At 44.4% G+C, this 121896-nt stretch overlaps 1 protein-coding gene across 4 annotated transcripts; it reads right to left on the bottom strand.

Moving 5' to 3' along the window:
• Positions 1–1105: 1105 nt before the first annotated feature.
• PPL (periplakin) lies at positions 1106–95775 on the bottom strand. Of its 4 annotated transcripts, none has more exons than XM_029576325.1 (22): positions 95649–95775; positions 34332–34431; positions 32129–32283; positions 28757–28877; positions 27468–27593; positions 24748–24789; positions 22328–22489; positions 21738–21845; positions 20793–20888; positions 19564–19686; positions 18972–19118; positions 17406–17557; positions 15640–15737; positions 13888–14045; positions 12036–12214; positions 11817–11955; positions 11130–11323; positions 10719–10869; positions 8924–9007; positions 7845–7961; positions 6656–6748; positions 1106–4822 (listed from the first exon to the last, which is right to left on the bottom strand). In XM_029576325.1, the coding sequence occupies exons 3-22, from the start codon at positions 32194–32196 to the stop codon at positions 2156–2158; spliced, it is 5025 nt and encodes a 1674-aa protein (XP_029432185.1). In that variant the 5' UTR covers positions 32197–32283; positions 34332–34431; positions 95649–95775; the 3' UTR covers positions 1106–2155. The 4 variants fall into 4 exon arrangements, with proteins under 4 accessions (XP_029432185.1, XP_029432184.1, XP_029432186.1 ...); XM_029576324.1 differs by lacking the exon at positions 95649–95775 and adding an exon at positions 84476–84730; XM_029576326.1 differs by lacking the exon at positions 95649–95775 and adding an exon at positions 51367–51447.
• Positions 95776–121896: the final 26121 nt, after the last annotated feature.

Here is a 121896-nt window from a genome sequence, read left to right as displayed (position 1 = left end):
TGATTTGCTGAGCAGTACTGTGGTCCTCCTTACACACTTTCTCAAAGCATTACCACTTGGATGTTAGGGCTCAGGAGGATGCGGCTTTCGCACATGTGTGTTGACGGGATTGCGGGTAGCCTCCCACTTTTTCAGGAGTAGCTTTGGTATATCAAACTGGTGTGGCTTGGCCTGCCTGAGTGCAGAGGAAGGAGAAATTACTACTTAACTAATAATTTCCTTTCCTGTAAGGAAGGCAGGCCAATCCACAATCTACCCTGGGTTGCCTACTTGCTTTTAGTTCGTCCTTTATATGTGGACGATGAAACGTGTTATTTCTGTTCATTCGTTCGAAGGACTGGTAAGTGACATAACCAACTGCTAAGATTAGTTGATAACTTTTTGGCTGAGCTCAATGTTTCTTAGTTGGTTGGATGCATGAGTGGTTAACTGTTAATAGTAATGTTCAAGTATAATCCGTTTTTCCACATTTTGGCTTTTCTAGAGATACTGGTGAACTGATGGCGGGTCAGGTCTATGGCAGTGACATCAGCAAGTTGGCTTTACTCAGTCTCCATCTGCTGGTAGGAGTGCATAACTCACCGGTGTGGATTGGCCTGCCTTCCTTGGAGGAAAGAAAATTCAGGTATGTAGTCATGTCTCTCTTTTAACCATAGGAATTCTTATGGCATAAATTATATTAAAAAATAATGATAATAATTAAACAAGAAAAAAACCTCAGAAAAATAAGGCATCAGCAGTGACCTAGAAAAACAATTGTTCAGGCATATAAGCCACTGCCACTATCTGTTTGAGGTTTTCCCCTTTTACATTTTTGTTTAATATAATTCATTCCTGAAGGTATATTCCTTTACACTAAACTTGTTTGCCCCTTTTTCATGTTAACATAAATACAGAACCCACCCTTCAGAGGCCAGATTGAAAGATCTGCTTGTGGCCATACCTATTTTAACCTCTTTTTTTTTTATTGCCCTGTAAGTGATTTTTCAACTTGGAGACAAAAAGCAGACACGTCTTGTCTCTCATATTCTGTGTCTGAAATTACTTCTGATAATCTGGGCAGAAACCTTTATTTCTTCTTATAGAAAAAGAACAAGACACCAGGTTAAGAATGCAAGAGCTGCCATAAAACCACCGCACTTTTATTTTTATACTATAAATAAAATGTCCCTTTCCCTTGCATAGGTTAATGAAAAAATACACAAATTCCTTGTAAATTTAGTCGGTAAATACCAGAATGTGAGACATTAGAAAGGTATTAGAAAGAACAAAGTTTACCTCTAAGCAGGAGGTAAGCTAGACTTTTCTTTTAAGGCACGTCTGCAAGAAACTAACATTTACTACTACATCTTTTCTTTTCCTTATACTATTGCGATTGTTTTACATATTTCTTAAAACATAATATGAAAAATAATCTAAATCCAGTGCTTGTTGTATGTCCAGCTGCTCATTTCTTTGGTGTTAAGTTCCCATGGATATAACTAACTTCATTGGTAAAGGAAGGTAGCTCTTTATTACTTGTTTAGGCAAACAGCTTTTGAATCACCTGAAGTGTGTGGCTTGTCTTCCAATGAAGTTTCTAAATTCTGTACAGCTATATGCCAGTCATCTGTTTATTTGGATCTTGACTTCTCTAGTTCTGCAGCATAACATCTAGTTTGCACACCTCTTGGTCCAGAGCTATTATGTCCATGAATGTTATATTGGGTTTCTGATATTTTTGCCATGGCTATAGGCATCTTCTCACTAGAAGAAAGGTTATAGACAATTCAAAAACTGAAGGGAATATGCTGAGATCTGTACATTTCTTTTCCCAGTGTACATCTGACTTGACCTATTCAGATGGACCAGTTTTGCCTGTTTTTAATCTGTTGTATATGAGGAGCCACACTTAGGCACATTTCAGGCAAATGGTTACAAGATTAAGCAAATGGATCTCCTCTTGAGGCTTGGCAGTGCTTTCCATATATTGGATAGAACAGGATGGGTGAAGCACCAAAGCATTAAATGATGCAAAGAACAGAGCTTCAGGCAGATACAAGGAAGACAAAACACTGCAACACTTAGTAATTGTAACAGGTAAGATTGAGTGTTTGTTTTTTATAATGTTCATATAGTCTGCCTAAGTATTTTCAGATGATCATTGGCTTGTTGACTATTTCTTTCCAGATACCAAAACTGCAAATTCCTGGATGGACATTTCCTTATTGAGGTACCGATCATATTGATACTTGGTAATCCTTCCACTCCTCAGAGCATCATCAATGTCGAACTTCTTGCCTGATTTTCTATCAACAATCACAGAGGATTCTCCATTAGGACCTTTTATGGTGGTTTCTTCCCAGTCGCATTCCTGGCTTTGCAGATTAACAAACATCTTCCAGTCAATGAGCCCAAGTTTGTGGGCTGCTTCTGGAGTCATCTCTCTTCCAGTGTCAGGATCAATAACTACAATGGACCGGCGCAAGTGGTTTTCTCTCTGTTCTCTCTTAACTTTAATGGTATTGAGTCGTGTCTGCAGTTCCTCAATCTCAGCATCTTTGTCTCGAGAGATTTTTCTTAGGTCTTCCAGTTCTCTATTAAGGGACTGGAATCTTGAGTCTAGATTAACTCTGTTGTCAATCTGTGTCATATTTCTTAAATCCTCAGCTTCTTTTGCAGTCATTACAATCTCTGATTGCAGCCTTCGAGTTTCCAGCTGAAGACTTTGCTTTTCTGTCTGCAGTTTGTGGACTTCTTCCCTCAAGTACTCTAATTCTTTGTTAGTTTTTGAATTATTGAAATCAATTTCTGACATTCTTGCCTGAAGTCGATCCACTTCAGCATCCAGTTCCCTCTTGCGCTTGCTTTCCTCTTCCAAAGAGCTTTTCAGTTTTTGAATCTCATTCTCTGTCTCAGCATCTCTTTCCACTTCAACCTTTTCTGTAAAAACTACTTTTTCCTTGACCTCCAGCTTCTCCATACTGAGCAGCTTCTTCCGCAGGGCATCAAGTTCAGTTTCCAGCAGTTGTCTATTATGCCTTTCCTCTTCCACTTGAAGTTTGAGAAGGTTGTGATCTTTCTCCTGCTGGGGATCTTGCTGAAGGACTACTTTTTGTTTTACAGTCACTTTTTCCTTCGTCTCCAGATCTCTTTGTTCCAGTTCATTAAGCCTGAGTCTCAGTTTCTGGATCTCCAGTTCAGCCTCTCGGCGAGCCTGCCTCTCCCTCTCCAAGTCCTCCAGTTGACGCTCCAGCTCTGATTTCCGCCATTGAAGTTTGCGCAATTCTTCCTGCAGAGAATCTTTCTGTTTTAGTTCATTTTCAATATTTTTAGAAAAGGAATTGACTTCAGATTTTAGTGCATGATCTTCTTCATACTTCACAACTTCCTGCTGCACCACTCTCTCCTTCACTTGTGCAAGTTCTCTCTCTTTTTGTCTTATTTTTTCTTCATTTGACATCCTCTCTCTCTCCAGGTCCAGTCGTTTCTTTTGTTCTTCAGCCAGTTTTGCTCTCAAGGACTCCACCTCCTCTTTGGTTTTGGGATCTTCACGATACTGCAAAGTCTCTTTCACAACTTCTTTCATTTGAACTTGAGGTTTAGCCTCTTTCCAAGACTGAATCTCTTGCTTCAGTTGAGTCATCTCCAATTCTGATCTTTCAATCACACGTGTTTTGTCCAAAATTTCTTCCCGCAGCCCCTCCATTTCTTTCTGGGTCTCTGGATCTGTCTTGTACTTGATAACTTCTTTGATCACTTCTTTCACCTCCACCTGGGGGCCTCGTGATTTCAGAGTTGTGAGCTCATTCTGGAGCCTCACCACATTTTCTTCAGAGCTCCGGTGATGTCTCTCTTGTTCAATTAGCTCCATGCGAAGGTTAGCTACTTCACTTTCAGCCTTAGGATCAGGGCGAACAATCTCACGCACTTTCTCCTGAATAAGGACCTTGGCGTTTTCCTCTTCCATAATCTGGATCTTATGGATGAGTTCATTTTTCTCCCTGACAGTAGTGCGAACCTTGGCTGTTTCTTCCTCATACTGCCGTCTAAGATCAGCCATCTCCCTCTCAGAAGCCAAGTCTTTCTCCACTTTCAGTACTTCTTTGACTGTGATTTTTCCCTCAGCTAGTGCCCGTTCTTTTTCCAGGCGTTTCAGCTTCTCCTGTAGAAGGTTGAATTCTGCTTCTTGTTGTCGCCTCAGTGTAGTTTCCCTCTCCATATTCTCCTGCAGAAGTCTGTACTCTGTGGTGAGCTGAGGGTCATTCTGTAGCTTGACCACCTCCTTCTCTGTGATCTTTTCCTGCTCTTTGTTCTTCTCATCTGACAGAACATCAATGCGCTTCTTCAGCAGGTTAATTTCATTCTCTCTAGTTCCCTTTTGTCGTTTCAATTCCTCCAACTCTTCTCTCAGCCTCAATACTTGCTCTTGCTGGTCTTTGTCCATCTCAATCCGAAGAACCTCTTTGACTACATACTCCTGCCCACCAACTTTCTGCTCATATTCAAAGGAGCGAATCCTTCCTTTGAGAGATTCTAGTTCATCCTGTAACAATTTGTTCCTTCTCTGTTCCTCTACCACTTTTTCCTGGAGTTTGTAGTGTTCATCATCAAGCTGTGGATCTGGAACTTTTTTAACCAATTCTTTTTTCACCACAGTCTCTTGAGGCTTCTGACCCTGGAGAACAATAATTTCATTCTGGATGGTTTTTATCTCTGTTTCTAGTTGGTGCCTGCGTTGAACCTCATCGTCCAGCATGTTCTGTACTCTCCAGGTTTCTTCTGCTGGTCTCTCTGACCTGCTGGTCTGAACAGACTCTTGCATAATTTCTACTTCTGGTTTCTGTCATTAAATAAACAAAAACAAAACCATGGGTGAGAAGGAAGAATGCACAAAGTCTACTCATTACATTTCCTTTCCAATGCTCTTTTTCCAATGTTTGCAGTTGTTTTAGTAATTGCTTATAACTTGCTGATTAAAGATATAACAGGGTTACACAGTCTTCTCTTGGGTAAAGTTACCAGCTGTCTGTTATGATTTAGTAATTATTGTTCTGTCACTTTAGTACTAAACATAATGGGGAGGATTTTAGGAGCCCTGCTCGCCTAAATCCGCCCAAATCCGGGCGGATTTAGGCGAGCAGGGCCCTGCGCGCGGGTGAGCCTATTTTACATAGGCTCACCAGCGCGCGCAGACCCCAGGACTCGCGTAAGTCCCGGGGTTCTCCGAGGGGGGCATGTCGGGGGCGGGCCCGGTTGTCGCAGCGTTTAGGGGGTGTGTCGGCAGCATTTTGGGGGTGGGTCCGGGGGCGTGGTTACAGCCCGGGGTGGTCCGGGGGTGTGGGGGCGTGGCCGCGCCCTCCGTACCCGCCCCCAGGTCGCGTCCCGGCACGCTAGCGGCCCGCTGGCGCGCAGGGATTTACGTCTCCCTCCGGGAGGCGTAAATCCCCCGACAAAGGTAAGGGGGGGGTTTAGACAGGGCCGGGGGGGTGGGTTAGGTAGAGGAAGGGAGGGGAAGGTGAGGGGAGGGCGTTAGAGGATTCCCTCCGAGGCCGCTCCGATTTCGGAGTGGCCTTGGAGGGAACGGGGGTAGGCTGCGCGGCTCGGCGCGCGCCGGCGATACGTAACTGATAGCCTTGCGCGCGCTGATCCAGGATTTTAGCGGATATGCGCGGCTCCGCGCGTATCTACTAAAATCCCGCGTACTTTTGTTGGCGCCTGGAGCGCCAACAAAAGTACGCCAATGCGCCTTGTTTGAAAATCTACCCCAATGTCTAAAGAATATGGTCAACTGTGTTTTTCTATATTAAGCCTAGAAAATTTTCACAGTAAAAGGAAAAACACCTCACAAAGAATGCCTACATAGGTTGAGTAGCATTTAAATGTGAATTGATTTTTTTTTTTTTCCTAGCCTATTTTAACCTTGTCCTCCATGATGGGGCACGCCTTGCCAATAGTACTGTGCATGAGAGGTACTGATTCAAGGGAGCTGGATGTAGTCCTTTCTATAGTGATAACAGCATAGAGAGACTTGTTTTTACAGTGTCAGAATCTGCAACGACAGGAAACACTATTTCCTTTCCCAACAGGTAACAATAGTCAGTTATTGCTAAGAAGTCAGTCAGCCTTTTCTCTGTTTTGGACTGTAGCTCCAGTGCTTTCCCTATATGTGCCTAATTTTTCTTTAAGCCTTGTAGAGTTTTGTCATTAATCCATCATGGGAACTTAAGGCTTCCAGAAAACTTCCTGGCCAGTTACACTACTTTTTCAACTAATAATCTTTTGGCAGACTAGGCATTGGAAAATGTATTAATTTAAATTCCAAAAGCACCTAGAGGCAGGGCATGAAATATCAGCTATAGTTTTGCAGTTTGCAAGATCTCTATTTAACATGGAAAAAGCTATAGGCCTGAATCCGCTGCAGGCTCCATCTCTAAAGAACAACATTCGCGCCTTTCGGCGAGCATGCAATTATCCACCCACAACTATGGACAAATATTTCTAACTTATAATTTAAGCACAAGAAAGCAGGTGCCATGAGCCCTGGGATCTGTTCTTAGCTAACAGCTGCATGAATGCAACTTTAAATATATTACTATTAAAGAGAGCCGAGAAAGCAAAAAGGAAGCCAGAGCAGTTGTGACATTAGAATAATGTCAGGCCTCTATGTTCCTACCTGTCGCAAAAGATTCTGAGCAAACTCCAGGTTCTGTAGTCTTTGCTTGTTCACTGCATTTACCTCTGTGAATCGTGCTGCCAAGACCGCTTCCTGTAAAACCAGAGCATTTTCAGAAGCGATAAGGCAAAGGAAAAGATGTAGCAAAGGAAACCCTACATTCAGAACTCCAAACTAAAATTCAATCAAGTCTGTTCTCTGGCATCTTCATGAATGCGAGTGTTTGATGCTGCCTAATGACCAGTGCATAGAAAGGCAACAAATGTATTTGGGCAGCTGGCAGGAAAGGGTTTATAATCTTTGGATTTTGTCATTTTTTCTTTTATGCAGTAGGTCAAGTGCTGATTGAAGATTGACATGCAATAAAGTGATTTGACTCTGCTCTGCTGATTTTTTTTGAGGGATGCATCATGAACACGTGTCAGAAGAATCCCAAGATCACAACTGCATAGGAGGATAGGAATGGGTATACAAATTATTCGCAAGTAGAATGTTTTCAGTGAATGCGTTCGTACTTAGTCTACTCGCAAAAGAAGCCAAGCCTGGTGTTTCTCCTCCACCATCCATACCTCTGCTGCAGACTGAATAACTACTCCTACCAGGGGCGGCTCAAGGCAATCTTGCTGCCCGAGGCAAGGAATGAGAAGGCTCCCTTTCTCTGGCACCCACATGCTCTCTCACCCCTTCCCACAGCACCCTCACATATGCTCTCTCTCATCCCCTGCCCAGGCTTGCAATCTCACACACACACACACACACACTCACCAGGGCCTTCATCTTCGCCACGAGCGGGACGTGCTGCTCATGGGGTCTCCTCCATGTTTGCCATTTTCTGCGCATAAAATGGCAAAGATTAAGGAGACCCCCAATTCCGCGGGGGAGGGGAGGGGAATTCTATATGGGTTCTTTGTTGTTTTGGTGGCAGGGTGAGGTAGCCGCTAGGAGTTGGGGGGGGGCGGCAGTTTTTGCTGCTTCCAAAGTTGGCTGCCTCATTAGAGAACCGCCCTTGACTCGTACTTGGATGATCCATCAAAACCATGTCGGAGTAAGATGGCAGCTCGATCCATAGTGCACTATGCTTCTGCACTATTCTGAAAGCAACCCGTTTATCAAATCCAGCGTATCACCTTGCTCATAGAAATAAACCATGTCTTGTGAGAACGTCAGAGAATAACAAGGAGTCCATTACCTCATCTTTTACTTTAGAAGCTGGTGACTGGATTCTTGGTCTCTTGCTAAGATGCCTGGTCTGTCCATTTTCAAGGTCAAGAAAGGACCTCAACTTCTCGGTTTCAAACTCGTAATTCTGAAAGCAATTAATCCATAGGGACTCAAAGTAACAAGAACCAAGCCTGGATTAGTTACTGACAGCAAAATTATCATTCTTCTCACCTTTCCTAGATGTCTGCTACTGAAAGATGAAAAGCTAACTCCTACTCCTAAACTTTCCCAATCCTGCCAGTACTCTTCAGTATTGATTTGCAACACTTACTGCTTCCCAAACTCGCCTGCAGACCCTCAACTAGCCCTGCTTTAAAGGACACCCAAATAAGCAAGTTAACTATTTATTAGACCAAAGGTATACAACATAGCTCATAGAACAAAGTCTATGAAACTCAATTCAATGTATCTCAAAATAATGCATCTACATTGTTCCATATTTAAAAGTAGTATGGAAGTAGAAATAGCTTCTCAGGACAAGGATTCCCTGTATCCCATAGAATGAGACAGCACAGTCCATATTGTCTATGATACTCCAAATGATGATATTCACTCACATGCTGAGCTAATCAGATATAACGTGTAACATGCTTCTAAATGTAGGTCTTCCCATGTTCCCCTGGGAATTACAAGGAAGCAGCTTAAAGAATTTAAAAATAAATTGGAGTATTTTGTAAATTTGAAATGGGGTGAGCATTAAACATGTGCCCATCTTCACCTACAGCACCTAATCTTCAAACCCTTATCCAAAGAGAAATTTACAACCCTATGGAAATAAGGTGATTTTATGATATAGGCAACTCTCCATTACAGCAAAAATCACCAATTTGCTCACATGAGCCAAGTCCAGATTAGAAGTCAATGGACGGGTAGTGACATTCTGTTTTCTTATCGAGCACATTAGTAGTCTTGGAAGCTGTACGTTTTTTTTCTATCTTTCTCCTCTGGCTCATAGTCCAGCATGTGGTCTGTCCCCTGTGGCCTCAGGCTCTCTTGCTGTCTTACAGTCATGCCAGATGTGTTCAGGAACCCAAATCCCCACTATACCTTGACAGCCTGTTGGTACTGCTGGGCATTGTTGGCCACTTCCTGGACATCTTGCTCCCGGCCAGCGATTTCATTCAATAGGAACTGTACAGTTACATAAAGAAATGAAATGAAATCCATAGAAAGCACGAAACCCCTCATTAAAAGCAGAAAATCTGAAAAGGGTTTTGCTTTAGTATATAAGTTTTCTGCCTGCAGGGTCCCAATATGGAAATATTTCCCTTTCCCTCCATCATGCAAGAAGGTTAGACAGTTGGTTTCTCTTAAGAGAATTTCAAGCCCCAACCATAAACCAAGTGGTGCTCTTGATATATATTTTTTTTTTTTTTTTGGCCTCTGACCTTTCTGGGATCAAGCTTTTTTTTTCCCCCTCCTCACTGTCTGACATGCAGGTAGCCTAAATTAAGACACGCTGAGGGAGACACTTTCTGCAAGTTAAAACTCAGGGATGAACACATGGTGACGTGCTACAGCGGGTTTATGTAAGGGTAGGAGGAGGATTCAGGTGCATTTCCTATATAGAAGAAAGAGAGTGGGGGCTGCGACTGGTACAACGAGATAGTCTCCTCCCTTCCCTTAGATGCACCCTAAGCTGGCAGCAGTAGGATGCCATGGCAGAACTGTGAGTGCAACTCACTTGGCGAAAAGCGTTGGTTAAGAGGGTGGGTGGTGATTCCCTACAGGGAACTAAATTCTCTAGCAATGGCACATCCTCACCGTTTTTATGAACTGGGGGAAATAAATACAGACAAGTGCTGGTAATTTTTTTTTTTTTTGTTTTGAATATTTGAATAGACAAAAGAGTCCCACTATTTGTTTTATAAACCTGGGACACTGAGGATGCTGGTCCCATGATACTGCCATCCTGGAGACCCAGTTAGAAGCAGGTCAGGGATATCGGGGAGGACTGTAGAGCAGAGATATTACAAGCAATGGGACTGGGGATCGGATAGAGCCTATAGCTCTAATAGAAGATGGATATTGTAGGCCCAGGAGTTGGCTTCCCTTTCGTGAGTGGGACAGCGTTAAACTGGTACAAGAAGCCTTGAGCAGCAAAGCAAGCCTCTCTCTACCGACTGAACGGAGCTTCTCTGCATCCGTGTGAAATTGTGCAGCAGTGACTCCATGCCAGCATGAGATATGAATCCCAGCCTGGTTCTCGGACTCGCACCTCGACGCAGGCTATGGCTTGTTGTCCTACAGACTGCATTGGGAGGATAGATACAAAGTATCCTCTCTTGATGGCATGGAGTTAAGACTACCAAAATGTCATATTGCAATTATTTTTAATTCTATTCTTTACCTGTGATCAGTTTGTATAAATAAGATTTAACATTTTAATTAAGGTATCACTTTTGTACCAAGATTGGCTTTTTAAATGTGCTTTTACTGAATATGAGCTTTTAACATCGAACACCAAATAAGGAAGATCGGAGTAAGATACATATTTGTTTTAATCTTATATTTTATTTGATCTATTTTACTTTTACTGCTTTTAATAACTAACTTATTTCATACTTTTAACAGAGTTAGTTATCACTATTTTATAAATGTATTGTATTTATTATATGTTTTATTTTTTGTAAACCGTTGTGAAGGTACATCTGATGCGACGGTACAGAAATACAATAAACTAAACTAAACTAAAAGATTGATGCTGTCACAGATACTGGGACAAGCAGTTGACAAGTATCAGGCATGCAATAGGAAATGTGCTTAACAGAATTTTTACTGGTTCTCAGCTTCCGATCCGATTTATGATGCAGAAATGTTGCTTTTAAAAGCTGTACATTACCCTTTGATTCTTCAGTTTTGTATCCACTTGCGTGATGCCGTCCGTTTCCCGTGGCTCATAGTTGGGGAGACTGGAAATCCACTTGTTGACATTGTCACAGCCATTGCGATAGCCAGCATATGTAGATTTGGCTTTTTGTAGGTTCTCAGTCCTGCAGAGTTAAAGTACACCATCATTTCTTGTGCTCACAGCCTAAGCAACCAAATCTTTCCCATCAAAATTTATACGTGAAACAAAATGTCCGATTGCCCTTCGGTCATTGGGTCTCCCACATGGTTCAGACCTCCCCTTCCTGCCCCACCTTCCTTGGCAGCTGCTGCGCCAAGGCCTTTCCCACACCCTGTCCAGTTAAGTGCAAGAACCTCCTTCATGGGTGTAGTGCCGAAGTCTCTGGTGCTTTCTGACACCTGCCTGTTCTGAAGCTGTTGATTGAGGTTGTCATAGCGCTGATTCAGCTTTTTCATCTCTGACTCCTGGCGCTCGATATCTGGGCAGTGTTCTTGGAACTGGCTTGCCAGGGTGCTGCAGCTCTTTTTGCTTCTCTGCAGGTTCTGCTCTGCATCATTGAGGGTGGCTTTCTTGGACTGTAGCTCTGAGCCTAGGGCCTACAAGTCAATGACAGAGTGATTTGCATTGCAATTTCAACTTGTAATAAGCTTGATTATAAATGATCATCTTTAGGAAGGCTTAGGCACAAATAAAGGTTCAATGCAAAGGCACCTGAAGCACTAAATTGTACCAAGAACAGGAGCCCACTTAGGGGCCTGCATCCTAAAGGTTTATGGGGGAAAAATGCTTAGTACCCAGCACATCCTGGGGAAAGGCCCCAACTGCGACTCCCTTGTTCTAAAGTCTATGACCATCAAATCCATGCTCTTGACAAAAATATTCATTTTCATTGTTGGAGGTGTTTAAGTACAAACATTAAAAAATGGGGCACTCCAAATGTTTGGAGAACACCGTTTGACAACTTGATTGCGTTTGGATTTTTTCTGACAGGCTCCAAACTCTAATCTTGAGAAAGGGAAAAGAAATATAGTCTCTTTATACTCTATCACCACTTCATGGTCTAGTAGTTATTACAAAAGGTTTGCTCACAGTCAGCTCTTGCTGCTTCTTATCTAGGGCCTTCAAATCTTCTGGCATTGTTTCGTCCTGGGCAAGTTTGATTTCATATGTGGACAACAGGTCTTTGCCCTTTTGAAGGCTGTTCTCTAGGCGGTTTGCCCCCTCAACCCTGAAAAGATAGAGAAAGTCAGTTATCTGCTTCTGAGCAGGTGAAGGAAACTTGGTTTCCCGCCTGGCTTAGTGACCTACTTTTCCTGAGCGCAGGCGAGCAGCTGGTTCACTCTGTTGGATTTCTGCTTGGTGTCCTCCACCTTGCTCTTTAGTAAGGGGGCACTGCTGCTGTTGGGAACAGCACTCAGAAAAGCTTCACACTCTTGGATCTTCTTGGATTTGTCAGGCTCGATGCGCTGGACATCATTGGTAATATTCTAAAACAGGACAAAAAGCATCGGCATCTTATCTCCCCATTCTTAAATGTTATCATGAAGCATTGCTATTGTGTATACTTGCCAAGGACTACTGGAGCTATACTGAAAATTGGCCAGGAACGGTACTTAGCAATCTGCTGATTTTGCTAGAGACTTAGGTAGATTAACTGGGCTCACAGGTGGGGGAAGTACTGGAGAATACAGAAGACAGTTTGCTAAAAACTTTGTTGCGTATTTGAAAAGTTCATCTAGATGCTGACGGCTATATTAACATTATAGCGGTTCAGGTCAGAAAAAGAGGTATGGCTTTTAAAATGTTTACCTGAGCCTACAAAACAAAGTTAGATGATACCGTTCAGCATTTGTAGGAGATGCAGGGGGTGATGTCACAGCTGCCCTCCTAATTCTGCACGGGAACTGAAGCATGAAGGCCAATGGCCTATGAATAAAAACATGTGGACTTGCCACCATGGGCCCCAGATGCTAGGTGTAGTGTAGAGGTCGCTCTTTGGCATCAAGATGACCTTGCTGGATAGGCTGAGCTGTATCTTCCCCCATGCATTAGTCAAGGCAGGACCATAGGCCAGTTGCATTTTCCAGTACATGGGCGACATGCAGTGAAATATCCAAGAAAACAAGGTAAATGGTGGCTTTAGGACTTCTGCCTCTGATGGATAACTAAACTGGAGGGTATAGAGAAGTAATGCTCACTCTCAGCTTTCATTTTAAGATGTCTTTCTCCCAGCTTCCCCCTGTAATCTCAGCTGCTGCATTCTTGTAGACTCCCTATTCTGGTCACCTCTGGGCCCGGCTTAAACCCTGGGGTACAATGCATAAGCAGCTTGTGCTGCTCAAAGATTTACAGCTATGGGGGAAGGAGGAAGAGAGTTAAAGGGAGATGGACAACAAGGGGAGAGAATACAGAAGAAAAGATGAATCAGAGGAGGAGAGGGAGTGCTTACGAAGCTGAAAGTGTTAGACTTCAGCAACGTGCAAAACTTAGAGAAGCTGTGCTAGAAATAGAGAGGAGTAAAGAGAGCATGAATAAAAGCAATTTAAGAGAACAAACCGGGAAAACGGATGTAGAGAAATGCAAAAAATAATAAGAGAAAAAAGTTGCACGACTAAAGAAGAAATCTGCTCAATACAGGCAAGCGGTTGATTTGTGATTTTATTTTTCAAAGCCAATTAATCAGATTAGAGCTTAGTGTAAAACAAAACCTGCCTGTACTACCCACATGAGAAAATGAATCATGTAATTCAAACAAAGAGGCAGCACTGAATGGTCCGCACACATGGCTTGGAAGAGCTGCATAGGCACGGAATCACGGCACATGCTGGGAAAAAGAACAGTGGCGGGACGCTACCTGGACACAGTGTCAGACTGAGCCAGAATCCTGCGTTAATGATTAAACAGCAATGCACCTTCCTTCTTTCCTGGGACCCATCGCCTATGCACAGAGCCACAGGGAGGCATTTTGCTAACTGGGGCAGGGTTTCAATTTGGCAACCTCCCCTACTGCTGCTCAAACAAGCACAGTTGCCTCCATTTGGCACCCACCTCGGGGGGGGGGGGGGGCATCCAGAACAGGTACCCCCCCTCTTGCCGTGGTTCTAAATGACCTTTTCCTAAGGATATCTCATGTGTGAGCTCTGTGTCGGGTTTCCATTACCTTAAGGTCCCTCACACGCTCCATGCTGTCCTGCACTGCCCGGTTCTGCTCCAGGGGAGGACGCAGGCGGGAGGTGATTGCCTTCTCTTGCTTGTCCAGATCACTGTTCACTTTGTCCAGTCCTGCAAGCATCTGTCGTCCCTGCACATCCTGAGCATCTGGATGAGGAAGAAAGGGATAGTTAGAGCACTGGGCATAAAGGAATTGGGTATCAGAGAGAAAACAAAAGGGTAAGGAACAGAGAGGGATTTTTCTCAGAAAACTCATCAGCAGTACAGCAATAGAGCATATTTTAATCAAGTAGGATGCGGTTCGTTAACAGATGTGCTTGCTGGACAGTAAGAGTTCCTCAGCCCAAAACATGCACAGCAAGATAGTAAAGGGGCAGAGAAAGGAGGTTTGTGAAAAGAAAGAAGGTTCAGGGTGGCCCATGGAAAAGTAGCCTACCTCCAATGCACTGGTAGAAGGAAAAATGCAAAAGGAAAATTGGGGACAGAAGGAAGCAGAGAATTAAAATGGGAAGGCAGAAGTCTTGGAGTCAGTTTGGGCTTCTTGCAGCTTTTCCTGCAGTAGCTGTAGGTGGATGCAGAGAACCGAAATGCATTGCCCCCCTGCACCGGCTCGTGTCTGTGGAAACCCTAATAGAAGCCATTTTCACAAGCATCTTGGGCTGACTCTTCCATAGAATGATGCATAGGGAAATATTCCAGGTGGGCAGAGTGTGAAGGTTTGGGGGACAAGACACACAGGATCCGAAAACAAAAAAAGTTTAAAAGCAGTGTTGGTTGGATGAATAAAATAAAATCTTTAAATAAATAGGTCGCCGTCTCAAGATCAGGTGAAAGTTAGGAAATTTAACAAAAAGACCGAAGGATGGAAGAAAGAAATGAAAAGTCTCTACATAAAACCAAAGAGCTGAATAAATTTAATAAGCTAATCTGTTTGAGCAGGTACTTGAGTTAAATCTATTCTGATCATCAGCTCACAGCTGACAGCTTTACTTTATTTTCCACGTGTCCATATCCCGCAAGGCCTGCTTAGAACTCATGCAGAGCTTATATACGGGCCGATACAGTAAAGTCCGCGGGAGAGCGTGCAAACGCCCGCTCTCCCAGCGTGCGCACAGGCCTCTCTCCTGTGCACGCGATTCTGTATTCAAATTAGGTCCAGCGGTAAAAACAGGAAAAAAGAGGCGCTAGGGACATGTTAGTGTCTTTTTGGACAGGAGTGGCGGCTGTCAGCGGGTTTCACAGCCGACGCTCAATTTTGCCGGCATCGGTTCTCAAACCCGCTGACAGCCACAGGTTCGGAAACCGGACGCCGGCAAAATTGAGCGTCCAGTTTTCAAGCCGCGGGCCGACTTCCAATTTTTTTTTTTTTTAACTTTCGGGACCTCAGACTTAATATCGCCATGATATTAAGTTGGAGGGTGCACAGAAAAGCAAACCAAGGGCTCCAGTTACATTAAATAGCGCTCAGAATCCCTTCCCAGAACTCCTGACGGAAGGAGAATGCAGGGAACAGAAAGGCTTCTTTTAACCTACAGGCTGTATCCTAACTTCACAATTCCATTAAAATAATCCACATGTGCTGCCGCATTGACCTTGCCTAAGTAGCACCCAAACCACAGCTTGGGCTCGTCTCCTGCAAAGCCTTTATCCAGATTTCTTTTTTTTCAGCGGGGAGGAAGGGTAAATGTTACAACTGTGCAGCCCAGTAGCAGCCTGGATAGTCCGGTCTGCCAGTACCTACCTCCGCTGGTATCATTTCTCATATCGTCGTAGCGTCGGGCTAAGGCGTTCCTGCTGCCAGCCATCTTCTGTTTCACACTCCGGTTCTGACTGCCAATGCTGCAAGATGAGAAAAAGGCAAAGTCTTTGAGCGCCATTTCTACTGCGCTGTTGCTGTTGTGACTCCGTCTGTCCCTCTCATGCAAGGAAAGAAAACAGTATTTGGTAGCACACATTCATTTCTCTCAGGGAGGAAGCGTGACTTAGTAGTTACAACAATGTGCTGCAGTGTTTAAATCCTGCTTCTATCACCTACACTCCTTGTGAAGTTTGGCAAAGTCATGTTATGTCCCATTGCCTCGAGGATCTACAGACTGTAAGCTCTTTGGGGAAGGGACTTATCAAACCTGAACACTTATCATCAAAGTACAGTGCTGTGTGTGCCAGGTAGCACTATAGAAATAAATGTTCATACAGTCCAGAAATTCGTGTTTTGCAGCTAGACTGGTGCTATTTTTCATAACTTAGCCACAATATTGTTTGCATGTTTTCATTGTCTTTTCACAATTTCCTGGACTGTGGTGTATCCTTAAATCATTTAAAGATGCATACATCATAGACCAAGAAACCGAGATGGTTAAAAGAACATTTGGTCTTTCCTGAGGTAGCAGACGGGCAAAGCACAATCTGGGTTGGAAGCTGACTGATCCACGTAAGATTTTCTTTTTGAATGTTTTTCTTCTGTTATGTTCTTGCACTTTTAAAAGTCACTTGGGAGATTGAAAGATAAAAAACTAATGCAATATGATTACATCTTGTTTAAAGTTTCATGTCTTTTAAAAAAAATCAATCTAAGCACAAAATGTGAGAGTTTCCAAACTGTATGAACACACCACAAGAGAAATAATATTATGTGGATGCTCTGGAAAAAAAAAAAAGCCATTAATATGCAACTAGCTGGAACTCATTGAAAATTCAATGGAGGATATGTGGCCCTCATCTCCCTAACTAGATGCCAGCACTCTGTCCCACCTCGCTCCTTCCTGCTCTCCTCCCTCTCCAGTTCTGGCTGTCCTCTTTCTTCCTGCCTGCTCCCCTCCAACGCAGAGGCTAATCAACTGCTACATGGCTTTACATTCATTCATTTATATTCTGCTTTTTCAGGCACAATATGTATGTTCTGCTGCAGGAAGTGCTCACAGACAGAGAACCACCAAATAGGATCAAAGCACGTTTTATTATCTATCTATCTATAGACAGATATCTAGCAGTGTTTCCCAACCCTCTCCTGGAGGCACACCTAACTAAGTCAAGTTTGCAGGATATCCATAGTGAATATGCATAAGATAGATCTGCATGCATATTCATTGTGGCAATCCTGAAAACTTATCTGAATAGGTGTGCCTCCAGGAGAGGCTTGGAGAACACCGCTCTAGATAGAAGATGAGAATAGGCTTGTGGGATTTTTATGAATATATTTTAAAAGGTATTTCAGGATACATGTTGATAATGTTTCAACATTCTTGAATTTTCCCCTGAAGCAGGCCCTATGCTGAAACATGGCGATGTTGCAAGCCACTTCACATTTTCATTAGACAGTACGTAATCATAGCTTGTAATCTGTAACATTTTTGGCCTTCTCCCAAGTTGTTGTGTATTAGCACAGGTACCCCACTGAGTTTCCATATTATTAAAGTGGTTTTCCTTCTCCCCACTGGCTTGAGCCCTCCTATTATTTGACCTCTCTTTCAGACACCGCTCCACTCACATCTTCCCATTACAACATACCTGTCTGTCAGAGCAATGGCTTCAGGGTCTGTAGGGGGGATCATGAAGCAAACAGCAGGGGCATTCAACTTCTTCCCAGCACTGTCCGTCACCTCCCACTTCTCGCCCTTGTTTTTGTGCATGGTGTACTGGGAACCACGGGAAATTTTTCCCTAGCAAAAGAAAATGTTTGCAATAAGGGAATGGCATCCAGGGATAAGAGCCAGATCAGGGATCTTCATTTCAGAAATGCAGAGACTGGGGTCAGGCATGGTAACAGTGAATGAGTCTTTAGGAGCAATTTACACAAGGAGCTGATCAGGACAAACGATGAATTCAAGAGAAGCATTTTTATAATCAGGGAGGACAATTTTGCAGTCCCGTGGCTACTACAAGCCCAAAATGCTTTATGGCATTTCCCTCTGAAAATGTGTGCGCAACGTGGGTACATTTGTACTCGTGTACTTTGAATCTTCAAGGAAACAGGTGCAAAGTACATGCATGAAAGCTAAAAATATGCAGGCTTACTTTTGGGGAGGGTAATCATCATGCATTTAGTGGCATAAAAATTGTCACCTTCAAGTCCTCAGAGAGCCTCTATATACTCAACCTCCAGGTCTGTTGCACATCCACCTGCATGCATCCCCCAAACTAGTGAGCATCTATAGGCTCAGCCCCAATACTTCAACATCCCTCCATATACTCACTCCATGCCCACAGTATACACCTGTACAGTCACATCCAACCCCCACAAACAATGTACAGAATGCAGGCATTCAGTCATTGCTGCACCTGAAGCATGCAGCCACTTCCCACAGTGCAGGGCGTAGCTTTGTCCTGGGTTATCCTTCTTTACCATACATATGTGCTTAGACGTGGGGAGGATAATTGTCAGAAGCCATTTACCCAGGGAAAAGGCTGTCTGAGAATTGTCCACCCTTAACCCGGCTAAAAGCACCCGTGAGGGTTCCACACCAGGTGACCTTTTAGCTGGGTTAAGGGGTGGTGCTCCCGGGTTCGTGTGTTAGGCAGGATTATATCAACCCACGTACCTTGTATTTTCAGATGTACACGTGCTATTTCCCGGCCAAATTCAGCCAGCAAGAAAAGGTGCCAAGCGCAAGGGGACGGTTTTACCCGTGCTCAATTTTTAAAGGGAAAATGCCTGTAGATTTTGCAGCTGGGTGGGCTGCTTTAAAAATTGCCCCTCTTAAGGGTTTACACAGTACTATGGATCACAATATCATCAATACAGTGAAACTCCCCAAGAGCTGGACTGTTCTCCATCCAGGAGAATATAAACAGGTCCAGCTTGACTGAGCAATCCTACCTTGGCTGGTCAAGGCTATTTTCTTTCAGCAAGTGTACCCTCTGTTAGAAAGAGCCACAGGTCACTGCTTGACCAAGAGTGATCCATCTAGCGATCTCTCTCTCTCTGTGGTATTCTTTCCAGAGAGCTCTGTTACGTGACCAGCTACACAAAACACATAAGACCCATAAGCCAAATCTGTGACGGGATAGTAAAGGTTATTGTAGCAAGACTACAGAATTCTTGCCATGCCTGCTTCATGGCTCCTGAAGAGTTACCTCCTCGCATTCAAAGTCACAGAGTGCTTCCACAGGGACAGGTTTCAGAGGTGTCTCCCGGCGATATTTGAGGGGAACCACCTGGTGACTGCGCTTCTGTAGTGAGTTCACCACCTCATCGTATTTATCCAAGGCCTTCTCTTGATCCTGGACAGCAAAGCGTAAAGAGCATCCATAAACAAAAAAAGCCAAAAGAGGACAATCCATTGCACTGCAGAGAAGAGAGAGGTTTCTCAACAAAGCTAGAAAAGAGGAGGGCAGGCTACAGGCCCCTCCGTAAACAAAATCAGGGTGAGGACAAAACTGTAAAGGCTGGGAGAAGAGGATGATGCTAAACAAAATAGAGAAAAGTGGACAAAGTCAGAAGAAAAGGCTCTCTGTAAATAAGACAGGCGAGAAGGGTAATCAAAATCTCTCACAAGCAGGACCAAGCATGAACAAATCCAGAGGTAACAAAGCAGAGGTGGATCTGAACAGCCACTGCTGATGGTACGCCACCAAAAGACATGAGAGGCCTTCTGCATGCAGGCCGAAATCTCGGAAAACAAAACCAGAGTTCCGTTAGACACAGGGGCTCTGGGTTCCCACTCACATCCAGGTCGTGTAGAAGAGATTCCAGCTGGTATTTGTCTTTGAAATCAGGGTTGTACTTCTGATCCAAATCTGTATTCACCTTCTTCATCAAGTCTTGGACATCCTTCGCATCCCTATGGAACTGCAACAAAGCATAAGAAAAGTGGCCCTTTAACAAGGATCTCCCCCCACCCAGGCCAAGGCCGGACCTTCACGGGGTGAGCTATCAAGACAGCAAGCAGTGTGTCAGGAAACTATTTGTACAGAAACAGCTGAGCTAAGGAGAATATATAGTCCAAGAAGGCAGTTAGAATCCATTGGTTGCAAATGTCACCAAAGGATTAGGAAATAATTATCTTAAGGGTATTTTTGTAATGACAACAGTGCCAGTTGAAAAAGTTTCCATTTTGTGTTTGCTGTGGCCGCTGTCATTTCTCAAAAAATGGCTCTGACAAGTCTGTGAACACTTTAGGCTGCTCCCTCCCAGGCTGAATTCCAACACAAACTTGTTGTAGCTGGGCTGCTATTCTGCTCGCTTTAGAAAAATCCTTGCACAGGAACCAACCTGCCTCGTTCCTGGCACCATTTATATTTTCAGTGGTAAAATGCTTCAGTGACACAGAACTAATGATCCTCTACTCATGCACCTTGATCCTGACCCTACCCTTCAGCCCTTTCTCACACCAAGGATAGTCAGTTAACCTGCACAGCCTTAGTACAGAAGCTGTGGGGCCCCCCAGCAGAAAACCTGAAAACGTGCCTTCTGTTTCAGTCCCGAGAAATTCCTGCCATGTTCCCCGCTAATCTGTTTGTGAGCCAGAAAGAAACATCACAACAAGAGACACCCAAATGATCAAATGCACAGGAATTTCAGAGATGGCTATAGCCTCCAAGAACAGAGATAGACCAAAAGGCAATAGGGACTGGAAGGTGGTCCCCCTTCTACAGTTTGGGAGTCACCATGCTGATGGAAAGGGACTTTCATAGATTAGTAATCTTACCTGATGGCACTTAGGATCAGACACTACATTATTTTGGTCAACCTTCTCTGCATTACTTCTACTCTGTCTATATCCCTGTTCAGAAGTGACCTCCAGAGTCGAATGCAGCATTCCACATGAAATGGAGGTTTATTGCATCCAGTGGCAAACCGCCCAGAATCTTTTTAGCAAAGTGCTGCATGCACACAGACATTGCGTCTGGCTGCCTGTATATATTCATTCCAGAGAGAGACTGAACCTCTGTTACCTGATGATAATCCTCCATGTATTTCAGGTGACTCTCCTCACAGATCAGCAGGTTCAAGTACTCCTTCCAGTCAGCATGTACGGCCTCCATGTGGGCCTGTAACACAAGAAGATTAGGCTTAACAGCAGGAGGGCGATGAGCAGCAGTCAGAGTCATGACAGGAGAGCGTGGACTCATCCATGGACACCAGCAAAAATATGCGAAATATTTGCACTAGCAGCACTGGGATGACTGGATAGTGGCTCCAACTTCTCCATATAATAATAATCTGCCTTGGGCAGGTGGTGGTGGTGGGGGGGGGGGTGTAGAGGCTAGAGAGCTTACCACAACACCATTTTTCTAAGTATTTTGGAGTTAGATGGAAGAGGAGAGGAGAGTTCTCTTTGGGATGTTCCCGGGTATCTGAGGAATGCAGAGGAAAGGGGGCGTGCAAGACTTACCTCTGTGGGATGTTCATCTCCCTTTATCAAGGAGATCGGAGGGAGTTGGTACAAGACTTACCTCTGTGTTATGTTCATCTCCCTTTATCAAGGAGATCGGGGGGAGTTGGTACAAGACTTACCTCTGTGGGATGTTCATCTCCCTTTATCTAGGAGATCGGGGGGAGTTGGTACAAGACTTACCTCTGTGGGATGTTCATCTCCCTGTATCTGGGAGATCGGGGGGAGTTGGTACAAGACTTACCTCTGTGGGATGTTCATCTCCCTGTATCTGGGAGATCGGGGGGAGTTGGTACAAGACTTACCTCTGTGGGATGTTCATCTCCCTTTATCTAGGAGAGCCGGGGGAGTTGGTACAAGACTTACCTCTGTGGGATGTTCCTGGGTATCTCAGAGATGAGATTACAGGACTTCCCTTTATGGGACATTCTTATCTAGGAGATGTGGAGGGAAAGAGGACATAGGACTTCCCCTGGGTATCTAGGGATGTAGATACAGGACTTACCTCTACAGCATTTTTCCCAGGATGTCCTGCTTGCACCATTGCTTCTCCCTCTGCGTGCAATTTGTTAATTATGTCTTCTTTGGGTTCTAAGTTCCGATTAATGAAATTCTGGAAGCAGAAAGGAGAATGTGCTAGCTTTACGGAAGGCACTTGCAATACTCTAAAATCTCTACTGGGGAGCATACGAGAGGGGCTGCACTAAAACAAGATGAGTTTCCAGAGAATATCTCCTTCCAGGACTCCAACCCGCAGTTGAGAGTCAAGCAGAGTCTCCTCAGAACATCTCACTCTATGTACACAACCTGTACATAGAGTGAGATGTTCTGAGGAGACTCTTGACTAATATTCACTGCTGTAAGAAACTTGTGTGGCCAAGGGTCAAGGCCTGAAAGTCTCCCACTTGGCATAGTTAATTCTGAAACTCACAGGACAGGCGAGGAGACTGGGTACCTCCTACAACCCTAGATGACCAAAGCTATCTGAGTTAATAATGCATTCTGAGTTGACGAGGGAGAGGATGTGCAAAGAGATAGGGCTGTATGTGTGTGCGTAGATGTGCATATGCTATGACAGGATGGAGCGGGCCGTACCTCATACAGTCTCCGGCGACTGGGGTAGTCTAAGTTGTGGTCGCTCCAGTCATATTGCATGCGGTCCTTCTCCTGCTGATCCAGCCAATACAGCTCGTTGGTGCAGCGCTGCATGTAATCTTGCAGAGAGTTCAGATCCTGCTGCCGCTGCTGGGATCCAGACTATGAAAGATGAAAGGACATTCTAAGTGCGTGCATGTTAATCATCTATCTTGATAAAACCAATTCTTTTACAAATGAGGTGCTTAGATTCCACACCTATCAGTCCCCAGGCCAAATATGTTTCATTTTCTAACTAAAATCAACTTTTTACCCCTTTCACAGAGGCACTGGATTGTAAAAGTCAACCATGTGCTCATGGCATCAAAGAGTATTTTCTATTTCTGTTTCTGTTTGCAGGCTGTCCACAGTGGCTTGTGGCAATTTAAATACATTTCATACAATCTGTAACTACAGATCAAAATACAAAAATACCGCTCTTAGAAATTCATAATACAATTATGAATTGAACTCAGGCTTTACTCTAACTAGGGAATGAGCCAGCAGTCAGTAGTAATATATTGAAAAAAAAAAAAAACTGAACTAATTAACACAGCATAAATCTAGAACCTCGCTAAAAAAAAAAAACAAAACAAAAAAAAAAACACCCGGCAGTATAGTGAGTCTATTCTTCATAAGCTAACAGTTAATTACCAGTCCATGGTTACTCACGAGTCTGCAGATTGTGTAGCCTGCTGCTAAATGCTACCACCTCTTACCTCTGAGCCACTCTCCCCTTCCATGGCCTCCATACATCCCCTCCCCTCGGGCCAAAGCACTGTCCTGAGTCCCCCTCCAACCCTTCCCTGATGGATCACAGCCCTGTCTTGTGCTCCCCCTCCCGCCATGCTCTTACCCCCTTTCCCATAGCCTTCTTTGCCTAGCTGAACCGCTCTGCCACCCCTGCCGTGCCAGAGCACCGTCCTGCTCATCACCTTGGCAGCTCTCTACCCTAGTCCCATCCCAGTCCACATTCAATTTCATCTGCTGTTTGGATGCTCAGTCTGCTGTTCTCACAAGGTCCTTCTGCAGTTCCTCATAACCTGCTGCTGTAGTTTTAACAACGTTGAATAATTTTGTCTCATCTGCAAATCTGATCGCCATGTCAGATACTGAAACTGATGGCTCCAGGCGAGGCAATGTAGAACAATCGGAGCTTGGATCTTGTGTCTGGACGCAGCCCAAATGTTCAGTCAAATGGGTTTTGACCATTCTCTGGCCTATTTTCTTCATTTTGGTCTGCTTTTGAACAAGGCACCTTTGGCTTTAATTGCCTCTTTTACCTCACCATTAAACCATTATGTCAATCATTTGATCTTCCTTCGACCTTTTATAATGACTGGAATACATTTTCTCTGGGGTTTTTTTTAACATTTTCATAGATGTGCTGGATTTCCTGCTACCTTTTTGAGTTTGCTTTCAGGAAAACAAATGCCATTGTTACACTACCAATTGCCTGCCCAGCATACCACTCTCCCAGCCATCCCTTGCTCTCCGTTTCTTATATACAGTAGATTTCTTTCAGGGCAAAGATTTTCGTGTTGGATAGGGCAGTTCCTGCTTTCAGTTGGACTCCATGCACTATTCTAGCTCTGGAGCTTTCAACGGGCCTCACTCTTTGCAGCTTTCTCTGTTTTTAACTCACAGTTCTCCCCCCACCCCCTCAAGTATGGTTTGTCAATGCTTCTGGTCTGTCTATTAGATTGTAAGCTTCCTTAAAACATTTCCAGACCCCAAAATGTCAGATCTAATGATATTCTCTTAAAAGTTGACCCTCCTCATTTTAGCCCCACCTATCTTAAATCCTCTCAGTCCTTGGCCTTGTTGTCTTACCCAAGGCATCCTATCTGTTTTTCGCTGTGCATCTATCTTAATTAAATTGTCAGCTCAAAGAAGTAGGGACTGTCCATTTTGTGTCTCTATACAGTGCTGCATACATCTGCTTTGCACAACATAAATGATTAACAACAACTGTGGATAATTAGAAGAAGTGAGACTGTCTTCTATGGAACACACAAAACCTACCTAGAGGTTATGTGCACAAAAACAAGTTTTGAATATTTTTTCCCCACTGAATATTATACATTTTGTGTGCACAAACCTTTATACATGCAAAATTTATCCACACAAAAGACAGGCATCAATGGAGTCATTTTGGGGGCAGAGTAACTTTATCGAGTATATTCAGTGGGAGACTCGTGTGCATAAGTCCCACTGAATATTTGGGACAAGCTACAAGTATAACTTTCCCCAGATAAATTTGCAGATTGCCACATCACTGAATGTTGACTTTATTAAGCCTATGTCTCACGTGCTGCCTTGGCCATGCCAAGGGTTTCTCATTGGAGTAAATGCTCCTGATACTACAAAAATATTCTTACCAGCAGCTTCTGATATTTCACCTGGAGGCCACTGACATACTCCTGAGAATAAAAAAAAAAAGGAGCCAGTTTCAAGACATCACCCAAAGTGTAAAGGTTTACATTTTACTTTATTTTAAATTTCTAAGATGTTATTTTATTAGTTATGCATAAAGTTTAGTTCTTAATTAGAATTTTAATGTGTATTTAGTTTTAAGTTAGATTTAGGATTTTATGATTGTTTTCTGTGTTTTTATTTTATGAATTATTGCATGTTATGTTGAATTTATTGTAAAGAAACATTGTAAACCGGTGTGAAGGTTCATACCAACCTCAGTCTAGAAAAACCAGGAAATAAATAAATAAACAAACAAACAAACAAACAAACAAACAATGTTCCAGTGACAAAGCGCTTGCTCTCAACTGATTGGTTCACCTAGGCTTAGCTAAGAGTACAGCTAAGAAAACAAGTTTGCTTACTGTAAATGATATTTTCCATAGATAGCAGCATAAGTTAGCCAGAACAGGTGTCAAGGCCAGATTCAGAAAGGGAGAGCAGATAATTTAGTAACTTTTGGTTCACATGCAAACGGATCCAAATTGTTTTGTTGATGCTGTATGGAAAATATTTTCCATTTGACACTGCAAGCTTTTCTAGTTGAAGGTTTTCTTGTGGACACTAATATGTCCTCTACTACTTTAGGTAAGGACAAGTCTTATCATCGAGCATTCAACATCCAAGCTGTCAAGTTGAGGGAGGAAAGATTCAGGTGAAATAAGCATCCCCCTTCTTGAGTTAACAAGTATGGATCTGATCCAAGAGATATTAGAAGACAATTGGAAAGCTGTACTAGATAAACGAATCAGACTTGTCTGGGCCATGCTGGAGCTATGAGGATCTCATAGGCCTAGTCCTTCACTACTTTTTGCACTGTTCGGACTATTAGCAGAATCAGTGGAAAAGTATATGTGAGATCTGCATTCCAAACAGAAAAAGCATCCTGAGCAGACCTGAGTTTGCTAGGAAGAATGGAGCAAATTTTTCTAGTTTTCTGTTTTGTTCTGATGCAGATAGGTTGATTGCTGGAAATCCCCAGAGACTGCAAAGTCTGTTAGCTGTGGATTGCTGAAGAGACCATTCATGTGGAGGAAAGATACTGTTGAGGCGATCTGCCAAAGTGTTGGAAATTCTGAGAAGGTAGATGTCTTACAGTACAGCCTGATGCTTGCATGCCCACTGCCATATTTTTCTTGGTGATAAAAGATCTCATGCCTCCTTGTCTGTTCACAGAACATGGCGATTTGATTGCTTAGACAAAAAATTTTTTTCCTTGAAGGAGGCAAGTGAAAGTTGTTAAGAGAACATAAGAATTGCTATACTGGGTCAGACTGAGGGTCCATCAAGGCCAATATCCTCCTTCCAACAGTGGCCAATTCAAGTCACAAGGATCTGGCAAAATCCCAAACAGTAAAGGCTGCTAACATCCAGGGATAAATAGTGGCTTTCCCCAAGTTTATGGACTTCTCCAGGAACTTGTCCAAACCTTTTTTTAAACCCAGCTATGCTAACTGCCTTTACCACATTCTTCCACAATGAATTCTAGAGCTAAATTGTGCCTTGAGTGAACAAGCATCTTCTCTAATGTGTTTTAAATGTGCTCCTTTTCAACTTCATAGAGCACCCCTAGTCTTTGTATCTTTTGAAAAAGTAAATGACCAATTCACATTTACCCATTTCATTCTACTAATGATTTTATAGTCCTCTATCAACCCCCCCGCCCCCCCCAGCCATCTCTTTTCCAAGCTGAACAGCCCTAACTCCTTCAGCCTTTTCTCATAGGGGAGCCATTCCATCCTCTTTATCATTTTGGTCGCCCTCCTCTGTACCTTTTCTAGTGCAACTATATCTTTTTTGAGATTTGGTGACCAGAACTGTACACAGTACTTTAGGTGCTGTCTGACCATGGAGCGATGCAGAGGTATTTCTTTCCTTTCCTAATTCTTCTAATATTCTGTTTGCTTTTTTGACTACCCCTGCACACTGAGCTGACATTTTTAAAGTATTATCCACAATGATGCCCAAATTCTTTTCCTGGGTGGTAGCTCCTAATATGGAACCTAACATCGTGTAACTACAGCAAGGGTTATTTTTCCCTATGTGCAACACCTTGTACTTGTCCACATTAAATTTCATCTGCCATTTTGATGCCCAGTCGCCCAGGCAAGGTCTTCCTGCAATTTCTTACAATCTATTTGTGATTTCACAACTCAGAATAATTTTGTCTCCCCTGTAAATTTGTTCACCTCACTCATCGTTCCCTTTTCCAGATTATTTATAAATATATTAAAAAGCACTGGTCCCAGTACAGATCCCAGAGGCACTCCACTGAGAAAATTTACCATTTAGTTCTATTCTCTGTTAACTATCTTTTAATCAGTTTGCAATCCATATTAGGATATTGCCTCCTATCCCATGACTTTTTAATTTTCTCAGGAGTCTCTCATGGGAATTTTGTCAAACACTTTCTGAAAATTCAAGTGCACCATATCCACAGCTGATAGGCACTGGAAAGGAAAGCGAAAGAGAGAAAGAAAGTGGATCAGAGAATCAGGTCACCATATGCCGAGCATGTGAGAAAAGAGAGAACAACGCCGTCATCATAAAATCTAAGTACCATCTCAAATCCAAGCTCTAGCCGAAAGGTACTAGGAGTGGGCCGGAGGGAGAAAGAGCATCATACCTTGTCTCCGTCCGCATTGATGTGAGGCCCAATGGCTTTCACTTCATTATGGAAAATGTTGTGCTCTTCCACTTGACCTTCGAGGGAGGGCAGATCAGTCGCAAAGCCCCTGCTGTTTAACAATCCCTGAGCAGCCAAGAGAGAGAAATGTCACCGGCAGAGCCTGGAATCTGTATCTCCTGCCTCCTGCGGCAGAATGCATGTGGGTCTGTGTATGTATCATGTATAGAGGGTATGTGAGTCTTTGGTCATTGGTGGGGAGTGGGATGAGAATTGTGTCCGTTTATCCTCAGACAGATGTGCATTTCTATTTGGAAAGTTTCGTGACGGTAATCCTTCACCTTTCCAAATCCAAGCTCAAGGCAAGTTACAATCAGGTACAGTAGATAGATAAGTCCTTTTGGACGGGGAACGCAGGGGATCATTTACTAACCCCCGGAGGGCAAAAATACTACGGGGGCTTCCCAAAGATGTGGCACTGGGTAATGCAACTTTGGAAACCATGCAATATTTTGCCCCGCAGAAAAAATCCGCGAGAAAAAAAAATATGGCAGGGAACTCACTTAAAAATCATACAATGGTGGACCTCTTTACCCAGGCCACCATCTTCTTAAAGGGCCAGAGTGGCCCTAAAGCCACCATGTAAAAGCTCCCCCAGGAGTTGAAGAGACCCCCCCCCCAATACCTCCAGAGGAGGCCCACAAGTGAAAAATGTAGAGAAAACTAAATTTAAAAGGTGCATGGCGAGGTTCTGTCACCCTACCCAAACCCCACCTTTCCAATAAAGGTAACCGCCCCCCCCCAACCAAAATGCACTCCCCTCCCACAATAGCTGTAATTTTCCTACAAGTTATCCACAACTCCTGAGCTGTAGCTAACTTTCAGGATAACAACAAGGTTTTCATTTTTTGAGGCAAGCCATGCTTTATTTTATTTACATAAAATTACCTAATGAGCTGATTTGCATACATCTGCAAAGATTATATATGCATAGCAACTCATTAGCTCATGCTATTTTGGGTAAAACATTGCACGATATTGCTGCAATAGGCATTTTCCGCACGATATGGCTTAGCAAATGCACCCCTAAGCTGGTACCTGAGACAATGGAAAGTGAAGTCACTTGCCAGAGGTCACAAGGGTCATTAGTGGGAGATGCAGGATTTGAACCCAGACTTCCCTGGCTCCCAGTCTGCTGCCCTAACCACTAAGGGTTGGGAGGAAAACCAGTGGTGAGGGGGGAGTGTGTCTGTTTATGTGTGGAGAAAGGAAGGAGATGACCCAAATACCTGCTTCTCTTCAATCATTTTGCTCCAGTTGACATGAGGAGCAACAATTTCAGGACTCATGTTGTAGATCTGAGCATGTTTAATGCGAAGGTTTGCTAGTCGTTCTTTCAGCTGCCGGATGCTGCAAAAAAGACACTCCAGGTTACCCACGTAGGTCTAGAAAAAATAAAAGCATCCTTATCTCTTGCCACCAAGGCAAGCTTTAACCCAAAGTCCCAGCTAATCAGAAGGGGCTAGAGAACAACATTTGTACACCCCTCCTTCTAAGGACAACCTTCACCCCGAGTTCCAGCTCCAGAGGCATCTGGAGCAGATCTGGTTGCTCCCTCCTTTTCATATGAATCCCAGCCCTGCCTCGCCCCACCCCACCCCTCCAGCCCCAACCTCTTCTCACCTAGCCTGGTCACTCTGAAAACCAATCACAGTGCACCCAGTGAGCTGTTCTGGACATACACAAAAAACAGGTCTTTTGAGACCTCCTGAACTTTTCACGGCTCTGCTGCAGTTGGCCTATCTTTACAGGAATCCCCTGGAGCATGGCGGCTCCCCAGGGAGCTCTTCTTTTCCCTGGCATCAGCTGGGTGCCAGATAATATGATCCCCAATAATCCACATAAAAGGGCAAACAGTGGAATGTTATGGGGGGGGGGGGGGGCTGGGGGACTTTTTAAAAACTTTCTCCGATCTTCAAGACAGATTTCAAGTGGAGAATGATGAAGCTTTTCAATTTCTTTAGCTCCAGCATTTCACGTGGCTGGAAAAGGTGGGGGGTGGCTTGTCCTTAGGTAAATCTCAAATTTGAGCACTGGTGTGATCAAGCTGATAGATTGACAGGTGCAATTACTCAGGTTTATGGACTCCTTAATAAAGACCCGGGGGAAACTGACCTGGCTTGGGAATTATCTGAGGCTCTAGTAATTCTTAATAGGAAACGCAGCTCGATCTCAGCCCTTCCGTCAGAAAATAGTCATAGAGACGGCACCTTACACCTGTGCGTTTACATAAAGCCTATCCTGCTAGGGGTGAACTGTGTTGGAAGGGATGCGGGAAGAGAGGTACTTTTTTTTTTCGTTTGCGGCGGGAGGGCTCTGGAGAGATGTTTCCTCACTTATCCACACCCCTGTCCATTTTTTCACCTGAAAACACGTCACTGAATTTACTTTTGGACCTTCCGACAAGAGAGTGGTTATTGACCCAGCAGATTGTATTGGCTGCCGGATGTGTGCTGGCGGCAGGATGGAAGTCGGCTGCCTCACCTTCAATAACACGGGTGACGGCGGTTGGAGAAGATGTGCGGGTTGTGTAAAAATCACAACCTAGCTAGGTTCCCCCTGTGTATGGGACCCGTTCTTATAATGGCAGTCCTCGCAGCAGAGGTTTCTCTCTGAGGGTAGGTAGCAGCCCTGTCTCTAATTTTAATATTTCTTGCTTCCTTAATATCCATAAATGTTTTTGAGTTCCCTGCTATCGGATTATAATGAGAGCTGGTACCTCTTTTCCACGTTGTTTTTTGTCAGGATCAGTTTTTGATTTTTTTTTTCTACTTATTTATCATAATTTTTCAATTTCTCTTATTTGTATTTCTTTATTTGGGTAGGAGGAAGCTCAGGGAATGATTTCTTGCATTGTTTTTTTAATAGGTTTTGTTTTAAGCAGATGTATCACTTTATATTATCTGTTCTATTTATGAATATATATATAACTGGTATTGCAATGGTTTATATTATGTAACCAATTATATTCTTGTCCAGGCTGCTTGAGCACATCTATTGCAATAAAATTACAATTTAAAAAAAAAAAAAAAAGGGCAAATAGTGGGATTTTCAGGAGATTTTTATGTGGGGCGAGGGGTGAAACTAAAATTCCTGGTACTGGCCAAAAATCTACCTGGGCACCTAATGATGAAAAATCACATCAGATTTTACTTCTGGTCCCCCATGACGTTCTGCTCTCTTATGAAAGTATTGCATGTCTGGCATGACATGGGAGTGCTGCCTGTAGGTCTAGTCCTTAGCTAACATTCCCGAGGAGTAGGCCGATGTGCAATTCCAGCGAGCTTCGCAGGCATCCGAGGTGTCACCTCCTATGCACCTGTTGCTCAGCTGGAAATGCATTTAAGAGTGCGTGTAGATAAATCTGTGGGTGGCAGCTAATGAAACATCCTATAAAAATCTTGCTGTCTCCAAAGCATTCTAAGGCCCAGGCTGAAGCTAACTCCCTGGAAGATTCTTCCAATAAAAGGCACAAATTCTGCATGGAGAAACTTCTTAACTCCTGACATGTTCACTCCCAAATGAGAAAGATATAGACCAGAAACATTTTGGTTTTACTTGTACAAGTGCCTGTGCTCCAAACACAGTAGGGTCGTGCCTCAGGATGGTTCAATCTTATAAGCAGTTATGCAGTTCAGCGCATTTACCTTTTCCCAGCAGGAGAAAGAACTCCCTGGGAACAGTGTCAGAGGTGGGTCACACTTGGTACCCTGGGCTAACAATATAATACAGAACACGGATGTCCTCCTCACCCCCTCGACTGCGTGACCTTGAGTCAGTCACTTAACCTCCAACGTAAAAAAAAACAAACAAAAAAACTTCAAGCTGTCTAGGAGAGCAGGGGCAGCAAAACAAGGTGAATTACACTGGGCAACAATGAAAGTGTTACTGACCTAAAAAGGTCCTACTCTGTAGTATCTTGATGTGCTGAACACGAATATGCCCATGAAAAGTTTTTATTGGCTCTCGTTTTGAAGATATTTAATATAGTTCACTTTCTATGTTTAGTCATGTAAATTTATCCAGTAGGACTGTAAATAAGCCTAGAATGATGTAATATTGCATAATACCATCATGCACACATCATCCAGAGTTTATTACATCATTTTCTGATGCAATGCAGTTCTACTGCCATGCTGCTGCTGAGTAAGCTGACGTCAGCAGTGTACTATATGAAGCCCAGTCAGAAAGGGTGAGCATTTGAAATATTCATGCTGGCTGACTACTGCTGGACACTCCGCAGAGATGCTCCTGAACAGGTGTACAAGAGACAAGCAAAGAAATCTAAGACGTAGTCTATGACTTCATTTTTCAAACGGTATTAACCGTAGGTCTCCTACTATTGGCATACAGTTCAAGATGTAATTATATTATTGCATATTACAAAAAAACTAGAGCCAATTTTGCATTTTCACAGTCACATTCGTGTTTAGCACATGGAAATGTATAAGAATTGACTCATTTCATTTCCGTAACATGACTTTTGTGAAAATTTGTTGCCCAGTGTTATCTTGTCGAGCGCTGTGTACACCAGTGATGCTGGGTGTGAATAATACAGATTATCATCACCCCAAAGCAGGAAGCAAGAGCAGCAGACTCACTCTTCAGCAATCATGTCCCCCTGCGGGTGGTTCATGCGACGGGACACCTGCGCATCCGTCTCCAGCATGGTGATCAGCCGCTCCGACTCGGACAGTGCTTTTGATGTGTTCTCTCGATGCTGTATGGCCTGACCATTCTTAATCTTCTCCAGGTCCTGCAGGAGGTAAGACAGGAAGTCAGCGGGTGATAGGTAATGCTGCATCTGCACCTAAGGGCAAGTACCAGCGTACGTATGGCAGACAGACAGCAGGAAGGGCTGAAGTTTGCCAGAGGTAACTCTGTACACACAGACAGGAAAGGGACCGAGATTTAGCAAGAAAGGCTTCAGTGTATGCATATCCAGCATGGCTCTCTGCTTCAACGGCAAGGGAACAAGACTGATACTTCACTTTCAATGCATAGCCAGCATGGCTCTCTGCTTCAACAGGAGGGGGGAATGAAGAAACGTGGATCTATATTCAGGCAACAACCAACAAGGACTGAATTATATAGTCTGGATAAACAGATAAGCATGGGTGTAGCTTGCTTATTGCGGTGGTTAATACCCCTAAACTAATTAAGCTATGTCACTGAGATGCAATTCCAACACTGCTCTCTACATTAATGGCGAGGGTGGAAGGGAAACAGAATAAAAAAGGTTACTAAGAGCCAAGAGTAACAGATAAGTATGAGAGAGAAAAAAAAAAGTGCGAAAGCTTGCTGGACAGACTGGATGGGCAGTTTGGTCTTCTTCTGCCCTCATTTCTATGTTTATGTTAAGGCAGTAGCAGAAGGAACACCTCATCAGACAGATACCCTGAGGCAGAGCTGATGCAAGAATATTGGTGCCCTAGCCAAACCTTCGGTCATGCGTCCCTTTCTTTGGTGGTATTAGCTCTCGCACAGAAACCCTCTGGGTCCTCATGCTGGCAAGATTTTGCTGCTCCCAAAAGTCACAACCGCCTAGTTTTCCTAACGGAGGCCCCGGTCCTGCATTTAGGACTGGACTCAGCTTTATTCCCATAGACAGATCCAGATTCAGGCACAGGAAACACGGGCAATGGCCTAGGGAGATTTTGAAGGCGCCAAATCCCCAGGCCAAAGTCGAGTGCAACTGTGCCAAAGAGGAGCCTGCTCTAGCAATCCAGTACACAAAGGGGGCACTGCTCTGGCGCGCTGGAGGGGAGGGGAGGAGGAGGGGGTTCACCCACTCTCTGATCTCCAAGGTTTCCCAACCCCCGCCCTCCAATCCTGCCTATGAGTGCCCAGATCTTAAATCTGGCCCTGCCTATAGTCACCAAGGGGGGGTAATTTTGCAGTCTGCGTTAGGATGAGGACCGTGTGCACTTTTAACCCCATGGACTCTGCACTCGTTTTCAAAGTGGGAGGGCCATGTGTATTTTCGCTTTGCAACTTGTTACGGGTACTTTACACACATGCCCGCTTTTTTCCGCAGGTAAGAGTTTGGCCAGAAGACACCAGCCCAAGCGAGCCGTTTCTTTTCCCCCAGCTTAATCCACATTTCTGGGAATGCCTTCCTCCTAGCGTGGTTGAAAGCATGCAAGCGTCGGGGACCAATGTGCCGCAGACTTCCCGCCATGTCCGAGGAGGGCAGTTTCCAGAAGGCTGATCTGCCTGGGCGAAACATTATTTACCCATGCAAAATTGCTTTGAAAACGGTCCTCGGAATGGAAGAAGCATCTTCATGAATAAAGCCCTTAATCTGCAACCGAGGGCTGCAACTTCCAGAGGTGCCACTGCAGGCTAGGAATATGCAGCACCGGTTTGTTCATTTCATTTCTAGCGCACACGAGTTTTGAGTTCGGGTGCTCTAAAGTCAATTAGCGGGCACTAAATGTGCACGCTAAAAACAAAATGAACCAAAAAAACAAAAAAGTGGGAAAAAATAAAATGAAAAAAAGAATACAAAATTGTTTTGGCTGCACCCCGCCTACTGCATGTAGGAAGAAGACATGGAGCAAGGTGCAGAAGAATAAGAGGGCAGAGCAAGGTGTGTAGAGAGAGAATGAGGTAGGAGGGTGTGCTGGGAGAGAGTGAAGTGAAGGACTTGAGGAAAGGATGGGGTGAGGTGGAGGACACTGTGGCAGGCTGGTGAAGCCCACTCTTGGCAAGCAGGGTGACGAGGTGGGGCAGTGAGGTGCATGCTGGGGATGGACAGAGGAGGCTGGGAGGCGCCTGCTGGGAACGCTGGGTAATGCATACTTTCTGCAACTTGCTGTCGATATCCACGATGTTCCTCTCCACCTGGTCAGCATTTTTCTGCAGCCGCTCGATGAGATCGGACAGCTCCTTGTTGGTAACCCTGTAGAAAAAGAAAGCCAAGGGTCTTGTCAGAGACGAACAGCATCCTGATGGGGCAGATCCGGTGGGCCTCTCATATTTCAGGGGGCTCCGCCACAGTGCTGGCAAACTCCCAAAGCCCTGTTTTCCTCAACCGCATTCAACTTACTTTCCAGAAACAAATGAAATGTATTAAAAAAACCAATCTGGTAGATATATAATGTATGCATATAAGCTTGCCTGCCAGCCAGCTCCCAGCGCCTCCTTAGCTGATGACTCACTATTGCCTTTTGTGCAACTTTCCAAACTATGCATCTGCTTTGCCAAAGGGAGAGCAATGAGAGGGGGGGAAGATGAGGGGAAGAGAAGGGAACATAGCAGCACTTAAGATCAAGAGGAAAGGAGGGAGGGAAGGTAGCAGCTCGTAGTACTAAAGGAAGAAATGGAAGCAGCGCCCAGAAGCCGGGAGAAGTGGCCTTCTAAGCCTCATCTGAACCTCGATTCTCCTGCCCCTGCCTGTGGGGGAAGTGACTAATGCATTCTCAGTACAGGGGATCAAACCAAGGAGGCAGCGCTCTCTGTGACCACCACACCGGGTGAGGGGCAGTGAAAGGGAGAGGCTCACTGGCAGCACAGAGGCAGCGGGAGAGAAAGCTCTGCACAAGGAAATGGAGGGTATGGGAGGCGAGGGGGACGACGGATCAAGGAGACAGGAGCGCTCTGTACAGGGAGGTGGGGAGGTAAACGCAGCTCTCAGCTCAGAGGGCGGGGAAGAGCAGAGCTCCCCTGAGTTTTAAACTTGTTTACCAGAAGACAGGGTGGGGTCATTCCAGCTACATAATTAGAAATTCCAAATAAATTCTTCAGGGCACAGACTTCAATGCAAACTCTTGAGTTTCCTGATGCTCCTATTAATGTTTTCCCTCCTCACCAGGCCCATTCCCAGTCCATCTCCTTTTCTGGGCCAGAGGCAGTGGAGCACCTTTTCAGTTGGGGAGGTTCAAACAAGCCAACCTCTGCCCCTGTCCCCCTACCCCAGCTCCCTGGTTGCTGATGCCACGAGGGCCAAAAAGTTGGGTTGAGCCAGGCCCCACTGGCCCGCCTCCTTCTGCTGCATGCGTCCGTGACAATGCCATTAATTGCTTTCATGATTTAAAGGGTACCCATGCTAATTCAGCCACACTCCCTGGGTCTTTAGAAAGAGGATAACCTCTTTCGGTCCAAAATATGCTATCTCCTTCTTAAAGCCTACTCTTACTGGCAAAGAACCCCCGTCAATATTTGCAATGGGAACTGGGCTGCTCGGAATACGTCTCTCCATCGGTGTAATTTCTTGCGAGAAGAAGCACTGTCCTTTCATCCGTGTCATATCGGATTCTCCAATATACAGAAAGCGGCTGCCAGGGTCTCTCCCCCATTCCCTGGCCAGAGTGCTCTCAGGGACAGAAGACCCAATCTGCAATTATACAGCACCTTTCTCCTAACAGAGGGCCTAATGCAATAAGGAGGGAGTTAAAACTTACAGCCTAGTGAATGGTGGCATTTGTAGTCCTTGATTCTACCCATTGAAATCAACACTGCAAGGTACCAGGATGCTTCAAGATGGGGTTAGAAATCCAGGACCGGCCTAAATTCTCCCTCCTGGAACTGGATAACTTATCAGCTCTGAATACGTCGGGGTTAGTGCGTGGCACGGAGCACCGAGGACCAGAAGCAAACGATTCGTTTTCAAAGCGGGCAGGGTGCGGAGGGCTGAATTTTCAGCACGATTAATACCCTGCAATTAGAGACTTATCCCGGCCCAAAATTACAGGTTGGTGGCCCACTGTGCCATCATAATGAAACTGTAGCACCAATACAATATGTTCTGCTTGTTTCCTGGCTTAGAGCACAGTTAGCTACATACGCCCACGCTTGGAAAGTGAGTTTGGAAGGTATTGAATTCATAATGAGCATGTTTTTCATTCAATTCCTACAGTAAGGCATTGTGTGCCGCTCATTCTATATTTCAATCATTCTCAATCTGCCCTCCTCCATCACCAGTAACTCTAGCCTCATGTTTTAATTAATCAGAAAGACAGGCTGCTGCTGCTCAGCTCCACCCTTGCCCTGGCTTTCCATTCTCTCCCCTGAAAAGGTGGATTAAGTCCCTGGAAGGCGCACACTGCTGGCGGGCATGCTCTCCCTGTGTAGACTGCTCCAGCAGAGGTGCCGGATGGGAAGATTGTGCTGACACACGGAGCTGGGCTAACTGGTTCACAAGGGGTCTAACCAACAAACTGGCTCCATCCTCCATGCAAAAAAAACGGTAACTGTATCTTTCAATGTAACTCAGGAAAGGAGTCAAGCCAAAATGATTTTAAAAGGGGTCTGCTGTATTATGCAGCCTCTATGCTTTTTTTTTTTCTTTAGAAAGTTTAAGGAGGACCTGCATATTCTTTGGTAAAGCATTAAAGACACATGTTTGCCAGAGAAACTCAATGTGGATCTGCAGCAACCCTTGCTCTTCCAATACTGAGCCTACACACATTTCCAAAAATACACCTCCGTCCTACCTGCAGCACACCTACATTGCTACCAGTGCACCTCAGTTTAGCTCTACGGCACTCCCCTGCTCTTCCAATATGGAGCAATCCCCACAACTCTGCCAGTGCACCTCAGTCCTGATCTTGCGGGACACCACCTACTGCTCCATTGCCAAGACCTAAACAAAACTCTGCCAATGTGCCTCAGCCTTGAGCAGCAGTACTACAAACTCAGGGTTGTACTGGCTAACAACCTAGACTCAAATAAAATAGCCCTACAAGTACCTAGGTCATTTAAAACATAAACGTGCAGTTTGATAAGAGGGGAAACAGTCCACATGGGTGGTTTAGTGGAAGAGCTATGTGTGGGTCTTGGGTTCAGGGGTGCAGCAGATGTGTAGCAAGTTCTCAGGAGAAACGTATGGCTGCATTTCCCAGAGTCAACGCAAACAGAAGGCACTCAAGGATTCAGCCTCGGAAGAGGGCTCCTTTCATCAATGTAGAGCTGCCAACTCGCATCTTTAAAAGGAGACTTGCTTTATTTCGCCAAAAAGGTTACAATTTTTCTACGTTCTCCTTTCTAAGAGCTCTTTTTCCCACAATGCACTTCAGTGAGAGATTAAGGCGCCTCTCTCAGCATATCAGAAAATGTGTGAGATGAGCTAAACGGCTCTGGCGCACCCAGAAGTCGGAATCTGCTGCTGCTGATTATAAGGCTGCTCATGCATTCTATCAAGCTACATTCGATTCCTGTAAGAGGACATTCTATACATCTCATTTGCAGTCCTCACTCAACCACACCTGGGAACGTTTTGCAATAGTAAATAGCCTATCCCTGTCTTCCAGCAGATCCATGGTTAAATCTGGCATAAACAGTGAATCTTTTGCCTGGAAAAAAACCACCTCACTATCACCTGCTGTTTGTACCTCTGTCGCTGTGAGCACATCTTCTGAGTCAGGTACTAAGATCCACTGCTGGACCTACTTTGAGTCTATTAGCTGCACAGAGGCAGAGATGTTCTTAAATCACTACGATCTTCTCATTGTTCACTAGACCACTGTCCCATTGCCAGCTTCCTTAATCTGCAAACAACTTTCTTGAGCTTACTAATATTTTGAATCTCTCTCTTACTCTGGGTGTCGTTCCTGATTATTGCAAACAAGCAGTAATGACTCCAGTTTTAAAGAAGTCTAAACTTGCCCATTAATGGGCCGATACAGTACAGTGTGCTCCGACGGAGCACACTGTTAACCCGCCATTGGACGCGCATTTTCGATGCGCTAGCGTTACCCCTTATTCAGTAAGGGGCCAAAAACGCGCGTCCAACCCCCCAAACCTAATAGCACCCGCAACATGCAAATGTATGTTGATGGCCCTATTAGGCATTCCCACGTGATTCAGAAACAAAATGTGCAGCCAAGCCCCACATTTTGCTTTCACAAATTAGCGCCTACCCAAAGGTAGGCGCTAATTTCTTCGGGCACCGGGAAAGTGCACAGAAAAGCAGTAAAAACTGCTTTTTGTGCACCCTCCGACTTAATATCATGGCGATATTAAGTCGGTGGTCCCGAAAGTTTCCAAAAGTAAAAAAAAAAATAAAAATTTGAAGTCGGCCCGCGGCTGTCGGGTCGAAAACCGGACGCTCAATTTTGCCGGCGTCCGGTTTCCGAGCCCATGGCTGTCAGCGGGCTCGAGAACCGACGCCGGCAAAATTGAGCATCGGCTGTCAAACCCGCTGACAGCCGCCGCTCCGGTCCAAAAGGAGGCGCTAGGGACGCGCTAGTGTCCCTAGCGCCTCCTTTTGCCTGTTTTTACCGCCGGGCCTCATTTGAATAGAGAATTGTGCGCACAGGAGAGTGGCCTGTTCGCCCGCTCTCCCGCGGACTTTACTGTATCGACCCGTAAGTCAGTTAGCAGTTATTAAACCTATCTCCAAACTCCTTACCCTCACCAAACTTCTGGAAAAGTTGGTCTTGATACAATTTACTGAGTTTGAAGAGGACAATCAAACTCTTATATTTATTTCTTTATTTATTTCCTTAATAAATTTATATTCTCAGCAGATTACATCAAAATCAGTATGGCGCTTGTGCTAATCCTAGCACTGAAATGCTGCTGTGGGTCCCCATCAGATTACATCTTGCTGCAGTTCAACCAAGGCAATCCTTTGATATTCTGGTTTCTTTAGACACCTCAGCTGCATTTGATTGCATGGATCATTTCATTCCCCTTGGCCAACTTTGGTCAGTGGGCATCTGAGGTGCCATTTTCTCCTGGTTTCAATCATATCTGTCGAGGCATCGATATAAACAAGGCAGATCATTGAATTTCATTGTGGAAACCCCTTATCAAAGGGGTTCCACAGGGATCCGATTTGTCCTCCATGTTGTTCAACTTGTATTTGATGCCTTTGTGTCACATCATCTCCTCCTTTGTGGAAGAATTTAAAATCTATGCTGATGACATACAAGCTCATTTTTCCAGTCAATGCCCCTACAGCCAAGGTCTGTGAAACTATAACAAATTGCATTCCTGCCATCAAGCAAGATGGCTTAGCACTTATTCTTGCCAAAACCTTTGGCTGAGCAGACAACCACTGCTGTCCAATTTGCCAGTTATGATCGTGGAAGGGATGCCTCTCACGTTTTCCCCTGTCATTCAAGATCTGTTATAATTAGTGAGGTTTGGATGGACCCTTGGACACTGTGGCAGCTGACCACGCCCACTGGGGGAGTCCAGTGAGGGGCCACAGGTCAGGCTCAGCTTAGGACACAAACACAGAGATTGATCTTTTATTAGACAATGTGGTGAAGCCACCAGAGGTGGCAATAGTGAGCAGCAGAAGTAGCCCGGCTGGGCTAGTATCCCTCAGGCACTGGAACAGCGACTCCTCTGGTAGCAGTGCTGTAGTGGAAAGGACTGAGAATAATGAGTTCAGTGGAATATGCACAAAGCCCAGTATGGAGAACCCCAGGATAGGGAGAGCAGGCCCTCGAGGAGCGAGTACCTTATCCCTGAGAGGCTTGAAGGTAATGTACTCACACAGCGGTTCCACGTAGGAGATGGCACTAGGGTTGGAACGGAGGCAGGCCCTCAAGGAGCGAGTACCTGGTTCCAGGGAACAGCTCTGAGGTGAAGATGGTAGTACTCACTGGGGTTGAAGATAGCGAATCCTTCCAGGCAGAAGAGAAGGTAGGAGCAGGCAGCGAGTCAGGGAACATGGGTCCTCGAGGAGCGAGTACCGGTTTCCTGATAGCCCTAGCTTCAAGCTGTAATTAAGTCTGCATTCTTTAAGATTCGGGCTCTCTGTCCCTTAAAAAATATCTCCTACCCATTTCCGATTTCAGAATAGTACTGCGAGCGTTCATCCTGACCACACTAGACTACTGCAATTCCTTATATACAGGGCTGCCAAAGTATATGATAGGGTCTCTTCAATTATTACAAAATGCAGCCGCTCATTTAATTCCCTCCTCCTGCCCTGTCCAGGAACATCTCTCTCCTGCACTTTATTTATTTATTTATTTATTTATTTATTGGTTTTTATATACCGGAAGTTCCTGTATACAATACATATCACTCCGGTTCACATTTAACAGATATAGCTATCGCCGGGTAGGCGGTTTACATGGAACATATCAAATATAATATAATGAACAGAAGAACTATAATACAGTGTAATATATTATATTAAGAAACAACTAAGATCAACTTAGGTAAACTTTGCCAACTTCACTGACTTCCTGTCAAGTACAAGATTCAGTTTAAGTTAGTGACCCTTGTACACAAAACCCTTCACTCTGCCGGGCCAGCTTCTCTAGCTAATAAACTGGTGAGGCATGTCCCTCCACGGTCCCTAAGTTTCGCAGATAAAGATTTACTCATCATTCCTTCTTCTAAAACCCGTCACCTCCAGACAATTTGTACCAGGATTTCTGCAGTCTCTGGTCCCTCCCTGTGGAGTGAGCTACCCACGGAGTTGAGAAATCTCACCGATTACAAATTCTTCAGAAAACAGCTGAAAGCGCATTTCTTTCATTTGCCCTTTTCCTGATGCTTCATGCTCTTCTTTTTAGAGATGTGTTTTATATCACGTTTTGTCTATTGTGTTGTTCTACTTGTAATGTGATATTGTATTACCTACTTGTTTTGCGGTTCACCGTTTAGCTCGGTTTCTCTGATATAGGCAGTATTAAAAATACTCCTTTCAAATAAACAAATAAAATCACCCCTTAAGAGATTTCAAATGATGGTACTATGTATATCAGTATGTGCCCACTATTCCTGGCAGATAGTAGGGCAGGGTGGTCTGATGGGGAATCTTATTAGGATCTCCAGAACCTTTTCTAAGAGCACCACCAGTACCTTCCTCTACCATCCATCAGGATTACACAACACTATTCAGCAAGGCTGCCCGGCCTACCCACAATACAATTCAACTTGAGCAAAATATGGTCAAAGCTTGAGCTACAGTTCCGACAGTTTGGGTAGCATTGTGCAATCAGGAAGTTCTGAACCTGGCTGATGGCAGTATATGGACAGGCTGGCTCCAGCCATTTGCTGCACCATCTTGAAATGTCTAAAGAATAAATACAACTTCAAAAAATCAACTAGAATGCTAGGAATTATTCAGAAAGGAATGGAGACTAAAACTGAATGTCATATTGTCTCTGTATAGATCTATGGTGTGATCACACCTTGAGTATTGTGTGTAGTACTGGTTGCCCCATCTGAAGAAAGATATAGTGGGACTAGAAACCAGTACAGAGAAGGGCAACAACAATGATAAAGGGGATGTAAGGGTTCCCTTATGAGGTTTGGGCTCTCCAGCTTGAAAAGACAACAGGTTTATAAAATCATGAATGGAGTGGAACATGTAAACCTTTCAAACAGCACTAGATCTAGGGGACACTCAATGAAAACTAGCTGGTAGCAGATTTAAAACAAATTGGAGACATTTTCTTTTTTCACTCAACACACAATCAAGGTGTGAAATTTGTTGCCGGAAGATATAGTCAAAGAATTTAGCAAAGCTTGGTTTTAAAAAGGGATTTGGACAAGTTGCAGGAGGAAAAGTCCATAAACAATTATTAACTGGGCGGACTTGGGGAAACCCACTGCTTATTCCTGGGAGTGAGCAACAAGGTAGTGGATCTACCCTTTGGAATCTATGGATACTTTCCAATGACCCAGATTGGCCACTGGCGGAGACAGGATGTTTGGCTCCATGGAGCATTGGTCTCACCCAGTATGGGACATCTTATATTCTTCTGTACAGTTTGGCTCCTTTCATCAGTGAAATCACCACTACACCTTAAAAGGCATCTTGAAAGAAACAACTCTCTCTACACATCAAAAGACCACTACACGGGACAGGCCCTGGGGACTGAGGCAAATGCTGATGTGAACTGAAAGCCTTTTACTAAATAACTACTGGCTCATTTGCGAAACAATTAGAACCACCACAAACCATCTCACAAAGCAGAGGAGCCTCAATGATTCACCTAAACACCCACATTGCTCCCTCTGCCAGGGATATTCACAGCTTCTGTAAAATAAACAGAGATCTGTTTGTAGAACAAAAAATATAAGAACATAAGACTTGCCATACTGGGTCAGACCAAGAGTCCATCAAGCCCAGTATCCAGTTTCCAACAGTGGCCAATCTGAGTCATAAGTATCTGTCAGGATCCCAAGGGGTAGATAGATTCCTAGCTGCTTAGCCCAGGGATAAGAAGTGGATTTCTGCAACTCCACCTTAATAATGGCTAATGGACATTTCCTCCAGGAACTTCTCCACACAATTTTTAAAACTAATAGCTTTCACCATATCCTATTTTGTCTATGTATCTGTGCCAAGCTCATTTCACAGATAAGATCCTTTATTCTATGCCTGTGCGCCTCCTGTGTGTTCTATTCAGTGGCATATCCAGGACTGATTTTTTTTTTGGGGGGGGGGGGGGGGGGGGGGGGGGGGGGCAAGGTCAGCATGGATGGGTAGTAGGCATGTAGGTTTGAGCCCTACTAGTTGTACTCTTATCAATAAATAATACCTTAGAATACCTTAGATTTCTTTGTAGTCTGCAATAGCCATCATGCATCATGGAGTGATGCTTTAAAATATTTTGTTTCAAGTACTCTCCAACATTAAAAATAGCTTATTGATCTGTACTAATTTATATGTATTGCAGTTTATAAATGCGCAATATCATATAAAAAGTAATCATAACCAATCACATAATAAAATAAATATCAATGTATTCTTTTATGAATCCTCTTTCCAAAAATGCAGAATATATCATAACTACAGTAAAACAGCAATAATCATAAGAACTTAAGATTTGCAATAGGTGCAGAGGAGAACTAGGATTGTTCATATTATAACCCATCATGCAAATATATATATATATCCTAGTAACCGGGAGAAAGCAGGACCTGCAGCAAAGTCAGAGGTGCTCTAGGGGCACAAAACCCAGATTTGGTAGAAAAGTTTTTCTTCATAATGAAAAGCTCTTAACAAGGTATTTTCCAAGACGCCGGGGTTTAGGATTATGAACAGATTGCAGTGATCCAGGAAAATGGAGGCAAAGAAAATTTAAATTCTGGGTTAGGGAATCTGGTTATTTTAATCAAAATGTTTTCAAATCATTACAATCCAAATTGCACATTGTGATTCCAAAAGAAGTCTGATCCTTGGAAAATGTCCCTTTGTGGCAATTTAAAGATCATCCCATTTCTACCCCATGCACAACCCCATCAGCAACTGATGAATTCATACAGAGGGGTCATAAATACTGAGAGAGTTAAGTCAAGCCCTCCTTGATTGTGTATTGATTACACTAGTGGCTCCTACTAGGCAAGCCATTTTTGTGATGATTTCAGTAAACTAAGTAAATCTACAGATACCAATGATTACCCAGAAGTCAATGGCACTTACCAAAGACTGTGTCTATTGAGGTCATCAGCCTTAGAATCTAGGGTTCAGAGTATTGAGATTGGAGTGCAGGTTTTACCCTACTAATATTGGAGGACCACTAGCAAAAGGTCATCCTCCAGACCAGACAACAAGGGGTCAACATTCCCTAGATGTGTCATTTGACCCTGCATGGGAAAGGGTGGGACAGTAAAGTAAGATGTAGCCTGTAGTTACAAAACTTGCTTGCCATTTCATCTTTTAAAAAATTACAGGTTGCAGGAATCAAGGGCTAGATTAGTCTCTTTTGCTGGACCTTCAATGTGAAATGCATTACCAAGAGAGCTAAGAGGGGAAGTAAATTATTTAAAATTCAAGAAGTTGAAAACAATGTTTTTTTGGGTGGGTTATGGGAGTGTATAAATAAGTTAAATGGTCAAAGAGTCTCCATCTGCCTATTGTATCTGTCACACCAGCACAGTCCCTATGTTCAAAACCATGCAACTGTATATATGATTATTTTTCTGTCCCAGTTTCAAATATAAAGTATCCTTGCCATTAAAAAAAACCTGACTTACATCTACATAACGGTATGTTTCTCCAGGAAGCATGGAGGTCTCTGCTGCACACACCTGGTTCGGAACAAAACTAGACCAGATTGCTACCAGAAAAACCTACACCTAATACCCTAAGCTTCACTGAGATCTGTCCATTCCATAATGGAAAAAGGGAAAAAAAAAAATGGATAAAGTGCGTAGCTTGCTGGGCAGACTTGATGGGCCGTTTGGTCTTCTTCTGCCGTCATTTCTATGTTTCTATGTAAAAGCAAAGATTGGTTAAAGGCCATGGTTGTTGACATCACCACATCAATCACCTCATCATTTTTATAGTTTTCAATTTGCCAGACATAAATGAAGATTTATCAACACGTGATAGGGCTATAATGTGTGTTAAATGCTGTAAATGGCGCGATATAGCCATATCGCAGCAATATCACACATGGTTTTGCATAAACCTGCCCCTATTATAGTCAGCTGCTTTGCATACATTTGAATAATAAATACAAAGCAGCTAATGCATAGTAAATTCTATGTAAATAAAACACTAGGACTGAGTTTGACATTTTTCAGCCACGCTATTTTATCTATACCTTTTGTAGAAATGTTATTCTAGCGCAGGAGCACCAGAACCCTAACATGGGTCGTGATACTCCCATGCTAGAATTAATGGGTCATGTGGCCTGACATAAACACCCCCCCCCCCCCCCCGCCAATAAATGCAAAAATTCCACTAGGGGTCTTACTAGATACCACGCCCATTCTAGGGCCCCCATTTGGGATGGCCCCACAAAAAAAAGTTTAAAAATAGATAAAAAACACCTCATGGCAAGTCAACTCCCCACCCCCTTCCCAATACAAGATGCCCCTTTAATGAAAACCACCCATCCTCACAAGCTGCCTCCCACTCCCCTAGCCCCTGCCTTTCCATTATAGAAATCCAGGTAGGATCCCTCTCCCCCAACAATAACCCTAGTGGGCTACTGCCCCCAACCTTGATCCCCCCCCAGAGCGCCCATCTTTAAAAATATCATTGGTGGTCAGTGGAGAGCCCTGGCCACTGACCGGCCTTTGCTTCTATAATGTGATGGAGCTTGCAAACTCATTTTCAAAGGGAACCTTCACCACCCCCTCAGTTTTCCTCTGACAGAGTGGACAGCATGTAGACGTACATGCCATGGTCCTTTTCTATCCACGTATTTATTTATTTATTTAAGGTTTTTATATACCGGCAATCATGAGAACATATCTTGCTGGTTTACATGAAACGGGAGTGCATTAAATACATCAAACTAGAACTCAGGTGACCGAAAGTACAGTTACAATTAACAAGGGTGGCAGAACTTGGTGAAGAGGAAGAAAAAGGAAAGAATAAATGGTTAAACGATATACAAGTCACATTACAAGTTATGTACAAATGGCATGATTAATGGCTGAATGTTTTGAGGAGTCCTTGGGTTGTGTCCTTGGATTGTGTCATTAAATTGTGTCTTGGAAAGCTTGCTTGAATAACCAAGTCTTAAGTCTTTTCCTAAAAGTTGGGAGGCAAGGTTCCAGTCTGAGATCTGTGGGCAATGAATTCCACAGAAGGGGGCCAGCTGTGGAGGTGGCGCGATCTCTTAGGGTAATGTGTCTAGTCGTTTTTGCAGGGGGAACTTGGAGTGTGCCTCTATAAACATCTCTGGTAGGTCTTGTCGAGTTGTATACTTGGAGAGGAAATTGAAGATCGAGGGGAAGTGCATTGATGTATAGTTTTGAAAATGATACATATGGTTTTGTACATGATACGGAATTCTGTACCTGGCTGGGATTCTGTACCTGGCTGGGAGCAGGTGTACCTTCTGTACCTGGCTGGGAGCAGGTGTACCTTCTGTACCTGGCTGGGAGCAGGTGCAAAATATACGCTGGAGAACATGCATGGCGATTTGAAAATGAAATAACTGTGCATACATTTCCCCCTGAGGGGAAAAAAAAAAAAGATGGGTTTAGGTTGGGGGAGGGAATGTACTCAGGCTCTTTAGTTAACCTGCCCTAAGGGAAGGGGGCCAATATTTAAATCGCGTTTTTGTGTGTGTAAACATGAGTTTACCTATATAAAATCTTTTGATTACTTCCCTCACAATATCCCTGGATGTCTGCATGTGAGCAAAGTCGTAGCATATGTCTTCTCTGCTTGCAGTCAGTTAGAAACAGCCTGGGGATTAATCTGACTTCAGAAACCTAACGCAGGATCACGCCACTCTGAAAGTCGTCACCGGCTAGGAAAAGGAGTTTAAGAGCTGTAGAGTAGGGCCAGTGGCTGAGAGGCGGGTAAAGAAGGTAGGCGTCAGGCCCCCACCCGCACCCCTCAGGGCTCACCCCTTTCAGTTAATCATTCTTGCGCTACAGAGCCTGAAGAGGTTTTCCCTTCTTCTGCCACTAACAAAATGCACTTCCAGCATCAACATAGCAAAATATATCACTCGGTACATATACTTCTGTCTGGTCTCCATCACGTGCCATCGGGCAGTAAGCAATTTATTCAGCCTCGGCTATAACCATCTTCTTTCATTCAGTTTTGGATTCAATATATTCTTCATATCAAAATGCATATGTTACTCTTGTCAGGATTGGAGTTTTAGTTTCGTACATCTTCAATCAACAAAATGCAAATAAAAGCTTTCTTAAACTCTTAGGGGGCCTACGTATCAAAGGTTTTCTCCCATTTTGTGGCCAAGGGCGCCATTTTAATGAATTTATTTGAAATATTTTAGACAGCCTATTTACAGTACTAAGCAGTTTGCAATGCTTAAGGGGCTGATTTTGGTAAGCCGCTGAGCAGTGTGTGTGTGTCTAAAAATTCTCCTAAATATAGCCGGTTATAACATAGCCAATTAGATTGAAGTTGCCTATCCCTATTCCCACATGCCTAACTTGGCTAGCCAGCCAGCCAGGTTCTCCTGATCCAAGCACGCTCCAGCGAGTGCCCACTTCTGGAACCGTCATATTTAGCTGCTCTCCGGGAGCAGATTTTCAGACTGTCTGTTCCAGCTGTTTTTAACTCCCAATGTTAAGCTAGAAGTTTTGAAACTCTACTCCTTCGTATGTAGGGTCTTTAATTACTACCCACTACCTACATTAATTATCATCCCTTGCCGGTTCCATTCCTTAAATGTACAATTCTCTGTTCTGTACCTTTATTTACAAAAATACACATCACAAACACAGAGACACTAGCACCACATCATAGTTGCCAAACATGTCAACACAGTAAACTATTACGTTCTACCCATGACTTTACTCTTCCATTGTCCATTAGGTTCTTTGCTCCAAACAGTCCGCATAAAGTCCACGATAGACAATGAATTAAAAATAAAATCATTTTGCTCTGTTCTAACATAAAATGGCACTGAAGGAAGGTTCATTTCTGGCTTTCAGCTAGCGTTTGAATGACAAACCAACCAATCAGGAAGCATCTGGAGCCCACTTCCACCAATCAAAGCACTGCCTTTGTAACAGCTGCTTTGTGTTTCGGCTGGTTAGCATTTTTAATAGATAAAAGATGGTAAAACAATAGAAAATGCATGGATTTTTGATTGCTTAACTTTCTAAGTTTGATCATTTTCCAAACAAAATATTGTCTGCTGCTGGGCTAGACAAGAGCGCTACAGGAATATTGGAGGGAGGAACAGTGGCTATGAATCAGGGGAGCCAGGGTTGAAATCCTGCTGGCACTCCTTGTGACCTTGGCCAAGTTGCTTCGCCCTCCATTGCCTCAAGTACAAACTTAGTACCCGATTCGCTAAGGGGCCGATGCAATATTAAATGCGGAAAGCGGGCGCTGACTTTTCAGTGCCCGCTTTCTTAATGCGTGCATGGCGCCCGCAAGGGGTGGGGGCGCCATGCAATAAACAAATTTGGTGACCTTAGCGCCTCCTTGCTAACGCGACCCCGTGGTTACCGCGGTCTGCCGGTTATGAACACCGACGCCGATAAACTCGGCATCGGTTTTCATAATGCAGCCGGCCAGTTATGAAAACAGACGCTGAGCATATCGGCGTCGGTCTTCAAAGCGGCTGGCAGAGTTTTTTTTTTTTCTTTTTTTTAACTTTTAAAAAAGTACAGAAAAGCAGTTTTTTCTGCTTTTCTGTACTTTTTTTTTCCAATGCGCTCAGTATTAACGCTTGCTCCAGGCAGGCGTTAATAGCTGAGCGATAAATGTGCGCCTGAGACGCACATTTATTTTTTTTGCATTGGAGTGAATGAGTTATAGCCTCATTCACATGCATTTGCATATAATGAGCGCTAACTCATTCACTCCGCATCGGACGCGCGTTAAATAGGCGCTAATCCCCCTTTTGCATTAGAGGATGGATTAGCACCTATTTAAGCCGCGTCCGCCTGCAGGTTATGCAGCGCGCTCGCCTGAGCGCACTGTATTGTATCGGCCCCTCAGGGTTTTTCCCATAGACACAAAATGGGAGAAAAGCCTTCATGAACCAGGCCCACAGACTGTGATCCCTTGGGGGACAGAGAAACGCCTATGGTACCTGAATGTAATCCACTTTGAGGTGGCTGAAAGGCGGAATATGAATTTAAATAAATGCAAGTCAAAGCTATAAAAAACAGTGAGACTATCCCAAACAGCGCCAGTTTAATGTTTACAGATACTCTGTTTGTTTTTTTATCAGTCTATTCAAAAGCTCCAGCTTGTTGGGGAAACGCCCACTCCTGCTCTGATGCTATGCCTCCCCTTTCAAGAGAAGGCCATGCATTGAATAGGAGGGTTTAGGAGGTTCCGTTCATCCACTGATCTGCTTGGCCAAAAGCCAACACCACCCAATCATGGAGATCCATGAGCCCCTCAAGCTGATCCTGAAGTTGAGCTGCTGAGAACACACACACACACACACACACAGACACTATTCCTGTCCCTAATCATCATGTGAACAGGCCACAGGCCCTGCCCAAACAACTTTTACCTGCCCCAGGCTGGAAAACTGCCCAAACCTGTCCCTACAACAAGAAGAAGCCCAACCACTGTATCAAAGACCTCATCGTCAAGAGAACCCAAGGCGCTCGGAATGAAAATGACCGCACACTTCAGAGTAAACCTACAAGGACTTCCAAGGGACATGGGTTTCCTCAGCCATTACAAGCTGGAGATTCTCTCCCTCCGTTTTCTCACCTCTTTGCAAATATATTAACCCCCCCCCCCCCCCCCCCATCTCCACTCCACCCCAGCCTCCTTTCTGTTTATAACTCTTTACAGCTTCGGAAACAAATGCCAGAGCCCCACCATTGTCAGGCAATATGGAATTTACTGTATGTTGGGGCAACAACTTCCTTCATTCTGCACCATATAAAGCTAGTATTGTGCCAGAGATGGCCTCTGCCACATGAAACAGCTGTGGCCCTAGTCATCCCGAGAGGGACCCCAGAGAAAGAAGCTCACTCACTCCGACCCATGTTGGACAGCCAGCTGAATTGAAAAGGAGGAGATAATGCACCCCAATCAAAAGTAGACAAAAGGGTTAGAGGAAATATGGAAATTAACTCTGGCAAGGGGCATTTTAGGAACTGCATCCCCTTACCCAGGGCGTGACCCCCATCAGGCCTGCCCTAGCTCCTTCTGCAGCGACCTGATGAAAAGCAGCAGAGCTCTCAAAACGTTAGCCACAAATGTAAAAAGGAATCACCTACAGCTTACTTGCTAACCTCTCTTTCTATGCGTTTCATTTCTGAGAAGAAGAATTTAAAAACTTTTGAAGGTCATTCCCACCCATCGCACTTCTGCTGTGCTAATACTTGTCAGAGCTCTACCTCTTATTCTAAGGAAGTGTGAAATTTAATAAAACAAAATGCAGCTCACTTACAGGGAGACTCAGGACGCTCCACCCCCGACCCAAGCTTAGACAGACAGGGAGACTCAGGGATAAGGAAGGAAGGAAGGAAGGAAGGAAGAACCGAGCGATAGCACTAGGACACAGGTGAGCTTTGAGCCCTGCTGTTATAACAAGTCCCCACAATGTCCCCATAAAATGAGACCCCTGGGTGTGACTGCAGGGGGACTGGCAGCAATCTACCAACCCACTTTACAGATTCCCTCGGGAGCTCTGTATCCTTGAACACTGAGCGCACCACCTAACTACCATACAATGGCAATGCTGAGAACATGACAATGTAAGTTTCACAAAAAAAATAGCCAGTGGCAGTCTGTCTGTCCAGTTCCTCCAGCCCGGCTTTATTCGGTGCAGCTCTTCTCTGGCCCTCTGCCAGCTGGATTCACGGGCTTAATTTCTGGGGCATGGAGCTTACAAATTAGAAGAAATACTGACATGTGAGCTCACTGGCTTTCTAGGTGACCCTGAGCAAGTCACGTTACCTCCCTGTGATTCCGTAAATGACGCTCTCTTTGATCCGGGGAGAGTCACGTTATCTCCCTGCGTCACTGACTCTCTGTGCGACCCTGAATCAGTCACTTTACCTCCGTCAGTAAGCTGCTTTCCTTCCCCATGCACTGGTCACTGACTCTCTGTGTCACCCTGCTCTGCCTCCCTGTGCGACCCTGACTCAGTCACTTTACCTCCGTCAGTAAGCTGCTTTACTTCCCCATGCACTGGTCACTGACTCTCTGTGTCACCCTGCTCTGCCTCCCTGTGCGACCCTGACTCAGTCACTTTACCTCCGTCAGTAAGCTGCTTTACTTCCCCATGCACTGGTCACTGACTCTCTGTGTCACCCTGCTCTGCCTCCCTGTGCGACCCTGACTCAGTCACTTTACCTCCGTCAGTAAGCTGCTTTCCTTCCCCATGCACTGGTCACTGACTCTCTGTGTCACCCTGCTCTGCCTCCCTGTGCGACCCTGACTCAGTCACTTTACCTCCGTCAGTAAGCTGCTTTCCTTCCCCATGCACTGGTCACTGACTCTCTGTGTCACCCTGCTCTGCCTCCCTGTGCGACCCTGAATCAGTCACTTTACCTCCGTCAGTAAGCTGCTTTCCTTCCCCATGCACTGGTCACTGACTCTAGCCATTCCTGCTGCCATCAGCTCCTCTCACTCCCGTGCTGGTCAGATGGTCAGCTCAGTTGTTGGACCGGTGTGAGAAGAGGAGGAGCCCACGCCAGCAGGAGCTGCTTAGAAAGCCCGACTGCCAATCCCTCTCTCCTGCCTCTCACCACTCCCCAAATAAGAGAGCCTGGGATGGTTGCCCTGGTTCGGGCCCCCTCAAAGGTTGGCCCTGCTCCTGGCCTCAGGATTGTTGCTACAATGACCAGACTAGGAGGAGGAGGAGGATGGGGTGGGGGGAATCCTTGGCTTGCTGGGAATGAAGGCTCCTGGGACGAGGATCCTAGCGCTGGTTCTGATTAGGCTGGAAGGAGGAGAAAGGAGAAACTATGGGCCCAAAAAACCCTTAATACACCCCCAGCTTACAGAAAGCAGAGTCATGGAGAGTACAATTTAATAGTAGTGGTTCTGTTACCTGAACTTTCTTTTAAAAAAAAAAAAGAGGCTCACAAACTAATCTAACAAAAAAACTTTCCCAAAAGCCATAAACCTTGAATTAGTTCATGCATCTGCTCCTGGCAGAGCTGTGCAAGACGACCGAGCCTTCAGAAAACCTCTGCAGATTCCCTGCCGCCTCCCCTTGGGGCGAGCGGTACCAGAGGTCGGGAAAGCAGATTTTTCTGTATCCTGGCTGCCGTCCTCTTGCAGGATCAAGGCTCGGACCCCGAGCAGCCGAGAAACGACGGGGACTAGCGGGCATGGTTCTCATTAAACGTGTTTTCCAGCTTTTGCATGGTGAGCGCTTGGTGCTGTTTGTTTGCAAGTTGCCTAATTGAAAACACAACTCTGCGGGGGGAGGGGAAATGAAGAAAGGAGGCCCGGGTCACGCCCCCTCCGGAGCAGGTATTTCTGGAATGCGGAGGCTGGGGATCACGCCCTGCGCTGCCATCCTGCTCTGCAGCTTCATGGAAACCCCCCCTGCCAGGTTGCACCCGGCTGCAGCATTTCTCCCAGAAATCCCTGCTGGACTCCAAAGCATTCTTCAGGGCTAACCTTACTCAGGTATGTAAGATGGGTTTTAGCGCCAAAAAAATAAACCCCCCATGCTAAGAAACCCAGGGCATGCCTAGCACAGCTGCATGCAAAATCCCACCTACAAGAAGAGGTTAGCTATTCCCCAGCCATGCAGGGAGGTGCCTTAAAGGGAAGACAGCTTAAAGCACATTTTCTTAACTGCTGCAAATTTAACTTCTGGGCCAGAGCAGGAGTAAAACTTAACTCATGTTTCTGGTGGCCATGTTATACTATTGCCCAGTGTGGTAGTGGCTAGCTGCTTCTATCCAACCGGACACAGCAATAGAATAATTTTGGCCACCAGAAATGTGAATTTACTCCACCTTGGACCCAGGAATTTAATTTCCAGTGAAAGCTTTTGAGGCAGGCGCCTACAGCGGCACCGTGCAGCCCGACTCTGGCCCTCCCACCAGCTGTAAGTGCCCACTCCAGAGAGCAAAGTCTTGCAAGGAATGGCAAATAAAATCAATGCATAGGCTCTCTGGGGCAGGCACCTAGCGCTAACAAACCATAAACTCTCCAGGGGGGAACCGGCAGCTGAACAGGAGACTAAGTTTGGATGCTTAGCACCAAAGTGCAGACTGTTCCACTGGCAGGGGAAAAGAAAAACTGATACTTCACGCATATCCAGCATAACTTCAACGGCAGGGGAGAAGAAAAAAGGATTCACACTCACAAAGCGGGGAGTAGCTGGCTGGTTACGGCGGTTACTACCCCAAACCAAATGTGCCTGATACTTCACTTTCGATGCATATCCAGCATAGCTCCCTGCTTCAACGGCAGGGGAGAAGATAAACAACCAATAAGGGCTGTATAACATAATCTGGGTAAAAACAAATAAGCATGGGTGTAGCTTGCTTATTGCGGCGGTTACTACCCCTACTACCTCTAACTAATCAAACTAGATATTTCACTTGGATGCAGCTCCATCACCGCTCTCTACATTAATGGCGGGGGTGGAAGGGAATTAGAACCAAGAGCTAAGAGAAACAGATAAGTATGAGAGAAAAAATGAGGGAAGCTTGCTGGGCAGACCGGATGGGCCATTTGGTCTTCTTCTGCCGTCATTTCTATGTTTCTATGTTTCTATGACGGTGCCCGTCCCACAGAGTTTAGGCTTTCATTTTTCTTTCCATGCTTTGCCAAAATGGCAATGCATAGGAGATTGGTGCTTTGCATCTCAACCTGTGAGTACATTCTCTCATTCAAGGCCATTCTGACAAGGAATGACAAGTGAAATAAAAGAACAAGCTCTCTGGGAAGGCCCCTACAGCTAGATGAACAAAGCATATTTATCTGGTTACCTTAACTGGATAAGTGCCGACATTCAGACATTCGTTAAGTTAACCGAATAAGTTAGACCTGCTCGATAACAGGTCTAAAGTTAACTTGTCCGGGTACATTCAGCGGCATCGTTATCTCTTCTAAGATAGCCAGGTAAGTTATATCCGGCTAATTTAGACAGCAGGATATCTTTGAATATTGGATTCAGGCTGTCTAGCTGGGCACCAATAGCTAAACAGTATACACTTTAGCACTGTACACGCACAGTTCAGGAAAACAAAGAAAACCTGTGACTGGTGCCTGCCTCAGAGAGCTTATGTTGGATAACTCCTGGGTCTGAGGTGGAGTAAGCTCACATTTCTGGTGGCCAGTGTTATCTATTGCTGTGCCCAGTGTGGTGCTCCACCTCAGGTCCAGGAAAGACTTACATTTTCAATATAAGCTCTCTGGGAGGGGACCTACAGCTGAACAGCCAAGTTGGGATGCACAACACGAAAGTGAAGGTGCCTTCCCCAGAGAGCTTACATTTTGTTTAGCTGTAGGTGAAAGCCCCAGAGAGCTTACATTGGAAATGTAACCCCTTCTTTGGTCTGACGTAGATTAAATTCACATTTCCAGTGACCAAAAAGCCATTCTATTGCTGTGCCCAGTGTGGTAGAAAAAGCTAGACACTATCAAATGGGCATAACAACAGAATGCATCAGCCACTAGAAATATGAGTTAACGTTTACTCCTCTTCAAGCCAAGGAGTGAACAAACCCCCAAGTGCTTGAAGTTGGAAAGAGTGTGACCAAAATGGCCTTGCATGCAAGGCTGGCATCCCAAGTTGGGCACAATCTCACATGCAAGGACATGTGAGCAAGGCATGCCAAGTGAAATCAAAGGGTAAGCTCTCTGGAATGGGCAACTACAGCTATTAGGGATGCACAGCACCAAAGTGTGTACTGTGCGGCTGTAGGTGCCCGCCTTAGAGAGCTTACCCTTTGATTTCACTTGGCACCTGACTGCCCGAGGGTGAATGTCTGAGACATATTGGGGGGGGTAGACAAGTGATGTTCAACTTGCAGGAGGGAGGGCTCAATACTGGAAGAGCGTAAAGAGGAACTCCTGCAATGTGTTCAGCCCATATACAAAATGTTACACGACAGAGTACAGCGAGATCCCACAGGCAAGTCAAGATAATTGGACTGTGGTGTCAAAGGTCAAGATGCATCAATGCATAACACAGTGGGTCAGATACCCAATTCCCCTCATTTTGTAACATGAAAGCTTCCTATGACAGCCACCTCTATAGACAAAGACGACATACAAATAACTCCTTACACCAATCGTCACACACGTGAAACTCATTAAATGGTCTGTTCTTAATCAAACGGGAAAACGGAACAGAGACAGCGACCAACTGGAAACTGTGGTACGCCACATCGTTGTGGCTTTAGCCTGCTTATAAACTTACAAACAAGAAGCAAAATATGCCCAGCGTTAGCCCCCGAAGGGAAACACAGAAACTAAAAGCACCACTTCTTTGTCTCTGGAAAATAAAATGTTACTAAAAAAGCTGGGACTGGAGACTAGGAAAGGTGACGATCAGGAACCCAGCTTGCATTTTATGCAAAATTAATTAGCTCTGAATTTAGGGCCCGATATATGAAGCTTCTCCCCACCTCTCGGAGTCAATCGGGGCCTCAGTAAATTGGTTACGTTGCTAAAGTACAGTCTATCTGCACTGGTAGTTAACAACAGTACCAGTAGCTAATTTACAGGGAGTATTTTAAGATTCCTGTGGCATGGCAGTTTCTGGTACTTCAGCTTTCACTCAGGCCGATACAGTAAAGTCCACGGGAGAGCGGGCGAATGCCCGCTATCCGGCGCGCGCACAGGCCACTCTCCTGTGCTCGCGATTCACTATGCAAATTAGGCCCGGCGGTAAAAATAGGCAAAAGGAGGCACTAGGGACACTAGCGCATCCCTAGCGCCTCCTTTTGGACCGGAGAGGCGGCTGTCAAAGGGTTTGACAGCCGACGCTCAATTTTGCCGGCGTCGGTTCTCAAGCCCGTTGACAGCCACGGGTTCGGAAACCGGACGCTGGCAAAATTGAGCATCCGGTTTTCGATCCACGGGCCGACTTCAAATTTTTCTTTTTTTTTTTACTTTTGGTAACTTTCGGGACCTCCGACTTAATATCGCCATGATATTAAGTCGGAGGGTGCACAGAAAAGCAGTTTTTACTGCTTTTCTGTGCACTTTCCCGGTGCCCGAAGAAATTTGCAATTTCCCGGTGCCCGAAGAAATTTCTGAAAGCAAAATGTGCGGCTTGGCTGCACATTTTGTTTTCTGAATCGCGCAGGAATACCTAATAGCGCCGCAACATGCACTTGCATGTTGCGGCGCTATTAGGTTCAGGGGGTTGGACGCGCGTTTTCGGCCCCTTACTGAATAAGGGGTAACACTAGCGCATTGAAAATGCGTGTCCAATAGAGGGTTAACAGTGCGCTCCGTCGGAGCACACTGTACTTTAATTGGCCCGACTGTGAGCTGAGGTAGCCACACCTGAACAGGTAAGAAAGCCTTGTTGGTGCTTCAAGACCCCAGAAGCTCCAAGATGGGCTCGGCAGCATCCGGAACAATAGGAGAAATAAAAAAAAAAGGCTCTGCAATTTAGAAGTTATGGCATACAGAGGCACCTTATAGCGCAGTCATGTGAGGAAGCCTTCCCACTGTGTAAATGTATTGAAGCAGCGAAGCTGAAATTTCTCTTTCAGCAGTAACTTTTACTTCCATGGAGCCAGTGCACATGAGGCTGGAGGCACCACAGTGACAAACGGGTTATTGAGGCATCAGCTTTTCAGGACAAGAGCCCACATCATCAGATGCAAGGGCGCATAGCTAAGTGTGGGCGGAGGAGGGTTAAGTGACTTGCTCAAGGTCAGGGAAGAGGGGAAGGAAATAAGGTCTCCAGGTCCCTACTCCTCCAACCACCATAATAGCCAACACGATCTGTCAGGCTGTGTTTAATAGTCTATGAGGCCTAATGTAGAAAGTTGTCTTCCATATATCTGTGCAAGAGAACCACAAAGTAAAGCTGAATGCTTCCAAGAAAGCAAGTGGTGCCTCACTTATTTATTTCCATAATAAGCACCCACACTGTAGAATCACTAGATTTAAAATCTACTTTCTGAAAAAAAATTATTTAAAATTACTTGTATTCTGCTTATATTACAAAAATCTCTTCTATCCTAAAAATCTTAATGTACCAGAGCAGTTTAGCTACACATGATTGATTTATTTATTTATTATTTTTGTTATACCGAGTTTCATGATAGGCATCACATCAACCCGGTTTACAAATAACAATGTGTGTAAAGTATAGCGTAACGTAATAAATATTTCCAATAGAACTGTGAACTTTAAATACAGAGAATCAATTAAAAGGTGTGAGAAAGTTACAATAAAACAGGGAAAATAAACTTGGAACTGGAAGAGGGGAGAGGTTAAACAATGCAATATTTACATTTCATACAATTAAAGTAATAGTAATGTAATAGTAATAGTAATGATTTGTACCAGAAATCTGAGTAAACCATGCCAGGTGAATAATTATATAAAGAATACACAGCCAAGAATAATCATTCCATTGTTCCTGCATTGTGATGCAGCTCTGACTTACGTTCTCTTTCCATTTCATGTAACATCTGGATATTGAGCACAACTGCAGTTTAGGGACCATTCAGTAGAACGAGTTTACAGCCAGCACGTGGAGGCCAGTTTCTAGCGTCTGCGTAGCTGCTCTCTGGCTATGCATTTTCATCAGCAGTCTGCATCAGCCAACAGACAGCTGTGCAAATTGTGCCACTCGCTCCCTTGACGTTTTCAGCCTCCTTGCTGACATTCAGTTGTGGTGCCAACAGCTTGCAAGATCCTCTCCCAAAAGTACATGAAGGGATACATTTTCAAAGGCTTAGTCAAAATCTACCTGTGTACAACAGAGAGTAAGGTGAGCAGATCTGCTGAATGCCCATTGGTGGATCCAGTGTAGGTCGTGCATAATTTTACAATACATGCACTATTAGGTGTGTTAAAAGAGATAGTCGCAGGCATCACTGGAAGCCTGTGTACATACATCTAAATTAAAAAAAAAAAAAAAGAGAGAGAGAGATGTCCACACCTAGGAGCTGTGTTGCTAACACCCCGGTTCAAAACCATGCAAGTTGCGCACCTACTTTTGGCCGTATGGCAGGCAGATATTCAAAGGCTCTACGCAGGCTCCTTGTTTCTGAAGATCAGCTGTGTTTGTGTGGGCTGAAAGTGCACAGATACACTGCCACTTGGGTGTCCTACTGAAACTTTTCCCAGGAGTGAGCAAAGCATCAGACTGACTGCTCGGAGCAGACTCTGTTTTATAACAGGGCTCTCATCAATTCTAACCCTTTGCAAGGGGCTGAGTGCCCTTCAAGGTCACTATGTTAATGTTACAGAGACAAAGCGCCTGGTGCTGGGGGGGGCTGGGAGCTGGTAAGATGGTTGTCCTTACAAAGAATGAGCCCCCGATAGCTCAAAAAGGAGCATAAGAAGCCACTCTCAGAAGATGCAGCCCTTCCTTCTAAAAGTCTTCAGCCCTGGCTCCAGGTGCTACACTCCAGCCTCTGACTGGGCCAACTGAGCAGAAGATCCTGGGGCAGGGAGGCTCTTTGACCACCCAATGCAACCAGGGATGAAGCAAAAAGTTACCACCCTGCACAAACGCCCGGGCTGCTGGTGGTAACAGCACTCTTTTGGTGGAAAGGATGAGACACAGCTCTGTCTTTAGCACTCTACATGGAATGGATGGGGCGGAAGAACCGGTGAAGCACCGAGTGCCTTAATGCTTGTTTGAAAGTTACGTCAGAAGTTTTGGGTTTTTTTTTTTCTGTTTTCCCCATTGACTGCTGAACATTCCATAAGCTTGGATCGTCCCATGCTGCATCTTCTCAGCTCCAATCAGATTATTCCGTTCTCCCCGTCCCATGCTGTAAAGCAGCTGCGATGGATACCTTTTCATCTGCTTTAAGATTCCCAGGGGTAAGGTTTCTTTTATCCTTCCTCAGACCTCACTTTGCCAGCATTTCTTCCCTGCCCGAGACAAACCAAGCTTGCAGCTCACAGAAGCAACAGTGTCTCTGTGCTGCCCCACACTTACAGGGCAGGTAGCAGGGCTTTATTACTGCACTAATAACCCTATCAGCATCTACCATGAATGAAACCACATGTCAGCTCTTAGCCTAAGCTTTATAGCAGGGTTCTGTAAGAGCCAGGGAGTTCTACCTAGCATTGCAGGATTGGAGTGAGAGAAGGTGAACAGAACCAGCCCAGAACCCTACATTTGTCTCAATACCCAGAAAACTTGGTGGCAGCTCACAGCTCTCATTTTGGCTCAACTTGCCCATCCCCACATGGGATGAGCCAAAGATAACATGAGCCATTAAGTTTCATTCTCAGGCTGAAATAAAAGCACCATCAGCTACAAAGGATTGGAGTGGAATTACTTCTGTTTTGACAGAACTGTAGCTAAGCCCAAGGACCAACCACCACCATTCCATAGGCTTTAGTTCAGTGATATTCACTAGGGATGTGCATTCGTTGCTCCATTTGTTTCATTTATTTCGTAGGGATGTGAATTGTTTTTCTAACGAATTGAAATATCGTACGATATTTCTAAATTCGTTAATATATCTGGTAAAAAAAAGAAATGATCACCTCCCCCCCCCCCCCCCAAATTTTCGTAAAAATCATTTTTCGGGTTAGCGCGTGCTAATGAAAACCCGTTTATTTTTGTTATTTTTTTGTTACTTTTTGCTATTTTTGTTAGTGCACACTAACCCGAAAAACGATTTTTCACTAAAAAAAATAATGGGGATCCACGGGAAAACAAGATTTTCCCACGGCCAGACGAACCCGAAAGTGGGAACGATCGGGCACCCGATTCACATCCCTATTATTTCGGCGGTACGTGCATATCTCACGAATGGATAGTAGGCATGCAAAACAGATGGTGTGCACCTATATAGTCGGCCGTAGATGTTTGCGCAAACCATTCAAATGAAGCAATGAATGCACATCCCTAGCATTCACTTCCAGTCCTCAAGGGCCGCAAATGTAGCAAGTTTTCAGGATATCCCTAATAAATATGCATGAGAGATTTGCTTACAATTGGGACAGTATGTTTGCAAATCTCTCTCATTCATATTCATTATGAAGCAGTTTGCAGCCCTCAAGGACTGGAAATAAAAATACTCCTACTCAGATGTGATTTTCCTCTGCTGCATTATAAAGTTGCATTTCAAAGTCAATTTAAAAACTCAGCATGGCAACAGTGCGACCCATCAGTTTGTTTAGCAGGGTTACAGTGTTCGTTGCTCACAAAAACCTCTGAAAGCATGGGAAAGTAACTATTTACTGTAAAAGGACACCGTCTCCTTCTGATCATTTAAATGACTATTTCATATCTCAGATCCCAGGCTTAGGCAGGTTGACAAAATACTTACAAGGAGTAGGGGCAGGAGGAAATTTAAACTTAGCTAAGGAACACAGCAAAGAAATGGTTAATCTGCAAGGGGTTATATGATGGGAGCTCTCTCCTGCGTGCACGTACTGTTCTAGAAGCTGTGGAAATGAAACAAGACGCCCCAATGGACCGGCGAGGCCTAGCAGTTGGGTGCTCCGGTTTCTTGCTCCTATTCACCATTTCTCCTTCCTAAAGCGCTGACTCTCAGGGTAGGGCTGTGCTGTTTTGGTTGGCTTTCCTAGCTGTGAATAGTTGACTTTAAGCTGCTCCCATCCTTGCACAGGCAAACATGGAAAGTATCCGTAGGCGTTTTCCTCAATGAGTTATTACTGACTCTTTCTGTACTGCATGTTATGATTCGTTAGAGCTGAAAAGAGGAGTTTACAGCAGATTGTTTCCATAGATACCGAACAGGAGAAAGCCCATTTGGACCTGTTTGGTATATTCTGCATGGCTGTGCTAGTGGAGACGCTACTCCATGTCAATGTCAGTTTTTCTTACAGTTCCTGGTTCTGTTGAACTCAAATCCCAGGTCATCATAGTCCTGCATTTTAAACAAACTGCTAGCACCTGTATTGCATTAGGACATAAGGGCCAGACATCCTCTAAATATATGGAGCGACAATGTTTTCCTGGGTGACCGTATACTTCTGCAGGCTCGTTTAGAAAACGCTCTTGTAGATACTCCAGCCATGGAGCTGCACAGTTAACAAGCTCCAAAAACAGCCATCTGTTTTTGGAGTGTTTCAATTACGCCTTCCCAGCATCTAAATATGTGGTCTGGAAAGAAGGTCTACTCTCTGTTAAGCATCTTACAGGGGGGCAATAAACCAAAACCAGAAATTCCTGGAGGAATCGTCAGCTCCAAGAAAGAAGATGACTAGAATACGGACACAGTGCCCTATGGTTCAAAGCCAGCTCCAGCTAAAGCTGGCCCAGAGTATATTATAAACTGCTAAAATTCAATGAAGCAGTGCCCAGAAAAACTATAATATTTATATCCTCAAGTACCTCTCAGAAATTACCTAAAAAGCACCTGTATTTTGGGTCTGGCTACTGGAGTCAGCCCCTGGGTCCTGCTGCCCATTTGATGCATCATCCAGTCTCATTCTAATCGCATCTTCCGCAAGAGAAGATCACTCTCGCCAAGTCACAGAGTCCCTGGAAGCCGGCTTGGGTCTCTGGCCTTCCTTCCAAGCACCTGTACTCTGAGAAAGAGATTCCCAGCATGCATAGGGAAAAGGGATAGAGATGTAATGGATTGGTAAGACCAGCTCTGGCGACAGGGGATGAGTGTGCAGCTCTGTGATTGCTAACGTGCCTTCAATGGAGGTGTCCTACAGGAATGGAGTAGTAGGGTGCGAATTCTAGTAACTGTATTGGTCCTGAAGAAAACTGAATGCCTTAGAGGTTCCAATACCTTTGACTGGATCAATGTAAGTAGTTGACAGAGATGATGATGCACCCAACCTCTGGATACCTCACAAGTCCCTCCTATGTCAGGGAGGCAGAATAAACTACTGGCAAGTGACTGTGGGGTGGGGGTGGAGGTGGGGATGGGGGGTGCGATTTTAAAAATGGGAAGTCAACTTTGGCCATGAGACTTTTCTGATGGGAGGGGTACAGATTTGTGTAGCTCCTTCTAACATCACTATAGAGACTCTGCTGTAGGTCAGATGATGTTATTGTTTTTACTCTTGTTGTAAACTGCCTTGGGCAGGTTTTGTAAATCTGATAGTTGTGGTATATAAATAATCAATGAAATGAAAAATGATTTAAAGAAAAAACTCTTCCAGTTTAGAAAGCAATGTAGACTCTCAACAGAAGGACATCAGTTCTATTACGGCCGATGTACTTAGGGGCAATATAACACCTTTCTGGATTGGGGAGGGTGGGAAAAAAAATGTCTGCCCTGCCCCATACCCCCCAAGCTGATTGGGTCATGGCCCACTCCATTCTGCCCCCTATGGATGTAGCTAAACTCCAAGGCCGATCAATCCTTTAAATTGGCAGTTAATGATAATTTAACTAATTCGAGAAGAGTGGAGTTTATTCAAACTTCTCTCTGCTCAAGAAATATTCAAATAGCTCTTTCTCCCATGGGTAAATGCTATTTCAGGTATGGAATTGTTTAAAAACGGAATTTGTCAATGCCATGGGAAAATCCACCTCCCCTTTCCAAAGCAGGCTCCTCCTCCCCCCCCCCCCCCCCCATAGCTCCTGCAGCACAAGCCGTCCCACTTACGCAGGCACCGGAGACGGCCACTGATGCCTCCACAGCACAAGCCGTCCCACTGACGCAGGCACCGGAGACGGCCACTGATGCCTCCACAGTACAAGCCGTCCCACTTATGCAGGCACTGGAGATGGCCACTGATGCCTCCTCAGCACAAGCCGTCCCACTGACGCAGGCACCGGAGACGGCCACTGATGCCTCCACAGTACAAGCCGTCCCACTTATGCAGGCACTGGAGACGGCCACTGATGCCTCCTCAGCACAAGCCGTCCCACTTACACAGGCACTGGAGATGGCCACTGATGCCTCCACTTCCCTGGCTACATTGTTGATTACGTGCGTTTTGCAGCCTGATAAGCAATGAGTTATGTAATCTTTTTTTGCATTTGGCACTATGTTCAGTCCTTTTGAAGTTGGGCACTACTTTTTCATTGCAGCACCCTGCCAAGTACAGAGTTATACATGAATGTGTGGAATATATTTTCTTGGGACCTGACCCGACTATCTGATATTCTTTCTTTAAAAAAAAAAAAAAAAAAAAAAAAAAAGCTCCACCTCCTGACTACCCCTCTGAGTGACATAAGTTCTGCCTGGGTTCAACTGCATATTGTTTTATTTACTCTTTTTTTTTTTTTTTGTAATATTTGGTATAGACAAATACAGGGTGGCCCATGGGAAAGCAGCCTGCCTCCCGGCACTGGTATTGGAAGGGAGGCTGCTTTTCCATGGGCCACCCTGTATAATGGTTTGGTTAGGTCCCCAACAATTCCTTGGTCTCTGTCTCCTCCAATGTTGAGGAACACTAGTCAATATGTAATTTTGTTCAGAAACAACACCCAGATTGATAACTTTTTTTACATTGTACTGGTAATAATAATAAATAGAAAGTTGTTTGTTTTTTTTTTTTTAAAGGCTGTGTAGGTATAGTAAATAGGTACACACAAGGAATGTACCCATTTTTAAATCATCCCAAAGGTCATGCCTTCCAAGTATAGTGGCAACACACAGTTCTGGTAATAAACAGGACAGCAAGGGCAGTGGATGCCTACGGCGCTACAGTTTTGGGGGGCAGGAGCGAACTGGCGTCAACTAGGCTCTAGTCTTGCTGGAGCGGCAGGAGCTTATCAAGGTGCACCCAGCCTCTTCCCTCTGCCTCCCTCGTTCTGCCAGCTTTCTCCCCCATGGCGGCGGCTTTCAGCGGTGCCACCGCCGAGCTTCACGTCTGGGTTCACGGCAGCGCTGAAACCACCAGCCACCGTGATGGATATTTAGGTTTTAACTGCCCCCCTCGGCACTGCGGATGCAAACGGCAAGAGGGGAGGGGGGGGGGGAGAGGGGGCCGCGTTAGCGAGCAGAGCCCAAGTTTCTTTGCTCTCTGCTATGGGGGTCCAGTCTCGCCCTGCCCCACCCCCGACTCCTCCGGGGAGGGGAGGGTTGGAGAAAGAGGCAGAGGGCTGTTCTCTGCCCAGTGAAATTCAGAGCAGCTGGGAGGCAATAAATGGCATGAAATAGGTAGCTGAATAAACAACTTCTCAAGGTACAAAGGTCCCGGCGGCAGCGGATAGCAAATAGACTGTTCGCATTTACGGTTCCAGTCATGTGGAACGATCTACCACAAGATCTTTAGGGGAGAAAAGGAGATTTTGAGGTGTCGAAAGAAATTAAAAACATGGCTCATGTCAGTGGCCTGGTGAGTGACTTAACAAAAGGAGAATATTGTCAGGTAATACCGGTCTGTTGAGTGACTTGTTTTATTGTATATTGTTTTAATGAACAGATTACGTTGTAGATGGCTTTGAGAGATGTGTTTGGGAAGGCGATTAAGAAGTAATTTTTAAATACATAAGTAAGTCTTCCGCCAGCCCCCTAACCCCAGAGGCACAGGCCTAGCGGGCCTCATGACAAATCCAAGCCTGGCTGGCCGCAACTTCCGGGACCTCCCCTGCGGCAGCAGGAGCCAGCAGACGTGCTCCTGGCTGCTTCCTGAGCACACTCGGGATCCTGGGGCTGGGGAGAGAGGAAGAGAAGTGATCCTGGGCAGGCCCAGGGGAGATGGGGCGGAAGTTTCCACGAGGGCATCTAATATCCTTGCACCAGCCCTGGCCGCACTCCCCCCCACTTGACTATGGCAGAGTCCAGGGAGTTGTTTACACACACACACACACACACACACACACACACACACACACAGAATGCCAGCGGGTCCAATGAATATTTTCTGCTGATGCTGCAGGTTCTCATGACGAGAATACCCCCCAGTTGTTAGTGAAGTGGCTTTCATCTAGAGCAGGTAGCAGCTTGCACCAGGCATTCCCTTCCAGCAGCTGCTCTGCATCAGAAATTCAAAGGGCGGAAGCCATGCAGCGGCAGGCTGCCCTCACTCGCATCCACGGGAGCCACAGTTTCAAAACTGTTCTGGGTGCTGCTGGATTCAATACCAAACTCATCCTTCCCTGGTCACAGCGAAGGGGGTTTGCTCGATTCGGAGGGGGGCTGGGGCCTGCACTGCACCCACGGAGCTGGCACCTGTGCGCGTATCTATGATCAGGCAAACGTCCAGCTCCATGGCAAAAAGAAAAAAAAAAAACAAAACCCGAAGGAAAGCGGCCAATTCTCTCCGGAACCGATAGGTTCCATCAGATTCGGGGCTCACCGTGAGTGGATAGGGGTGCGAGTAAGTAGGGCGTGGTTATAGGATCCTTTAGGAACTGTAGTTTTGGTAGCAAGACTTTTTTTTTTTTTTTTTTTACACTTGCGTGCAGTCCCACACTGCCAGGATTCACTCTGTACCAAAGCAGAGTGGGACCAGAAAGGCCTGGCCAATTGCGGATTATTTATTCTATTTAATTTAGATTTATATTCCGCTTTTCACACTTTATTCAGCGCTTCAAAGTGGATTACATTCAGGTACTGGAGGTATTTCCCTATCCCCAGAGGGCTTACAATCTAAGTCTGTACCTCAGGCAATGGAGGAGGGTAAAGTGACTTGTCCAAGGTCACAAGGAGTGACAGCAGGACTCAAATGCTGGTCTCCTGGTTCGTAGCCACTGCTCTAACCACTAGGCTACTCCATCCTATAGAATTATCAGAGTAATGATCTTCAGGAGGCAGAGGGTTAAACCCAGAAATACTTCTGCCCCCAATCCAGTCTCTGCTGTGGGGGCTAAGGGTGTTACTCCGTTATCCACCTCAGATATAAACCCACAGCCTCCATGCTACCTCCAGTGAGCAAACCCAGATCAACTCCTCCTCATTAAGGGGCCCCTGTGCTAATAACTTTTCCCCATAGACACATACCTGGCCCAAAGATAGCCACTAGCTGGGTTATCAACAGCGCACGCAAGGATCGTGGGGGGGGGATGGTACTCTCCTTTCGGGAATAAAACCTAGTCTTTCAATCCTTGGACCATTTACTCTTTATCTGCCATCACTGCTCTGTTGCTATGCATATTTATTTTTGAAGGCTTGGAATTTTCAGGAAGGATGACGGTGAGAAAGGTGGGCCATGCAGGAGGCCAAATGGCATGCCCTCATAGGATAGGGAGGAGTGGCAGCACTGCTATTTTGGCTCTTAAATAAAAGCATTTCAATGTGGCATGAAGGCTAAAAATGAGCAAAGCTGATTGCCATGTTACAGTATTTGTTCCATGGATGCAGCGTTGAGCTAAGATTTGAGATCCATGTTACAGTTTTCACGTATGGAGCTGCGAAGAGAAACCCTGGGTTGCACCAAGCTTGGCTTCACCTGTTCGTATGGAGGATTCAAGGAGGAAAATGATCAGTAAACACCAAGGAATTTCTTAGTACAATCCGTCATAAAAAGCCCAACTCAGGCCGAGTTTCACTCTATTTGGAGCTGCTTCAGGGGCTGTTAGACCATGATAGCGGTGTTTGCCTATTTGCAGCAACTCATACGGATACAGTGTCCTTAAAATCCTTGTATTGTGCTAAAAGACACTGTTTGAGCAGATTTTTAATAAAAAAGCCGGTGGTTGCCCATTAACAATTGTTCATGTGGCTTCATTGTATTTGACGTCCGTGTTGTACACTAAAAATAACTTGAGCCAAACGTTCTGTAACCACTGCTAGCCAACCGGATGTATACTGTATACATAATCAAGGATTTTAAGGTCATTGTATCCGTAGGAGTTGCTGCAAATAGGCAAACACCTCTATCATAGTCTAACAGCCCCTCTGAAGCAGCTCTGAATGGAGCGAAACTCGGCCCGAGTCGGGCTTTTTATGACGGATTGTACTAAGAAATTCCTCGGTGTTGACCGATCCTTTTCTTCCTTTGGTCGCTACTTGCGATATTGGATCGGCTTCCGGTTTGTTTCCTTGGACCTTCCCTTATGGAGGATTCTCCAGTGCGGATCCTGTTGGAAGAGACCAGCAGTCCTTTTTGGTTTTCTGGCCCAGCGGTTGCTCCTCGTCCGATGGGTTTCCAGCTGAGTCGGAAACAACATTTTATCATTACAGGGTTCTTGGTACAGAGGGACAGCTATGCCGGTGCCATCCAGAGACTCCTTTCACGTTCCCCTTCGCATGCCACCACACCACACGGGACACGATGAATGTGGTTCCCAACATAAAAGTGGTGAAACATGGCAAAAGGAAAAATGTACCGTTCATTAAAAAAAAAAAAAAAAGGCAGATCCATGCACAGTTCAGCTGCAGTTCCCAGAGGAATAATATTTGTTCCAGGGGGACGGCCTTATCGAATGTGATACGATCCTCTCTTCCCAACTATGTGGCTACAAAGCTCACTTGCAGCCATAGCTGTGACAAGACTCTCAGTCTGAGGGAAAAATATATATGTTGGGGTCCGGATAAGACAGAGCCCTCTGAATGGACCCGGGTGAACCTGAGGACTTCGGACGCATGCTGCTGCCCGACAACGTTTCCAGGCCTCTCCAGGGCTGTTCACACTTTCCCCACCCTGCCACAACCCGTTGGAAGTTTTTCCTCGGGTCAAAGCGCACAAACATTTCTCTGCTTGCGAGGTCCTCCTCAGTCTCCCGCGCTGAATGGAGATCGCAAACTGCTGCTCCTGCTGCGCTAACTTCTTCCCGATTTCTTCTGGCACAGAGGCGAGGCCAAGGAGATGGGTTCCTCCCAGCTCTCCAGCCCTATCCTTCTTCTACTTGGGAGCCTGTTTATTTATTTACTTTTTCATTCTTATATTCCATGATTTCCAACATCAATTGTTGAAGGCGACTAACAAGCAGCGTACACAAACAAAATACAAGCCTCACGTTACAAGCCTCATGGCATTTGGCTGCCCAGATCACTTAACAGACTAAAACTGGAGTAGCACATCATACACATTAAAATGCTTTTGATTTTTTTTGTCTAAAATGCCAATAATCTTTTTTTTCTTGTAAATCATGAGGCGGTGTGCTCCACGAAGTAGGGCAACTCTAGAAAAAGACTAATCTTGTCTCCTGTAATAACTTCAGGGAGAATCTGCTCAGCCGACCATAAGGCAAGCTTAGCACTTTAGCTCCTCCCTCTCTCCACCAGGAAAGGCTTAGAAACGAAAAAAACGTTCCTCGCAAGTGTTCGTTACTGCCACCTACTGGCAGAACCACAATCTACATCTTCCTTTGTGCTCCAGACTAGAGAATGTAATTACACTTTACCATTCAAATTACTCCAAGGCCGTCTCCATCCTAAAGATATGGATTCAGGGCACCAGTGTGAGGCAATGCTACAGCTGATATTCTTTTGCTTTGTAAATGTTAATGGAGCCCAAAAGGCTTACTTAAACCTGTTTCTTGTATGTGAATTTGTACTGTAGAGGCAATTGAAAGTAAAAGTTTGCAAAAATAATCCAAGTGGAAAAACTTTCACTTACTAATTACATTTCTTACAAGCAAAACTTATGAGTAAAAAAAAAAAAAGTGAACTTCCTGTTTATTTTGTAACTCTGCAATACTTTTGTCTTTATTTTCCTTTATGATGCAGCAGCAAAGATATATGCAAATGAAAGCAACAGGATTGGCCCATCCTGCTAAACCTCTGTTGCATCAATTCGCATAGCTGTGCTGCTGCACCACATATGCACTGCTCTATTTTTTCCTTTTCTCAACTATAACCAGGGTGGGCGGCTCTGGTCCTGGAGAGCTCCAACCAGGCCAGGTTTTCAGGATATCCACACTGAATACACATGAGATAGACCTGCATGCACTGCCTCCATTCTATGTAAATGCATCTCATACATAGTCGTTATGAATATCCTGAAAACCAGGCCTGTTTGTGGCACTCCAGGACTGGAATTGCCTACCCCTGAACTATAGTAACATCCCTTCAACAAACTGTATCCTCACATCTCACTCTTCAAGCCGCAAAGTTTCTAACAGACAGAAAAAAGGTGCTAAGAATGTTTTCTGGACCTTCCCTCTGCATTTGATTTTGGTTTTAATTTGGGAGTGGTGTTCTTTTCCTGTTGAGTCTTGCCAGGGCTGGGCCTGCCAAACATCTTTCTCCGTTTTATATCCTGCACATCTGACTTAACAGAACTAGAAAAGATGCAGAGGAAGGCAACAAAAATGATAGAGGGGATGGAATGGCTCCCCTGTGACGACAGGTTACACCGGCTAGGGCTCCTCAACTCGGAAAAGAGATGACGAGGAGGAGACAGGATAGAAGTTTATAAAGATATGAATGGGGTGAAACAAGCAAATAAAGGTCCGCTATTTACCCTCTAAAACAAGGGGAAACTCCATGAAACTAGCAACCAGCATAGAAAGTATGCGTTCACTCAGCGCAGTGCAAACTGTGGAATCTCTTGTCAGAGGACATAGTGAAGGCAGTTAACATAGCAAGGCTTAAAAGAAGTTTGGACAAGGTCCTGGAGGGAAAAGTTCCTAAATTATTATTAGCCACGTAAACTAAAGAAAGCTCTTAATATCTTTGGGAATGAGTAACAGGAATCTGCTGGATACTAGCAACCTGGACTGGCCGAGACAGGTTGCTGGGCTCAATGGGACTCGATCTGATCCAGCATGGCATTTCTTATGTCCTTAGAAGTGACTTGCAAATCCATATGGAAAATCATCTTGCAAACTTTGCAGATGATGCAAAAGTAAGTAGCATTTTGTACAATGTGATGAACATGAAATAAAGTGACAGCATGGGCAAGATGATGGTAAATGCCCTTTAGTATGATCATATCAACAAATGTAATGTGGTGCAATTGGCAAGCTGTATGTTGCCACAAGCATCCTGAAAAAGGTCTACGTGCCATTTTGGGCAACCAGTTACGAAGGTCAATGCAAGGTCAAGCCCTGGCAAGTAAGCCAGTGATATTCACTTCCAGTCCTCAAGGACTGCAAGCAGGTCAAGTTTTCAAGCTAACTAATGAATATGCATGAGATAGATTGGCATATAATTGAAGCAGTGTGCATGCAAATTTCTCTCATGTATATTCCTTAGAGATATCCCAAAAACCTGATCCATTTGTGGCCCTGCGGTGGTATTCACATCCAGTCTTCAAATAAGGCATCAAGGGCCAGATGCACTAAGCATTTTCCCATGGATACAGGGAAAGTAATTTTTTAAGGCACTTCTGTGCATAAAGTAGTGCTTTACTCCCAGAAATAGCCCTTTAGAAAACTGTGTGACCAATAGGTAAGTAAAATTACACGCATGCACTCTGCATGTATTTTTACATACTCAGTGGAAAAAATGTTCTGGGGACAGGGCAATCTCCTATTTCGAGGTTACGCGCATACTTTTTAAAAGTATGTGGGTACATTATTTCAGCAAAACTGTGAAAGTAGTTTTGCTGGGATAATTTTCAAAAGTGGGTTCATGCCCTAAATCTGTTTAAAAAAATTGGTGCAACTCATGCACGTATTTGTCAGCTAACTTACCTGTGATACTGCAAAACTGCCCCCAAAATGGGAAAAATTCTTTTAGCACATCTGGTCTCAAATATATTTAATGCATAAAACGAAGAATAAATATCTAGGAATCATGCTAAAATTCTCCTAACGTAGATTACACCTAGAATATTTTGTGCAGTTTCAGCTTCTGTCCAACCAGAGCTGGGAAAAATACTGTGAGGAGCAAATAAGCAACTGAACATGTAAGCAGGATGGGAGAGACTAGGGCAGCTAGGAAAGTTTAACTTAAGAGAAGAAAATAAACAGCTGCTTAGACAACTTATTTACTTTCTGGAAGCCCCTAAATTTTTGTAGAGCACCCTATGGTATCAGATTGAAATGTCACATTCTTGCAATTTGAAGTGCTATTCCTTTAAATTGTTTACACTATCAACTGTAAAGCTGTGAATGGCCTTCTGTTCATCTGCTGCTATTGTAATGTAGCCACATAAACTAAAGAAAGCTCTTAATATCTTTGGGAATGAGTAACAGGAATCTGCTGGTTACTAGCAACCTGGACTGGCCGAAACAGGTTGCTGGGCTCAATGGGACTTGATCTGACCCAGCATGGCATTTCTGCTGTGGGTGAATTTCATGATCATAAAGGCAGGTAATAAATCCAAATAGATAAAGAAAATAAAATAAAGAAAAGAGAAGGGGGACATATGCTATAAAGTGACAAAAAAATGAAATCTAATTTGATATTATTGAAGAACTTTTTGTATTAGTGTGATTGGGTTATTGTGTTTCGTATCCTTCCACCTCTATCCCCATGTCTGCCAATTGGAATTCAGATTCTAGAATGCAGGAGGAGATGTGGCCAACCAAATGCAAAATCTGAGGAGCGTGCTGGCTGTCGTACATAGTGGGTTACCTTTAAGCAAGCTCCAAAGAAGACTGAACTGCCAGAATGGCTAAATGGTCCTATGAAAGTGGCAACTAAAGCCGTAAAGGCATCCATTTTAAAAAATGGAAAACAGAACAGTGCATAAGCACTGGTAAATGAGGTGTAAAACACTGATAAGAAAGAATTTAAGGAGAAACGTACCATAGAGACAAAACACTTTTCCAAGTTCATGGAAAGCAAGAAACCTGGAAGGAAGCTGGGGGTAAAGAGAGAGGGTTGGGGTAAAAGAGCACTCTGTGAGGATAATGGTATAGCAGATAACCACCTTTTTTAGACATAACTCAGTGGCTTTGAAAGTTACCCTATCCAGTTTTAAACAACCGTATCTGCCCTTTTGCCCAGCATCAATGTTGGGTTCGCTGGTCTGCAATTTCCTGGGTCACTCATGGAGCCCTTTTAAAAACAAAAAACTGGCATTCCATTGGCCACCCTCCAGTCTTTAGGTCCACTGGCAGATTTTAATGGTAGGTTACAGATTACCAGTAGCAAGTCTGCAGTTTCATATTTGTGTTCCTTCAGAATGCTGAGGGGATTGAGGAATGGCATAGCCTGGTGATTTGCTACTATTTAGTTTGTCAGTTTCAGTTTTGCAGTGGTTTGCTTCATTTTCTCTGAATCATCACCTACATGAATGATTATCCAACATCCTCTGCAGGGAAGGGTGAAAAGTATGGAATTAACTTACCATGGAACCCCAAATTACATCAGGAGTAAGAGGTCAGACCCTTTTTGTAGTCTATGTAAAATCAGATGATGATGCCATTTTCTTCTGAAGAAGAGAATTAGCTATTGTGATCATGCCGTAGTGACCGGTAGGCTTGACTATTGTAACTTCTTGCATGATGGCATACCCCCAAAGATTATTGCATTGACTACAGCTATTGCAAAACACGGCTTGCAAGATCCTTAGGAATGCTCGACCAAGAGATCATGTTACACTGTTATTGCTGAAATTAAATTGGCTCCCTATAGAGCTAAGGATTAAGTACAAATTTCTTCAGTTTGTTTATAGGAGGTAAGACAGGTAGGCCCATTGTAACTCCAAGAATTACTGTCGGCTCATAAACAGACAAGGACACTCTGATCTTCTTAGAAGGACTTGCTTCAGATTCTACCACTTCCTCAGGTAAGTTCAGAGCTCACCCACAAGACAGCTTTTATCTTTTGCTTCCTATTTATAGAACAAAGTTTATTTTGTAATTCGGTCTGATGTTTGGAAAATAAAATCTTGGTTGTTTAAACACATAACAGAACTTCTAGGAATGCCTTCCATTTTCCATTATGTGGATGAGGTATTTCTTATCATTGCCCTATGTTTATCTGAGTAAGATCAGACAATTAATGTAAAAGTGAAGAGATATGAGCTGGGGTTGGTTTATATGTAAGGTGGGGTTTTTTAATTTTTTTAATGTATTAGTTATTTTATAAACTGTGGTTAGGCAAGCTAGATGCTAAAAGTGAATAGAGTAGTTTAATTTAATTTAGTGTATTTAATATACCACTTTTCTATATCATAAATCAAAATGGAGTAGATAATTATTTGGTAGTTATTGGGGGGGGGGGGGCAGGTTAGAAAAGAGATGTTGGTTGGAAAGGATGTTTTGTATGTGATTTTTATTTTTAAAAGAGGGTTTTTTTTAATCCCAGGATTAATGGAAATCAAGTTGAAATAAATAAAATGTATGCAGTTAAAGCAGTGCTTCGCCCACAATCATGGCCCCTCTGAAAATCTCCCACCTGGTGTGCAAATTTACACGCAAACCTACATCATGTGCATAAACTTACGCAGGCACTGGGAGAAGCATTCCAGAGGCGGAAGCAGGATTTATGCACACGCTTTACTTTCAAAAAAGCACGTGCGGAAATTCCGCCGGCAAAAGTGAACGAAATTCCTTGCCGGTTTTTACCCTTCCCTGCACGCTCTTATAAAAATTGTCCTTACAATTACTAGGCATAGCCCTAATGAGGAAGAGGAAGCATGGATTTCTCACAAGGCATTTGATAAAGGAAATAAAAAAAAAAAAACTGGTGTAACTTATGGATGACGTTACAAAATTGCCCCCAGCCCCTCCTGAAATCCTTAGTGCAAATGTGCAGCGGCAATCAAAAAAGCTAATAAAATGTTAGCAATTTTAAATCTAAGCAGGCTTAAAGGAAGTGGGATACTTTGGGGGGGGGGGATGGCCTTCATCCTTACTGTCCCAGTCGACTGCTGTGTTCATCTCAAAGTGGTTTATTAACCACATCTTCTTTGAAAAAAAAAGTGCATCTGAAGTCCAGCCACGAGAGAGCAGGAGATGTTTGGAAGACCCAGGCCTATTTCTGTTCAGCCAGGCTTCTGATGGAGTTTAATTGTTGCTGTTGTCCATTTGTGTAGGGTGCCCCATGGTTTTGGTGGTTTTACCATCTGGTATGTTCTAGATAATTTCACCAGAGCTGGGCAGTAGTAAATTTTGTTTATTTGATGCATGGATTGTCCTGGTCTTGCATCACCAGACCACGGATTCTTTGTTTTTAAATTTGCTTTATTTTATGTGCTACTATATTATTTTAAGCTTTGCTCTTGCATTTGTTGTTCCTCACAAAAGATGCTATTTGTAGTTTAGGCAGGTTATAAAATTAACAAATAAACAAACAAATTAAATTATTCAGAAAGGAATAGGAAAAAAAAACCCCAGTGATATCATAATATCCCTGTATAGATCTATGGCATGACCACACCTTTAGTATTGGGTGCAGTTCTGGTCGTCCCATCTCAAAAAAAGATAGAGTGGAACTAGAAAAGGAGAACAAAAATGATAACAGAATGGAACCGCTCCCGTATGAAAAAAAAAGTCTAAATAAATTAGGGCTCTTCAGCTTGGAGAAGAGACGACAGAGGGGGGGGATCTGATAGAAGTTTATAAATTCACATTACTTACCCTTCAAACAGAATAGAGGACATGTCATGAAACAGGAAACAGATTTAGAACAAATTGGAGAAAGTATTTTTCAATCAACACATAATTAAGCTGTGGAATTTTTTGCCAGAGGATGTAATCAAGGCTAATAATATAACTGGATTTAAAAATGGTTTTGGACAGGTATATGGAGCGCAGGTTAATTAACAACTATTAGCCAGGTAAATATAGAAATCACTGGCTTTTACTTCTGGGAGTGAGAGGGAATGGATCACCCTATTAGCAGCTTCCGGAGACTTCCAAGTGCGAACCTCTTAGGTCAGTAAAGAATGTACTCTTGGGTAACACTGAGGGAGGTGCGAGTTAAGGAGGGATACCCAGGAGGGTCCTTCCCCCAAAGGGAAGTTCCACAAGCCCATGGGAGGAGGAGCTCCTGAATTGTTGACAAGAGGAGTTCTGGGTTTAGCCTCTGAAGAGTTCAGGGCTAGTGTGTGGACGATTACCAATTTGCTGGAGTTCCTTTCGGTACAGACCGAGTGCTATCTGGGAGGATAAGGACCTTTACCCTTCTGCCTGGGGAAGCCCACAGCCAGGGGTGAGCACCAAAGGAGAAGAGGGCTTTCATGTTTCTTCATTGGACCTGAGAGGGAGCCTCAGAGGGAAAAGTTTCTTTGGCACCGTGCCCAAATATTGAGAGAAGAACTGTGAGGAATATATTGGAGACTTTTGTGCCTGGTCTAAGCAGATGGTTTTGTTTTGAGGCTTTTGGGCTCCTTCCTTTTCAATGCTTTTAAATGGACCCTCAATCTTGTGGACTTCCAATAAATGTTTCCCTTCTGTTTTGAAACAAACGTCTGGGTGTGGACTGCTGGTTTTTTTGGTACGACACTTCTCTTGGGCCTTACAGCATGCGCTGTCCCCCTGCGGGATGAATCCTGATCTGGGTCTGCAGAGCCCAAAAGTCACCCCCCTGAGAAGGGGGAGAGGGGGTTACATAAGTGATCCCAATGAGTCGCTGTCAGGCACAGGATGCCGGGCTCGATGGGCATTGGCCCAGCAGGGCACTTCTTATGCTCTCATGAACAGATGTACATGAGCCCGAGAAACTAACCCTCGGCAACTGTCAGTCTGCAGCTCAGCCTCCAAAGATGCAAGGCCAGCATACTATCTAAAGGCAGTACAAAGAGGGGGAGACACTTTTTTTTTTTAAAATATGCAATTTTCTTTGTTTCATTAAAAAAAAATAAACAGAGGTTTCCCAAGAAATTTGGATGACAACAAACCGCTGATTCTGTTGGCCCTAAACGGAGGAGGAAATGAGCCTCTTAGGGAAAGAAACAGTTTCCGCAGGGAAGTGAAATATGCCTAAGAAGAGTTATCGTATATAATCGTGTATAAGTCCAAAAATGTTGGCCAAAAATTAAAAAAAAAAAAAAAAAAAAAAATCGATCTTTAAAATCACAGTCGCCTTATCCACGGGTCAATCCACATTAATGCCGGTAATTCATGACGTCCTGCCACCAGCTACTCCCCCCCCCCTTCGACCTGCGCTCGGGTAAGTCCCTAATCTTACTGCCACCGACGACGACACAATTAAAAAAAAAAAAATAATGGAGAGATTAGTGTCAGGGCCTTGGGGAAGCCCCGACATTGCAGCAAGGATGGCTGGGCCTACATGCTGACATCATCACTGATGGCCCAAGCCAGGTTCTGATTGGTGCACTTAGAACCATGTGGTTGAAAGCGCACCACTGGGACCCGCAGGGGAGGAGGGAGGACGAGTCTGAGCGACCGCAAGTTCGTCATCGTCCTCTTAAGCCCCCCCCCCCTAGGTTTTACCTTTGACTTATCCACGGGTCTCAGAAATTTCTTAATTTTGGGGGCCCAAAAAATTACCCTCGACTTATACATGAGATCGACTTATACACAAGCATATACGATAATCAAGGCCTTGTCAGTGACTAAATGCCAAAGCTTCCAGTTCATTCTCCCCCCCCTGAAGAGGGATCATTCCTCTTCCCTCAAAGTGGGGGCCATGCCCTGGTAAGTTGCTGTCACCTTCCCTCCTGAAACGCGAGCATGCCCTGCGTTCAGAGGTCACTGCACTCCTCTCCTCTGCACCAAGTCTTGTGTCTCAACAGATTTCTGTACCAGCTCCCTCAGGGATTTTGGAGTGCAAGGCTTGCCATTTGCCCAGATGAAAGAATGGAATGTCCTCGGTAAGACAGCACTGGCAGGCGAGAAGGCAAACGACTTAATGAAAAGATGCATGCAAACAGAGAAACTCACCAAAGACTGAACACAAGAGTGCCCAAAAAGTGATGCAGATGTAGCTGCATTCAGTGTGGCAGGATCTCCTCTGAAGACTGAGAATGAAAATGTCCATTTCTACTTGTAAACCAAAAAGGGGACCCAGAGTGGTTTACATCACAAAATATATCAATACAACAAAGCAAAACAAACACAACAGTATTGAAAAACAACATATATAAATTTGACAATATAATTTAATGTAAACATCTATCTCCAGAACATATTATATAGAATATCTCATCAAAAATATATATACCGTAAAGCATGTATTCTTATATGGTACCACATATTTCCTACAGTATGTTATAAAGAATGTAACATATCCTGAAGAATCCCTGGGACTGTACACACAGTAGGTGCTAGGTACGACACTCTGATTGAAGGTACATTACATATAAAGCATCATTAGTACAGAGTAATGTACTGTCAGATGGATAAAGGTTAGATGGTTCTGAGCCAAGAGACTTGGGTATAAAGCATATGTCCTACTGTGTATAAGACCACTAAGACACAGTATACTGTGTAAAGTCCATGTCAAAGTTGCAGAGTCCCCACAGGTGACCTGTAGGTGTGTTCTGGGAAAGCCAAAAGCAGCTCCATTCCTTAAACTGGAGCCTTCTGCAATTTTCTGCAGACACCCACATGTCACGTGGAATCTGTGTTTTTTTTTCCCCAGCAGCTACACTACCCATCTGATTATCCATTTCAGAGGGACACAAGAAGGGGCAGGATAGGCCTCATCTTGCATGGAAATGCCCAGTTAATTACACGATTAAGAGCCATCACTGCATAAGCGGCTGACAACAGCTTATCAGAGCAGAACAAAGCAGCTCCTGGAGATATGTACTATGGCTGGAGAACATAATCCGGGGGACATACATTCTCTCGTTTCTCAGTGCAGGTCCCATGTCAATCAACCAGGTTCCGACCCACAAGGGCGTGACCTACTGCATTGGGACAGGTGTTCAGGATCCACCTGCACCAGCAGCAAGCCTCAGCTCTGCCCCCTGTCACTCTCACTTCCCTCTCACTCTCTCCTGCACAGGCTACTCCCAGCAGCAGATAATTACAGAGTCACAGCTGGATCCACTCGTATCTCAGTCGCTTTCCTCTCATGGAATTTCAGTGTGTAACCACCCAGAACCCACGCGCACCAAGAAAACAATTGAAGTAGGGCACTGGCAATTCCCCGACCACCTACTCCCTCCCACTCACACATCAACCAACAGAGAAGAACACCGTCATCACTAGCCTCCAGACTAATTTCCCTGAAAGACTCTGTTTGCAGTAGAAGACTTTATTAAATGCACATGGTTAGGTTTTCCCGTGGAGAAAAAACAAATTTACTTCCGCAGTTTATCCCCTAATGGTGTTGGATTGTGGCGCCACCACTGATGTGATATCAGATCAATAGATGAAATATCAATCATTGAGTAATTCTCTGACAAAAAAAAAAAAAACCAAGCTGTTATTTCTGACTCCCAAGTTCCTGTCACTTCCCAGCCATGGTCTGGGAGGAAGTCCACAGCTGCTGGTTTTGCTCTCCCCCCATGCCATTATCTTTCACTCTACACATTTCCATATAAGAAAGAATAAAAAAAAACAAGATGGAAAACCAGATCACCAACAAGGCTGAAAACCGTCCATCTTTGGACTGTAATGGGCTCTTGTCACCGATGCCTCTTCTCATGGTTTATGTCATCACCAGAATTCCTCAAGGGCAAATGGGCCCTGAGAAGGACAAGAATCAAGACTGACTTGCACTTCTACACCTCCTCCTTAGAAGTGTCTTGAGTAGTCCTATAGAAGCGAATATTAAAAAAAGGCTGTGCGCCGACATTTAGGAATGTTAATTAGGTACTTATCTTCTGCAAGACTAGATATTCATGTAGGTTCCTACGATAGGTTCCTAGTGCTAAGTTCCTGTTTTTCCTCGCCCCAACTCTGCCCCCATAGCCACCCACTTTTCAAGATCCTAAATTTACGATTCCAGCCCTAGTAAATTTTTGAGCCACACTCCCAATATTAGGTACCTAAGCCCTTTGAAAATTGGGCTCTTAGGCAATGCATGACTTGAGCTATCCACGTGAATTCAGGAGTAGTGACTGGATCGGAGATTTGTTTCCTGTGTGATAGATGTTTCCAGCTGTCGTTTGCTCATGGGCGTTGAAAGCAATCAAGTCTTCCTTTGCCTTATGGAAGGGGGAAATGCTTAGGAGACAGGAGCAGAGCAGGCTCAGAAGAGCAGCCACAATGACACCATCTCTAGCACATAGCACTGGAAATGAGAAATGTGAACTGACTGCAACATGTAACCGGACACTCAAGAGCGTCTTCAGATTATGTAGGTTTGGCTCGGGTTTCTCTCTCGGCATTTGCTGAATTCTCCTGGTACTTGTTTGAGTAGAAGAGAACTTTGTCCTGGGTCTGCTGTAAATTTTGAGGGTGATCTCGGAGCTGATGAAAGCACTGGAAACTCAAACCCTAAGTTTAACCACAGAGCAGGTGCAGCATGAACAGGGGGCAGTGAAATCTGCCCTACCATGCTTTACCAAGTTGGAGCATCCCTGAAGGGGAAATGGGGACATCACTGTCCACAAGCCTTCACTCTCTGGATTAGAGCCATGAAGTGAACCTGTTGGTTCCAATGGTGTTTCGGTGATGTGGCCACTAGATAGAAAAGGCTTTTAAAAGCACCCTGACCCAGATTCGGAGGACCTAGAAATGAAAGGTTCTGTAGCTATAGAGGGAATTTTGCAGAGAGCGGTTTTCAAATGTCCTTAAAATGATTCAATCATTTCTGTTTATTCTATTTAAATTATTTTTGATGCTGAGACTGCATACTTTTAATGCTTTCCCCTCTGCTATGAAAGCAGTTTTGTTAAAAAAAAAAAAAAAAAAAAAAAAAAAAAAAAGACTTTTCTTTATTGTAACTGGGCCAGAGATTTCCCTCAGATTTGCAACAATACAATTACTCCCATTGGGACTCATGCATGGATTATGCCCTAAGCCCGTTAGTCAGAGAGCTGAATCCCTGTTGTTGTTGGGCTCTGCTTTCCATTGCATTTTTTATTTACGTTGCGCTTTTCGTGACCAGTCAGCCACTTCGAAGCAGGTTGCATTCAGGTTCTGTAGCCAATTCTCTGTCCCCAGAGGACTCACAATCTAAAGCTTCTCCCCCAATTCTGTGTCCATGGGGGGGAAAGCTTGGTAAATGAGACCCTATGTTTGTACCTGAGGGCAGGGCCGGTGCAAGAGTATTTGGCACCCTAGGCGAACCTTCAATCGTGCATCCCCTCTCCAACTTACCTACTGGTGGCAGCTCCGGCATAGCGCTCCCTCCTAGCAGTGGCAGTGGCTCCGGCATAGCACTCCCTCCTAGCAGTGGCAGTGGCTCCGGCATAGCGCTCCCTACTAGCAGCGGCAGTGGCTCCGGCATAGCGCCCCCTCTTTTTAGCGGCATTATATCTGGCCCAGCGCTCTTCAATGCCTTGCGCTGGCAGGATTTTGCCGCCCTAGGCAATCACCTAGTCTGCCTAATGGAAGCACCGGCCCTGCCTGCGGGTGATGTGACTTGTCCACGGTCAGAAGGAGTGTTGGTGGGATTTAAACCCTGGTTGCCCTGGTTCAGAGCCTGCTGCATTAACCACTAGGCTGCTCCTCCAATTCTAAAAGTTGTAGTTCTTGAGCTACTCCTGATAGGCTTGCAATTACCTGGCTGCTTTAATTAGATGCCTTACACAGATAGTCTGCAAGGCCTTCAGTTTCTGATTTTCAAGGTAGGTGTTTACAGACATTTAATCATTTAAGACAGCCACTTTTTGGTTTGATCTGACAGGTCCTTAGGCAGGGGGTGTCACTGAAGTCACAGGAATTTCTTCCTTCTTTTTATATCCCCTCCCAACCTTGGCCAGAATCTTGCAATCATGCGCCCGAAATTCAGCTACTGGGTCACTGCACAATAACCAGGACTCCCCCCCGCCCCCAGCTCCAGCCAACCTAAGGGCGCAACAGGAGACCGAAGCCAGGAACTGAACCCAGGTCCTTCCGCATGGCCACCAAGCCAACCTTCATTTCCACCTCTAGATTTACTGAAACTTCAAATCAGTTACTGATTTTGTTACTATTTTCTGGGGGTGAGGGAGGGTTGAACACCCAACCATATGCATTCTGGGATTTGTAGTCCCACTTTTTCCATGCAAAAATACTGGACCATTAAATCCCGGAATTCTTAAATGCAGTAACTGAGTTGCTCAGAATTACATTGAAAATCTGCCCCTTGTTTTTCATGGCATTACGAGCTCACACTATGGGCGACTCCCTGGGGAAGAGCTGCAGGAAGTTACCATATTTTTTCCATCCAAAGAAAAAACAAATCTCAGATAAAACCACACATCAGACAGTCCACCGAGATGCAAAGTTGTTAATACTGCCCACAGGTACGAAGGAGCTGCTTTTTCCTGTGGGCACTACTTTGATAGAAAACTGCTTAGGAAGAATTGCACAAAACCCACCCTGGGGATTGCTCTCCAGAACCAATCTGACCAGGTACACAGCTTTGAAAATTGTCTTCAAATCCGCAGACTAACTTGTAAAGTAGAAAAGTTTCCATATTTTGCAAATTTTGTGCACTTTACCCTCCATTGCCTCAGATATAAATTTAGTTTGTGAGTCCTCTGGGAACAGGGAAATACCCACAGTAACCTGAATGTAATCCGCTTTGCATTCCCGAAAAGCAAACTACAAATCAAATAAATAAATGCATTTTAGACCATTTTTAGGGCAAAAATCCAATCAAAACCTATTGGGGTTTTTGGGGGGTTTTTTTAAAACTCAGATCTTACCTAATTATGGAGAGCCGATCATAGCCAGTCGTCCCTCCTGAGAATATTTTCTTGATTTAATCAAAAAGAGTCTCTTTGCCTTGAGCAGCCAATAAAGGAGAGGCAGCAGAACTGGGGGGCTTCTGCAGCACCCCATGCTCCTTAGCAACATCTGCACAGCATCTGCCTGCTCCATCAGTAAGTGCTGCGAGAAGGTAAGGAGAAGACCACAGCCCGCATGGGATCTGTGACAGGACCAAGAGGGCCTTGTTTATAAAATATCCCTGATGAACGTTGGTATATAAAATTCTTAAATAAAATAAAAAATAAAATAAAAAATAAACAGCTGCCACAATAAAAGCAGTTTACAAGACAACAATCATAGTAATGCAAAATCACCAACAAATATCCACTGCCTACTCCTCCAACCCCACTAACATCCCAATCCTCTCCCCCCCCCCCCCCCCCCCCCAGCTTGTCTCTGCAAGTTAATACCTGCCAGGCTGCCATCAACCATACTTATAATCCTTAAAAGGGGAATAAATGGGCCTTTATCAATTTACCAAATCTCAAATTCAATTCCCCTCTAATGACAATTGGGAATAGGTTCCAAGGGTGCGGTGCTATAGATGCAAAAGCCAGTTAGTTTTGAGCAATGATTATTTTTAAACCCAAAACGGAAACCCTGAGAAGATCTGAACTCGTGCTCAGATCTATACCAAGCCAATTTGGTAGACAGGTATTTCTGCCCATTAGCCCTCGCACAACAAAAGGTCAAGGTCAACATTGTAAACCTTGCTCTCTCAGCCAATGTAAAAGAGGCAAACCATGGAGAATGCTTCCCACTCACCAGTCGGGCTGCGCTATTCTGAATTAGCTGCAATTTCCAAAAAAACAAAAACGTGCAGGCAGCCCCACTAACAGGGCGCTTCAATAATCCCGAACTCCCATCACCAACAAACATACAAGAACTTTCAAGGCAGTCATGTTTAGATATGGTTGTGACTGGTGTATTCTTGTTCACTGCATACAGGCCCTTTGACAAAGTTGCCCCACAATGACCGCAAGAGAAAGCAGATTCTACTTAAGTAAGCATTTAACAAATGCACTGTTTCATCCAACCCACTTTCAATAGGAATTGAGAACTGGATGTCCTCTGCATAAATATATCCTATGATGTCCAGCTTCTGAAAAGGTTCCACCAATGAACTCATAAAGATGTTAAAAAGAATGGGCGACAGGCATGAACCCCGAGGTACTCCTATCCACACGGTCTCTGGTAGTGAACACTCCTCTCCAACCTGAAGTATCTACGGCCTATTGTTCAATTGCTGGAAACCCAATCCACCACCTTCCCACCAAGAGCCACCTGTCACCACCTCTCAAGCAGAATTCCACTAGAAAGATGTAATAAAATCAACAGTGCTCATTTCCCCATATCCAAATACTGCAAAACGTCATCAGACAGAGACAGAAGCATTAACCTCAGATTGTGCCCAGATCTAAACCAGACTGCACATCTGCAATTCTTCCTGTATCATCTTTAAAAAAAAAAGTGCCTACCTCTCCCAGATTTCTAAGTATAAACTGCAGTATTAGTAACTGGTGACCCAAGGGCAGCCATGACAAACCTTAAGATCAGCTGGAGAAGACCATGGGGATCAATGGATCTGCCGCGGGCTTGATTCCTGCTGGTCACAAGGTGGCCATAGGATTCCTTGTGGCTACCCCAAGCTATTCAGTGACACCCCCCCCCCCCCCCCCCTCATCTGGTATAAACTTTTACTATGGAAGATTTCTGATGCTCATGTCAGTCTGTCTCTCTCTTCTCCCTGATCTGCTGGGACATATTCCAGCAGCTGGAGAGGTCTGCTTCTTCTTTAAGACTCTAGGAGTGGCATGGGGGGGGGGGGGGGGGTCTGTGCAGACCTTCCGACTGCTGGGCTAGACAAGAGGCCATGGGATCTGGAGGGTCCTTAGGGCGAGGGTGTCACAGAATGCACAGACTTTCGCCAGGATCTCCTGCTAGCTGAAAACCTACAATTTTAAACAGGTATGACCTGCTGCTGCTGCTCCTAACCACAGAACCTGCAGGGTGAGAAGGATGTTCGGGCAAACCCAAAAAACTGGTTTTGAATTGGGCACGGGCAAATCAAAAGGCAAAAGTGTGACTACAATAGGACTTGTAAAGTAACACAACTGAAACAGTGTAGAACTGTTCCCCCCCCACCCCACCCCCAGTAATTTTATATTTGATAGAGTGAATTTAAAAAAAAAAGGTATGAAAACCCTGTTCTGATATCACCTTAACAGAGCAGAAATTATATAAATTACACACACACACACACCTGTCACTGTACACCAAACCCAGGAAAGCTATACAGAAACCAAATTAATGCAGTGTGCGGAATCTCAGTGAATCCTAAACTTTTTTTTTTAAACCAAACACCTTATAATCAACTGGAAAACAAGTAAGTGTACCAAGGAGGGAAAATAATTCTTGCAGAGCATGTGATAACAGGAGAGGGGTCAGTTCAGATGCCTTGCCACTGCCTGGCTTGTCGCCTGCTGTTTCTGCACTCACTTGCCTAGGCTAAGAAAACACTGCACTAAGGCAGGAGCCCAGACCACGGTTCTGCTAGCCACGGCACTTCTCCTTAGCCTAGAAGCAAGCGGGTATTGGCGAGCACGTCCCCGAGGTCGCCATAGAGAGGGCTCTGTCGTAGCAAAGTCCTCAGCCTGCTGAGACCGAGCTTAAAGACACGGGTTGCCCCCTATTCGCACGGCTCTGGGTTCCCGGGCCAGTGCCGGGCACTGCACCGGTTAAGGTTTCCCTCTTAGATCGCGGGGAGCGGTTCATACGGGTCAGAGCGAGATCCCCCCCCATCATGAGAAACAGCAGCGTGCGGAGGAGCTCGGCGGTCGGCAGCTCTTCCCTAGCACCTGAAACAGTGCAAGCGGACGGGAAGGTGCCCGGCCAGCGCCGCCCCCTGCGGAGGAGAATCAGAGCCCGATCTAGGGCAGCGCAAGCGGCGGGAGGGGGGGCGCGCACAGCCTGTTGCTTGCCCGGGGCCGGATCGGCAGCCATGGCCCTTCCCCGGGATCCGCCACTTACGTTTTCGTCTGCACGGCGGGGCTGTACTTGCCGGTGGCTTTCTTCCTGAAGAGCGAGCTCATGGTGCTGGCGGCGAGCCTCCCTGCTACTGCTGCTGCCCTGCGACTGCGGGGATGCCAGCGGCGGGCCGGGCTCCCTGCACACCTAGCGCGCGCGTCAGCGGGACCGGGCGGAGCTCGCGGTGGGGGGGGGGGCGGCCCTCCCAGCCCGCTCGCCCCCACGGGCTCGTTACCTTGTCAAACGGCCCTTTCTGGGTGGTGCTGCCCAAGCGAGAGTGTGCAGAAGGCGCCAGGGAGAGGAGATCAGACACGGCCAGAAGGGCTGCAGAGCCGAGGGGGCACTTTGCGACTGCCTGGGTGAAAATCGCGCGCGGGTGCACGTGGCTCGCACTTCTGTACATGCGCGCAGCTTTTAGTATTCGTATTTATGAACGTTTATACATACCGCCAACACCAAAAGTGCAGGCAGCCAACAATGAAGGCATGCACTGTTTATGCAAACACACTCAAGCAAAACAAGACCGAAACGCTACAGTCAACAGTCTCTTCGGCCAACTAAAGCTCAGCAATGCCAGACTAAAGAGAGGAGCCTTGTCAGGCTGCAAGTCATTAAACCTAGCTCTTGTGGGATAGAGTTCCAAAGGACTGGAGGTGCACGCCCCAGTCTCCACCAGTTGTGCCTGGTGAATTGTTGGAACATCTATCAGCCCGCTGAGGGTTGTAGATATGGAGGAGAGCGTTAGCTAAGAACATAAGAAAATGCCATACTGGGTCAGCCCAAGGGTCCATCAAGCCCAGCATTCTGTTTCCAACAGTGGCCAAGCCAGGCTATAAGTACCTGACTCATGAAAATGAGTCCATTAAGAGTAATTTATGCAGGAAACTCTTGAGTGGACCAGTAGCCAATGAAGATCTTTAAGAAGGGGGAAGATAGGATTTCTCATGGATCAGCCAAAAAGAAGTCTCGCTGCAGAGTTCTGTAACAGTAAAGCTCTTAACACTGTGGCTGATAGCCCAAGATACAGTGACTTGCAAAAGTTCAATAACTGCACAATTAAGGCCTGCACAACGGAGGGAAAATCAGCAGGGAAAGGGAAAGGTTTCAAACCGCATGCGTGGTACATGAAGTTTGAAAGCCACAGTCCCATCAACAAATTCAGTTTGATTGTTAAAGGTAAGCTCAGAATCAATAAGCACCTCTAGACTCTTCGCCGAAGGAGAAATTGGCACGGTAATGCTGTCAGTCTGAATAGACTGCGGGGCACATAAAGAGTCCTCACACTGGGCATCATTTGCCCTTAAATTCCTGCCACTTTTGGAAATGAAAAAAAAACCTAGTCTCAAGAGAAAGTGTGCATGCAAACTTTCTGCAAAATATTACCCCGAAAACTATGTTTAAGTTTCAAACACATAAAGAGACAAGCTTTCACTTTCTAAGGAACCAGAGCTGCATAGATTCGTTCCCTGAGGACCACGAATGGGTCTGGTTTTCAGGTGTAAAGCCTTGGGCGGGACGGATCCTTTTGCTGGCACCCAGAGGCACATAGGACAAAAAGAGAGGGACCCTTTCTGCACACAACTCTTTACCCCTCGCCCCCATAGTCGTTCCACAGATTGCATCACATTCTGAGTTCCTGCATTCCCAGTTGTGAAAGAAGTTCTAATACCAGTTTTTTGCACTCTCAGCCCTTCTCTGAACACAGCACTGATAAGTATCACAGTCTCGCTATAAAACTGAGAAGCAGTTTCCAACTTCTTTTACCGATAGCTGATTAGATGACAGAAGAATATTTACAGCTTTGAGATTCAATTAAAGTCAATAAATAATAGGCCAGTAAGAAGGATAATAAACTTGGGACTCTACTTCTTTAGCGAAGTCTTTCAGTTCCTTGGAAGCTCACCTCCTCTGCACTTGAATTCTCTCTTCCCAGTTTCTCCAAATACCCAGACTTATCAGATTGAAGATAGTTCAATCCCCCTTTCATCTTCCCAATTTTTATCGCTGCTCATCCCATTGTAGGTGGTTAGAATATAGTCCCAAGTCCCAGAATTGTCTTGAATCCTTAAACTCCTTATGAAATACCCGAGGAGCACTTTTAGCCTCACTTGTATTGTACTTAAGAAAGCAGTAACAAAGTTCTTGCGACCTTTAGTTCCTCGCCTCTTGATATACTCTACTTACTTACTTACTTACTTACTTACTTACTTACTTACTTACTTACTTACTTACTTACTTACTTACTTACTTACTTACTTACTTACTTACTTTATTTATTTATTTATTTTGTATACCGACATTCGATCGAGATATCACATCGGTTTCCAGATAACTAAAGGAATAGGGTGGTAACAGCCCTATTTTACATTATAACATGGTATTAAATAGATATAAGAATATTTTACATTATAACATGGTAATAAATATAACAAGAATATTTTACATTATAACATGGTAATAAATATAACAAGTTGTAACAGAACTAACAGGACAAAACTAACTTTGTCTTCTCTTATTGCCATTGGCAGGGGATCCTCTCCCTCTAATGAATTCCTCCACACTTCCAGTTTCTTTCAAGGTGAAAGATGCCACTCTCCTAACGGTTTAGTCACTGAGTCCTGGGTACTAAGGGCCATCAGGTCCCAGTGGAACAAAAATAAGTCTTTGACCCCAGCGACGTGAAAAAGCAAGCAACAGGCAGGGTGGCATTGAACTTCCCTGTCTCCAAACCGAGGAGATAGTCCAAAAGGACAGTTAATTTAAAGTTTAAACTCCTCTGCAGAGGGTCACTGTCGAGTCTGTCTTCAGAGGGAGAGATGGCGCGCTGCAGGTGTTCCCTACCCCATGATCCAGCCTTGAAAACAGGGACGCTCCAGTCCACTGAGACAAGGGGGACCAGGCTCTTGCAGGGAATCCTCCAAAAATGGATTAGAAGAGTAAAAAACAAGCAGAATCACACAGGCCAACAGAAGGCAAATAAAAATCTTCTAGACATTCCTAGCACAAAAATTGCTAGTCTTGAGCTTACCAGAAAGCATGCCTTCTCGATTACTGAACCAACCCTTCGGAATGCTTTACCTGACTCCTTCTGCCTAACATCAGACATTAAAGAGTTTTTAAAAAAATCTAAAAACCTCTCTCTTTAAAAAAGCTTTTGATAGTGCAGGTTAATACCTTACATTTTATCATCACTTATTTTGAGGTTTGCTTTTGTTCATTTCTTATGTTAATTGCTATTATATGTATTATGTCAAGTTAACTTTTATGTAACATTGTGAATGTGATTTTGCAAACCGCCCTGATCAAGCCTGTTTGAAAGTGCGGTATATAAATATTTAAAATAAAATAAATAAATAATATATTCTCTACTTAAAAAGGCTAATCTAGACCCTTCAGATTTGCTAAACTATCGCCCTATTTCTACTTTACCACTCTTAGCTAAGCTCATTGAGAAAATTGTCTTAGGTCAGCTACAAGAATACCTAGAGGACAACGGCTTTCTGGATGAGGCCCAGTTTGGGTTCCAGGCTCTTCATAGCACAGAATCATTGCTGCTTACAAACTTTGATAGCATTTGTCTGGGATTTGATGCGGGGGATGCATATTTCTTGGTTTTGTTAGACCTGTTGCCAGCTTTTGACACACTCAACCATAAGATTTTACTTGGGTGGCAGGGTGCTTTAGGTATTTCCTCTATTATACTGTGTTGGTTTTTCTCTTTCCTCTCAGTTTGATCCTTTAGGGTAATGGTTGGTAATGCCTTATACCTTTTAGCTACAGGCGTCTCACAGGGTTCCTCACTATCTCCAACCTTGTTCAATATCTATCTGGCTCCTTTACGCGCTGTTCTTTCCCATTTGGATGTCTCGTAAAGTTGTTCGCAGATGACATCCAGTTCTTTTTTCCGGTTTCTCCCGCATTGGAATTTGCATTAGAGAAATTAGGGACCTGCTTATTCAGGATTGAGGAGTGGCTGTCCTGTAACAAGCTTGCCGTGAATATCAAGAAAACTGAAATAGTTCTGTTATCCAGTACCAAAATGGTTAATGGCACTGTAGAGTTTCTGTTTGCTGATCATATTATACCCTTTCAATGAAAAGCTCATGACCTGGAGTATCAACAGATCTTCTCTTTCCATGCAATCCCATATTGATTCTTTAGTTCAGTCATCTTACTACAAGCTGCGGCTTCTGTGTTCCCTAAAGCCCTCCTTATCTCACTCAGATTTTCATACTGTGACTCAATCATTTATTCTGTCTTCACTGGACTATTGCAATGTTCTATTCTTGGGGCTCCCCGATACCTATTTACAGGCACTCCAACTTATACAGAATTCTGCAGCGTACCAGAATGCGTGACCATATTTCTCCGACTCTAGCTAGCCTCCACTTGCTTCCGATTGTCTGGCGGGTGAAGTTTAAAGTCCTCTTTTTGATGTTTAAAGCTCTCCATGGTCTGGTCCCTCCAGCCATTGTGTCTTCTATAATCAGACACCGCCCCACCCGATGTTCTGCTCCTCATCACAGCATTTGGTTGAGATTCTCTTGCTGATTAGCAACCTCTTGCGAGCGGATCTTTTGTATCGCAGGCCCTGCTCTCTGAAACAGTCCTCCGGCAGCTATTAGAGCAGAAAGTGATCTTTCTCAGTTAGGAAGAGCTTAAAGATTCAGTAAAGTCCGCGGGAGAGCGGGCAAATGCCCGCTCTCCTGTGCGCGCGATTCAGTATGCTAATTAGGCCCAGCGGTAAAACCAGGTAAAATGAGGCGCTAGGGATACTACCGCGTCCCTAGCGCCTCCTTTTGGACCAGAGCGGCGGCTGTCAGCGGGTTTGACAGCAGACGCTCAATTTTGCTGGCTTCTGTTCTTGAGCCCGCTGACAGCCACAGGCTCGGAAACCGGATGCCAGCAAAATTGAGCGTCCGGTTTTTGACCCGACAGCCATGGGCCGACTTCAAGTTGGTTTGTTTTTTTTTTACTTTTGGAAAGTTTTGGGACCTCCGACTTAATATCGCCATGATATTAAGTCGGAGGGTGCTCGAAGAAATTAGCGCCTACCTTTGGGTAGGTGACAATTTCTGAAAGCAAAATGTGCGGCTTGGCTGCACATTTTATTTTCTGAATCGCGCGGGAATACCTAATAGGGCCATCAACATGCATTTGCGTGTTGCGGGTGCTATTAGGTTCGGGGGATTGGACGCGCGTTTTCGGCCCCTTACTGAATAAGGGGTAAGGGAAAACGCATGTCCAATGGTGGGTTAAAGTGCGCTCCATCAGAGCCCACTGTACTGTATCGGCCCGATAGTATTGCTCGATCTTGTTAAGCTATGTTGGGGTTTTTTTTTTGTTTTTCAAGAGATGTATAGTAATGATGCTTTTTAGTCGTTTTGGCATGTTTATGTTTTGTGTTGCATAAGGTTTGGTTATGCTTTATGTTTTACTGTATATGTTGACTGTAATCCTCTGAGATTGGTGGATCAGCGAAATAGAAATTGTGGAAATGAATAAGGGAAAATAAAAGGGGAAGGAGACAGCAAGCTCCTACCCTCTTGAAAGGCTTAACTCAAAATCCACAGCAGGAGACAGAGGGCTCCTGTCTGCTTGAAAAAGTAACAAAATCTACCAGGATTGATAGTGTTTGAGGATTATAAAGAACCAGGTCACACCATCTGCAGCTCCCGCATGGGGGAGTAAAACCCAAACCTCTCTTCACTAATTCCTGCACTGACCCTCCCCAGTTAAATGCCATGGTATATTCCGTTTAGTGAGGGAAACCAATGGTTCCCTACACAGGATTACCAACAGTGGCCCTGCTATTGCACCAAACGCATGCAAGTATTATAAATTAATATTCATTTTGGATATCCTGCATATTTGGTCTTTTAATAGTTAAAGCTTTCCAAATATTAATTGCTGCCACTAGATAAAATCACCAACACTTAGGCAGAGCCAGTCCTGCAGTTGTCAAGTCTTGCAGTAGTGTTTTCAGAGTTAATTTCAGTAAATATCTCTCCCCACAGAAAATGAAGTCATCTAACAGGCCGATACAGTACAGTGCGCTCCGGCGATTGGATGTGCGTTTGATGCGCTAGCGTTACCCCTTATTCAGTAAGGGGTCGAAAACGCGCGTACAAACCTCCCCAAACCTAATAGTGCCCGCAACATGCAAATGCACGTTGATGGCCCTATTAGGTATTCAGTTGCGATTCAGAAAGAAAAATGTGCAGCCAAGCCGCACATTTTGCTTTCAGAAATTAGCGCCTACCCAAAGGTAGGCGCTAATTTCTCCAGGCGCCGGGAAAGAGCACAGAAAAGCAGTAAAAACTGCTTTTCTGTGCACCCTCCGACTTAATATCATGGCGATATTATGTCGGAGGTCCCGAAAGTTACAAAAAGTTAAAAAAAAAAATATTTGAAGTTGGCCCGCGGGTTGAAAACCGGACGCTCAATTTTGCCGGCGCCCGGTTTCTGAACCCGTGGCTGTCAGCGGGCTCGAGAACCGCCACTCCTGTCCAAAAACAGGCGCTAGGGACGCGCTAGTGTCCCTAGCTCCTCTTTATACCTCTTTTTACTGCCGGGCCTAATTTGAATACTGAATCACACGCACAGGAGAGTGGACGTTCGCCTGCTCTCCCGCGGACTTTACTGTATCGGCCCGTTAAAGAGGCACTTAGAAATCCAACATGGAGTATTTTGAGAAATATACAAAAAGCAAGGTAATACCAACATCTGTCCTCCCCATTAGTGAGGAGATGCCATTTGGATGCATTTGCTTTTCGTGTTTATACTACCTGGTCTAAATTGTTTTGTTTGAACGTATAAAAATCTTTAGTGACCCACACACCTAAATCTTCAGAGCTGTCTTGACTGATTTCCAGAGCTTGACTTCCAGCCCTCAGGCTGGCAGGCCTGTGGAGGCAGCAGTCCTAGCTTCCCCCCCAGAGGAGACGAAGTCTCAGCCATTACCCGGTGGCGATGTCCACTGGCCAGATTCGGAATGCATGCAGACCAGGTTCTGGAGGAAGCCGTGGCCAGTGGCCAAGGATTGTTGCTCAGATGGCTAAATTAGATGAGAGAGGGTTAAAACAAATAGGGAAATCCCCCAAGTAATTGTGAATGAAGCCCGGTAGTGCAGGAGCCCGGTTTTGACTGAACTGAAAGCCCAGAAACGGGAAACAACTGCCCCCACCAGAATACAAAAACTGTATTGGATACATAGTCAAAAGTGTCAAACCCTCCCTCCAAATTCACAACACATTAGCACTGATTGAGAAGCTTTCATCTGTGTCCAGGAATTAGTTGTAAAAGTGGATGTGGTTAATGCAGTTAGTGTAGCTGGGTTCAAAAAAGATTTGGATAAGTTCTTGGAGGAGAAGTCCATTAACGGCTATTAATCAAGTTTACTTAGAGAATATCCACTGCTATTAATTGCATCAGTAGCATGGGATCTTCTTAGTGTTTGGGTAATTGCCAGGTTCTTGTGGCCTGGTTTGGCCTCTGTTGGAAACAGGATGCTGGGCTTGATGGACGCTTGGTCTGACCCAGCATGGCAATTTCTTATGTTCTTAAAGCTCTGCTAGGTACTCTGTGCACCCTTTGTAGTTTCCGCTCTCTACTCATCATCAAAGCCATTTCCACGAGTAAAACGCTGCTTTGCCTGTGTAAATGGGTTTTTTTGATTACCTGTGTACAGAGCGGGCAATAAAGTACTCATGTATGCCAGCAATGCAGATGCTTTTATCAGCGTGTCTTCAGAGGTCTTCTTAGGGCAGGTCTTGGTCACTCAATATGGGTCACTCAACATGGCACTCAACATGGGTAATTTTGAATAATCAAAACTACCCCCCCCCCCTAAGTTTTGCCTTAAAAAAAGTACCTGCACAGAAATAGGGGCAAAGAAAGGTGCAGTTTTGCTTTGATTATTCCAGCAAACCCCACTGGTAAAAATCTGTATTTTTCCACTCAGAATGATGAAATTTTCTAATTAAAGGTGCTACTCTGCAAGCTCAGCCGATTTGCTAGGCTACGAGGTTAATACATGGCTTCTTGTTCACGCAGTTTTAAAGTACTGCTACCTTGCTGCACAAAGCTGGAGACGTCATAGTTTGTTGTTTTTTTTCTTTGTTGGTTTGTTTTTAAAATAGTCACATACTTACTGCCTGATTCACTAAGGCTTTTCTCCCATTCTGTGTCTATGAGAAAATACCTTGATGAATCAGGCCCTTAGTAAGATAGTCAAGGACAGCAGATAAAAAACAACTGGCCCATCCAGTTTGCCCAGTTATTCTCTGTAGTGCTCTGGCTTTATCCCAGCTATGGAAGCTTTGCCTATTTGCAGGACACTGCCCTTTATCCAGATTAGTTTTTTTTTTTTTTAATCTTCCTCATTACTTCTCTACTATCCAGATAGATAAACATACAATTTTTTCATACTTAATCCAACTTAGAGACCCCTGTCCAATGTCGCACTTCCAAAATGTCATAATGTAAAATAGTTATCAGCTGTTGCCCTAACCAGATATCTGACTGTGCAGTCCTTCTGGTCTTGTTGGGTGCTGCCTGGCCACCATCAACCTGCCAGCATCAATCCAGTATGTTTTTGAGGAGTTGTAGCCTCAAGGTTTCATCCTGGCTACCCCATGTCTCTAGATCCTACTTATTCAAAGTGTGCTGACATCATGGATCAATACAGAGGCATTATTATTTCCTAATTATGTTTTATATTGCTTTTTTGATTACTCTTGCACACTGTGTTGACAACTTCAATGTATTGTTCACAATGTAAAGGATTAGTCTAGTGAATATGGCAGTAGGCCGAGAACCAGGAAGTCAACGTTCAAATGCTGCATCTCCCACTGATGCTCTTTATGCTCTTAGGCAATGTGAAGGGTTGCAGGTCTGTGAGCCCTTTGTGCTGATGCAGCTTTGAGGGTGAACCCACAAGGCTTATGCGGGCAGCTGGCAAATGCACTCCATAGCGGGACAGCCTCCAGCTTCATCTTTACCAGCCGCCTCCCCTGCAGGTTGAGCCCTTGGATTTTGGCAGCCAGCAGGACTTAGGTGGGTGTCGAGGGCGGAGAAGATAACTAGAGTCCAAAGGCACACTGGGGTAAGGGTAGACAGCAGACTAATGGAGCCAGGGCAGGTGGCTAGCAAGAGCGGATAGGTCCAGACAGCAGGCAATCATAGTCGGCTCCAAACAAGAGGTCAAGATCTGGAGAGTCAGACCAAGGGTGAAGACACACTGAAGGCACTGGACAAGACAGATAGGAAAAGGCATAGCTGGACGAAGAAGGCTGGAGAAGAAGTGGCTGGACGAGTCAAGGCTGGACAAGAACCAGGAACACTAAGCAGCATGTACTGCAAGGCAGGGGAACCGTTGTTGAGGCAAGATAATGCTGCGAGGCTCTTGCTTAAATAGGCTGGTCGTCCTGACGTCATTGGAGGGTGACATCATCAGAGGGCGCCACTCAGCATTTCCTGCCCAATGTACTTTTAGCCTATGCCAAATTCCATCCTTAACAATTAGTGCCATTCCACTACTAATTCCATCCACCCTGCCATTTCAATGTATTTTGTACCCCAGTTCCCCAGTATTATAGTGTCTTATTAGTAATCCTCTTTCTACCAGGTCTTTGAGATGGCTGTTATGACTATATCTTCATTTACTGCCATATATTGTAAATCTCCAGTATAATTTTTTAGACTTCTGGCATTTGCATACAGACAACTGAATCTATCCATTTTCATTCCTATTAATGACCTGCTTATTGTTGTTTGTTGATAGCTCTGGTAGATTTGAATGAAGAACAAACTTGGCTTTTACCACATCCTCTCTAACTGTATCCCTTGAAAACACCTCACGCTGAACTAGGAGCTCCAAGTGACTGTCAGCTTTCGCCCATGATTTAGTTTAAAAGCTGCTCTATCACCTTTCTGATTCTTAGTGCCGACAACCACGATCTATTCTGGTTAAAATGGAGACCAACCCATCAGAATCTATTTATTTATATATTTTTAAAATTTATATAACGCACACATCAAATGCATTTGTGCCATGCGGTTTACCAAAAAACTTACTGCGTTCAGTTTCCCACAGACATAATAAGTAATTAATTCACCAATTGGCTGTCCCTTCCCTATATAGTTCCCCAGTTCTAAAGCCTTTCTTCCTGCGTCATCATCATCTCCTCCACACATTGAAATTCTGAAGTTCAGCCTGTCTCTGGGGTCCTGAGAGGCTTTCTGAGAACGTTACCCTGGAGCTTCAGGGGGATACTGTCTTTCTCTATAGACCTTGCTCCTCCACGGCAGCACATGGGTTGCCAGTGAAGGCTGGCGTGCTCTGAATAACTCTCTCTCTGTCTGCCTTAGCTTCTTCAGGTCTGCCACTCTAGCTTTCAGATACCATGCATGTTCTCCAAGGCTAGGAGCTCTTTCCACCAAGCAGATAATTGTACATTGTACTATATATGTATATATATAAGTATTATAAAGCATGGGGAATTCTTAAAAAGTTTAAGATCCTCAAAAAGCTAAACCGGGTGGCTTTAGAAGCTAGGTTAGGAATTTACTATAAACATGGAATTCAACTAGCCTATCAAGGTTTGATACTGTTTAGGTTTAATAACCTAATACCTAGGCCCCTAACCATCTTCCCCTTGTATACTGAATGTACTTAGTTAATATCATTTCTGAATCACTTAACAGATAAAACTGTCGACCAAAGCGATGTCCAAAGATCACAGTTTAAACAAGATACAAAATTCACATATCTAAAACGAAATCATTAAAAATATAACAAAAGATAGATAATTCCATTTGAAAGTAATAATAATTCTGTGAATTTGAAAATAAATTGGACTACAGTCTAAAATATTTCTTTCAACCTCCTCCTTTAAGCTCCACCTTAAATTCCATTCCCTCTAATCCTCTGTGTTTGCTCCTGGGTGGCAGGAAGACTGCCTTAAAAGCTTCTTATAATATATCTTTTGCCCTTTGTTGAGGCCTATTGTCTAACCTCCTGCAATCGTGAAAGGCTGGGACAAGCTTCCCACAAAAGCACTGACCAAATTTAACAAAGCTCACAACACTCAAACCATCTTTAATTAAATCCCCCCCCCCCCCCCCCGCGGGGAGAAAAATAAATAAATATATCTTTAGAGAGAGAGAAACTCACCAAATACTGGGGTTTTCTAAAATGCAGGCAGAGGTATCTGCAGCAGCCCGCTAACTCCCTTTTCTGCAGTCCTCCTGTGTGCTTACCCCTGTGCCCGTTGCTTCTGTGTCATTTATCTGCCCCTTGTGTTCTCCTTATCTCCTCTCCCCTTGCCTCTGCTCTTGAGGGAGTGAAGGGTGTGCTGACTGCAACCTCCCAACTCTGTCCCTGCCACACTCCTCTCTGCCTCTGTCACATTACTGGTTTCTACGAAAACAAGCCGATATCACTTCAGTGGGCAAACCTCAGATCAGCCTTTGAGAGTTTCATGAAGAGCGTTTAGCTCTGGAAGGCTAGTCACAAATTTATTACCTGAATTCAGTGCAAAGGTATCACCTCGGCCCCCAGTTTTTGCACAGGGATAGATTCCGTGGCAAAAGTGGAAAAAAACCAAAACCCCGACAATTCTTCAGTTGTATTTGCATAAATGTGAATTATTTGCATGTTTAATGTACATTTATTTTGCATAATAAAAAATAAAAGTCATTTTCCGGTCTTGCTTTGTGTTTGTATAATTTAGTTTGTTCTTTTGGGAGTATTATGGGTTAGGAATTTCAGGGGGAAGGAGAGGAAAAGGGGATCTCAAGAACAGAGAGAGAAGGAGGGAGGATGAGGGGATAGGGAGGTGGGAAGAGAGAGGATCAGGGATGGGGAATGTGAAGGAGAGAAAATGAGTGATAGTGAGAAGGACAGAAAGGGAGGAAGAAAAGGGGGAGGGAAGTTCTGGGATCTTGAGGGAGTGGGGATACAGAGGAAGGAGAGCGAGATGTAGTCTCCCTCCACCGCTAGCCCTCACATCTCCACTCCCTCCTCCCTGCACCCACTCAACCCCTCTCCTCACCTCTACCCATCCCAGCTTTGTTTCTCTTTCTGTCCTTATCCCAAGTACCAATTTATCCAAACAAGCCCTCATCTCCCTGCCCCTCAGACATTCCCCATCCCCTCAGACCTTCTTTCATAATCCCCACATCCTTCAGCCTCTCTTTCACACTTCCCTCATGCCTGTTCCTCCTTCCCCCATCCCTCCCCTCCTCCATGCTGAGCAGGAAGACTGTGGCCTTGCCTCCAGGACTTAATATCGCCATGATATTAAGTCGGAGGGGGCACAGAAAAGCAGTTTTTACTGCTTTTCTGTGCACTTTCCCGGTGCCGGAAGAAATTAGCGCCAACCTTTGGGTCGGCGCTAATTTCTGAAAGTAAAATGTGCGGCTTGGCTGCACATCCTGCGCGCATACCTTTGTGTTTTAGTACAATAATTATCCTAGGAGAAGGATATGAGAACAGAGGGCCTTATCCCAGGAAGGAAATATAGCCCAGGGAGAAAAGAGCTGAGGCAATGCTCAATCCCTTTTCTTTCATTCCTTTGTTAAAAAGATTATGTTGGCAGTAATATTTCTTTTTGAATTTCAGGGGAACCTTATTCTTGCTGCACCAGGCTATATTGCCCATAGAATCAAATACAAATCTTTATCTATTCTTCATAATGAAATTTACAAAGATAACAACTTTCCACTTGATTGCATGATTAAACTACACAAACCTCCACGGTCAACAAGAATCTCTAATAAATTGCAACTAATCATTCCCCCTCTATCAGATGCAAGATTATCTAGCACCAGGAATCAAGCTTTCTCTATAGCTGGCCCTATAGAATGGAACTCCTTACCATCTTATCTAAGCTCAATAACGGATACCAAATCCTTCAAAAAAGAACTTAAAACCTGGCTATTTAAGCAAGCTTTCACAACCTAAATTAATGTCCACCCTCAGTCTTTGACTTCTCCACTTGTAAGAACCCCTTACCCTCTCATACTATCTCGACTTCCTTCTACTTAACTCTTCCCATTCTGTCCACTCTCTCTTTTCTCCCATTTCTCACCTTGAACCTTACCACTATAATTTCCACAGCCCCTTCACTTTTATTTCTCTTTTTTTCATCACTCTTCCTCTCCTTTCTGACTTCTCCATATTCTTAACTAATATTCACCTTTTCTTAAGAAAACCCAAATTTATGATACTTACTATAGTTACGTTTTCTAATAATGTTTCTTATCACTCTCCTTTGCTGAGATGTTATTGTTAACACTGATGTTTAAGTTTATATCCACTGTTAAAAATGTTTAATGTATGAAGTTGTTCACTGTACACCGGGGTGAAGGCTCCTCGCTATACTTCGGTATAAAAAAAAAAAAAAGAATCTAAAGAATCTATATAGGGAGGAGCATCAGTACAAAACAGTTTGTATTCTGCCTCCATCTTCTGCGGGGGGGCGAATATTCATGTGTCTGGACTGGTCTGTCAAGACTCAAGGAAAGACAATAAGTAGGTAAACCCTAATTAAACATTCAGGTGGTGAATTAGAATAAGATTTTATAGTCATAAGTCAAGAATATATTTAAAGAAAATGCAATACTTTTCTTTTTTTTTTTTTAAAGTTCACCTTAAGAATTTGATTTTCATTAAACCAGCAGTGAGCTAGGTTTGGTCAGATAGCACATTAACTAGTCTGTAGTAAATCTGTAACTTAGTAGTACAGATGAAGGATTGTGCTGATCACCATTTATCAAGAGCTTGGGGCAAGGAGGTGGTAAGGAGACTGCAGGGAGCTAAATAGGACATTTTTGGGCATTTGGGAATCCAAGTCTTTTTATAGACATTTCTGAAAACACTAAAGGCCGGATTTTAAAAGCCCTACACGCGTGAAAATCCAGAGGCCCGGTGACACGTGTAAAGCCCTGGGATGCGTGTAAGTCCCAGGGCTTTACTAAAGGGGCGGTCCGGGAACGGGGCCGTTGCCGCTGTGTCGAAGGATCGCGTGCCCAGAGGCAGGCGCAAAAGGTAAGATAATAATTTTGGGGGGGGGGGGGGGGGTTAGAGCAGGGCTAGGGTGGGGAAAGGTTAGGGGAAGAGAACGGGGGAAGGCAGCTTGGTGTGCACAATTGTGCACCCCCTTGCACGTGCTGACCCCTGATTTTATAACTTGCGCGCGCTCAGAGGCCCAGCCTGCCTGAGGAGCAGGGGCAGGGGCAGGTGTGGGGGTTTTTACCTCCAGATACTCTGTTAAGCAAGGCACCACCAGTCTCTATTTGCCCTTGTTTTCTGTTATTAAGAAAGGATGTTTGTATCTGTGATAAGTAGGTACCAAGTACAGGAATGAAAAGCAGCTCAGGAGAGGGTCCTTAACGTGGACTCAGCTACTCACAAGCCAACTGTGTGAGTTTAGAGTTTATTTATTGCTCACCTGAAGCACATGGAAATCAGCACACAAAGTCGGCATTCAACCCGCTCTGGGATTGGTGTTACACAACCCACACTCCTGGTATGATATTGCTTTCTTTATTTCATAAAATTGGGCGTACATGTGTAAACCGTTGTGATGGTGATTTAACTTAACGATGGTATAGAAAAGTTTTTAAATAAATAAATACATTTTAAATAAAATAAATGTGTGCGTGCCGGGTAGCACACGCCCATGTACGCCACATGCGCTCCTTTTAAAATCTACCCCTAAGATTTTTTTTTCCAATTATTAATCAGCACCCATTAGCAAACAGCATTATTAGTCTACGTTACATCCAAAATCTTCCCCAATACCTTTCCTCTTACATTTTGTTTCCTTTTGATTTCATTATCTAAAACAGTTCTCATGACTTAGTCTAGGTAGGTTTTAGCACTTTGCAGACCATCGCTTGCTGATTCCTCTTCAAGGTCAAAGGTCAATATGGATTGGTCAGCATGGACGTATAAAAACAGGTTGTGCACGTGTAGAGGTGTGGCTGTTGCTCCTTGACAGCCTCCTCACAGAGCCAGGAGGGATCGTTCTGGGAAGAAATAAATAATTTGTGGAAGAGTTTTTTGTCTTTTGCTGAGACTGGTTTCTGTTTCTGTTTTTTTATTGACCTGCCCTTACCCTGCCTGTGGGGGGAAAAGAGAAGGTGCTGCTTGTCCTTTGGGTAGAGATACCAGAGGGTGACGGTGACCTGATAAGGAACAAGAATGCTTTTTTTTTTTTTTTTCTTTAGAGAGTTTGTTCCAGTTTTGGGGAGAAATCCTTGAACCTCCATTCCTGCCCACCCAGGATGGAGAGGATTTTTTTGGACTGTGATTACCTTGTACTGGGGTTTTCTGTCACCAGAAGCTGGGCTTGTGGAGTTCAACATCAGAGAAAGATAGGAGATTGCCCTGCCAGGAGCCTGCTCTCTAACCTCCAAGAGAGGGACTCTTCTCAGTGCTGTCCCACTGGAAACCGCAAAAGGCACTTTGCACTGTTTTGTATGAAGATTTTCTGAGGATTTATTTTTGCAAATGGAAGTTTGACGTATTTGTGGTTTCAGTAATTTTTTTTTTTTTTTAACACCCCATTCAAGTGTCCAGCCTGTTTCAAGGACAACTAAGAGTTAGTACAAGGGAGTTTGTATCCTCAGGAAGAGTGTGTGCTGAGTTCCCCATCCCATAAGCCGAGGGCCCTGGAGGTTTATCCTCTTTGCTGCCTGAAGCACCCCAGTACCCCAGTGGCCAAGTGGACTCTGCTAACTAGTGGGGAAGGCGACATGAAAATAAGATTGGCCCTGTAATCCAGGAGATCCCCGAAGAGGGGATTACACACGTTACCCTCCAGAAACACCTATTTGGAACCTTGAAAAGTTAGATCATGTGGCCTGGTCCTGGTAATGCAAGGAAATGAAGCCCTGAGAGCTGGTATCTGTGCAGAAGAACAGCATGCACAAAATGGGAAAGCCTAGAGATAGGTCAAAATCCCATGATACACAATTTCTCCCATAACCCTGGTGTTCACAGCTAGGCAAGACAAGATCAGGGATTTTATCACTTTTCCTTCCAACTTTCTATGATCTTAAAAATACAACTAGGATCTAACAAATCCTGTCCACCCATCAATGGATACGCAAATAATGGCCTGGATTTAAAACTGCACTCCTAGATTGTGCCCTTTCGCTATGAGGAGCCTTGAACTGCTGCACTTATGGCTCAAAAAACAAATACAGAATCTCAGTGGTGAACCCTGAGGTGAAAAAATTCTGTGATATTAAGGGCAGTGAAGCTTCAACAAGCAAGCCTGATGTAAACATTTTTAGTGGGGTTTTTGTTCTGTTTTGTTACCAGAATTGTAATTGTATTATAACTCCATAGGAAGCCTCAGTAGAGTCCAAAATCTGTACCAAAATACAAATTAACACACAAGAGGTGAACGCAAAAGCACCCTGTTGTTGTCAAATACATCTGTAGTTAGCTTCATGTTAATCTGCCTAAAGGAAAGATTTTGTGCCAGAACTTGAGTTGGAATTTTATTTTCAAACATTCTCTGGATCCCTAGTGTTCACTGTGTAGTGTAGTCATGCTACTAATTAATTAATCATAACTTTTGCTAGGTACTTAGCCTGTAATTACAGTTTATAATATCCATACCCTCCTTACAACTGGAATGAAACTCTTAACAGCCGAGCCACTATGCAGGGCACCTCAAAGTGGCTTCCTCTTCAAGGATTACACAGTCCCTTGGATGAGACAAACATTCTTCAGGAACAGATGAAATGGAATTACAAGGATCACTGATCTGGTGCATTACCTCAGGATCGGCAAAGTAATTGTTCTATAAATTTGCCATTGTTGTGTTAGGGCTTTTTTTTAATGCTTGCACCCTGCTGAGAATCCCTACCTCTACCTCCTGCATAGCTCTTCAGAGCTTTCTGTACAATTGGGTCTTTCCTTTGTTCATGTTCTTTAATTCTATAATGCCAGTTCTTCCATAGAATTTCCCTCTCAAAACTGCCCAAGTGGCATTTTTTTGGTTTTTTGTTTTAATTTTTCCTCAGGGTTCCACTGCAGGCCCTGGCCAGTCTGCTGTTTGCTTTTACTTTGCTCTTTAACATGTGGCAGGGCCAGGTAAGGTGGCAGTGGGTGTGTGTGAGGAGGAGGGGTGGGAAGTGCAGAGAGAGACTGAGACTATGATCCTAACAGGGTTGGCAAAGCTGGAGGTTAAACAGATACCTCCCATGCTGGACCATTGTGTGCAAAGGCCAGGATAATTACAGAGAAAGATGCAAGGTAGGATATGATAACTTAAAGGCAGATGAATCAGAAAATATGTTTGCACTTGGTTATTTTAGGGGAGACAAGAAGGCATGACTTGAAGGTGCAAAAAAAAAAAAGCAATTTAAAGCAGCTTGTGAAGGTAAAATCATGCTTGAACTTTTTTTTTTTCTTCTAGAATAGCCTCATTTTAGAAAACCGAACTGTTCCCATTTCACTATGACTTGTGAAATAGCTCATGGGCTCCCTTTTCCTCATACCCTGGCCTACCATGTTGTCAGTTGCTACTTAATATGAAAGGAGTCATGTTTTTTTTCTCCTAAATGTCCTAATTTTAGGAGAAAATACAATGGCGGTTTTTCATCTTTGCTGTGGAAAGGGCTGGAGCCTTCTGTCTGCAGCGGATCTTAAATTTGCAATTAGTTAAAGAGATGCGGCTTCTTTAATTTTATGGAAAACTCCCCTAATGTGGGTTGTTTCTGTATAATCTTAGTGAAACAGTTGATACAAAATCCTTGGATAATTTTAAGGAAAAGCCTGAATAAGTTGCCGAGTATGAAGGTTGTTGATGGATGTGTCAGGTATTTACCATTACACAAGCTGGAATGCCGTAGCCCATAGGCAAACAAGAATTCTAATAATCACGTTGGCCCCGGATTCTTTGCAGGTTTTGATCCGAAAGCATGCAAACAAGTCGAAGTTTGTCCTGAACCAGGAGGATTTTAGCTTGGTTTGAGTTCGATGGAAAGCTTGCACTTTCCCCAGAGCCGTTGGAGGGGGAAGGAAAGCAGTCAAAGTTTTCCTGACAACCAATCCAGGAGAAATCCAAAGCAGATCGGATGACTCTGAAGCAGATCTGAATAATTTCAACACAAATTTTGCAGTTTGAAGAAATTCGTTGTGGCTTTCCTCGAATCCAGATTTCTCAATGATCTATCATGGGTCAATGATCTGTCATGGGCTTAGATTTGCAATCCCTTGCAAATCTAAGACAAGTTTGTCTTAGATTTGCAAGGGATTCATGTGTCTCTAGCTGTGATATCTTGTACTGAACCAACATGAATGTTAAAGAAAAGACTTTGTGCATGAGTTTGCAGACCACACAAGTCAAACCTTCATACGTCATGTGTAGATGTGGTCTCAAAAACTCATGTGCAACGTCATTACTGAGTCAATCAAAAGCAAGAAGATACATTGATATTTCATGATGCCTAGTTTCCTTCTTTGGTACAGACATTTACACATAATTATGACATTATGTAAATTTGTGTGTAATAATTTGTATCATTAAACATTAGAGATGACTTCTCCCTACAGGAAACCAGGCAAGAAATGGAGTTAGCTGGTGATCACAGGTATTAACCACTAGTAAGGCAACTTTAAAAATGCTCAGACATCACAACGTGCTCTGACCTTCCTGAAATTTCAAGAGAACTGAATTGAACTGGCTTGCTGCCCAATAGGAAATGAACAGAAAACTGTATTCTGCGTTTCAGGGCATTGAGGACACATTAAAAGTGTGAGCTTAGGAGTCACTAATTGCTCTAGTATCTGTGGCACAAATCTGAATGAAATTGGATAAACAAGTCAAAAGTTATTAGAGAGGGCAGTGATCTTATCAGGTAAGTGTTTCTGTAGGAAACTAAGATTTAAAAAAGTATCATAAGTCTGCAAAAATATAAGTACAAACAGCAAAATCTGACTGCTGAAAGTATTTATTCAGTCAATAGGTTAAGGGTCTGATTTAGCAAAGACTTTTTGAAAATGGAGGAGACTTGAAAATCCAGGTCCTATTGCAAAATGTTGTAAATCTTTTACCTGGTCAGGACTTTCATTGAAAGAGCCAACAGTTTAGATCAGATTTGGCAAGTCATTGTCAATAATAAGCAATTCTCTGTGAACAAAGAACTGAAAGTGTTACATGGAGTGGATTACTCTACATCCTTCACCCAGGAACCACTGAAAAGGACAAACATTTATTGGAAAGGGAGGAGAGAGGAGCAGGGCAGTGATGGAAATAATGGTGAAAAGTGTGTCTGTCTGTCACCTGCCCTGCTGTTGCCTCTGCTGTAGCTGTTCTGTGGAGAAATGGAGGATCTGATTTACAGAGCTGTCACTCTGGCACCCTAACCAAGCACGAAAACTATTCATATAGAGGAACTTATTTATTTAGAGGTGAATTTTAAAAGCCTGACATGTACACATTAATTAATTAGGGGATGCCCAAAGAAGTTGGACTTTTGTGCGCCAAGCAGCTTTTAAAAGCAGCTAAGATACACGCATATTTCCCGCAGCGCACGTATCTCAAATGTTTTCACAAAGGGGCGGGGCCTATTCATTTCAGGGCGTGAACCTAAGATGTGCGTGTACACAAGGACGTGACCCGGCACACGTTGAGGCCCCCTGCCCAGTAAATTTACTTCTGCTATGGATGACGTGCAAGTTAAAAAAGAAAGAAAATTAGGAAGATCTGCAGGGTTTTAAGGGTCAGGGCTAACTGGGAAGAGTGAAGGCTATTAAACTAGGAAGGTTTGGAGGACCTCTCTCTTAAATGTGTGAACTGGGCATAAATTGGTAGAAATGGGAATAGCATTGGCTTGTGCCCCTTTTAAAATCACCTGATTACGCCATAGAAGTTGCATTTGCACGCACGTGCGTGCCCCCTTAAAATTTTGCGCATATGTTATAAAATGGCCGCGCCGCTGGATGCCGGGCCGACGTATGTGTGCAAATGCGTGCACGCGAGCTGGTTTGACAGTTACCGTCCCTGGATATCTTTCCCATTCTGTATCTATGTGAAATAGGCCTTGACGAGCTGGTCCTTAATGGTTATAAAACTTGGGGACTGGTTGAACAGTTCTAGACAGATGCACCTTATTATTTCAGCTGTGCTGCAGGAATTGCACATGGTTTGTTGTATTTCAGTGACTCACTGTAAAATATGACAACTATTAGCCCATCAGGGGCGGACAATGCCCGGGAGAGGGTGTGGTACTGTATTTACATCCTTTCTCTGCACTGCTCAGAGGTGCTGTTCACTATGACTTTACAAAGAGAGACACCATGACACAGACAGGTCCAACAAAACATGCCTCCTGCTCGCATTATGCCTGGATTTATATTAGTGTTGTGCCGGCTGGCCGCCATGCTCTGCAGCCAGCTCTACTCCCCCCCCCCGCCAAGGCCATGTACCTCGCCCGGCGGACACGGCCCGAGGAAGCGAATGCCGCCCCTCCTCCTCCGCAATCCCACACCAGCGCGCCTCCCCCCATGGGATCCCTTAAGCACGCATGGCTTGCCCCGACCTTTAAAGGGGCCGTGGCAGGAAACTCACCCTCGGCTCCATCTGATGACATCAGCAGAAGGCCCTAATATAAGAGCAGCTCAGCCCTCCCAGATTGGCCTTAGCAACGGCTCAGCTCCACGTGGGTAGTGTGTTGCCCCTGCTTCAGTTCCTGATCCAGCTCCTGCTCCAGTTCCTGTTCCAATTCCCCTTCTGCTCCTCGGACTGCTCCCAGGCTTGACTTCGGCTTGGCTCCTGGATTCCCCTGCTTGCTACCAGCCCCGACCTCGGCTAGTCTCCTGGATTCTTCTGCTCACTGCCTGCCCTGACTCTGGCCCGTCTGACTCTGTATTCGTCCAACGTTCACCTGGAAGCTTCGCACGGAGACCCGCGCCTGAGTCCAGCCAGCCCCGGCACCCGAGGGCTCAACCTGCGGGGAACGAGGGCTGGTAGTGTCTCCACATCACCCCCGAGCCACCTGCCAACAGCAGAGACCTACAGCGGGCTCTGCCCCCTACAGTAACATCAAGCCCGCCTTGGCCCAAGGGTCCACATCGCAACAGTTAGTGGATGACAAGTGAATCAAATCCATTTCTGGGTTCTTATCCATTGATATTTACAGTCTGAACTTTCTCTCTCTCTCTCTCTTTTTTTTTTTTTTTAACTTTATTACCATCCACAACCTCTCGTTCTTTAAGATGCGGAGATAGTGGAGCTCTTGGCAACTCTCAGAGGCCCAGCCTGCCTGAGGAGCAGGGGCAGGTTTGGGATTTCAACCTCCAGATACTCTGCTTTCTTAAGCAAGGCGCAGCCAGTCTCTATTTGCCCTTGTTTTTTGTTATTAAGAAAGGGGTTTGTATTTGTGACAAGCAGGTACCAAATTCAGGAATGGAAAGCAGCTCAGGAGAGGGTCCTTAACATGGACTCGGCTGTTCGCAGGCCATCTGTATGAGTTTAGATTTTATTTAATGCTTACCTGAAGCACATGGAAATCAGCACACAAAGTCGGCATTCAACCTGCTCTGGGACTGGTGTTACACACCCCACACTCCTGGTATGATATTGCTTTCTTTATTTCATTTGAAAGAATTTGGATAGTGGTCCATATTCAGTCACTGGCTGGAATGCAGAGTTAGCCAGGTAGGCTTATCTGGCTAACTTTGGAAGGATATACAGTGATGTGGTCGCCCCATTGACTATAGCTGGCTCTCTTAAAGATAGATGTATTAGTTTATCCGGCTAACTTTAGGACTGGTCTGCGGCACAACCAGAGGTAGCCAGATATGTTATCCAGCTAATTCTGAATATCAAAGTTAGCTGGATAACAGCCGGATAACCTAACTCCACCCAGAAAAGTCCCAGAATACTCCTACGTCATCCAGCTACATTTTAGCTGGTTAATGAGATATCCGGCTAAACTTTAGCTGGATAAGTACCCAAGATATTAAATTGCCACTGAATATGGATCCCATACTGTCTTCCTGGTCAGAAGATACTGGTATTGCAAGCTACATTACCGCAATAGGGTATTTTCATAACGGAAGGTGTTGACCTTGTCTGACATTGCATTTCAGGCATACGTGTGTGGGAAGCACTTTAGCATCTTCTGACTGAAGGCACTAAATAAATGCAATGTATTAAGATTGCTATCATCATCTTCATCCAAAGAAAATAAATGTAGTTTAATGATACTGGAATCTGTTCTGCATTAATTACTACTCGTTGGCAGTAAACACATCATTTAAATAAGTAAACAGCTAACAGGATTTGGCAATGCAGATTCAATGCACTACTCTGAACACCAAGTTCTGGTTTCCATTGGTTTCAATGTTTTCTTGGCAACTTTATGCTTTAAATTGACTCCACGCCTTGCAGCCTGCACCACCCTGAATCCAATACGCTCTGCTCCCCCATTGTCTGCAAATAGGTTCCACCCTACCTACGGGGATCTGCAAAGGCCACACCTGAGAGACACACACTGAATCAGTAGCCTGACGCTGGCTAACTTGGTATCTTCAAACAAACACTTTTCTATTTTGCAGCTTTTGCTTTGTTTTTTTGTGGAATGTGTTACTCGACGGCTTTTTTTTTTTTCTTTCTAAAAAGAAATCTGCCAGCATTCAGATGCAAGGGCCATCTTTAGTAAGCATGGGGAGGGGGGAATCCAGGGTAACTGTCCAGTGCCCTGCAACCCCCCCCCCACCCCCAAAGACAGCCCATCTCCCTGCAACTGACTGTAGGTTTTCATCACAGCAAGAGCCTCCTCCCCTTCCCAACCTCCCTCTCGTGTCGGGCCGATACAGTACAGTGTGCACTGTTAACCTGCGTTTGGATGTGCGTTTTTGATGCACTAGCTTTACCCCTTATACAGTAAGGGGTAATAGCACGTTGAAAATGCGCGTCCAACCCCCCCCCCCCCCCCGAAACTAATAGCGCCCACAACATGCAAATGCATGTTGATGGCCCTATTAGTTATTCCTGCACGATACAGAAAGTAAAATGTGCGGCCAAGCCGCACATTTTAATTTTGGCCAGCACCGGGGAAGTGTACAGAAAAGCAGATAAAACTGCTTTTCTGTACACCCTCCATCTTAATATCATAGCGATATTAAGTTGGATGCCCCAAAATTAAAAAACAAAATTTTAAATCGGCCGGCGTCCCGCGGGTCGGAAGATGGACGCTCAGTTTAGCCGGCATCCGTTTTCTGAACCCGTAGCTGTCAGCGCGCTTGAGAACAGACGCTGGAAAAATTGAGCGTTGGCTGTCAAACCTGCTGACAGCCACCGCTCCTGTCAAAAAGGAGGCGCTAGGGACGCGCTAGTGTCCCTAGCGCCTCTTTTTACTGCGGGCCCTAATTTGCATGTTCTTCCCCCCTGAATCGCATGCACAGGAGAGTGGCCTGTGTGCGCACTGGGAGAGCGGGCATTCGCCCGCTCTCCCGTGACTTTTACTGAATCGGCCTGACAGCTAGCAACCATAAGAGAGCTGCACTTCTACCTGCTGGAGCCTCCTCTGCCACCATCATGACACTGGGAAAGTAGCAGTAAGGGACGGAGGTTGAAAGAGAGAGAGACACCACTAATGCTATTTACTTTGTCATGAAAAATGTGTACATGTGTTGCCAAGGTAGTTAAAAGGAAGAAAAAAAATGTAATGGTGCTAATAGTAATTAAAATTATAGGGCTCAGGATAGCTAATAGCATGGACAATAACTAGTTCTGGTGTGATTCTGTATTATCCCTGCTCACAGCAATCAGGACTGGTGCCCCAGCTCTACTAAGCAGTGCCCTGCAGAGAACAGACTGCTTCCCTAACCCATCCCCTCCCCTCCTCTCATTTCCCAAGGGCTGATGCAGAGGGAATAAAAAAAAAGGTGCCAGTTCTTAAAGTACTTAGTATCATCAAGTACCAGCAGAAACAAATGCTCTGGATTTACTAGTTCATAACTCTTAAATCCTGTCTCTCATTTACCATATTCACTTCCAGCCTCAGAGGTGAAGACTATGTTCGGTCACTGGAAAATCAAGAATTGCATAGAGACGCATAATGAACCCACTCCCGAGAGCTACTTCAATTAATACCAGTCAGAGCTGAAGAGGGCTAACAGAACAAATGAAAGAGAGGGACAGCAGTGGAGATCTAGGATAAGAGTGAAAGTTGGGGACATGGAGGGAGGAAAAGATGATGTTGATTTACACAGTAGGAATTTGCGTGTTCATTTTCCCAAGGTGGTAGAGTTCCAGAGACAGAGAGTCCTATTCTGGACAGACTAGATGGGCCAATTGGTCTTTCTGTGCCATCACTTACTATGTTAGAGCTGCAAAAATAGGGGATCTTAGTGTAGCCAATCAGTTCAACTGAAGTAGCTTCACGGAGGAGACATCTATCCAGTCTGTAAAGCTCTGTTGATCCCTAGAACAGGCAGTCAGCCAATCAATAAAGCTCTAACAACCTCAGTAATAAGACGTATATCTATTCACGTCAGCTCTAATAACCTTGAGAATGAGAAATCCATCCAGTCATTGCAGATATGATAAACCCATTCCATCAGCACAGAACATTAATAACTCCATTGATGAGGTTCACCCATCCAATGTACCTCTTCGCCTACTGACAGGCCTGTTAAGAATAAGATCTGTTTTTTAAATTATTTTAGCCTTTTAAATTCTAAATCATCTACTTCAAAGTCGACTTCTTTACAGCTCAGTTTTCAGAGGTGCAAAGCTAATGCTGTTCTTAAATTTGACTCATTTGCCCTTTGAGTTAAAAAACACATTCTTCATTCACGAATGCCCCTTGTATTTCTAAAAGAGATTTCCTAATACAGGATTATGCTCCAGCTGGAAGCTCTAGTGCCCAGATAGCTGCCTCTGAACCAACAAAAAAATGTTTCAACTCTGCTAGTCTTACTTCTTTTACACAATCTTCCAGCCTCCAAGGAATGCAGGGATTCTTGTTTCAAACTGGTTCAGTCCAGGAGTTTCATTCAAGATTTATCTGCAGAAAAGAATGGGTTGTAAACACACTAGAAATTTACAAGTCAGGTATCTGAGCTTATGTTTAAGGGTCTGTGACTCATAGGATCAGGTCTACCCAATAAATCTTACACCCCTGCATGGAGTTGCATTCATTATCCACATCACAAACTCTAACTTTCCACACCGAAATGGAGAAAAAAAACAGAGGACATCAGAGTGGGGCTGGAAAGTCATATGTGTGTGTTAAGACTGCAAACTTTTCTATACTTATCCTGGTCCACTTAGTGGTTATTACTCTGTACAGGGAGCTGAGGATTCATATGACATTAGCTTGGCCGATCCTGGTAATGTTTTGTGCAAATGGTGAGGCATCTGAATAGCTGGATACGAATTAAATATAATTAAATCATGCAAAAATAATTTGGGTTTATATTTATCCAAACAAGATTGCAATGTACTTTCTAATTATAGTATTCAGAATCGTGCATGTGTAAACCCTATACTTGGATTCTCCTCAGTGAGTCATGGGGTACACTCAATACTGGAGTTAAGTCTTTCTCTATCTTTTCTGGCTGGAGGGTCTCCTAGGTCCTGGCGATAAGTGTATAATCCTTTGGTGAGTGCCAACAAAAAAGCTGTACACAAAGTTGATGTTCCAATACAACTTTACTGTATGCAGAGCCGGTGCAAGGGGATTAGGCACCCTAGGCACCTTCTGCCTGCCACCCCCATTGGGGTTGTTAGTGGCAGTGCCGAATCTCTACTCCACTTTGGCGGCACTGCTCACACCCCCTAATGGTCTGTGCCCTAGGCCCAGGTCTAGTGGTTCTGCCGGCCCTGACTGTAGGCATAGTTCAAATTAAAATATGGCACTTGGTACGTCTCTATCAGATAATACCCAAAAAGCAATTTAAAATAGTAAATCTGTATCCCTTGATCTATCCCTTAGAGTCCCTTCTTTATCCTTGGATAGAATGTGAAGCCTACCTGGCTCAACTGTGAAACTTGGGGTCCTCTTCCCAATTTAGTTCCCCATAGATCCACATACTTGATCTTGGACTCAAAAACATTCATTTTTCCATCTCAGATAGCTTGAGGATACCTTTTCAGTTGTTTGATTGGCTGAGCATCCAAAATGGTAGCTCAGATTCTCCTCTCTTCTTTTGGCAATGATACCAACTGGGTACCCCATCCTTCTTCTCCAATCTTGTTTGCTGGATTGGCAAGGGAATCCCTGAGGTCAAGGGCCACCAAACTGACCAAAGCAACTCCTCTTCTTGCTCCTTTCTTTGGATAGGAAGGATAGATGAAAACTTCCCATGAACACAAAAATCATCCAGAACAATTAACTGCAAAAATCACTAGAGATGTCTCATCAGTTACTGGGTATGAACTGGAAATTAATCTCCTTGCTTTTTAAGATTCCTTAGCCAAGGCTTTGGTCCTTACACTGAATAATTAGAAGAAATGAAAGGTCCTTCTCGCTCTAAATCCATACAGCCACTAGGGGTCATGTGCTTTTATGCAAGTAAGAGTACCATGAGAAAGATCATACATTCCTCTACCATACACTGTCCTGACCTAACAAATAGCATACTCCTTGGTAGAGATCCCAATGGGTCCCTACGCATGCAAATGATCTTAGAAGGGGACAGCATTGCATGTTGTCTTGTGCAAACTCAGGTCTTACAATTTTGAAGGGAAGAGGGGAAAGAATCAGTGTCTTTACTACTTAAGGACATTTGCTGTGATTGATGCACAATAAGGTAACGTTCCTGAAGAGCCTTTGCAGAGGGCACATCAATTTCCAGGTCTCTTTCACAGAAACCAGTAACTCTTGAAACTCTTCTGCTGCTCTTGAAGTGCAGTTGCTATGTTTCAGAGAGGCCTACATCCAGTGCTGCCAGGAGCCTGAAGAGACCAACGTTATCAGTGATACTCTGGAGGAATCTTATTGAGTGGCGCACAGCAGATGGGAGCCCCTTCATAAGAAATTGGTTGTGAATTACTGGTGATTATTGTTAATATGTGCATGACCAAAAAGCTGATTTGCAAATTTTATATTAACATAGTAATAGAAAATGATGGCAAATAAAGACCAAAATGGCCCATTTAGCCAGCCCATTTGAGAGATACCTTCACTTTGGGTAGATGTATGTATAAATTCCCATATGCAGCCTAACACCAACTCTCTCTCGCCCATGTTCTGCACTCGACCGCTCAGCCCCCTTCCCACCGCTGCCTTCCATATCTGTACCAAGCCTGCCAAAAATCTGTTACAGGGATGCCTCCACCTCTAGCAACTAGTAGGCCATTTCACACCTTGCCATCTTCAGCTTTACTTTCTACAAGACATTTAAGCCAATACCCAGAACCCTTTCTATAACTTATTACTAAATTTTGTATAAATAAACCCGACAGCCACCAAGGTTAATGAGGCTGTTGTCAAAAAAAAATCCAGCCTCCCCATGCTCATTGAAGCTTGGGTTGTAACCTTGGTACCTCCATGCAGGTCACCCCAGCCTTCGAAGCCTGATGCGGTGGTACCACTGCTGTTTAGGGTTATACAGATTACCTCAATGCTTTCCTGAAGGCCTGATGCAATAGTCCCACTGCTGTTTAGGGTTGTTAACTGACGCTCCATGCAAGTTACCCCAGTGATTTCAATTCTCTCTTATCCCATGGTTATTTCCCTCTGAAACAGTTTTTCTTCGGTTGGATCATGTGTCGGGCTATATGAAACGCAGTCTCTGACAATGTGCCTTTTCTGAAGATAAAATGGTTAAGGGTCACCTGTAATTTGACATTTGCCATGTTAGATGTATGTATAGTAGGAATTTACTTTTTAAGGCAGTTAAGTCACCCACAATTTTGTCCTGTGTGAGCACTCCCCAGTCTGTGTTACACAAGGTCTAGAAGTGCCTTACAGAATACAGTCAGCTCTTTCTTCCAGAGAAACCAGAATCCTCCAGATAGTTTTCCACTGCTCCTAAAATGCAGTTACTGAGCTATAGGACCCTTATTTATTCAGAAGAAAAAAAATAAAGGATGACTTGGTAGGATTTTAAAAAGTAATTATTTTTGTGACATTTATATTAATGTTTCTTAAAGTTCCTGCTGAATTGCTTATTATGATGCCCAGTGTAGAATCCCCTTATATCTCATATTGTATTAGGGCAAAATCTGTGGGGTAATTTTCAGCACCATTCTGTTACAGCCCTCATCCTCCGGCCAGCCAATTATACACAAACACACCACTGCTAGGAGCTTTTTAGCAAATGAAAAAATCATTTCAATAGAAAAATCAGCAAACATTTTTTTCTTACAGGCCTTAAGGATCTGTGGCAAGAAGGCACTGTAGGTGCATCCCGTCTATGTTGACACCTGCTAGATATTTTTGTAATTGTATTTTGCTTTGGCAAATATTTTAGCAGATGGTAAATTGTTGTGGGGTGAAAGCCTGTCACAGTCCTATAAGGATATCTGTTACTAATGTACATGTATTCATGTACTTCACAAATTGCCAACTAAAATACTTTTAAAAATTATGCAAATAAAAAGACAAGTGGAAAAATCTGATGTTTTTAGAGCATTTCTTATGGGCTCCTTTTTTAACACAAATAGTAAGACAGCGCCTCCCCACCCCTCCCAGCAGGCTGATGGCACTTACCCGTCATTCCCAAACACACCAGTTTTTTCCTCCTCCTCAATCATCTCTCGTCGACTTCATTTCTCCAGAGGCTTTGACTCACTTCACTCCCTTGATCTTCCTAAACCGTGCCTATTATTGACTCCCGAATGTTGGAAAGCATTCAGTAGTAGAGCCAGGATCAAAACTGAGGAATTCTTTCTGTGCCTAAGCCAGAAATAGTTTGTGTATGAGGAGATCTGGCACGGGCAGACAGCCAGCCATTCTACATGTGCAATTGTGCACCAGCACATCTTTACAAGTAAAAGAACTGGCTCGCACAATATTCTCACGTATATTTTTACGCGGACATGCATTATCTTGGAAACTTTTAATGCAAAAAAGATTAATTTGAATGATAATTCGTAGGCATATGCTGTTCAAGATTATTCATTTTGGGGATTAAAATTCATAGATACAGAAAACCTACAACTACAGTCAGTTTTATTCTCCTGAAAATGAGCATGTAGATTCAATACATGCAAGACTTTTAACCAGGCTAAATTGTTTTTCAGAATGATTTCTTTGTTGCTCTTAGTTTGTGGTACTATTTTGTTATATTCCTTCTCATTTGTTTGCATTCTTTGTGCAGTATACAAAGAATATGCAGTTAAGAGGTACGATCTCTGTCCATCTTTCCCGGTATACATGCAAGTTAGCGCTCTGCACATAAATGTTGTACTGACCAACTTACTAGCAGAGGAAGTAACTTACGCGCAGTGGGAGAAAGCCACAATTAAAAGAGAGGAGGTGCTCACCAAGAATGCCCGTAGACCTCTATACTCGCAAAGGGAATCCACCTTGCCAATCTGGTTTTTAAATATTTTCACTTAAGAACATAAGAACATAAGAAATTGCCATGCTGGGTCAGACCAAGGGTCCATCAAGCCCAGCATCCTGTTTCCAATAGAGGCCAAACCAGGCCACAAGAACCTGGCAATTACCCAAACACTAAGAAGATCCCATGCTACTGATGCAATTATTAGCAGTGGCTATTCCCTAAGTAAACTTGATTAATAGCCTTTAATGGACTTCTCCTCCAAGAACCTATCCAAACCTTTTTTGAACCCAGCTACACTAACTGCACTAACCACATCCTCTGGCAACAAATTCCAGAGCTTTATTGTGCGTTGAGTGAAAAAGAATTTTCTCCGATTAGTCTTAATTGTGCTACTTGCTAACTTCATGGAATGCCCCCTAGTCCTTCTATTATTCGAAAGTGTAAATAACTGATTCACATCTACCCATTCTAGACCTCTCATGATCTTAAAGACCTCTATCATATCCCCCCTCAGCTGTCTCTTCTCCAAGCTGAACAGCCCTAACCACTTAAGACACGCATGGATTCTCTGCATAAAAGACCCATGATTGACTTTATGATACAAGCTGGTGTGAATAAGCTGCTGGAAAATGTATAATATGCTGAAAAATGTAAAGGAAAAGCTTAGAGAAATGTGGAATTCAGATGGAGTACGACTGTGCTAAGAAGTGGATAGAAGATCTGCTAACACTAAAAGGCAATCAATATCCATCATAGATTAATCCACTTTAAATTCTTCCATGGGATTTATTAGAGTCTATTAAGATGCTTACATATTTTTTTTTCCCTTTACCTTCTTCTCTGTGTGATAAATGCAAGAAAGAAGATTTTGTTAGTTATAAGGGAAGATTGCTTGAAAAGGGCTCTCTCTGGGTAGCTATGTAGTTACCCAGCTAGATCCATAGGGGTGACAACTGCACTCCTTAGAAGGGGCATTCACTAGGCAAGCATATTCACCCACACAACGATTGTGCCGTCCTGGAGGCAAGGCTGGAGTGGGGGGTGAGGGAAAATACATGTGTACGTTTGGTTTTCAAATATACATGCCTATTTTACTATGTGTGCTCGCCCCAGACGAACAGCAGGGGCTCCTGTGCGGACAAGTAATCATTGCCCAAGCCTGGATTTAGGCAACTGGCCAGGGCGCCACATTCTGAAGGCAGCAAATATCCAAAGAGGAGCCTGCTTCTGCAGACGTTAGAGCCAGGGGCTGGCCCCCGCTCCCAAGCGGCATCGCTGTGGCATTCTGCCCTATGGGCACCAAAATCTTAAATTCGGCCCTGAAATTAGCCCCATAATCTGGCATTGCATTCAAACAACCAAACTGTGGGAAGAGGGATTTGCAATTACAAATAATGTGTTCAAAACAAAAATTCAGCTGCCATATTTTATTAAACTCTTTTGAAAACACTGTCCTTTTCCTTGGTTGGACGCACTGCCATCCTTGGTTGAGGATAGGATAGCTGATATCTGTGAAGCTCTGTCTATGAAAAAGTCTCTATATTGTAGTAGAGATTCTTCTGATAAATTCCAAAATGCATGGAAAATAGAGCATTATTTTTTTATTTAACCTATCTATGATCACCAGTAGTAATATATGATAATATGTGCCATTTAATAACTGTGAGTTTAAAAAATGCACATTAATAATTTGGGGCCTGATTTTCAAAAGAATGTATAAGCTTATAACTGGGTTTTACAAGTGTAAATGTACTTTGCCCTTGATAAGTGACTTTTGAAAATTGCTACAATACGTACCATTGAATTGTCCATAGGATTTATCCGCCTTCAGTTCACCTATTGCTATGATAGCACATTACATTTACATGCGTAACGTCTCTGAAAATTCAAATTGTATTTTAGAATATCTGAACTTGCACCCTGATTTCTTTGTGGGGATGGGAAGGTGGAGTCTAGTTTTATTTCTATAATGAATAAAAGCAATCAAAACAATTATTAAAAAAAATGTTTTAAAAATCCAGAAACCCTGCAGCCTACTCAGATAATGTTCAGTAAAATTTTGAGACGTGTTTGGATTTTCTGTAGATGAAAGTCAGATAAGTGTTAAGTGCACGACTCATTGTTTACCCATGATACAAACATCTGTGGATGTCAAAACTCCAGTCAGGCTGTTTAAAAGCTAATGTGTGAGGCATTTGCCAAGATTTTTTTTTATTAGCATTTCGTGACTGTTAATCTTGAGACTCTACAGTGTTTATTTTTCCAGGTGACAGATAAAACATGGCCTTTATGAAGAAAATATATATGTGTCGTATAGGAGATGTGTTTAAGATACCCAGCTTTTCACTGTTGTATTTAATGCATTGTAACTATACCCATATACAATTGATATCTGAGAGAACAAATTAGTTCAAAAAAGGTTTGGATAAGTTCTTGGAGGAGAAGTCCATTAACTGCTATTAATCAAGTTTACTTAGGGGCGGATTTTCAGAGCCCTGCTCGCGTAAATCCGCCCAAAACCGGGCGGATTTACACGAGCAGGGCCCTGCGCGCCGGGAAGCCTATTTTACATAGGCCTCCCGGCGCGCGCAGAGCCCCGGGACTCGCGTAAGTCCCGGGGTTCTCCGAGGGGGGCGTGTCGGGGGCGGGCCCGGTCGTCGCGGCGTTTCGGGGGCGTGTCGGCAGTGTTTTGGGGGCGGGTATGGGGGTGTGGCTACGGCCCGGGGCGGTCCGGGGGCGTGGCCATGCCCTCCGTACCCGCCTCCAGGTCGCGGCCCGGCGCGCAGGAGGCCCGCTGGCGCGTGGGGATTTCCGCCTCCCTCTGGGAGGTGGAAATCCCCCGACAAAGGTAAGGGGGGGGTTTAGACAGGGCCGGGCGGGTGGGTTAGGTAGGGGAAGGGAGGGGAAGGTGAGGGGAGGGCAAAGGAAAGTTCCCTCCGAGGCTGCTCCGATTTCGGAGCAGCCTTGGAGGGAACGGGGGTAGGCTGCGCGGCTCGGCGCGCGCCGGCTATACAAAATCCATAGCCTTGCGCGCGCCGATCCCGGATTTTAGTGGATACGCGCGGCTCCGCGCGTATCTACTAAAATCCAGCATACTTTTGTTTGCGCCTGGAGCGCAAACAAAAGTAGGCTATTCGTGCTCCTTTTAAAATCCGCCCCTTAGGGAATAGCCACTGCTATTAATTGCATCAGTAGCATGGGATCTTCTAAGTGTTTGTATAATTGCCAGGTTCTTGTGGCCTGGTTTGGCCTCTGTTGGAAACAGGATGCTGGGCTTGATGGACCCTTGGTCTGACCCAGCATGGCATATTCTTATGAGTTGGGTTTTTTTGGGCATTCCTTCAGCTTCACTCCTAAGAATGTGTATATTTCCCTCTTTGTTCTGCTAGAGTAATTAATGAGATTCATGTGTTTAGTACCTGGTTTTGTAGACGTTAAGCTGCAAGAATAATTTACATATGAGATACAGACCTAGAAAAACTTCCTAATGTACTTATAGATGCCAGCAGTAGGCTAGAGCCCTCATGTATTATTAGGCTGTGAGGACCAGAACACAAAACTGAGAAATTCTGGGTCTTCAAGAATATAAGAGGAGTACTTCTTGTATTTTACTTATTTATTTATTAAAATTTGTTAAGCTAAGGGGATTACAAAATAAACATAAAACAATCTTAAGACCAAGTCAAATTGGTCACCAAATTAGCTAACATAACCCCATACTTGTTCTTTTAGTATTACATTGTTGAGATGCTATGAGCAGAATAAAAGTATGTCCAATAAATAAATAAACATGGAACAATGTAGAAAACATTTTACTGCAAACAAAACACACAAGTTTCCCTAACTACAGTATATATAGTTGCGATGGAGAAGGTACAGAGAAGGGCGACCAAAATGATAAAGGGAATGGGACAGCTCCCCTATGAGGAAAGATTAAAGAGGTTAGGACTTTTCAGCTTGGAGAAGAGACGGCTGAGGGGGGATATGATAGAGGTCTAAAATATCATGAGAGGTCTAGAACGGGTAGATGTGAATCAGTTATTTACTCTTTCGGATAATAGAAAGACTAGGGGGCATTCCATGAAGTTAGCATGTGGCATATTTAAAACTAATCGGAGAAAGTTCTTTTTCATTCAACGCACAATTAAACTCTGGAATTTGTTGCCAGAGGATGTGGTTAATGTAGTTAGTGTAGCTGTGTTTAAAAAAGGATTGGATAAGTTCTTGGACGAGAAGTCCATTACCTGCTATTAATTAAGTTGACTTAGAAAATAGCCACTGCTATTACTAGCAACGGTAACATGGAATAGACTTAGAGTTTGGGTACTTGCCAGGTTCTTATGGCCTGGATTGGCCACCGTTGGAAACAGGATGCTGGGCTTGATGGACCCTTGGTCTGACCCAGTATGGCATATTCTTATGTTCTTATAAAATGAGACATTTATAATAGCACCTGCAAAAGTCCAGTTTGGTGGTGCATTACAGTAGGCTAGTTTGTTTGGTCTGGAAAACCTTTGGTTGTATAATAGTTGTTCGTTTTGGCTGTTCCTGGGTCCTCCTACCCAAACTCACACAAAATAACATGGTTATAGAACTCAGTAAAATGGCCAAACAGGTGTATGAAGCAATGGCAAAAGCCAGAAAGATGCTTGACTGCAAAAGAAGAAGAATGGCTGACGCGTTGCAAGATAAGTGACTGTTTTCAAAATGTTTTTCTATGTAGTGTGAGAAGAAAGAGCTGGAGACGTCTGGGATCACAAAGGAGAGGAGGACATGGCCTCAGCTTACTTCTTGTTGCGATCCCGGGTCGTGCCCCGGGATCTCCACTCATCTCGTTCCGCCGAACCCGAGATGCGGCCTCCCAGGCCTGAGACGCGACCTACTACAGCGTCCCCCCTGCGAGGGAGATGCCGCCGGAGATCCGCCGCTGGCCCTGCCCTCTAGGCGCGTGCTCGCACAGGGGCTCTCTATTTAAAGGGGCCAGCGCGTGAAAACAGAGGACGCCTCCCTGCTGACGTCAGACGCTGCCGGGTTATTTAAACCCGGCAGCCACTGCTAGCCGGTGCCTTGCAATGAGGTTGACTCTTCGGAGTAGCTAGTTGTGCTTCCTGGTTCCTGCTTGTTCCTCTCATCTGATTCCTGACTCCTGACCTTGCTTCGTTCTTCAAACTGGCCCCTAACCCCTACACTACCTACCTAAACCTCACCTCGAGTTACTAGGTGGGCCTCCTATAGTAGCATAAATAGCTGCTTACTATGATGCCACCCCCAGAGGCGCTCTCTCTCTCCCCCACTCTACTCCTACTTCTCTGTCCCTCCCCCATCCTAAAAATGCCCAAAACAGAATTTGTGAAAAAAATCGCAAATTGCATTAAGGGCATAACGCACGACAGCATGAGCAGTAGCAGTGCAAGTCTCTCATACACACACTGCCCAACCACAGATTAGGTACAGCACAGACAGCAGCAGTGCAAGTGTCCGTCACTGACCCACCATAGAACAGGTGCAGCAGCAGCACAGGACAGCTTTGGGAAGTCCTGCTTTGTAATGAGACAGAGGACAACCAAAACCAATTAGCAGGGGTGCAGTTGCCCTCCAACAATTACTCCACTCTCACCCTCCCTGTACTCTAGCTAATCCTCTCCCTCAATCTCCACCCCCTCCAAAGGACTTTCTCATTTCCCTACCCTCCAGAGGATCCTCCGTCTCAACATCTACTCCTCCAGTTGATCCTTCTCACCTCAAGCCCTACTTATAAACCCCTTAACTATCATCTCTTCCCTTTCACCTCATGCCCCAGGGCTTCTCAAACAGTGGTCAGAACCCCAAATGGGGTCACAAAACCTTCAACTGGGGTCACAAGTGCCTCAAATTGCAGGCACCAGTAGCAACAATATTAGTAGTGGGGCGCAGCTTGGGGCCTATGAACCAACATACATTCATAGCCCTTGCAGAAGCCCCGCTCTCGCATGAGTTTCCATGGGAACAAGATGCCCTGAGTAAGGAGGGATTGGGACCGCTGCAGGGCCTGTGAGCTTGCATTACTTTCATTACTAATGCTGCTGCCACTTGCAGATCACCGTTAGCCTTTGGACCAGCCATGAGGGGAAGGGAGGGCTGACTGTGCATGGCTGGTGAAGTGTGCCACTGTTCCTCTCTCCTCACCCACTACTGAACCTATCCAAGAGAAACATTTTCCCTATCAGCTGTCACCCATCTTTGGACTGAGGCTCAAAGGAAAACGTGGCCATTGGACCTGGCCAGGGAAATGTTTGGAGAAGGGGCTGTTTGAAGGGATGGATCAGATGTAGAAAGGGGCTTGAGAGTCGGATCACCTGGAAAGGGATTGAGGGGAGAGACAGGGAATGAAAGAGGATGTTGGGGGGTTATAAGAAAGGTTTGGGGGTGAGAGACAATTAGGGATGTGAAAAGAGCTGGAGGGGGTGGGCTAGAGAGGTGAAAAGGGATCAGCTGGAGGGGCAGAGGTTGAGAGAGGAGATCCTCCGGAGGGGGTGGAGTTTCAGAGGAAGGATTATTTAGGGGAGGTGGAGGTTGAGAGAGGGGATCTGCTGGCGTGCGGGGATGCCGCAAGTGGCGTGATGGTTGGAGGGGGATCGCAGCCCTGCTAATTTGTTTTGGTCATCCTCTGTGGTCTGGCGAATTTTCTCGTGCTTCCCAGTCTTTTAGCATTGGCTAAAAGACTGGGAAGCCCTGCTCTAGGCTGGGTCCACTGTTTGGGAGTAAGGAGGCTCTAGGGTAAAATTCTTTCTTGAGGATGTGGGATAAGGATGCACTTCTTGAGGGCAGAATTAATTAAGTACTGTATGTTGAAGACAGATGCAGAGGGGATGACAGGGAGATGACAAGAGGTCAAGTAGGGTCTGTAGTAACATAGTAGTACCAGTACATTCTGGGTGACCAAGAGATCCCTATCTAATAACAGCTATGCATGTTATTGTATAGGCAGATATTGCATTTTGTGGTAACAAGGAGGCTCTAAGCTGAGGCTGTGAGCCGAGAGAATATGGAGGCTACAGATTACGTCCCCCAGACTACAGACTGCAGCTGCTTTCCTAGTGAAAAAGCAAGGCTGTAACTGAGAAGAATCCAGTGTTTCAGGCAGAATGCAGAGCTAGTCAGAGACAGAAGAGCAGATAGAAAGGATAAGCAGACTGATACATACGCAATAATCTAAATAGGCAGCGGTAAAAAAAAAAAATTGTCTGAAGTCCCCAAAGCACACACCCGTTGGGCTTTTTCTTGAATTAAATACTCTGTATTCTCTCCGTGAACAAAAGGCAGCTGGGAGTTTGCTGCGATTGTTTCCAGCTGGAATAATGCAAAGCCGAGCCTACCTGCTCACCTGAGCTTACTGGAGGAACAAAGGCTTCCCAGATGCAAACACAAGGCCGAAGCCAAGGACTGAGGATGGCTTGAGACAGAGACCACGGTCAATAGGGAGTGGTTCATGCCCTGCCATCTGACCCCCCCCCCATTAGAGACATGAAACCATTTGAAATCTGGCCAGACTGGGAGGATTCGACCGCCTGTAACATAAAACAAAAGCCACCTGTCACTTGCTACTGTCAGAGGCAGAATGCTGAGCTACCCAGGCCTTTGGTGCGACCCAGTTTGGCAGGTCTCATGTTCTAACCCATTATAACTTACACAATAGTTTCTGTGTTGGGGAAATAAAAGAGGAGTGAAGTGGGTTTATAGAGCTGTGGAGGGCCTCAGTGTTTGCATAGCATGAGGTGATGCAGTGTGGGATCGAGTTGCACTGGCAGTGCTATTGGGGGGGGGGGGGGGAGGGGAGGGTCTCTGCACTGGAATAGCAGGGGGTGATGCAGGACAGGATTTCTATTTTTTTTTTTTTTTTTTTACCACAATGGTAACTGGGTCATTTTGTATCCAACATATGGTTTAAAAA

Source organism: Rhinatrema bivittatum, chromosome 14 (assembly GCF_901001135.1).
Source record: "Rhinatrema bivittatum chromosome 14, aRhiBiv1.1, whole genome shotgun sequence".
Classification (NCBI taxonomy): Eukaryota; Metazoa; Chordata; class Amphibia; order Gymnophiona; family Rhinatrematidae; genus Rhinatrema; species Rhinatrema bivittatum.
The sequence above is the reverse complement of the archived record's forward strand: the minus strand, read 5'-3'. Positions and strand labels throughout refer to the sequence as shown.

Coding starts and splice junctions, on each gene's coding strand:
- PPL (XM_029576324.1), bottom strand. CDS start 84,537: ATGAGCTCGCTCTTCAGGAAGAAAGCCACCGGCAAGTACAGCCCCGCC. Junction 12,215..13,887: donor AGCGTGTGAGGGACCTTAAG/GTAATGGAAACC, acceptor GTCCTGTTTTAG/AATATTACCAATGATGTCCA. Junction 10,870..11,129: donor AATCAACAGCTTCAGAACAG/GCAGGTGTCAGA, acceptor TTAACTCTGCAG/GACTGAGAACCTACAAAAAG.